The sequence below is a fragment of the Mya arenaria genome, chromosome 8, assembly GCF_026914265.1.
Source record: "Mya arenaria isolate MELC-2E11 chromosome 8, ASM2691426v1".
Lineage (NCBI taxonomy): Eukaryota > Metazoa > Mollusca > Bivalvia > Myida > Myidae > Mya > Mya arenaria.
The window spans coordinates 9,539,768-9,661,880 of record NC_069129.1 but is presented as its reverse complement, the minus strand read 5'-3'; the positions used below and the strand labels follow the sequence as shown (position 1 = coordinate 9,661,880).

Sequence of the window (122,113 nt, the reverse complement as noted above, 5' to 3'; positions counted from 1 at the left end):
GCGCGTAAAGATGCGCACAGTAAGATCGTATTTAGAACATGTGAGACGCAGTAAATGCCTGGCAGGGACGCAGTAAGGACGTAGTATGAACTTAAGTAAAGCATATTTTAAGAATTTGACCGCGTCCTCGTTGCGTTCGTCGAATTTGCCAGGACGTAGTGCGGTCTTCATGGTCTTCGTCTAGTATCATTGGGGTAAAAGAGAACTTTTACAAATTAAAACGAAGAAAACACCAGCATTCTCGATCTTAATTGTGGCAATATGTATATCGATCCAATGCCAAATTCACAACGAGGTTCTACACAACCCATCGCATGCCCTACACCCAACGGTGAGGATCTTAACAACCCATCCAAAGCCCTACTTCCAACGGTGAGGTTCTACACAACCCATCCAAAGCCCTACTCCCAACGGTGAGGTCCTACACAACCCATCCAAAGCCCTACTCCCAACGGTGAGGTTCTACACAACCCATCCAAATCCCTACTCCCAACGGTGAGGTTCTACACAACCCATCCAACGCCCTACTCCCAGCGTTGAGGTTCAACACAACCCATCCAAAGCCCTACTCACCAACGGTGAGGTTCTACACAACCCATCCAAAGCCCTACTCCCAACGGTGAGGTTCTACACAACCCATCCAAAGCCTTACTCCCAACGGTGAGGTCCTACACAACCCATCCAAATCCCTACTCCCAACGGTGAGGTTCTACACAACCCATCCAAAGCCCTACTCCCAACGGTGAGGTTCTACACAACCCATCCAAAGCCTTACTCCCAACGGTGAGGTTCTACACAACCCATCCAAAGCCCTACTCACCAACGGTGATGTTCTACACAACCCATCCAAACCCTAATCCCAACGGTGAGGTTCTACACAACCCATCCAAAGCCTTACTCTCAATGGTGAGGTCCTACACAACCCATCCAAATCCCTACTCCCAACGGTGAGGTTCTACACAACCCATCCAAATCCTTACTCCCAACGGTGAGGTCCTACACAACCCATCCAAATCCCTACTCCCAACGGTGGGGTTCTTAACAACTCATCCAAAGCCCTACTCCCAACGGTGAGGTTCTACACAACCCATCCAAAGCCTTACTCCCAACGGTGAGGTCCTACACAACCCATCCAAAGCCCTACTCCCAACGGTGGGGTTCTTAGCAACTCATCCAAAGCCCTACTCCCAACGGTGAGGTTCTACACAATCCATCCAATGCCCTGCTCCCAACGGTGGGGTTCTTAACAACCCATCCAAAGCCCTACTCCCAACGGTGAGTTTCTACACAACCCATCCAAAGCCCTACTCCCAACGGTGAGGTTCTACACAACCTATCCAAAGCCTTTCTCCCAACGGTGAGATCCTACACAACCCATCCAAAGCCCTACTCTCAACGGTGAGATTCTACACAACCCATCCAAAGCTTTACTCCCAATGGTGAGGTTCTACACAACCAATCCAAAGCCTTACCCCAACGGTGAGGTCCTACACAACCTATCCAAAGCCAAACTTCCAACGGTGAGGTTCTGAACAACCCATCAAAAGCCTTACTCCTAAAGGTGGGGTTCTTAACAACCCATCCAAATCCCTACTCCATGCGGTGGGGTTCTTAACAACCCATCCAAAGCCCTACTCCCAACTGTGGGGTTCTTAACAACCCATTCAATGCCCTACTCCCAAAGGTGAGGTTCTACACAACCTATCCAAAGCCTTTCTCCCAACGGTGAGGTTCTACACAACCCATCCAAAGCCAAACTCCCAACGGTGAGGTTCTACACAACCCATTCAATGCCCTACTCCCAACGGTGAGGTTCTACACAACCTATCCAAAGCCTTACTCCCAACAGTGAGATCCTACACTACCCATCCAAAGCCCTACTCTCAACGGTGAGATTCTACACAATCCATCCAAAGCTTTACTCCCAACGGTGAAGTTCTACACAACCCATCCAAAGTCCTACTCCCAACGGTGAGGTTCTACACAACCTATCCAAAGCCAAACTCCCAACGGTGAGGTTCTGAACAACCCATCCAAAGCCTTACTCCAAACGGTGGGGTTCTTAACAACCCATCCAAATCCCTACTCTCAACGGTGGGGTTCTTAACAACCCATCCAATGCCCTACTCCCAACGGTGGGGTTCTTAACAACCATTCAATGCCCTACTCCCAAAGGTGAGGTTCTACACAATTCAAAGCCTTTCTCCCAACGGTGAGGTTCTACACAACCCATTCAATGCCCTACTCCCAACGGTGAGGTTCTACACAACCTATCCAAAGCTTTAATCACAACGGTGAGGTTCTACACAATCCATCCAATGCCCTACTCCCAACAGTGAGGTCCTACACAACCCATCCAAAGCCAAACTTCCAACGGTGAGGTTCTACACAACCCATCCAAAGCCAAACTCCCAACGGTGAGGTTCTACACAACCCATTCAAATCCCTACTCACCAACGGTGGGGTTCTAAACAATTAGTAAAATGCTTAATTCACTACGATGAGGTTCTAAACAACACATCCAATGCCAAACTGCTCTCCATGGTGAGTTTCTACACAACCCATTCAATGCCAAACTCACCACGGTGAAGTTCTACACAACCGATTGCCATGCCCAACTTTGCACGGGGAGGTTCTACACAACCGATTGCCATGCCCAACTTCCCACGGGGAGGTTCTTCACAACCGATTGCCATGCCCAACTTCCCACGGGGAGGTTCTACACAATCGATTGCCGTGCCCAACTTCCCACGGGGAGGTTCTTCACAACCGATTGCCATGCCCACCTTCCCATGGGGATGTTCTACGCAACCGATTGCCATGCCCAACTTCCCACGAGGAAGTTCTACACAACCAATTGTCATGCCCAACCCTGGCCCAACGTTGAGATTCTACACAACCGATTGCCATGCCCAACTCCCCACGGTAATTTTCTACACAACCGATTGCAATTCGCAACGCTGGACTAACGGCGAGAATCTACACAACCGATTGCCATGCTCAACTCCCCACGGTTATTTTCTACACAACCGATTGTCATGTCCAACCCTGGTTCAACGGTGAGATTCTACACAAGCGATTGCCATGCCCAATTTCCGACGGTGATTTTTCTAAACTACCCATGAATGTTTGTGCACGACACAACACATTATGTGCCAATGAGTCACTATCGTGATTCCTCCCAAGATCATAAAAATTATATGAGAATATTGGTGTTCACTGACCTACATTGCAGAAACAACAACATGCAAACTCAAACATAGTCTGGAGTTCCTTCCCATAACACTATCGTTATCGGGACGTACTCTGTGAAATATCAGTAAGCAGGGAACCAGACTAACTCAAACAAAACTTAGAACGGCTATTCATAGACAATTACAGTAGTGCCCACCCTGACAGTATCGTAAATATTAAAAAGCAACACTTTTACAGGCGTGATTTTTACCAAAACTTATTTCCGCAAAAAAAACTTTATTTTATCCAAATACTAACTACATTTTTGTCAAAAATGTTATTTTCGCCAAAATGTAGCAGATTTTTATCAAATTCTTATTTTCTCAAAAATAACTTTATTTTAGCTCAAACTAAGTACATAATTGTCAAAAAGTGTTATTTTCGCGCAAACTCACCTTATTTTCAGATTTTTATCAAAATCTTACTTTCGCGAAAATAACTTTATTTCCATCAAAACAAACTTATTTTCGTATTTTAGTCAAAAAAGCTATTTTCTTGTATTCCTCTAGTTATTTCTCCGGTTAAAACCTCAAAAAGAGTCCAGCTCAGGTATTGTTTGCAAAGCGATGTTTTGCTCACTTATCTATGTACTGAGTCAGTGGTCGAGTCAAGGATTCTTGATATTTCATTTCCATTTCTTCTTAATAAAGCATCGAGTGAACATTGGGGAGATCATTGCTGATGAAATATGCGTAGAAACGAGTACTTCCACTGGTACTTAACTTACCGTTTTCTTCGCCGTTTCTTACTTGCCGTCATGACTCAATGCACATGCGAAGTTCTACGATTTTAGTGAAATAAATTCAATTTTAATGAAATACTCAAGAATTTGGCGACAATATTTACTCTGAGAGTACCTAATATTTTGACATTGTCATACTAAATCATCGAAACGATATAATTACCTATTGATTAATAGTTTTCAATTGTTTTGGATAGTATTTGATTTCGGATAAGGATTCTTTCGGACATCATTGAATCAAGTAAGTTTGGATGCTTGCTTCACGTTGAAAGCGGACGTAAAAGGTTTGAAGTAATAATTATTTAAGTGATTTTGGAGAAATAATTAAATGTGTTGTATTATTAAGTCATAGATGTTAGACTTTTGGAACAGCAAGCTTGAATTTTTACACTAGAATTGCTAGTGGATTTGTAGTCTAAAATAATAGACGTGTTATACGGGATTCTTCCAATCCCTAACGTCTAAACGGGAATGTGCAAAAAACGGGGGTGTTTTAAAAATATTGAAATGTTCCGAGCGATTTAAAACTGTGCCCTAAAGCCTTGCAGGTGCCCTTCTTGTATATATCGTTATGTTTTGACAGAATGAAATGAAAAAAAGCCGTCAAACTCATAATTATAAGTTGGATATTTATTTTTTTTTGTACGGAACTAATATAAAATAACATTATCTGGTAATATTTCTTGTTTTTATGATATTTTATAGACGCTATATGCTTTAACCCGGAATCCTGATCGGAACAACACCCGTGCCAAAAAAAAGCTCAGCTTTCTAAAAAGCGCAGCTTTAGCTTAGCTAAAGCTATGCTTTTCAAAAAGTTGCGTTTTTTTAGCTAAGCTATTTTGAAAAAGCTTAGCAAAAGCTGTGTTTTTTATAGGAAGGTTAGCAAAAGCTGTGCTTTTTAATAATAGCTTAGCTAAAGCTATGTTTTTTTCTCTAAAAAGCTGCGCTTTTACTTCAAAGCTGCGCTTTTTAAAAAAGAGCTGCACAAAAGCTATGTTCTTTTCTCTAAAAGCTGAGTTTTTTCTTCTAAGCTGCACTTTTTGTTTATGAAGATGCGTTTTTTAAATCAAAGCTTAGCTAAAGCTGCGTCTTTTGACTAGGTAAAAGATTGCCTCTTAGAAAAGCTGCGTCTTTTTCATATTAGCTGCGTCTTTTCCAAAATTAAAATTGGGTTAGTATTTCTTTAAAAGACTAAGCTTTTCAAACAAAAGACTAAGCTTCTGGAGAAAAAACAAAGGTTTATATAGTGAAATTCATTTTTTTATTATTTATTTATAACACATTATTCTGTAGTTTTGGGCATAAATATTTTGGCAGGAACAGAAGATACATCTTTTTTTTATTGGCATCCCTTTTTAAAGTATCTTTAGTTTTATTGATAATCTACTGTCATTAAAGAGTGCATTTTAAGTGTATCTTTTTACTAAGAAGTGCATCTTTTAGTTTAGGTAAAAAAAGTAGTATCTTTGTGTAATAAAGTAAACATTTATGAAATATACACATAAATACAAGAATATGAATGAATGAATGAATGAATCAATCAATCAATCAATCAATCAATCAATCAATCAATCAATCAATCAATCAATCAATCAATCAGTAAATAAGCATTTTATTATTGATCAATATACCTTCAAACTAAAATAAAATAAAATAATGAAATAAAAAGAAAGATTATTTTTCAAAAATATATTATATTTTTTTATTTAAATCAAAAGAACACATTTTACTTATAGGCAATAATCAATTGCATGTAATAACAACATTTATAGAATTATTATTCCTTAAATTTCTTGTAATGCCACTACCAAATTCTTTGTCATTTCCTTTCCAATTTTACAACATGCATGATAAGCCTGATCTTATCTGATTGTACCAAGGACCAATTAAATCTCAGCATTCAGGGAGCCAATTTCAAATCAAAGCTACTGGTAGCCATTTTGTTGGGATTTCATTAAAAGAATTTTGATGATGTTTTAATTAATAAATGAATTCACACCAATTAAAACAAATTAATAGTAAAGGGATTAGTGAAGTAAAATAATGATCATTAGATCAGATAAATATGAACTATGATTAGAAACATGACATACCACTGTTGGATGATTTGTGATAAACTGACATGTGAAAGCACTCAGGTCATGGTATGTATTCTTTATTTCAGTTGTTAATTTCACTGTTATGACACTTGACTACATGTGGGACTTTTATTTGTCAACTTTCAATCTAGTGCACATGTTTTAATAAATAACAATGCTGTTGTAGATAGTAGCTGGATGTAGGATTATTGGTCCCAGATAGTAGATTTACGTAGTTTTAAAACTCTATGAAGATGCACTTGTTTTCATCCTTACATAATATGTTAATATCATATTAACATATTAAGCTGAAATTGCCATGTTTCCATACATATGCACACTAGCACCTTTAATGCTATACAAATGATTACAGTGTTGGTTTTTGGAGGGGTCATAAAACTGCCATCTGCCACATGGCTTACCAGTTATTGGAAACTGGCCAAATTGGATCAATCAATTTAAGTTAAGTACTAATAAAGTCATTACTTATTTAAAATATGATACCCTGTTTTATTCCAGAGCTGTCAGGAATCTCTAGATTTGACAAAAATATAACAAAAGATCCTTGAGACTGTCCTTTTCCAATTTGTAGCTTTAACAGTTTCATGATTTTCTATCAATTATTTTTGCCACTGAGTAAAAGGTTATTTTATTATTGGTAAATTTGACAAATATGTACTTGTTTGTCTGTCTGTAAATACATTATGTCCAGTTACAAGGTGTCATGTAAAATTAAATATGAAATAATAACAATATATGTAACACAAACTCATGTTTAGGAATTTAAATAAAGCAAAATGTCTATGTATTTATTCAAATGTGTTCTATTTTTGATGGTTCAATATATATATATAACGCGGTTTAAACACACTAATGGTGCATTTTTTTTTGTTTAATTTCGTTTAAAGCGTATATTTTTGTTAAAAAATGCACTTTAGATACACTCAAGTGTGTTTTTGTGCGTTTTTTTGTAAAATCTTTTCTTTACCTGTGGTATTTTTTATGAAAATAGGAGCTACGTTTTTTTTTTTTAAAAGCTGCGCTAAATTAGCTAAGCTATTTGAAAAGCTTCATCATAAAGCTAAGCTTTTGGGCCAACACCGCCATAAAGCTGCGCTTTTCATAATTAGCTAAGCTATTTTGAAGAAAAAACACAGTCCCATCCAAAAGCTAAGCTTTTGGGCCAATTCTGCCATAAAGCTGCGCTTTTCATAATTAGCTAAGCTATTTTAGAAAAAGCTAAGCTTTTGGGCCAATACCGCCATAAAGCTGCGCTTTTCATAATTAGCTAAGCTATTTTAGAAAAAGCTAAGCTTTTGGGCCAATACCGCAATAAAGCTGCGCTTTTCATAATTAGCTAAGCTATTTTAGAAAAAGCTAAGCTTTTGGGCCAATACCGCCATAAAGCTGCGCTTTTCATAATTAGCTAAGCTATTTTAGAAAAAGCTAAGCTTTTGGGCCAATACCGCCAAAAAGCTGCGCTTTTCATAATTAGCTAAGCTATTTTAAAAGCTAAGCTTTTGAGCCAATACCGCCATAAAGCTGCGCTTTTCATAATTAGCTAATCTATTTTAGAAAAAGCTAAGCTTTTGGGCCAATACCGCCATAAAGCTGCGCTTTTCATAATTAGCTAAGCTATTTTAGAAAAAGCTAAGCTTTTGGGCCAGTACCGCCAAAAAGCTGAGCTATTTAAGAAAAAGCGCAGCTCCATCAAAAAGCTTAGCTTTTGGTCCAATACCGCCATAAAGTTGCGTTTTTCATAATTAGCTAAGCTATTTTTAGAAAAAGCTAAGCTTTTGGGCCAATACCGCCATAAAGCTGCGCTTTTCATAATTAGCTTAGCTATTTAAGAAAAAGCGCAGCTCCATCAAAAAGCTTAGCTTTTGGGCCAATACCGCCATAAAGCTGCGCTTTTCATAAAAATAGCTTAGCTATTTAGCCCAATATCACCAAGAGCTGAGCTTTTTTAAGAAATTAGCTAAGCTATTTTGACAAAAAAGCATAGCTTTAGCGCAGCAGCTGTGTTGTTTTTTTTCCCAAAAAGCTGCGTTTTTTATAAAAAAAAGCTGCGCTTTTTCGAGCCAATACCGCTAAGCTTTTAGCTATGCTTTTAGCTATGCTTTTAGCTGTGCTTTTAGCTGTGCTTTTTGCTCAGCTTTTAGCTTAGCTTTAGCGAACCTTTTTTGGCACGGACTACCCACTTTTGATACTAAACAATTTGTACGTGAAGGATTTGCCATATCAAAAATCTAAAAAAAATCCGTCAACGTACAATTATTTGGACTAGTGGATTTGCAAATTTCACGGTTGTCTGATTGTCTATCGCAAGTCAATGTTGGGACAATCTTGTACTTAGTCAAGTTGTTGAAAATGATCAGTAATGAATATAAGGAATTTTATAGGTTTTCAACAAAATATTTAAACAAATGTAGTTGATTGAACTGTTTTGAATCTACACTATAAAGTAAACCTGGGAGGAAAAGTGTGCCCGTTATGGGGCTAGAACCCACAACCGCCGGCACTAGCACGGCGCTCTAACCAACTGATCTAACCGGGCGGCTGGTTCTAACCCACACACACTACACTCCTCCCCCCATAAATCTTTAAGGCCAACGGAGGCACTCCTGCCGTTTACTGCTGCCACCAGTAAAGTAAACCTTGGAAAAGTGTGCCTAGTGTGGGGCTCCAACCCACGACCGTCAAAACACTAGCACGGAGCTCTAACCAACTGAGCTAACTGGGCGGCTGGTTCTAGCCCACACACACTACAACTAAACACTTGTTTATGTTTGTGATAAATTTAAAATAAATCAACTTGTTGCCATTTATGAAATTTATACAGATTAAAGACTATTAAGGTTGCAACTAAGATCCTTAAAAGAAACGGGCCCACAGGTTTTAAATGTACTTATGTTGAACACTCTACATGATTATGATATAGCATAAGCAGTTGCATATTTTATTATACTTAATTATAAAAAGTGTAGCAGATTTATGATGATTGTATATTTCATGCAAACAGTAGATAACGATGTCAGTCATCAGCCCTGATGATGATCCAGCGCTACATCGCCTTGAAGGCTTGACAGGAAACCAGTCAGGTGGGCTTATTATAATGAAGAAAGGTCCGGCGACAGATGTGGACAAGTTTTCCTTCAAGAAGCCCTCTCTACTTGGCCTCGACAAACTTGCAGCGGCCAAGAGACCTGCCGAGAATGACAGCATAAATTCAAAAAAGAAATCAAAAGTGTCTTCATATAAAGACGAAGATGATTTCAGCAGTAGTAGCAGCGAGTCCAGTGATTCAGATGAAGATGAAAGGAAAAGAGATCGGTCAAACAAGAAAACAAGGTACTCTTTAACCCTTCTGGTTTCCTCTAAGTAAGAGTTTGAGTTTTAGCACTTATTTTATATATAGCCCATTGAATTGCTATGTAAAAGAGCATAACATTTGTGTCAAGAAGGCAACTGTATTCCTATAAGTATTTATAATGATCAAATTTAAATGGTAATACTGGTATAATTTCTGTAGCAATTACTTTACCTTATCACTTAAATAATCAGTATTAAGGTTAAATACCAATGTTATATTGTTATTTTTTCTTTTCTTTTTATTAGATATTTTAAATATTTACCATTGTAAACAAAATTAATTATGTTGCATTAGGAAATATCGGGGGAGCAGAGTAGACACGCCATCCCACCCTGGTGGCGTAAGCTCAGAGGCACGTGACCGACAGCATCGTCGACAGGAAAGGGGACGGGAGAAGGGTGTGTATGCCGCAACTAAACATCAAGAGGGCAAACGGGACAGACGAGATAGGGACAGAGAAAGAGACAGACATCGCGACAGTAGAAGCAGAAGTAGGTTAACTCTGCAACACAGCTAGGTTACTCAGGTGTTTTTTATGTTTTATTGGCGTGGTTCCAATTGCAAAAACATATATTGTTTTCCTAATTTGAGTGACTTATTCCAAATGAAACTTTGAAAAAAAATGTTTGTTTGGTAAAGTTATTGACAAAATAAAATACTTATTGCGATATTTCTTTGTTGTATTGATGCAGTCCTAGAAGAATATGGGGGAAAATATAATTCCATGTACTTACCAGTCATTCTGTGTTCCATTTATAAATATGTTGTATAATGTGTACTTTATTTGTAAAAAATAAAACTGTTTATATGGGCTGAAAATCTTTGTACACACAGATGGAGATCGGGGTCGGGACCGAGGGTCAGAGAGAAGATCAGAACAGAGAGATCGGCACTCAGAGCGAAGCAGTCGAAGCTCACGTGACTGGAGTGAAACACCGGGAAGGAGGAGCTCACGTGACTGGAGTGAAACACCAGGAAGGAGAGATGAGCCTGGCACACCACATTACAAAGTGAAAGGTTAGAGGCAGTTTAGTGACAGACTGTAACTGATCTTTGAATAGGGTTAATTGATTTGTTTGTACATTGCTTGAAAAATCTATTCATAGAGATTTTAATGATTATACACTGGGCATATTTGGCATGTTTTGGAGCCACGCTAAGGCCCCATTGCCCCTCTCAAAAGCATTTAATGTCATGAAAAAATGGATTTAAAGGTATCTTTTTTGGTTCATTTTATAATATATCAATGCTTCAATCACAGTTGGTTTTTGATAAATAAGAGAATAAATATGAGGTATACGTATTCAATAGTTCCCTTAACATGGAAAGCAAGATGAACATTTCTCTTCTAAAGAGCGTAGACACCTGTCGCAAAAGACTGGAAAAAGGCTCTGATAAATCATGAGAGTATACTGTACATATATTGTACTTTGTCATTTACTTGTTTTTCCTATGATTGCCAGTGAATTGATTGGAATTCTGTATTCCATTATTTTTTGTTATTACTGGTAATGAAAATGTAGTATTGAAAGCTGCACTCTCACAGATTGAACGTTTTGACAACTTTTTTTATTTTTTGTATGGAATGAGCCAATTTTTGCGAAAGTCCATGGAAACCAGTTATATAAGACTGCTGACAAAAAATTAGATCGCAGATTTTTATATTCAACTTCAAAAATTGATTATTTATGCATTTTTCTTAAACCGTTAGTAACGGTTTAAGCCATAAAATATTAATTTTCGAACGGAAATATGAAAATCAACGATCTGAATTTTTGTTAGCAATCTTATATCATTGGTTTGCAGATATTTACGCAAAAATTTGCTCTTTCCAAGACAAAAAATAAAAAAATTGTCAAAATGGTATATCTGTGAGAGTGCAGCTTTAATACCACTATGATATGCAGTTAACTTTTGTAAACTGACCTCATTCAGACACACCATCACGGTCAGCTTGGGATGATGACGATGATGGTACTCCAGCGAAACATACAAGCTGGGACCTGCTGACTCCAAGTGACCGAGCTGACAGGGGAGGTGACTCTGTGTTCCGATCAGAATCCGGAAGGTCCAGTAAAAGGTGATATATTTGTAGAATATAAAGGTGATGTTAATAAACATGTACATTTGCAAATTATTGTGAGCTTTGAAATAATGAATTTTCGAAAGGTTGTAAGAAATTTGTTGCTTTATAAGATGCCTTTATCTGTTGATCGCTAAAATTTCTGCCTATTACATAACATACTGTGAAATCATTAATGTTCGTGGGGCATTAATGTTCGTGGTTTTCGTGGGTTGGGTGATCCACGAATTCAAGATCCCACGAAATATAAACCCTTTATTCACTTTTTCAATTGCCTTGTTACGTACATACTCTAGTATATTATTTACAGAGGTCGCAGTATACAGTGTTAAAACCTGTCTCTTTGTATAACTTACGATCATTATTCTGTTAATATATTATAACTGCCTTTAACAAATAATGAACCAAATCAATTAAATGTGTTTTATGCAGCAAATGACAGTTATAAGCACGTGTTTAAACGTGTGCTGTTAATGAAAATCTCCAAGTTTACAAGATGTGCGTGATGAGTGTCTGTACTCGATTTTTTTATTTAATGAAATAATTAATCGATTACTAGTACATTGAAGGTTACTAAGCACCGAACGTGACAATATACGCACCTTTTCGGTGTTTTCACAGTTTGCAAAATTTTGAATTGGCATTCAATGGCTTCCCCTATCTGTATTTATGATCAGGGTACATCTTCTTTTATTACCTTTATTCCCAATTAAATCGATAAGTGACATGGGTATATGCACTAATTGGCATGTCGTACCACATTAGCGAGTGTCATAAACCGAGTGACGTAGAAGACGGAAATCACGGGCCAGCGCGTGGATATTATGCAGACGATCTAGGACGATCGCATCTTCGATTTTTTTTTCAAAAATGAAAATCCACGAATTCAAGTACCCACGAAATTGTTTTTTTTCGGCAAACCACGAAATTTCATGCCCACGAACATTAATGATTTCACAGTAGTTTATTGTAATACAAGGCCTCTGACTCAAAATACAATTATCAGATACTCAAACTATAATGGTGACAAAAGACAAAAGTTATAAGATTAATATAAATACATACACATGAATCTTTCCCGGCATTTTTTTCAATTTGAAATTTACTGAGTTTTTCTACCTCATAAATGACAGTAAATTTAAAAATAGCGTGGGTATATGTATCTGTACTAATCATGTGAATTTCACAAGCTAAATGTACACACTATTAAGTGGGAAACTAATATATACGCTATTTATGTCTCCCCCATTCATGGGGAGACATATTGTTTTTGTCCTGTCTGTCAGTCCGTCCGTCTGTCCATACGTCACACTTTGTTTCTGCTCAATAACTATAGAACGCTTAGACCCAGGAACTTCATACTTGGTATGCTAGTTGGTCATGACTAGTAGATGAACCCGGATAAACGGTGTTCGAAACAGCGGTGTTCAACTGTATCTGTAAATCATGCTGAGAACAAAATCTCATACAGTGGGGTGAAAGCATCTCTAAATTAATGATCAATCAGAAATGATTTGCAGTAGGCCCCAAAACTAGAACAACAATTTTCTCTACAATTTTGCAGGTCAAAGAGGTCAGACGAGACACCACTGCCAACCCCTACCCACAAGTATAACGAGTGGGCAGATGATAGACGGAGAATGAGGAACACACCACGGGTGGCCGGTACAGATGGTGAGTTATACTCAATTAACAATGTATATATATATGTGACTCTTGCACAATAGGGTAGTGCTTTTAGAGAAGTATGAATGGATAAGGGATAAGTTTATGTTGGAAACAGACATGGAAAATGTATTTTTATAAATATTACCTTTCATGGCTATCAAAATAAAATAAATTAGTGTAAATAAAACATAAATCCGAGTAATTATTATATTGATTTGAATCTCCCATCTAGACGGTGATGATGAGGAGGTCAGAGATGAGGAGCAGCAGGCTATCTGGGAGGCTGAGCAGAAGAGACTGGATCGTGAGTGGTACGGGCTAGATGAGGGCTACGACGACCAAAACAACCCCTTTGCTGGCATGTCCACTGCCTACACGAAACGTAAGGAGGAAGAGGTTGAGAAGAAGAAAAAGAATCGCATGTCGGCGCGGCAACGCCAGATAAATAAGGTAAATGTGATTTGTGTGAAATGACAAATTACTTGTATTGTCATGGTTTTACATTGATGGAAGGTTGACATTGTATAAGAGTTCTTTCCTCTTTAGTCTTTAAATCTGTTTTAGAAGCTTAATATTAAAAAAAGAAAAAAAAAGTGTAAGAACTTGAATAGAGGATGATAACAATACTATCAGTATTACTATAAACTGTTCAACAGATTCGTACATCTCTTGCAGGACATAGAACTCTGGGAGACCAACAGGATGTTGCGTAGTGGTGTTGTCGAGAAGCTCAATTATGACGAAGATTTTGAGGATGAAAGTGAGGCTCGCGTTCACTTGCTCGTACACAACATTGTTCCTCCGTTCCTCGATGGCAGGATCGTTTTCACCAAGCAGCCAGAACCAGTTGTTCCTGTCAAGGTACCTAATAATCCTGTTTAAAACTTCAGACTCATTTATGTGAAGAGTAAACGCTGTCTCTGTATTTGCTTTATTTTAGATTGTTCATGTATTGTACAAAAAATGAACTACTTCCAACATGGCAGTGGTGTTGCATTTTTATCTCATCATCATTTTTAAAATTTTAATAGCAGTTAGGGTCTATTAGAGTCTTGGTGACAGCCTAGTGGGAAACATGACCTAACCTTGGGTATGACAGTTGTATCCTAGAAGGGGTTTGGGGTATGGGCGCTCACATCTGGAAATGTAGTGTGTGACAATGGTGAAGGGGCATTTAAATCTGAAGTAATAAATCCTTTCTTTTAAATAGTTTCTGAATGTATGTACATACTGTAGGACCCAACATCTGACATGGCTGTGGTATCACGGAAGGGATGTGCAGTGGTGCGCACACATCGGGAACAGAAGGAGCGTCGTAAGGCTCAGAAGAAGGAATGGGAGCTTGCGGGGACGAGGATTGGGGATGTCATGGGTGTTAAGAAGAAGGAAGAGGAGGTAATGACATGTGACCAATTACTGTCAACTGTTTTTTTTGTTTTTTGTTAAACTTTCATTTTTATATGCCCATTTGATAGTTTTTTACCTGCAGTGTAAGAGCGGGCAGCATCCATTATGTTGTCCACTAAATAACTTAAGAAGCCTTTGTCAAATCATTACCAAATTTGGTCAGAGTGTGTATTGGCATAATATCTTGGACAAATTTGATAAAAATAATCAAAAATTGGTCATTTTAGCTATATTACTTTAAAATCCTTCGTCCAATTATCACCAAATTTGGTCACAATGTGTATGGGCATAATATCTCAGAAAAGATCCATAAATAGCCATATCCCTCAAGTCATTCCAGGGTTCTGTCCCATTGATTATACCGTAAATGACTGGGTATAAGACGATAGGGGGTATTAGACGGAGGGAAAAAAATCTGTGAAAAATCCGAGAAAAAAACTTTTAATCTATGTTTTTGGTTAAAAGACGCATAGAAAAAATGTCAAAATCGTCCGGCATTTTCAGCCACCCTGTTTGTTGACAGTGACAAAAAAATTTTTTTCGTGAAAATGGCGATGGTTATCTTTAAAACCATACAACCATACTGTCGAGAATGAAAAGTTATGTTATGCAAAAAATATTTTGACAGTGCCCAACTTTGCTTTTTTATATGTAAGTTTGATTATTGGTTAATTCAATTTATTTTTCAAAATAATATTGAATACCGTAATTCACAAGAGTTCGGACACTATAAATTAATTATTTTTTTCGCTCTCCGAATACATAGAAAATTATCATTTTTACATTTTATTTACATGTTTGTTTAACCTGCCTTTTTTCTTCATGTTTGCTTTTTACCACTTATTAATTTATCCGTAGTAATCAATGGTCATAAACTTATTTATTACGCCTATAAGTGTAAATCCTTCTTGAAGTTAATTAAAACACCATTTTATACATGTACTGAACTGAATAAACACATTCTATCGGCTTCAGATCAAAGAGTCACACTGTGTGACGTCACATAACTTACAGGTATACCCACGAGGATCTCGTGGAGAGCATGGACATTGCTATGCAGGATTAATGTATAACTGTACGATTATTGCTTCATATAGTCTATAAGTGTGGTACAAGTTTGAAAGCTTATTGGCAGATCGTTTTACAAACATGCCATGTCGATGTTTTCTTAATCCCTTGATTGCCCTTGTTTGTTTAATCCTCAAATAAATATATCACACTTCCTTTTCAACAGGCAATAAATCGTTTAGGATGGGTAGTAACTAATTAAATTGTCACAGTGGTGTATACGGTTAGGTAATCTAGCCAGGCATTGTAAAGATAAAAATCAATAATCTTCGTCTGTGAAACTTGGTAACTATGAAAGTTATGATTGATGTCCTTTGGGTGTCCGAAAATTAGGTACGCAAAATAAATTATTAATTAAATTAGGTGAATTACGGTAACTTTAATTGAAAAATATTTTTGTTGAAATTATAAACGACTTACGATATACCGTATCCCGATCTTCAACTGCCGTTTTAACCCGTATATACTCGATCAATATGACTCGAGTAACATCCCTTTCTACATAAATCTAAACAAACTCTCGGCTTGAAATTGACCTCAGAAAAAAAGTTCAAAAAATTGTTACTGGGTATTATACGCAGGCATTTTTTTGCATCAAAATCTGAGGGAAAAAAGTGCGTCTAATACCCAGTCATTTACGGTAGTAATTTCCTAAAATCTTTAATGTCTGATCAATAATTTTACCACCCAGCCATATTGTTATTCGATAGTTATCCCCCTTTAATTATAGGAATTCCCTTAAATTTTGCCTTATCAAAACGATAACTTTGTCCAATCATCACTAAATTATGTCAGAATGTGTATTGGCAGAATATCTGAACTAATTTGATAACCAGTTATATCGCTTGAGTAATTTGAGAGTTATTGCCCTTTAATTAAAAAATTGATCTAAAATTTATATTTTTCAATCAATTACTTTCAAAGCCTTTGTCCAATCATCACCAAAGTAGATTGAAATGTGTATAGGACATGTTTGATAACCAGCCATATTGCTTAGGATATTTGTCGTACTTTAATGCAATAGGTGATCCTCAATAGTAGAGACTTTTTTCCTGAAAGTACGAAATTAGTGATATTACATTAGTGATATTTGTAATAAAATGTCGATAAAATTTGAAAAAAAAAGCTAGAACATTAGATTTGGAATCTTAATGATAAGACTATTATAAGATTTTCAGTATTCAGTGTTAAATATGGTGACTTAACAGTGACTCTTTCTGCAAATGGACTATTGCTGTGTATTGGCATCCCTCTGTTCTAACTGAAAAAGTTATATGCCATTAGCTCTCTGCAATGCATATGAGCTTTAACCAACAGTGTTCTTCCTTTATTCACCTCATTTATTACCTTGTATTTTATAACGATTAGGATGAGAGGGAGGAGCGAGATTACAAGGCAGACCACAAGTTCGCCGACCTGCTCAACGATAAGACCGAAGCTGTCAGTGAGTTCGCAAAGAAACGCACCCTTCAGTCACAACGACAGTACCTCCCAATATTTGCTGTCAGAAATGAGGTTAGTAATAAAAGCTGGTAGCAGCTGTTTCTAAATTGTAGTAAAGCGAAATTCCCCCACCATACCTTTAAACCATGTTTTATTAAGATTATATGAGTAGAAAAGTTGTAAAAGAGTAATGTATAGGGAACATATGATGGTTGATCTGTGGCGTTATATCACTTTGAGTTGCTTGCATAAAGTCCATATCACACGAGACCGCGCGACCTTTGGTCTCGTGCGATGTAAATTTACCCATGGAAAGAGAAATGATACAATCCCAAAGTTTGAGCAACTAACATAGTATTTCTTTATTTTAAACCTTTAATAGTATTTTTGATCTAATGAAAACAAATGTCTTAACAAGGGCATTTAAATTCGACGACAAGTGTCCTATTTCTTTCATGTTATTCTGTGAAAGTAGGTTTATGATGTGCTCTAGGCTACTGTATGCTACAGTCAGAAAATGAAGTTTGTAATACAGATTTTCTTCCTGTTTCCATATTTTATGTTTAAATCATTCAGTTGATTATCATATGGTTGGCATTGTGTCCATGCATTCCATCTGCAAAAGTTTGAGGGGTTTTCATGGAGCGTGGGGAAGGGATATTTTGTCTCCTTCTTTTAGAGCAATGTTTATAATGCACAATAATCTATTTTAAAAACCAAATTTGATTTATTTATTTCACTGTGAGTACTAAACACAGATAAATAGTGTTTAATGTTCTGAAAACAATGGTCGGAATGTGAACAAAATTAAATCAATATTTGTTGTGGAAAGATTTTGGACATTTCATATAGTGCTTAACAAGTACTTTATGCCTGCTCTTTAATGGAACTTGTAATAAGGATAGGTATGAGGCCAAACCACCCTGATATTAACATTCTGAACTGTTCAACCAATGGGGATATTTACTAGTCAGATGAGAACCGGTAATAAACAAATGCATGTGGACTTCGATTCAATATACTGTTTTTTTAAAGAAGATTCTTATTGAGGTCGGTCCTAATCTGATTTATTTGAGGATTATATCAGTACTACCTTCATGATAGTTTCTTAATGTGATACGTGTGTTTATGTATTCAGCTGCTGAACATTATCAGGGATAACAGCGTGATTATTATTGTGGGAGAGACAGGCTCAGGCAAGACCACACAGCTAACACAGGTACCCATAAGTATATAGATTAGTTTACCACTCTTGAAATTCATATAAGATCTGATATCAGTCATCGAAATAGATCTTTATGATGAAGCCCAAATTCTTAAATTTGTGCTTGACATCAAAATCATAAACAAGTCATCCTAGATAAAATTAAGCAAGTGGTGGTTTGTTAGCAAAAGTTTGTTGAGCGAACTTCTCCCAAAGTTTAAGACGTATCACTCTGGTACTTGATACACATTCCCACCATGATTGGTGTTTTTTGTATTAAAGTTATGCCATACATGCCATATCCCCCGGCAGGGGAAAAAATCAACCGGAATTTCAACCAATTCCCCCCCCCCCCCCCCCCCCCCCCCCCCCCCCCCCCCCCCCCCCCCCCCCCCCCCCCCCCATTATTAAGAGTGTGAAATTCCATGAAGGATCATGATGACTAAGTCCAAAAATTATTCTAATTTGAGTGTATTTCTGTATTTATTCTTATATTATGAATGCAGATATTGCCCAAATTTTTGTCGCGTAAACATCCCCTGGTGTAATACAAAATCCCCTGGAATTCAGACCAAAATTCCCTGGGAAGCCTCTCAGAAATATGGCATGTATGTTATACAGCGTTCAACACTAGCAGGAGGTAAGTAGTCAGAGACTCCATAAATAATTCTCGGATTCCCTGATTTTACCGCTGGACTTCTTGATTTTGAAAATAATTGTATGCTTGTTGATTATTTGGCCCAATGCTTCATGTTGTTTTTATTCACTCTTCAGTACCTGCATGAGGACGGGTACACAAAGTATGGCATGGTTGGTTGCACACAGCCGCGTCGTGTGGCAGCCATGTCTGTTGCCAAGCGTGTCTCTGAGGAGATGGGTGTGAAACTCGGGGACGAGGTCGGATATGCCATCAGATTTGAGGACTGTACTAACGAGGTAAGGCAGATTGTGTTCCATAATCTTGTTTTTTTTTATTAAATTCAGATGATAGTTGCATGTTCAGCTTCTGCTGTGGTAAGAAGAAAAAGGCAAATTAGTAAATATTTTGTATATCTGTATTGGTATATGTAGTTCACTTTTCATAATTTCATAAAGTATTCTAAATATATGTAAGTCAATCTCTGATATCATTCTATAATGGGATTATATTTTGGAAAAGTATTTTAAGTCCTATTTTCTATGTTATCTTATCTTAATACTTGCAGAAAACGATCATCAAGTACATGACAGACGGTATATTGTTGCGTGAATCACTGCGGGAGTCCGACCTGGACCACTACAGCGCCATTGTGATGGACGAGGCTCACGAGCGCTCTCTCAGTACAGACGTACTCTTCGGCCTACTCAGAGATGTAAGAATGAGTAGAAAATGGAATTGATTTACCAGTCACCAATCTGTTATATATTCATGTTAAGTTTAGAATGGTATTGAGGCTATTTCTGCTATTAAAAATATTTCCATTTACCCCATAAATCGCCCAAATGAATCAAGTTATGCCCTGCAATCTGTTAGCAGCACCACACCTTGTGGGTCCCTCATTGATATTCAATGTTATCATTATTAACAGTTTGTTTTTCTAGTTTATATTAGAATTGAATCCATTCTCAAACATTTTTCAGGTGGTTAAATGAATAGTTTGTTATTTTCCAGGTTGTAGCCCGTAGACAAGATCTGAAGCTGATTGTAACGTCTGCCACCATGAATGCCGACAAGTTTGCTGAATTTTTTGGCAACGTGCCAACGTACACAATTCCAGGTCGAACATTTCCTGTTGATGTACTGTACGCCAAAAACTCAGTGGAAGATTATGTAGATGCAGCTGTTAAACAGTCGTTACAAATACATCTAATGGGCAATGAAGGTAAATGCGTTTGTTAAGATTTGGAAGAGTTGTGTTAAAAGTAACTACATATGGTCTTACATGTGGTAGAATCATTTAGAAAACAAGCTATTAAGTATAATCACTTGCATGGGTAAAAGTTTTCAGTATTGATACTGAATTCAGTATTTTGGAAAATATTTATCCTATATAATGTATTGTAAAAATGGCATTTCCCTATGTAAACACCCTATTTTCAGTATTTTGAAAAATTCAAACTTTCACGCGGTGATTTGGGTGATTTTCAGATATTGTGCCTTTTTGAAAGATAGAACATTTGGAAATAGCAATTTTGATAGTAAAGTATGAGCTATGTACAATAAGTTTGTGAACACCTTGCAGGAGATTAATAGTATGCAGCTATTGTAATTTAAAATGCATCATTATGCATGTGTTTATATTTCTATGAAGCTTTTTTTCACAATCAATCAATAATAAGATTATGAGGTTTCATGAAATAACAGTTATATGATGCAATATAGAATATAAGCACTGTATGAAACATTGCACAACATTAATTTGACGTGAAAAAAACTTGTAAAATTATTATTGCAGTTTCGGAATGGCAATTTTGGTATAAATCAAGTGCAGATTTTAATTATACGAATTGCTTTTCATTACATGTGTACATTTTCAAGACTGAGCTTAAAAAACTTTCTAATTTTATTCACATTGACAAAACAATCGGCCTTCTCTATTTCCTACAAGCATGCACGACATTCAGATTGATTATCATTAGCCATTGTGACCTTATATCATCTGAAGTATGTGCCGCAAATACAGCAAATGGTTATTTAAGCTAATATCAGACAAAATTATCAAAATATATATATTTATAACATAACTTACGGCGCAGTAGTTATGTAACCCCATGCAATATTTTTCATATATAACTAGTGTAATAACTATGCTTAGGTAACCGCATCACAGGAAAAATGTATTCATATGCACTGTCAAAAAACGTAAACAAACATCAGAAACGATGTTTCAAAACAAATCCTGTCGATGTCAACAAACTCAGCTCCACGATGAAACAAATGGTAAAGAAGGCTGGGTTTAATCCAAACAAATGACCCCCTGATCACACCGCCAGATAATACCTCGTCCAGGAATTGAATCATGAATGACAACAATGTACCTGCGAATCAGATTATGTCAATATTTGGACACAAGAACATCGCATCTTTAAACAACCATAGCCACATAAATCCAAATCAACACAAGGAAATATCCAACATTCTGTACTCCAGTGAAAATACCTGTACAGTTCGCCAGCAATACTCAAGTTCACAGTTACTGATTCCACATGAAATCTCCAATTAACGGATGTTAAACTCATTGTGCATATTCATCAAAATGACAAAATTCCATGATATATAATCCAACAGCTACAAAGCAAATTCACACAAAGCGACTGTGACGCTGACTAACGGTCTTTTCAAACTTCAACCGCCAAATGACATGTACACACTCCTGTGATTACTAATGATGTCACGCAGTTATGATACGTTCTAATTATTGATTTGCTAGATTGAAATATGTTGTTTTTTTAAGTGAAACCTTTGAAAATCGGTTGCTAATTGAAGCATGAATTATGTTGTTTATTGTACATAAAATGTCTTTATGTTGTACTATTTTCTTTCCTGCTGATGAGTCATCCTAATAACACTCAATGTAAATTCTTCACTCTAGGACACAAGAATGTGTATTGAAGAAACTTTGACCTAGATTTCAACCGTAATTTAGTTATGTTATAAATAGAATCTCAAATATGTAATTATTTTGTATCAAATTTATTAAACTCGTCATTTAAAGCCTCGTTTTTATTGTTTTAAAATGAACTTGTTTAATAAATTTGATACAAAATAAACACTCACTTGAGATCCTCTATATATATATATCACTGATGCACATATTTAACATTGCTACACTTAATTTGATCAACGTTTGCTGATTTTCAACATCAAGCGATGCCTTTTACCATAGACACAAACACAGGTGTTCTTTCAAATCCATTATTCTTATGATGCCCTTTAATAGGATGTCTTTCAAATGTTTATGATGTGATGCTGTCATAACACATTGAAGGCAAATGCTGAAGTATAAACAATTATTTTGATGTTATTAAAATACAATAAGCTATGCAACATTGAGAATAATATTTGCTCTTACATTTCAATTTAGCCGCAAACTCTCACATAAAGTTACAAAATCTTGCACTATTAATTTATTTTTCTAGATATTGTATTCAAGTATCACCAAAGCATGTGCCGTCAATAGATAAAGATGTACAAAACAATACTATGGCAACATTACAATTTTAAAAATACAAATGTCCACTAACTCTTTAACATACATTGTATGCGAACGTGCTAGCGACAAGGACAACTTAAGCAGATATAAAAATATATGTACTTTATAGTTGATCATTTTGTTCTAAAGTTAACATAAAAGTAAAGTTTTATTTGTCTGTTGCTTCAGGAGACATACTTGTGTTTATGCCAGGTCAGGAAGATATCGAGGTCACCTGCAATCTACTCCAAGGTAGGCTGTACATATCAGCTGTGTTATAATGGTCACATGTTTATGCCTGGTCAGGAAGATATTGAGGTCACCTGCAATCTACTCCAAGGTAGGCTGTACATATCAGCTGTGTTATAATGGTCACATGTTTATGCCTGGTCAGGAAGATATTGAGGTCACCTGCAATCTACTCCAAGGTAGGCTGTACATATCAGCTGTGTTATAATGGTCACATGTTTATGCCTGGTCAGGGAGATATCGAGGTCACCTGCAATCAACTCTGAGGTAGGCTGTACATATCAGCTGTGTTATAATGGTCACATGGTTATGCCTGGTCAGGGAGATATCGAGGTCACCTGCAATCAACTCTGAGGTAGGCTGTACATATCAGCTGTGTTATAATGGTCACATGTTTATGCCTGGTCAGGGAGATATCGAGGTCACCTGCAATCAACTCTGAGGTAGGCTGTACATATCAGCTGTGTTATAATGGTCACATGTTTATGCCTGGTCAGGGAGATATCGAGGTCACCTGCAATCAACTCTGAGGTAGGCTGTACATATCAGCTGTGTTATAATGGTCACGTGTTTATGCCTGGTCAGGGAGATATTGAGGTCACCTGCAATCAACTCTGAGGTAGGCTGTACATATCAGCTGTGTTATAATGGTCACATGTTTATGCCTGGTCAGGGAGATATCGAGGTCACCTGCAATCAACTCTGAGGTAGGCTGTACATATCAACAGTGTTATAATGATGTCAAGATGATGAGTGCTTCTGACAGGTGTCACATCCAATTCACAAAAGTGAACTTAGTCTAAGCAAAATTAGTGTACTTCTTTCGAACTTGGTAGCGTTATATATATAATTTGTACTTTTGAATGTAATTTGTCTAATAAGATAAAGTTTTTGTAATTTTTAAATCAGTTAAAAGAAATTGAGGGGAGCTCTTTAGGTTATGTGTAAATGATGATAAGTATGTCGCTGTTGGTGTTTACTGATGGTTTTGGATCTTGAGATTATAATGGTACTTACAGAGCGTCTTGATGAGTTAGACGAAGCCCCGCCTATTGCCATTCTCCCGATCTACTCCCAGTTGCCTAGTGACCTGCAGGCCAAAATCTTCCAGAAGGCTCAAGACGGCATCAGGAAATGTATCGTCGCTACAAACATTGCCGAGACATCACTTACAGGTACGACTTGCAGCGATTTCATTTTGTCAGGACCTGCATGTCTGGGGTTTTGAAATGACAAGGATGTTTTACTTATTTTTGAATTGGCTGTATCAGTTATGTTTATTTGTTATTTCTTCATTAAAGCATTTATAATGATTATGCTAATTTTAAATTTAAAAGAAGTATTAGTATCTTTGTTAAATTTGCCGTCAAATGAATACCAAGAATTTGACAGATATGAAAGAAAACATAATTATTTCACGCCACATATTTAGTTTACTCTTTTGTTGAGTTTACATTATGCAGTATGGATTCATAGATTTAATTAAGGATTCAGTGATGTCCCATGTTAAGTTTGTGAAACATGTGAAGAAATCAATACCCTATGCTATATTTCAGTGGATGGTATCATGTTCGTGGTCGACTCAGGTTACTGTAAACTGAAGGTCTTCAACCCGAAGGTCGGAATGGACTCTCTCCAGATATTCCCCATCAGTCAGGTTAGCTGAATATTAAACTTAATATGCTGATCTGAATGCTGGATTGATGAATGTAAATGTCACTGGGCTGTCCTGGTGCCCCTTATGTGGGTTGGTAGAGCTGGCGGGCAGGTTGCATTAACAACATGATAACGTGGATTCCAACCAAACAGTATATAAATGACATATGTCGGTCACAATATTAAACATTTTAGATACATTGATCACAATTTTATCAGTTGATATGTATAAACTTATTTAGTTTACATATTGTGAAACAAGTTATTACAACATTACGTTAATCACTGGTTTTCACGATGTTATGCAATCATGGTAAATACAGAAAACATAAGGATGTTTTGAAGTCTTTACAATAGGCATGTGAATGGGAAAAGGGAATATATTTTCAACACATCTCATATACTTGTAAATGCATAAGAATTTAATTGAGGATTTACCGGAAGATGTAACTATGAAAATGGCATATTTAATATATGGGAAATGGTGGATTAAATTGATATTACAAAATCAGCAAAGATTCAGGTTAGACAGATGATGATAAATGATATAAATAAATATTTGAATGTATGAATTGATTAACATGTTTTTATGTGTTTTCCAGGCTAATGCGAACCAGCGTTCAGGTCGTGCAGGGAGAACAGGGCCAGGGTAAGGATATTAACTTAAAACATGTGGAGTATGTAGATTGCTTTAAATTTGGGAAAAATCATTTTTGGGGTTATTTGATTTTTATTTATTTTCGCTGGTTATACTGTTTATGACACTATAAAAACACGAAGGGACCTGGGAAGAATAGACTTAAACCACGACTGTTATTCATCTCTCATTCATCTGATTATTCTAACAATAATTACAGAATTAAAATTATTTAAACCCCAAATTGTGTGAGCCTGCAGAATATATGTGTGCATGTAACAGGCAGGCATATCAACCATAGGGTACTACCTTTTGTGTTTACAGGCAGGCATACAGACTATACACCGCCCGACAGTACAAGGATGAACTGTTGACTACCTCCGTCCCAGAGATACAGCGTACCAATCTAGCCAATGTCGTTCTGCTCCTGAAGTCCCTTGGTGTTCAAGACCTGCTACAGTTCCACTTCATGGATCCACCACCGCAGGTATTAAGGGCACTAACACCTTATCACCAATTCCAGGCCTCGGGAAATTTGTTTTTTAATCACCAAGCCGGACAAGCATGTTTCCTCTGGTACCCTGGTTTTACCCACTACACAGGACTACACTTAGGCATAACATCATGTCAGCAAGAGATATTCATATTATGTTCTTATATAGTTCATCACCATCATAGATAAAATAAGTTTGAACTAAATTTCATTAAATATTTAAGGTCTTGTTGGACGTTTAAAACATTTGGTAGATTTGTTTTTATGCCCCAAAGGTGGGCATATTAAAATCGCATCGTCCGTCCATCCTTCTGTCGGTGTGTCCGGCTAAATAACTTGTGTCCAGGCTGTAACTTTCCCTTGTATGGACAGATTTTAAAATAACTTGCCACATGTGTTCCACATACCAAGACGATGTGTCGCGTGCAAGACCCGTGTCCCTACTTCTAACATCAAGGTCACACTTAGGTGTTTATTCACAATGGAATGCTGCATATAAGGACATAGAGTATAGGTTGTCATATCCGGGCTGTAACTTTTTCTTGTATGGACAGATTTTTAAATAACTTGCCACATGTGTTCGACATACCAAGACGACGTGTCACGTGCAAGACCCATGTCCCAACCTGTAAGGTGAAAGAAACACTTAGTGTTTATTAGGTAATTAGTATTTTTATAATTATTCCACTTGTTCATTATTATTTATGTAATGCTGCATATATGCACATAGATGTCATAACCGGGCTGTAATTTTGTCATGTATATGACAGATTTACAACAAAAACATGGCACATGTGTTTGGCATATAAAAATTGCGTGTCTTATGCAAGATCCACATGCATACATCAAAGGTCAGTGTTTGATCTTTATCTTTTCATGTACTGACCTTGTTCATAGGTCAATGTCACATTCGGGGGCATTCGTCACATACTGTGACACCTCTTGTTCATGATAACTAATGAGACATTTTAAAGGTGTGGTTTGCTGAAATTGCAATCATTTGAAAAATATAAAACTCTAGTGAAATTAAAGCAATGTATCATTTCCATTCCTACAGGACAACATCCTGAACTCTATGTACCAGTTATGGATACTGGGTGCTTTGGACAATACAGGCTCCCTGACGCCACTTGGGCGTGCCATGGTGGAGTTTCCATTAGACCCCGCCCTCTCCAAGATGCTCATCAAGTCCCTGGAGATGGAGTGCAGTGCAGAAATACTTGTACGTACCCACTTTTTAAGACATTTGATTTTTGCAGATTTAAAAGGAAATATTGGAATACAAGAATCATTTTTAGCTCGACTATTCGAAGAATAGGTGGGCTATACTACTCGCACCGGCTTCGGCGTCCGGTTAAAGTTTTAGGGCAAGTTGGGATTTTCACTTATAAGTCCAATACTCTACATTCAATTGACTTAATACTTCACACAGTTGTTCAGGGCCATCACATGATGAGGTTAGATAACTCCATATTATTCTTTACACAGATTATGGCCCCTGATTGACTATGGAACTTGGGTTAAAGTTTTAGGGCAAGTTGGAATATTTATTGATAACTTCTATATCCTTTGTTCAATTGACTTAATACTTCACACAGTTGTTCAGGACCATCCCACAATGAGGTTACATAACTCCATATTATCCTAAATACAAGTTATGGCCCCTGATTGACTTAGGTTAAAGTTTAAGGGCAGGTTAAAGTTTTAGGGCAAGTGGGGATTTTCACTTAAAACTCCAATACCATTCATTCAATTGACTCAATACTTCACACAGATGTTCAGAGCCATCACATAATGAGGTTAGATAACTCCATATTATCTGTTATACAAATTATGGCCGCTGATTGACTATGGAACTTCGGTTAAAGTTTTAGGGCAGGTTGGGCTATTGTTTAATAACTTCTATACCCTTCATTCAATTGACTTAATACTTCACACAATTGTTCAGGACCATCACCCAATGAACTTACATAACTCCATATCCTTAATACAAGTTATGGCCCCTGATTGACTTGGGTTAAAGTTTAAGGCAAGTAAAAGTTAAGGGCAAGTTGGGATTTTAATAAAAAAAAAATTCTATAGCGGTCATTAAATGCACTTAATAAAATTCAAAATTATTTACGACCATCTTACAACAAGAAACATAACTCCGTTTTAAGCCTAAATACAAATTATGGCCCTTGATTTTTTTTTTTATTTCCTTTGAAAGGCATATTAGTATATTCTTAACCACATTTTCATAATGGGAAATCAAGTTATTTGAATGACATGCGTCATTGTTTGGGCGAGCTGGTGGGAGGGCAGCATCAAAGTCACCTTATGTATCAAATAATTTTAGTTAGGTTTGACATAGAGACCAAACGTGGTATTATTACATCGTTATTGTATTCTAAGTCAAAGCGGCGTGGTCGAGCGCGCTGTCTTACGACAGCTCTTGTTATTTGAATTAGTAGGCATCACATAGTAATTATTATGAGTATTTGTTGATGGCTGCTGTTATATAAATGCCATTAGTGCTTTGTTGAAAAAACATAATTATTTTAGCGAGTGTGTGTGTTTAAGGAAAGAGCGTATTTTCCGACCTCTTAAGTATAATTATACAATGGGATGTTATTGGTTGGTACAATAATGTACAAACGCAAACATGATTATTGCCAATATTTTCACAAAATGATTCATTCAAGTTTTTGATTTTGCAAAGTAAGTTAATAAATGATAAAACCAATTGAAAGTCTTTCTTGCCAACAATCGTATCACAAAGTAGTTGAAATTTACTGAACAAAAAAAGCAGATGTGAAACAATACTTTTTTACATGTTAAAATTTTATCACCTCATAAAATCAGCATATGAGCAGCACTCAATGATAAAAAAAAAACTGAACACAAAACAGAATTACAATGGCCGAAACTCAAAAGCATATATTAAACATAATCGACAAAGTATAAAATACATGTATGCAAATAATAGAAAAAAGGACATACCAATTTTTTGAAAGGATTGGTAGTCAAGCTGCACTCTCACCATTTGAATGTTTTGAAATTTTTATTTTTTTGCCTTGGAACGAGCTAATTTTGTGAAAATGCATGGAAACCAATAACAAGAATGCTGACAAAAAATTAGAACGCGGTTTATTAAATTTAAGTTCAGAAATTGATGTTTAATGCCTCTTTTTACACTGTAATGGTTTGGAAATATAAAAATCTGCAATCTGATCTTTTGTCAGCAATTTTTAATCGGTGGATGGCAGATAGTTACGTAAAAATTTGCTCTTTCCAAGACAAAAATAAAATAGTTGTCAAAAAATTTGATCTGTGAGAGTGCAGCTTTAAAATTCACATCGGATAATTCTTTGTTACCATTGAGCATGTTCCTAATTTACACATCAACGTGAATAATTTGGTGAAATCTTTGCAAAATTGGTAACAATAGAATTGTGTAGAACATGTACTGCTGTCTCATTGTCATCAGTGCCAACTGGGGCCCATAGTTGACAGTTTGTATGATCTTTTATGATGAACTGTCATTAAATTTGATAGGGTCAATTGTAACTAGTAGGGGTTAGAGGGAATGTACCAGTACATTGTGTCTTGTTAGCAACATGCCAGTACTGTTACATCAATTGTCAGAATATTTTGCATTAACTGAAATTCAAAACACATTTTTTGTTTGATTAATGAGTACTTGAGTAGCGAATTAATATATTCAAGTACTCAGATGATTCAGCGAATACTCCTTGCAATCCGTAATAGATACAAAAGTATTATATCAATTTTTATTTTTTTATTTTCTTCAGGATGTATTTAAAAGGGATTGAAATGTTTGAATACCATGTTTATGTCGGATTAAAAAGAAATTGTTTACAAAATTTGGCTAATTCATCATACCGGTCATAATGGAGTGCTAAATTGTCAAAATGCATTTAAACTTAAAGCTTGCAAACTCAAATTATTTTTTTTAAGATTTACATCAATATTAAACATAATATAATAACATGATCACGTACAGTTTTCTGTTTACTGACATTTATATCCCATATGTTTTTAGGTAATTATTTGTCCCTGGGTGTGGTCTTGGATGTCAGTGCTTTGTCAGTTCTAAAGAACAAACATTAATTAAATTGATTTAAATTTGTCAATGTTTGTCTGATTCAAATACCTTCAAAACAGTTTGTTTGTAGTGGAAGATTTCTGTTTAGTATTCAAAGATTTTGAAATCTTTCAAAAACCTACATCAGATATTTTTTTATGCACAAGTTTTTTAACCAGAGGCATTCTTCTGCTGGGGTTGACTTAAAAGATACATAACATTATAAAATATGTAGATACACATAGAATTTTTGTGGTAAATTATTCCATACACAAGAAAAATTAAATGGTAAGGTAATTTGACCATGAATATCTCCTTGTATTTTTAAAGTAAAAGGTAGGTGCGTGATGCGTGCGTGTGTGTTTGTGGTGCGTGTGTGTGGTGCGTGCGTGTGTGGGGGGAACATGCGTGTGTGTGTGTGTGGTGCGTGCGCGTGTGTGTGGTACATGCATGTGGATGTGGAGAGTGCATGTGTATGTGGTGCGTGCGTGTGTGTTGTGCATGCGTGTATGTGTTGTGTGTGAGTGTGGAGAGTGCATGTGTGGAAAGTGCATGTGTGTGTGGTGCATGTGTTTGTGTGTGGAGAGTGTGTGTGTGTGTGTGGTGCGTGTGTGTATGTTGTGCATGTGTGTGTGTGTTGTGTGTGCATGTGGATGAGGAGAGTGCGTTTGTGTGTGTGTGGTGCATGTGTGTTGTGCGTGCGTGTGTGTGTGTGTGGTGCGTGCGTGCGTGTGGGTGTGTCCAGGCAGTCTTGTCCTGAGCATAACTTGAAAAATCTTTGAGGTATTGACTTCAAACTTTGTATGGAGATGGATGACATTAAGGAGAAGTAATGTGCTGAAGGACCATTATACTATGGGTGCAGTACTGTTTTAATAGTTGCCTTTTGTTAATTTTCATACATATTCATTGTCATGAGCATAACTAGAAAAGTCTTTAAGGTATTGACATCAAACTTCAAATACAGATAGATCCCATTTGGGAGAAAAGCAGTGCACAGGAGCCATTACTCTGGCTGCAGTACTTGTTGTGTTATTGCGCTTTGTTAATGTTTGTTGGTATCCTTTGTCAAAAGGCAAAGTTGATACTTTAATTCAGTGGGGGGGATAATGTGACTGCTCTTTTACAATTTACGGTAGCTGTGTTCTACAATGACAACTAGTGTTTGAAAATCGGACTACATTTGCTATCAATCAAATCGAAAAGGACCAAGCACTTCGATTTACTAACAGACAATAATCGAAAGTTCATATTATCAGTAAGAAATACATTCTTTATACATAGTGTCATCATGATCATTTAAATGGTTGAGCCTGGAATCAGTATGTGTGATGCTATAGTCATGCTTTTTGCAACAGTAAGTAAATGTCCATAACATTTTTCTGTCTTTAACTTAACGAAAAAATATAAAAACACAACACATACTTAATAATTGCACATCAATTGCAAAATTATGCACACCGCATCAAGTAAGTTATCTTAGCATTTTATTCATGTAAAAGCATATTATTAAATATCTGTGAACCAGCTTACCATTCATAACCCGTTATATTGAACATTTTATTAGAATATCTTAATTTTATGAAACTTTCACAAAGAAAGTAAATTAGCTTATTACAAACGATACCAAAAAAGGTTTCAAAAACAGAATGCATCGAGCCGGGATCCCCGGTATTTGCATGTAAGACCGGACCCATTGTTAATTTACGGGTATGCCCGCTTTTTATTCTGTAGGCTGCCAAAAATTTAACTATTTGATACATATGTTAAGTGTTTACGCTTATGTCTCCATCAATAGGATCACAAAAGAAAGATTCTGATTAAATCAATTACCGGTAAAAGCCGCTAAAAAAAGTTCCATTTAGTCATTAATTGGTTTTAGTAAGTTGGCCATGCACCAGTTAATGCGTAATTAATGCTTTACTGTAGATAACTTTAAATGTTGAGAAGAAAAACAATTAATCATTTATGCATGGATAAGATCAGAAATACGGACAAGCCTTGTTACTGCCACATGTCCTCAAGTACTTAGGTTACCGTACTCAGATCTTTATTTTACTCTGTATAGTAAGTAGTAGGCGGGTAGTTTTAGATGATGTAGATTATTTGATATCATTGGTTTAAATGTTTTCTCTCTTAGTTTTTAAAAGACAACTTATAAATGTATCATACCATTTATTTTTTTAAACTTATGGGCTGCATCAATCAACTATGTCTCATAAACAGTAGTTCAACAGAAAAGGTAACTGCATGTTTATCAAATTTGCAAGCTAAAATTTTGATTTGATTTCTGGCACACCCAAACTTGAACCAAATTGCTCTATCTGACAATATTTTGTTTTAACGCTCATTTGATACGATGAACCTCATGACTTTACTATGAGAAATAATCTGCTGCTCATTCTTATTAACCAATTTATAATCAAGCTATTACAAAAACATGATAGATTTAATGTTAACATTATCACAAAACTTTTAGAATTATACATTGAAACAGTTGTTGAAACTTGTGACTTTCTCCCAGTAATTCACATTTGTTTTTGTTTATTTGAGTTTATCAAGGCCTGCTCGCGCCCATTGGCTACATTATGGTTTGACCCCGCCATGACGTCATCACAACCTGATCACAAGTTGTGTTCAAATGTCATAAGTGATATGAGATAGAATTGACAGTAATCCGCAGTCAAATTCAGACACTGGATGACTTTAAGAAACAGAGTGTGATAGGAGAGATTCAGGTGCGATACCCTTGCTCTTTGGGAAGAGAACAAATGGTTCCTTTACCTAGAATACAACTTTCCTGGGTTAAACCAGTACCAAGTACACCAATTTTCCAGTACTACACTTTAAATGCAGAGCTTCTGGTACCATATTGTAACGTCTTTCAGTGTGATGAGGTGGGTCATCTCATATTTGTAGGAGTGCCCCTTACTGAATTCCTGATCATTATAAACATATCATGCCTGTGGTGCTTTGGCTTATTGGCAGGCATAGGGAGCCGGGGTGGGGGGGGTGGGCATAAAGATATAACCTTTCAGAGAAATCAAAGGATGTTTTTCTTCTGTTAAGCAAAAAAAAAATCCCATTCACGATACCATGTATAATTATGGGTTCTTAAACTATGTTGACACATTGTTGTTTATCCTTTATTTCAACAGATCTCCTGATACAGCATTCCAATATTTGGACTTTCATAAGTATTTATGCATGTAATTATTACAAGATTAACATTTACTCAACTTTACGGCAGCAGTTTAATGACTTGTAACAAATATGTAAAGAGTGCAGCTACATTCTGATGACATATATTTGTCCCTTGTCTTCCTGTGAATGCTCTCCTTGTGTGATCTGTTGGTGGCTTGACACATCATTGCTGGTTTCACTGTCTGTGTTTTCTGAAGGCTTGTTCAAGTGAGAACCATCAGCTATCTTGGTTGCTGAGTCCCTGTTGGTTTCCCGCAAAGAAGCGGCAACTATGGTAGATTTGGATACAGATTCTGCAGTAAAACCAGGATTGATCTTACCTTTGGCTGGTTTAATACCAGTTTCACTGATTGTGTCAACTGTGCTGTCTATAGCCTTAGCAGTGTGTTTGATGACAGGCTTTTCTTCTACACTTTCATATTCCAGCTTGGAGTATTCCTCACCTTTATGGATCTTTCGGTCCTTGAGGACAATGTATGTCAAGGCAATAGTGCAGGGAAAGAGAAAAATTGTCCCTGCAAGAATGCCTATAACCATCTTCAGATCATTAATTTTCACCTCCTCACACTTCTCAAGCAATGATGTTGTAGCATTTGCAAGAACTTTTAGACATACTGAATTTTTTCCATCAAGTTCTAATGTTAAGACCATATTGGTTTCGGAGTTCAGAAGAACCGGAGACTCAAAGATTAATTTTTCATCATTGTTATAAATCTGAGCGCGGAAGCCATAAACTTGACTTCCTGTTGCATTAAATGACCATTTAATGTTTATTTCGTCTCCTGAGACGTCTACTTCAATCAGAAGTGGGTTGTTGGTTTCGCAATTTCCGCTCCCGGAGCAGCTACCCTGGGCGGTAGGTGCAAATGTTGCAGACAGAGACAGAGCCAGGAGGATAGTCTTGGGAAGCGCCATTCCAGGATGCCTGTGGAATATACACTGCAGTGTTACTGGGTGTCAGCATTATGACTGAACACTATGTGAGGTATTGCAATAGCATTATTATAGAAGAGTCATGGGACTTATATAATGCTAACGGTCAATCAACTATTGTTGATGTTGGTTGAATGTACAAATTAGAGAATTTATATGCTTTACATATGCAATTTTTGGGAATAAGAATAACAAAGGATCATGTGATGATTTTAAACGTCATGATTAGTCAATAATGGCAGAAAAGGAATATAATGTTTATATCTGGCAGTCATAAAAATCATAAATTTGTAAATAATACCGGTATATCTGCCTTGAAAGGAAGCATTTTGAAGATGACACATCATATTAAACCTATTTAAATGCTGTCAAAAGTTTTAAAAGTAATTATTTATTAAGCCCGAAGAGAAACAATTAATTGATCATTAATGGAATGTCGTTTAAAGCTCTAAAAAAACAATTCTTTTATCCTTAAAAGTAACGATTCATTTAGCCCAAAAAGAAACCATTCATTAATCCTAAAATAAAATGATTCGTTAAGCTCGAAAATTAACAATTCATTAATCCTTAAAAATAATGATTCATTTGGCCCGAAAAGAAACAATTCATTAATCCTTAAAAATAACGATTCATTCAGCCTGAAAAGAAACAATTAATTTATCCTTAATGGAATTATTTATTTAGCCTGAAAAGAAACAATTCAGTAATCCTTAAAAGTAATGATTCATTTAGCCCAAAAAGAAACAATTCATTGATCCTAATAAAAGTAACAATTCATAAATCCTTAAAAGTAACGATTCATTAAGCCCAAAAAATAACAACTCATTAATCCTTAAAAGTACCAATTCATTAATCCTTAAAAAATAATGATTCATAAAGCCGGAAAATAATTCACTAATCCATTGATTCATTAATTCTAAAAAATTTATGAATGATTTATAAATCCCTTAAAGTAATGATTCATTAAGCTGTTAATAAAAGTAATGATTTAAAATTATGCCATAAAAAGAACGCTTTGTATATCCCTAAAAGAAATTATTAATTAAGCTCTTTAGAAAATTAATAATAGTAAACTTAAAATGTTTGAGCCATAGATAAGAAATAAGAATATAGAAATATATATAAAAAAATTATATGAAATTATTTTCATATATTTTTATAGTTTTTTTAATGAAAGAGGAAATATGTTTCACTTACTTTAATGTCATGGTAATCCACACCTATTTTCCTTAATGTTCAAATCGTCCAGCGATTTGGTGGTCCAGTTGTGATACTTATGTGTATAAAATTATTTACTCTGTCAATAGAATTACATTGAATTGTTTTTCAATAAACAAAGACTTGTTTACTTTAAATCAAATGCTTTGGTGAGTGGAAAGTAAAGTAAAATATTTATCATCACATTCAAGATCTAGAATTTGTTTACTATCACAACCGATCAGTCCTAAGGCATCGTGGGTGTGAGATTGTAGTTATATACTAGCATGACTAAAAATTGGTGTTGGGTGAACAAAATTTGGGTGGAGTGAAAAATGTTAGTGCTGGGTGCAGAAGAGAGATTTGGTAGTGTTAAAGGATGTATGTCTACCCATCAGCTTGATACCCTGATCAGGTGTTTGATTACAGTAGATGATAAATACTCTACTGTACTATCAAACATTGAGAGTTAATCATTCATAGAGGAGATCTAATGGCTCACTGCTTATCTGGTGAATTTATAGAATTATTTTAATAGGGTCTCAGCAGGACAGGGTGCTGCAGAAAAGGGACAATGTGCTAAGGGAGAAAAGGACACATTTTTATTAAGAACTTGAAGATACACAAAATTGACAGAAGACATTTCGGGTGTGTTTAATTGAAGTAATATTAAATGCCAAATATCATAAATAAAAATTATGTAAATTTGTTTGTATTTATAATCATAGCATAAGTTTTAATCAAAACAAGAGAAGGATTTGACAGCCTTTAGCATTTAATTCTTTGACGACAGAAGAATGCCCAATTAAGCTGCTCCCATGATGATGAGGAATCAAGGGTGCCCAATTAAACTGCTCACATGAGGAACCAAGGGTGCCCAATTAAGCTGCTCCCATGAGGACAGAAAGGTTCCCAATAAAGCTGCTCCCATGAAGACATTAGAGTGCCCAATAAAGCTGCTCCCATGAGGACACAAGGGTGCCCAATTAAGCTGCTCCCATGAGGACAGAAGAGTGCCCAATTAAGCTGCTCCCATGAGGACAGAAAGGTGCCCAATAAAGCTGCTCCCATGAGGACACAAGGGTGCCCAATTAAGCTGCTCCCATGAGGACAGAAGAGTGCCCAATTAAGCTGCTCCCATGAGGACAGAAAAGTGCCCAATAAAGCTGCTCCCATGAGGACAGAAGAGTGCCCAATTAAGCTGCTCCCATGAGGACACAAGGGTGCCCAATTAAGCTGCTCCCATGAGGACAGAAGAGTGCCCAATTAAGCTGCTCCCATGAGGACACAAGGGTGCCCAATTAAGCTGCTCCCATGAGGACAGAAAGTTGCTATTAAATACAACACAGGTTAAAACACCCTTTCATAACTGTTTAGCTTAAACCTTTATATTAATATGTGTTGTCATGCTTGTATATATTTGAATCTTTGAACTGAAAACTAAATTTGTATAATGCTATTTCCAAGTCTACAAAACGCCAACCTAAAACTATTTTTTGAAGTACGTATTTGCTTCTGCCTATAGAAAAACTGTAAAATAATTTGGGGCCCATTTAGTGCCATAGTAAGAAATAAGTCACAGATAAAAAGTATTCCTTCATGCAGATTGATCTGTTGTTGTAACATGCCCATCCTTGATATTGCAGTAAGAATGTACATCATCATCACACAATTAACAAGGGTCATATATAGTTTATCAGAAGACATTGGGTGTAATCTAGTTACCATTTCATTGAATGTGTGACTGTCAATAAATTATGTAGAACACTTTTGCTCAGCATGTTTTCAAAGATGCCTGCATTTCAGAAAAGAGGCTTAGAAAATAGTGCTGTAGGTAAAATTTGTAAATGAAAAGATGTAGTTTTATTACTGTTGTATTGTGTAACAATAACCATTTCAGACCCAGGCTTGTCCTCTCTGACAACCCTAATGAGTCCATAAACCTATATATCTGCATGTTATTAGATCACAAAAACTTATCATTTTATATACTGTATATATTTTATTTGGAATAAAATGTGCAATGAATTTATTATGGCTACACTTTTATTGTACCCAGGGCCAGTATTGATAATACTAAAACTTTATTAGCTTTTCATTATAACAGTATGCTATTCATAGTACTTTTTATTCCCTTGTTTACCTTCCTTATTAAGCTTGAAAAATAAGTAAAACATGTCACAGTGGTTCTTACCAGGCTCACAAAACCATTTTCTTCTCGAGATCCATGTCCTTGATCAGAAACAGTATGTAGTTTCCATTACCTGTCTTGTAATCATGTGCAATTATTTTATTATGCCCCCCTTCGAAGAAGAGGGGTATATTGCTTTGCACATGTCGGTCGGTCGGTAGTTGGTCGGTAGGTCGGTCGGTTTGTTGGTAGACCAAAGCTTGTCCGAGTGATGACTCAACAATACCTTGATCTATTTTCAGCAAACTTGACTAGTAGATGACCCCTATTAATTCAAAGGCATCCAATGTCAATGACAAATCAGCTGTCATTTCAGTCCATGCATATTTCATTCAATTGTCCAAATATTCTTGACAACATGGCGCTCATGGGGGGCATAATGTTTGACAAACAATTTTTGTTTAATTTCATAAGTCATATGAAGGGGCATTAAAATTTTACTATTGTGAATGGGTCTGTCCACCATGCCTGCGTAAAAATATGTATCATTATTTTCTTTTTCTTGCGATGCCCGACAGGGTGTTCTGTGTTCTGGAGTTCCTCATTGTTCATAAAATCAGTAGAACTTTGAATTGTCACCTTTTTACTAACTTACAATGCATCACATGACCTATTGATTTTCTCATTGTTTACGATAGGGTATGACTTTATCATATATGCATGACAGATTCGTGAGTAGGAACTCTATAATTGTGCTGACTTCATCAGAACAATTTGCACTTTTTGGCCTTTAGAGTCAATGTAAGCCTTGTTCATGTTGCACAATCGGAAAATAGACCCACAATAAGACCCACAGGCATGTCTGTCAGGGCAAGCACGTTTAATAGGACATGTACTGTAATGTATTGCATCAAAGCCATCTGAAATTTTTTCATGTAATATTTCATACCCTGAATTGATTTATCTCAATTTACTATATAAGCTGTACAAGTGCATGACAGTTCGAAATGGGAATTTATAGCACATGCGCATTATTCCCCAGTAATAGTCAGATGACATGAATTGAAATCTTAATGATTACGGTAAGAGTTTAATTCAGGTCATCTTACTGACTTAAAATACAATCTCATTGGCTGATACATTGTCAATGCAAAATCTGATGCTGAGATTGTGTATGTGCATGTGAGATGTTGATGTATAGAAGGAAACCCAACCTTGCAGCCATTTCCCTTTCAAATATAAATTTGGTCATTAGTGATTTCATTCTCGATAAAATGTATATACCAGTATGTGTTCCATTTTCGTGCCAGTGTATTTCTTCACTGTATTTAAATTGCATGACCATGCTTCAATGATTCTATTTTTTTCACTGGTACAATTATTTTTTATAAAACAGCGCATTATCAAATGACTCTTTATGTTCTTTTGGTCCCATAAATTAACTTTGGAAGTGGGAAATAAATTCATTTTAGCAGTAACTGTTAATGCCCTACCAGAGAAAGAGTAAACATTGACCTAAGAATAGAATCTCATCTTTACTATTTTAATATTGTGGTGATCAGTTTTGTCGAGCAAGTGTTTACTTCAAGTTCAAAAGTTTTTTCTTCTTTTAATTTATGAATGGCATTCGTGAAAGTTGCACTCTTCATATCTGTGCTGTGTGAAAAGAATATTTTAGTTTCGTGTGGCAATCACATGCGTCTTCAAGTGCATATGCTGAAGTATATTTCTACTAAACATGGTTTTTAATGATGTCTGTTCAAATATAGTTTGAGGCTATAAAATAAGACGGTTATTATTGTCAACTGCAAACAAGAACTTCAGCTCAAGTTTCTTTTCTTGAGATTTCAAAAATACACAAATCACTATTTGTATGAAATTTGAATACAAGTGTGTGCAAATGTGTAATCACTAAAAAATAAATCACTGTTCATGATATATTGAAGACTTACACTCAAATATATGCAACGGTTAAAGACTATTAGTATGTGGTTTAGCATAATTATTTACTTTTAAAAACATACCTTAAATAACCTTAACCTGTTTGAGTGTTCCAATTATATTTTTGAATCCATTTCTACACCCTACCCCCTTCCAACCAGGGCTTCCAAAATTTTGAAATCTCAGTTGGTCCAGGCCTGTCAGTCGGGCATGGTCAAAATCAATCCAGCCCTGTTACCAACTTTCAGTGATGTTAAGTTGACAAATCCAAGTGTTAGCTTCACCAACATCAAGATGCAGTACACCGGTATCTCATTCAGTGACCCATACATAAATAGGTACTTTAAGCAACCTAAATGTGTTATGTGATAATCCACAAGCCACGCCTCCCAGCGCATTTGCAAAAGTGTCATATAATGATACTGTTTCAAACAATTGACCTACCAGGTTAATGTCATTAACAAAGAGTTAAGCTGATTTACTTAAATAAATGTACGAAAAAAAGAAATAAAAAACAAATTGCCACCCTATTGGACAAGATATAATGTTGAACACTAAGTGAGTCTGAAGCTTTGTTATAAAAATGGAGTTTGTATTTGATATCATAGTTTGTATTTGATATCATAGTTTGTATTTGATATCATAGTTTGTATTTGATATCATAGTTTGTATTTGATATTCAGGTATGCTTTAATATTTATACCTTGTTTTCAATTCACTTTTCATAACCAGGTCAATATCATAATATAAAAAAAGGTGGGCTTTCACTATTCAGTAAATGGTTTCGAAATTTGCATATAAATAAGGTACAAGTAGGTTATAAAGAAATAAACCTAAAATGACATCATTCAAGATAATGAAATACAGTGAAATGAAAGAGGAGATATTTAATTTTGACATTACCTGCAGCAGTGGATATAAGGATATTTGAATCATATTAAAAGATGATATACACCCTGGTGCATACCGTAAAATGAAGATGTTCCTACACATTTGCATTTTCAAGTTACCTTGAAGTCATTTGGTGTCTGGTCTCTCAATGGACCTATTTTGTGGGCCTATGCATATTTGTAATTGCTTATGGTTGTTTTACATACCATTAAGTCAGCATTAACTGGGCTTTAAGCGTTTATATGACATGAAATACATGTACAATCATGTAAAATTAACTCAAGGGGCAAATACTTCCTACTATAAATGCAAATACCAATGGGCTTAAATTTGCCTCAGTTGGTATCTTATGTCATATATAGTTGACAAATAAAAACAAAATAAAAGGAAGTTTTTTCTAAAAGGAAGTTTTTTCTATTTTTAAAACACGCTAGTTTCTTAATTTGTTTTTAAAATGAAACAAACATGTAAATGTTTTCTGACAGCATGACATATTTATGCAAGATTCGGGAATGGCTTGATCAGATTTCCTTAAAATTTTCCTGAATTACATAATCTTGCTAGGTAAATATGAGTGATATTTGATACAGATATTGTTATCATATGTTATATTAGCTTTATCACTATGCCTTATACACTTTTCCACACAAACTATTGGTGTTTTTTTTAATTATTCTTTTTCTAGAATGTCATAAAAACATGTCCAAAAAAAATATCTGGGGGCATATAAACGCAACAAACACTGTTTAGTAAAGCAAAAATAAAAATGATAACTTTTTAAGTGTCTTGTGAATGTCTCTTTACTGGCAGGTGCTCAGTGCTAACATACAAATAACACATTTAATCAAACAAATTCATCATTTATTTAGTATTCTTCGTCACATGCTTTCTAAATGGTTAAATCAGATTCCATCAGTCGATTTCATTGGTGGAGACATGAGCATTAATACTAAATAGATAGCCTAGTTGTTGCTAATTTTGTGGGCCAAATCCCAGTCCTGTAATAGAGAGGTTATTTCAATGTAAGTTTCCATGTGGATAGAAATGTTCAAGGTATAAATATATAACTGTTGAAGTCTGGCCAAATAAATATCCACTGGACAGTCAAAATCCTGTCTGTTGAGAATATGCCCTCCATTTCACTACGTTAGTGCTGCTTGGGAATGATATTGTAACGTACAATAGCTCTATAGAAAAGGGTTTTACTTGTTAGGTAACATTAACTACCAACTATATAACATGTTTTAACTTTCAGATCATAGTGTCAATGTTGTCAGTGCCAGCAATATTCTACCGGCCGAAGGGTCGAGAAGACGAGTCAGATGGTGCACGGGAAAAGTTTGCCGTTCCAGAGAGCGATCATCTAACATACCTAAATGTGTACCTTCAGTGGAAACGCAATGGGTAACTCCATGATTATTGTACATGAATAGTCTAGCTTGGTATTTAGCTGGTTTGATTTTTGTCAAGACCACTTGTGGTGTACATTTATTCAGCTTTATTCGATTAAAATTATAAATGTTCACCACTTAAATTTTTTAAGGCAAAGCGTTCCACAAACTTGATGCTATTGATTATTGTTTATTAAGAAAACATAAAAATGTATTGAAGGCAGACAATATGTTAGACGAGAAGAAGCTGATCTGCCTTTTGAAGAAAACAATTTATTGTGATTGGCTAGCCATGGTGTGGTTGTTGGGATAAGCTAACCTTGGCTATAACTAAAAAAACGTTCCAGATATTAAAACGAAACATGGTATACACAAATACAGCGAGGCTAATTGTTCAGTTATGCCTTTTATTGGACTAAAAAACAACTTATGAGTATAGACGTTCGATCTGCGGTGCTCATGTTTCCTATGAGATGCAGGATTAAATGTTATCAAACGTAACATTAAATAATTTGTGATAATGATAAAAAATAGCTTTATTGAATTTATTATTCTTTCATTATAATAGGACATTCTAGGTAGATTTTTATCATCAGTAATATATTATGATAAATTCTTGTTTTCTTTAGAGCAAATAGAGTTACAATGACTAAATGCAATTGTTTTCAGAAGAATTGTGGATGTCTCAATCTGATTGACGTTCATTTGAATAATTACCATCTAAGTAAATGGCTCGTTTAATGTCATTTTAATACCATGTGAATTTAAGAAGCTTTATTATAGTGCATTTATATGCAATTCTTGGCAGTTTAGTGCTGATTAACTTGAGATTTAGTTTATTAAATGTTACTTTAGGAACATTTTAGCTACAAAAATATGTACAGGTTTTTGTCGTTCTTGAAGAAAAAGGGCACATTGTTTTTAACTTGCCGATGTTTGGTTTTTGGGTTGAATGACAAAAATTGACAGTGCTCGACCAATACTTATAGTTCATTGCATTAAACAAGCCAATCACAGTAAATATTTTTTGCACTTTTCTTTGTTTATAAGTCTTTGTGACTTAGTTGATTTATTATAAAGCTGAGACATCACGCTTAATGATCTACTAATTTGAATTTAAGTTCCAAGCCGGTTATAGTCTACTATGAGAAATTAAACAAACTGATTCCAGCAGTTGCTCCCCTTGGAGTAAATTCATTTAATTTGTTATGCATGAACAGTAAACCATTACTTAGAAAATGAAGTCATAGGATCATTAGATGCATGTTGGTAGACCAAGGGTTACACAATGGCCTATAATCTTTTTTGTCAGCAGGGCAAAATCAGTTTCACAGTAGCTGAAACTATTACTCAGATGAAATTTGAACACATGTATAGAGAAATATTAGAATTTAGGAACATCTTTTCGTTTATCATTCCAAACCCTGATTGTTTTTTGTTTCAGGTATTCCAGTTCCTGGGCAAATAACCACTTTATACATATCAAGGCCATGAGAAAGGTAAGGGATGTGACCATTAAATTGGTTGAAGTCCTGTCTTAGGTGATGGTGATTGTATTAAACTGTTAAGTGCCAAGAAACTAGGATCTGGGACCTACTACATCAACAATCAAATGCTCTTTAGAACATTTATGTTAAATGCTTTTTTTTTATCAATTTACTACCTTATTGATTAAAAATATTGATTTACTAATAATTGTTTTCCCATGGTCATTCTGTGTATAAAGATGGGAATTGTTCATGGGGTTGCCAAGTTCTCCAAATGCTACCTGTATCCTTCCTTTAAAGCAGGTATCTCAATGTAGATAGTGGAGCGACTCTACAGCCATGTGTGCAATATATGAAATATATTCCATCTGCTGAAGTAAACTTTTGTTCTTTTTATTCTATGCTTAAAAATTAAATTAAATGACGTCAAATTATTTTTTTTATCTGAAAAAATCAAATTGAATAATATTTTAATGTTATTAACATTTTTGTGTCATGTAATTTAGTGGTAAATCACTGAATAGCATAAAATTATTATGTATGCCTACATTACTAGGTGCGGGAGGTAAGACAGCAGCTGAAGGAGATAATGGATCAACAGAAGATGGAGCTGATCTCTTGCGGGAACGAGTGGGACATTGTACGCAAGTGTATCTGCTCTGCATACTTCCAACAGGCCGCGAGAATCAAGGTACGGTCATCATAATGATAATAAAATTTGCAATGATTGTAAAACAAAATATGACAACATTTACCTAGCGTGATTGTTGGCAACATTTACAACATAAGCCTATCCTGCCTGTTGGGAACATTTACAACATAGGCCAATCCTGCCTGTTGGGAACATTTACAACATAGGCCTATCCTGCCTGTTGGGAACATTTACAACATAAGCCAATCTTGCCTGTTGGGAAATTTACAACATAGGCAAATCTTGCCTGTTGGGAACATTTACAACATAAGCCTATCATGCCTGTTGGGAACATTTACAACATAGGCAAATCTTGCCTGTTGGGAACATTTACAACATAGGCAAATCTTGCCTGTTGGGAACATTTACAACATAGGCCTATCCTGCCTGTTGGCAACATTTACAACATAGGCCTATCCTGCCTGATGGGAAAATGTACAACATAAGCCTATCATGCCTGTTGGAAACATTTACAACATAAGCCTATCCTGCATGTTGGGAACATTTACAACATAAGCATATCCTGCCTGTTGGGTACATTTACAACATAAGCCAATCATGCCTGTTGGGAAATTTACAACATAAGCCAATCATGCCTGTTGGGAACATTTACAACATAAGCCTATCATGCCTGTTGGGAACATTTACAACATAAGCCTATCCTGCATGTTGGGAACATTTACAACATAAGCAGTTCCTGCCTGTTGGGAACATTTACAACATAAGCCAATCATGCCTGTTGGGAAATTTACAACATAAGCCAATCATGCCTGTTGGGAACATTTACAACATAAGCCTATCATGCCTGTTGGGAACATTTACAACATAATCCAATCATGCCTGTTGGGAACATTTACAACATAAGCCTATCCTGCCTGTTGGGAACATTTACAACATAAGCCTATCATGCCTGTTGTCAACATTTACAACATAGGCCTATCCTGCCTGTTGGCAACATTTACAACATAAGCCAATCTTGCCTGTTGGGAAATTTACAACATAAGCCAATCTTGCCTGTTGGGAACATTTACAACATAAGCCTATCATGCCTGTTGGGAACATTTACAACATAAGCCAATCATGCCTGTTGGGAACATTTACAACATAAGCCTATCCTGCCTGTTGGGAACATTTACAACATAGGCCTATCCTGCCTGTTGGGAACATTTACAACATAAGCCTATCATGCCTGTTGTCAACATTTACAACATAGGCCTATCCTGCCTGTTGGGAACATTTACAACATAAGCCTATCATGCCTGTTGGGAAAATTTACAACATAAGCCAATCATGCCTGTTGGGAACATTTACAACATAGGCCTATCCTGCCTGTTGGGAACATTTACAACATAAGCCAATCATGCCTGTTGGGAACATTTACAACATAAGCCAATCATGCCTGTTGGGAACATTTACAACATAGGCCTATCATGCCTGTTGTCAACATTTACAACATAGGCCTATCCTGCCTGTTGGGAACATTTACAACATAAGCCAATCATGCCTGTTGGGAACATTTACAACATAAGCCAATCTTGCCTGTTGGAAACATTTACAACATAAGCCAATCCTGCCTGTTGGGAACATTTACAACATAGGCCTATCATGCCTGTTATCAACATTTACAACATAGGCTTATCCTGCCTGTTGGGAACATTTACAACATAAGCCTATCATGCCTGTTGGGAAAATTTACAACATAAGCCAATCATGCCTGTTGGGAACATTTACAACATAAGCCTATCATGCCTGTTGGGAACATTTACAACATAGGCCTATCATGCCTGTTGGGAACATTTACAACATAAGCCAATCATGCCTGTTGGAAACATTTACAACATAAGCCAATCATGCCTGTTGGGAACATTTACAACATAAGCCAATCATGCCTGTTGGGAACATTTACAACATAAGCCTATCCTGCCTGTTGGGAACATTTACAACATAGGCCTATCCTGCCTGTTGGCAACATTTACAACATAGGCCTATCCTGCCTGTTGGCAACATTTACAACATAAGCCTATCCTGCCTGTTTGGAACATTTACAACATAAGCCTATCCTGCCTGTTGGCAACATTTACAACATAAGCCTATCCTGCCTGTTGGCAACATTTACAACATAGGCCAATCCTGCCTGTTGGGAACATTTACAACATAAGCCTATCATGCCTGTTGTCAACATTTACAACATAGGCCTATCCTGCCTGTTGGGAACATTTACAACATAAGCCTATCCTGCCTATTTGGAACATTGACAGTATTACTCTATCATGCTTGTTGGCAACATATTATGCAAGATTACGGAATGGCTACTCAATTGTTTAATCTGTTGCAGGGTCTGGGCGAGTATGTAAACACACGTACAGGAATGCCGTGTCATCTTCACCCCACAAGTGCGCTGTTTGGCATGGGCTACACGCCAGACTACATTGTATATCACGAGTTGGTCATGACATCGAAGGAGTACATGCAGTGTGTAACATCAGTCGATGGCCACTGGCTGGCAGACCTTGGCCCCATGTTCTACAGTGTGAAGGATGCATCAAAGACAAGACAGGTTTATGGAGCTTTGATATGTTTTCCGTTTAAGGTCTTGGATTAACTGGTTTTCAATGAAAATAAACGCTAAGTGGGAAAAAGAGCCAGAATTGTTCACTGAATATTTTCATATACTCATTTAATCTGTTTGTAAATATTTCCTATATATTTGCGTTGTTCATTGCTTTTTGCATGAACTTGAGAATAAAGAATGGGCTTTGATCATACTTTAACCAGCTTGCCATTGTCTGTATCATATAAACATTCTGTCTGTATATATGTTCATTCCATATTGATTATCTGGGGTCTTGTTCATGCCTTTGTTAACTATAAAATGCTTATTCAGACTCAAAACTTCAAGCACTTCTCTGTAAATGTCATCTCTGTTGCCTGTTTTATTTTTAACTATCCAATACTAACTGATTAAAGTGATGGTACTTAGCATATCTTATCTAGATTAGGGGGCATTTGACTGTTTTTTTCTAGCAAAGAGATTTGTCAAGGCCTTTCCAGTCCCCATGGACAAGTTACCTGTACCTTTCTTATGTGATTTCCACAGGAGCGTCGACAGCAGACAGAGGAGGAGATGGGAGTCATGGAGGACGAGATGAGGAAGGCTCAGGATCTGATAAAGCTACGTAAGGAGCAGGCAGACAGTCAAGTCACTGCCTCCAAGAGGTAAGGCTTCAACAAGAGGGCTGCAGAACAAACACAAACACTCATCTGTTGACGTTGGTTTTTAAAATTAGGTTGACAACAATGCAGAAAGGTTCACAACAATGCAGATCAGGTTCACAACAATGCAGATCAGGTTTAGCAACAACACAGATTGGATTAGCAACAACGCACATAAGGTTAACAACACCACATATTAAGTTAAAAACAACACATATTAAATTCAAAATAGCATATATTTTGTTGACAACAACTCATATAAGGTTGACAACAACTCATATAAGGTTCACAACAATACATATAAGGTTGACAACAACTCATATAAGGTTCACAACAATACATATAAGGTTGACAACAACTCATATAAGGTTCACAACAATACATATAAGGTTGACATCAACACATATTAGGTTTACAACAACACATATTAGGTTGGCAACAACACATATTAGGTTTACATCAACACATATTAGGTTTACAACAACACATATAAAGTTGACAACAACACATATTAGGTTGACAACAACGCATATTAGGTTCACAACAACACATATAAGGCAGACAATGCGAATGTCCGTCTGACAGTCAGACATGTCCGGTATATTTCTATTTTGACCGACGAAACTTTTGTTTTGGTCGGTCAGAATGTCCGGTGAAAAATTACAGTCAGCACCGTTTAATTTTTGGAAAATTTACTTTCAGTTTCTAAATAAATGTTCAGAGTTATTTTTAACTATTATATCATGATTATTCAGAGTATTGTTCGGAAATAACAAAATTCTGATGTATATTTTTTGGCCAAGTAGCACCCGGCAATCGTGTTATATTAAATATGATGATGAATATACTGAGCTGACACTCTTTCCGCTCTGTTTAACATTGCGAATGACAACAACTCTACTTTCGTTTTTGCATAAATGTTGTGCCTGAGTTTGACTTGTAGTACAATTCGTTATATTTTATAACCGTACTGTATCTTTAATTTAAAGATGAATTAAAAGAGTATGATCTAGCTGCTCCATAGGAAGACAAAACGGATATGAGTTTTTAAGGGGGCAAGGGAGGAAAAAAATATTACTTAAGATCCGAAATATTGATTTTTTGACCTGATGTTTAGCTCCTTTTTTGTTATTCACAAAACTTAATACATTTTGTAGTCAGGACACATCTAACCAAGAAAATCTAAAGCTGTAATAATGGGGAGTTACAAAACTTATTTAAATAAGAGGTTAAAAACAATGTTTAGGCTGATGTAACTGAATATTGTTTGTAACATTGTGACAGGTAAATATTTGGTGCGACAAGTAAACTTTCAGTGTTTGCCTGTCACAATGTCCTGTGAAGGAAAAAATGTTTTCGCTTTGTCTGATAAGGTTAACAACAACACATAGTAGGTTTACAACAACACATATAAGGTTGACAACAATGCATATTAGGTTGACAGCAACACATATAAGGTTCACAACAACACATATTAGGTTGACAACAACACATAAAAGGTTGACAACAACCCATATTAAATTCACATAAAAACATATTTGGTTCACAACAACACATATTAGGTTCACAACAACACATTCGGTTCACAACAACGCATATTTAATTCACATCAACACATATAAGGTTGACAACAAACTATATTAGGTTTACAACAACACATATAAGGTTGACAACAACACATAAAAGGTTGACAACAACATATATAAGGTTGACAACAACACATAAAAGGTTGACAACAACCCATATTTAATTCACATAAACACATATTTGGTTCACAACAACACATATTAGGTTTACATCAACACATATTAGGTTGACAACAACACATATTAGGTTTACATCAACACATATTAGGTTTACAACAACACATATTAGGTTTACAACAACACATATTAGGTTGACATCAACACATATTAGGTTTACATCAACACATATTAGGTTGGCAACAACACATATTAGGTTTACAACAACACATATTAGGTTAACAAGGCTTACAACAACACATATTAGGTTTACAACAACACATAAAAGGTTGACAACAACACATATAAGGTTGACAACAACACATAAAAGGTTGACAACAACCCATATTTAATTCACATAAACACATATTTGGTTCACAACAACACATATTAGGTTTACAACAACACATATAAGGTTGACAACAACACATATTAGGTTGACAACAACACATATTAGGTTTACATCAACACATATTAGGTTTACATCAACACATATTAGGTTTACAACAACACATATTAGGTTGACAACAACACATATTAGGTTTACAACAACACATATTAGGTTTACAACAACACATATTAGGTTAACAAGGCTTACAATAACACATATAAGGTTTACAACAACACATAAAAGGTTGACAACAACACATATAAGGTTGACAACAACACATAACAGGTTGACAACAACCCATATTTAATTCACATAAACACATATTTGGTTCACAACAACACATATTAGGTTTGCAACAACACATATTAGGTTTACAACAACACATATTAGGTTGACAACAACACATATTTGGTTCACAACAACACATATTAGGTTGACAACAACACATATAAGGTTGACAACAACACATAAAAGGTTGACAACAACCCATATTTAATTCACATAAACACATATTTGGTTCACAACAACACATATTAGGTTTACAACAACACATATAAGGTTGACAACAACACATATTAGGTTGACAACAACACATATTAGGTTGACATCAACACATATTAGGTTTACAACAACACATATTAGGTTGACAACAACACATATTAGGTTGACAACAACACATATAAGGTTGACAACAACACATATTAGGTTTACAACAACACATATTAGGTTTACAACAACACATATTAGGTTTACAACAACACATATAAGGTTGACAACAACCTATATAAGGTTTACAACAACACATATAAGGTTGATAACAACCTATACAATGTTTACAACAACACATATAAGGTTTACAACAATACATATTAGGTTTACAACAACACATATTAGGTTTACAACAACACATATAAGGTTGACAACAACACATATAAGGTTGACAACAACACATATTAGGTTTACAACAACACATATTAGGTTTACAACAACACATATTAGGTTTACAACAACACATATTAGGTTTACAACAACACATATTAGGTTAACAAGGCTTACAACAACACATATTAGGTTTACAACAACACATATTAGGCTTACAACAACACATATTAGGCTTACAACAACACATATTAGGTTCACAACAACACATATTAGGTTAACAACAACACATATTAGGTTCATAACAAGCAAATTTGGTTCACAACAATGCAGATTATGTATGCCCAGATTAGGTTCACAACAATGCAGATTATGTATGCCCAGATTAGGTTCACAACAATGCAGATTATGTATGGGCAGATTAGGTTCACAACAATGCAGATTATGTATGCCCAGATTAGGTTCACAACAATGCAGATTATGTATGGGCTGATTAGGTTCACAACAATGCAGATTATGTATGCCCAGATTAGGTTCACAACAATGCAGATTATGTATGCCCAGATTAGGTTCACAACAATGCAGATTATGTATGGGCTGATTATGTTCACAACAATGCAGATTATGTATGGGCTGATTAGGTTCACAACAATGCAGATTATGAATGGGCTGATTAGGTTCACAACAATGCAGATTATGTATGGGCTGATCAGATCCATTACAATGCAGATTATGTATGGGCAGATTTGGTTCACAACAATGCAGATTATGTATGGGCCGATCAGGTTCACAACAATGCAGATTATGTATGGGCCGATTAGGTTCACAACAATGCAGATTATGTATGGGCAGATTTGGTTTACAACAATGCAGATTATGTATGGGCAGATTAGGTTCACAACAATGCAGATTATGTATAGGCAGATTAGGTTCACAACAATGCAGATTATGTATGGGCTGATTAGGTTCACAACAATGCAGATTATGTATGCCCAGATTAGGTTCACAACAATGCAGATTATGTATGGGCCGATTAGGTTCACAACAATGCAGATTATGTATGGGCAGATTAGGTTCACAACAATGCAGATTATGTATGCCCAGATTAGGTTCACAACAATGCAGATTATGTATGGGCCGATTAGGTTTACAGCAATGCAGATTATGTATGGGCCGATTAGATTCACAACAAGGCTACCACATTTACTATAAAATCATTCTTGTTTGAAATGCATTTCTGACCTAGCTGACAGTGTCTTAGAGTGTATTTAACATGTCATCTCTTGTTGGTAACATTGCTGCATAGAAATAAAACCTTATTCTTGATTGAGCCTTGTGCAAGGTACATTAATAAAAATCTGAACTTGTATTCAGTATTTAGAAAAAAAAATCTGACATTGCTAGGTAAAAAGTTCACACATTCTGTAAATAAATTTTTGTTTCATCTAGTGAGCATATTGTTTTTTACAACAGCTTATTGAATGATCAACAAATTGTGTATTTTCAGGTCACATATCATCACTCCTGGACGAAGGGAGCCTGGCACCCCAGCGATGACCCCCCGACGGACACCGAAATTTGGAATCTGAATGGCAATAGCTGTCATTTGTTGGGCATGGTTATAAGAAAATGGAGGGCAGTTGTATATCCCTACAGGAGATGAATTAATCACCAAGGCAGGTCCTCGATCTGAGGCTCGTCCATTCTGGCCTTGGTCATTACTGAAAGGGACAACTACCTTTATATACAGGGTTGATTACTTCTCCAATGTGCAGATTTTATTTTTGGACTCTGAAATTGGAATCTTCGGGACCATGCTCGTTATTGGTTGAAATTGTGGACAGAACTGCCATTCACCGATGTGCCCTCAATGTACGAAGGAAATGACTGGTCATGTAGCCAAAAGTGGACCGTCGTTATGGACAATCAGCAGAACAGTTCAACACAAATGACATAACAACCTGCCACCCTGATTTTAATGTTCCAAACTGTGTAAGCAATAAAACTCTTGGTCAAACTATATGTATGTTGAATAGCAAGAATGAAGGTATCTGATTAAGCATCATGTCCATCAAGTCATTAACAAGATTAGTTTATGTCAGCTTAACATGGTACATAATCTCTCAACTTCAAGATTCCATTAGAATGTTGATTTGTCTGAGACAGATGCTAATAATGCCTTTGTTATGTCGCTGTTAGAGACATTATGGGATGTCGCAACTAATCACCGCTTATTTCTATAAAATTATGTTTTCCGTTTAAAATTGATGGCTCCAACTTAATATATTAAAAGCTGTTAAATGACTAAATTTGTAGCAAACCGTTAGATATTCACAGCGGTGATAATGAGGTTTCTTCATTGAACTTCAATATATACAATGTATATTCTGGCTTTCTGGAAATGATTCAGAAGTCTATAGATCATTAATTGTATACATGATTGAATGAGTTATCAAAATTACTTTGAGTGTTTGTAAAATTAATACAAGGACACACTATGTTTATGTCTCATGGATTCTATCTGTGATCAATAAAAAGATCACAATTTTATTGTTGTATATGTTTATTGTCATCTGGGTCAGTACCTAGGGCTGACCACACTTCTGGGTAAAGCTATACAGTCGAGATTGAGGAAGTAGTTGAATTAGAATGTCATGGGGGGTAACTCTGATGATGTCATAATTATGACCCAAGAACTTGGAACACTATTACAACCCAACCACCAAGCAGGTTTAATGAATTTTCTATTGTGCTGGTACCAAGGGGACCCTATTCCTCAACAATGTCAGGAGCTGTTTCTAGGTAGTACTGCACTATTGAAAATCTCCCCTGGCCGAGGATTGATTATGAAACAGCCCTATGTTTCTAGATCAGCATAGTATATGTAAGAGTGGTGCATATTGGTATCAACTCAAACTACCTGACAATGTTTTATATGGAGGGTGAGTAAGTACAGACTTACAAGATAGCCATTCAAACATTTTGGAGAAACTTAAAGACTGGCCCGTACTGAGTTTTCAGAGTTATGGCCCTTGATTAAAAAAAAATTACCATTTTAAACCAGTAGGTTTGTGGCACAAACATCTATGAAGGTATCTACAGGAATATCTAGCATTGAACTTGTAGAAGGATGATTCACATTGTATTTAGCATGATGTTATGGCCCTTAAATAAGTGAAAATATATAGTACCTACCAGTTTGTGACTTAACATAGTCTCATGAAACCTACACAGAGTACTGTTTAGCATCTTCCTATGATAGGCTTTACATTAGAGTGTATGTAGTTAGACCAGAGTTATTGACATTTATTTACTACAGCATTTATTCATCCACATACCTTACTGCATGTGCTGCTCCTATGTGATTTGACCTAGATTTGTAATGTAATTTATTCCTCGACTTGGATAAAAATGAGCATGAGGACCAACATATTTTGACACACATTTAGTCATGTCTGAAAATATTTCAGCTACTCATTAAGTTGTGCTTAATTTACATTTAGCTACTGCGAAAATTGTGCTTAGACCAGAGTTACTGCCCTTGTTGTTACTACAAGTTTTAACTTACTCAGGTGGGATCATCCCTGGTGTTACGGACATAGTCTAGCTTGAGTTATTAAACGGAACCTTTCAAACGTCCCCTTGCTGTGTTCTATGCTTAATCAAAGTAAATCTACAGCTTTTGACAAACTGCAATAAGTTAATTTATTTTGCTTAAAAATAAATTTTATTATTTTCGCGAGATTGAATTTAAGGGTTGTCGTTCCGTTGCTAAGCAATCGGACCACTCGGTAATTTAATAATTTAAACTCGCGGTTTAATACGCCTGCTACAACAATGCTGGGTAGAGGACGCCCTAAAGGGAGGAAAAGGAAGGTTGGCGGAAGCAGTAGATGTGAGGGAAGATGCACAGACACTTGCACAGCGGCAAAGGCAACCGAAATCAAAAGCCCGCCCAGCCCACCCAGTCTTAGATTGTTTTTTTCCTTTCACCTTTTGTTTAGAATTTACCTGTTATATAAGTAATTAAGTTTAAACTTTGCTGATCAGAAATTTACTTTCATGTGTTGCTGCTTTCAAATTTTATATGTAACAGTATGTATCGCAGCGGTGGTTCAAGTCTGGTCCAAATGCACGCTATGGCAAATTGATGTCTCTCCAGGGGGCGTTCTCTTTGACAGAGAATACCCTATAACAGTCTGGGAGCAACGGATCACAAATTGCCATCTGAATCTATCTGGGGTGCCATCTTAAAGAGTGCCAGGTTTATATAGTGTCTTCTTAATGTGCAACCGCTATATGGGACATTACTCATGACAATGTTGTTTCATATCATCAGACTAAATTCCCATCTTGTAGTCATGGTGATTTATCATAACTGGATACTCGTGCGGATGGGAGTTCAGTATGGAACACTTGACTGTTGCCATAGAGAGGCCACAACAGAGTATTTTTTGTTTGTGATTTAAGAATGTCTAAATATGGAACCATGGACATTGGAAACTGATTTCTGTTTGCAAAAATAGCTGCATTTTTGCTTAAATGGTTAACCAGCGTAATTTGGTTACTGGTAGATTGCATTTGAGGTAGTATTTAATGAAAGTTTGAGGTAAATGAGTGCCGCTTGCTATGGTTCCACATGTTTTGTTTTTTACTATACTTAGTCAGTCGTGAAGACGGGAAAAGACTTCGTTTATACCGGAAGCGGCCATTTTGATTGAATTTATTGAAACCCATGCTAAACCGATCGAGTAACAAGTATAAAAACACTACCCATCGGTAACTTCCCTGTACAAAAACACGAAAACTAGCGTAGAAAATTATACCTGATTATTTTTAGCCTTTTAATAAATTATTACCTGAAAAAATCTGCTTGGCGATCAAAATGGGGTGCGGGCGCACAAAATTAATAAAAAAAAATTTTTTTACATTTTCAAAAAAACAGGAGCGGTAAATCCGCGGAACGAAATATCAATTTGGTGTAGCCTTATGCAGAAGTAAAATTCAGGAACTGTCAATGTTGTTTAATGGTTTCTATTCAACGAAATAGTAAAATTATAGACAAAACTATTTCCATTACATTTCTTCTGAGAATATTAATAGAAATTTGCTCCACATATCAAAGGTTTTGCATAAGGAGACAAAGATGAAAATAATATTGTTTCTACCGGTATGTAATAGTTTTACTTATTACCAAATTCCCATCATATTGAATTGTATAATTTTCGAAATATAAATCTTCAACTGATTTATTGTTAAGAATATAATGGTAATTTCGCTCTTAGAAATGGTAATAAACCTTCCCTTGATTTTCTCAATAATTGCAATCGAAAAAAATATATAAGAAATTAAATTAAAATGGGCTATCAGGATTTCACCAGGAAAGGTCTTAATGCGTAGTCTAGACTTCTATTTTAGAGCTGTGTAATTTAGAGAAATAATTACACTCTTTATTTTGCATTACTCAATTTCTTTTTCAAATTTGATACATTTATAATATTGTTGCAACTATATGCTATCATCTGGTGGAGCATTAACTGAGAATTAATCACAATTTCCACTTTAGATGTGAGAATAAATCCATACTTATGACCGAGGTTTTTAATTAAAAGGCAAAATAGAAATTAATAATTATTCCTATGTAATGATATAACTTGATAAGTATTTATTAAATTGAATTACTGCAAATCCAAAACATAAATAGTACACTGAAATTGTTAACCATACATGACTCAATTTATAAACTTTGTTCTCAGAAGTGGTAATGATTCTGGTAGCATAAAAATAGGCTAAAACTTGGTTTCCGTAACGTTTGTTCTTGGAATATTAATACAATAAATCTGCGGTAAAAAGCTTCTTAATGGAAAGGAATTAATTTCATATTGTAATGATTATGAATTAATTCAAATCTTTCTTTTCTATTTTAGTACAAATTGAAATAATAGAAGGTTATAGGAGAGTACTAGACTAAGTATTAAACAAATCCTAACAAGAACATTTGTAACTGACAACTATATTGTTGGATTCATTTTTCCAAACATTCTACCTACCTGTTATTTTAGGCTACATTTTGTCTGCTACATTTTATCTGTTACTCTGCTACATTTTGTCTGCTGTAATTTGTTTGCTACTCTGCTACATTTTGTCTGCTACATTATATCTGCTACTCTGTTACATTTGTCTGCTACTCTGCTACTTTTTATCTGCTACATTTTGTCAACTATAATTTGTTTGCTACTCTGCTACACTTTGTCTGCTACATTATATCTGCTACATTTTTTTCTGACACTGCTGCTTTTCATCTGCTACTATACTACATTGTGTGTGCTACTCTGCTACAGTATATCTGCTACTCTGCTACATTTTATCTGCTACTCTGCTACATTATCTCTGCTACATTTTGTCTGCTACAGTATATCTGCTACTCTGCAACATTTTGTCTGCTACATTATATCTGCTACTCTGCTACATTTTGTCTGCTACATTATATCTAATACTCTGCTACATTTTGTCTGCTACATCATATCTGCTACTCTGCTACTTTTTATCTGCTACATTTTGTCAGCTATAATTTGTTTGCTACTCTGCAACATTTTGTCTGCTACATTATATCTGCTACATTTTGTCTGACACTCTGCTACTTTTCATCTGCTACTATACTACATTTTATCTGCTACTCTGCTACAGTTTATCTGCTACTCTGCTACATTTTATCTGCTACTCTGCAACATTTTATCTGCTACTATGCTACATTGTCTGCTACATTTTCTCTAAGCAGAAACTGTTGTATGTAAATTTGCAGCACAGTAATAATATAATCAATTATATACTGCTACAATAACAATACTTTTTGAGGCTTTATTGATCAATAAAACACTGAACATTCAATTTTAATTAAACATAATAGTTCAAGTAAATTTCAATAAATATACATGTATAAATGGACGGTATTCACATTTGTCATCACAGTTAAAATATGTATCACCTATGGTTATATTTGAACTAAATTACAGGTTTTTAGAACAAAGCAAAGGGTCAAACACATTGCATATTCTCAACTCAACTTAATGTTAAAACTATTTGTAAATAACAAGTTAAACAATATCAAACAAAGTCAACCATCAAAAACATAGGGTTGACTTTATTCATGTTATCATGTATACTGGCTAGGATACAAAACTGCTGCAAAGCTTAGACCGATGCCCATCCAATTGTTTTTGTTAAGTCACACTGGATATTTATTCAAGACAGATTTATGAGCTTTGCTATATATGTTGTATATTGTTCGAGTTATGAATATATTTTCAATTGAGAACAAGGTTGAAATTCCAATAAGATCCTCTGACAGCGAAACCAAAGATTGCAATACATGTTGGAATGTCAATCCAAAATATATTTAAGCAGAATAGCACAACAATATTTCTTCCTGTTTAGAACCTGACACATGTTCATTCAATTAGTTGAGTCTAGCTGAGCTTAGCCTAGCTTAGCCCAGAATGAATTGATGTGCTTTGATAAGTCATTCACCCCATGAATGTATCAATCCATTAAATGACCACGAACAAATCATTAACTTATTATAAGTGATGACTGATGTACATATTTCAAACCATGGATTAACAAGGTTCATTAGGGTTCAACACAGAACATCCATGGAAAACAAGTTTGCATAAATAGAATTTCACACAAGATAAAATAACAGATGACAAAAGAGAGATTACATCAAAGAAAAATACATCTCACAGATTAGATTAAGTCGACTTGCAATGTTTAATATAAATAACTTAGCTAGTTAATTTGTGTTAAAACATGTTTGTTCACATTAGTCAGTATGAATAATGTTCTTCATTAGATGTTAAAGTTTGTTTTACTAATGAAAAGAATCCTGTAGAATTACAGCGACTGCATGAATATGTTACATGAACTATAACTCGTAGATTCAAATCCACTAAGTCTTGTAGGCTAATAAACAAAATAACAGGACATGAACTTCTGAGCACTGATTGGATGCACTGCAAGTGTTAAACTTATGATAAGATTTAATCAAAAGTCAAAAATGTTTTTATGCCCCTATTATTTTGGCATCATCTAAAACTCAGCATTTAAAACTGAAACACCAGACAGAAACCTCTCTAAGGATGTTTGCACTGTTATGGGGTTGTTTTACAAAAGCATCCTAAGAATGTTTTAAGTTATTGTAACATAAATGTGAAATTTTGAACTGTTATATTTTTGGAGTGATATTTTCTTCTCCTTTAAAATTAACTTTCAATATTGTTGATGGATTGTTTACATTAAGCATAACACATTCTACTTTTGGAATAAAACAGTTAAGGAGATTGATGAAGTGAAGAATCTTCCGTGTGTCAAATGCAGTAGACCTTGGTGACACTGTAGTTCACACGTTCTGTACATCCTGGATAGTGAGGTAGATGTGCCGATCAGGAAGGGGTGGACTTTTTGAGAGCTTGGGCGGCTGTGTAGATCTCACGCAGGTGCTTCTTCCGGTCACAGTGACACCCTGCAATCATCACCTCAAAATTTATTCAAGAAATAAACTGGTATTTATTTAAAATCTCACTACAAGCTAGCTGGAGCAATGCAATCAAATGCTAATGCTCATCTGTTTCTGCATGAGTGTGATTCAGCAAATAAATTTTATGTGGATTTTTTATGTGGATTTTAAATACAGTCAAAACTTGCTATGTCAAAGTCGTTAGGACCTTGGGATTTATTTCAAGCATTCGATACAACCAAAATACTAGAAATGTGTAACTAGCCTAACAACATTCGTAAAATAGTTTGACATATAAACAAAAACATCGAGATAAAGGAGTTTGACATATAAACAAAAACATCGAGATAAAGGAGTTTGACATATAAACAAAAACATCGAGATAAAGGAGTTTGACATATAAACAAAAACATCGAGATAAAGGAGTTTGACATATAAACAAAAACATCGAGATAAAGGAGTTTGACATAAAAACAAAAACATCGAGATTGGAGTTTGACATATAAACAAAAACATCGAGATAAAGGAGTTTGACATATTAACAAAAACATCGAGATAGAGGAGTTTGACATATAAACAAAAACATCGAAAAAGAGGAGTTTGACATATAAACAAAAACATCGAGATAAAGGAGTTTGACATATAAACAAAAACATCGAGATAGAGGAGTTTGACATATAAACAAAAACATCGAGATAGAGGAGTTTGACATATAAACAAAAACATCGAGATAGAGGAGTTTGACATATAAACAAAAACATCGAGATAGAGGAGTTTGACATATAAACAAAAACATCGAGATAGAGGAGTTTGACATATAAACAAAAACATCGAGATAGAGGAGTTTGACATCGCGAGTTTTGTTATGTGTAGTTATCAAGATATGGCTAGTGTTGAAGTTTTTGTAAAATGGCACCAATAACAACTATGCAGGATTATGAAGGTTTGGAGATGTTGAAGACACCTGGCTCCATGTTTATGATAATAGGTCTCAAACCAGATTTCAGTCTCAAGAAACATAACTGAATATTTTATTATCATTGTAAATTTTCTTTTCTTCATAAAATTGATGATGGAAATTGCTGTATATCATATATTATACCAATGTAAAGCTTCAACATCATTTACATCTAGTTTGTAAATTGAATGCAATGTAAGTGAAAAATGGGGCTGACTCAGACTTGAGACTTGCATAAGAATGGTATTATGCTTTGACAATACTTGAACTTTTCACAACACACTGAGCTCCTTGACTTGACATCCTTTTAAGTGCAAAACTCAGTACCAGGCACCTCAAATATGTCAAAGTTTACAGGTAGTCACTTCCGGTAGTAATCAATATTGTATCAATTCTGATTGGTTGTTTTATTTTGCGATAGTTTTGTTGCAAATTTTTCCGCGCTAAAAATCTTCATTCAATCTTGGTTTGTTGTGCCTGACAGTTGTCTTTCGAAATAAGTTGTAAAATATAAAAAAGTGAGCAATACATATTGACTATCATTTGGTGTTGTTTATTCTTTTCCCTTTATCAAATGTTAAGAGAGTTAGCGCACTCGTGTTACATAGAAAAGTCGAGAATAATTTTTTAAAGAATTTTTGGACTTTAAGAGAAAATCATTTTATTATAAAAATATTTATAATCTGTACAATTAACTAATATTTAGCAAAATCAAAATTGGGGAAGTAAGAAATTTGGCTAAATGATATAAGCATGCTTGTTAAACTTAAGGACTTCTGAGAAATTAGGACCAGGTATTTTGCACAATCACAATATGTCATAGCCCATGCACTTGGTTGGAATCTATGTTTAGCTTAACAGATTTAGAAGGTGACAGCAGGATCTTAAAGTCACAATTCGTAACCATGAATCAATTTAAAAAACGCTAAATATGAAAGGAACCTCAGGTAAATAGATAATTTATGATAGGTTTGGGGACTAATAAACAATTTTACTTAGACCTATAAAATAGCAATACAAAGGCTGACAATGACAATGTGTGGGGTAAATGCCAGCTGCGCCAAGTGCAATTACAATATAGAGGCCTTTGGTACTTTCTAGAGTTTACCCCACAAATAATAGACTGACTATATTCTGTCATAACAGTGTTATTACCCAGGAAAGAGTTGGATGTTGTAGAGACGCTGTTTACAGAACATTCCATGGCACCGTCGTCAGTGGTAACAGCCCCATCATCCCAGATTAGGTCAAACCCACCAACACGCTTTTCCTTACCAGTCAACCTAGAAAACATACATTATATAGTTCAACAATATTGATTGTGTATCTCATGTACTTTTTACCTAGCGGAACCTCAGTAAACAAAAAAGTTTGTCAAACAAAAGACCTCCCTGAGCGCCATGTTGTCAAGAATATTTTGACAATGTAATGAAATAATCATATGCATGGACCGAAATGACAGCTGATTTGTCATTGACATATTGGATGCCTTTTAGATAGATTTAAGATTATGACCATTCAAAGTGAAAGGATAGTAGATGCAGTTTTTAATCATGTTCAGATGATGACTGATGGTTGCAGATAAACATGTATCCTCTTAGTAGCAGGGATTAAAAAATTATGATGTAAATTTTAATGACCAGTATGAGTTGTGACCTTGACCTTTGACTATGACCTCAAAATTAAAAGGGGTCAACTACTGGTCACCTCCAACCTAAATGTCAAGTTTGAGGGCCATGGATGCAGGCATAGTCAAGTTATCATACGGAAAAGCTTTTTGCGTTTAAGGTCACTTTGACCTGATGACCCCTAAAATTTGTAAGTCTCCAAATCAAGTTTAAGGGCCATGGGTTCAGGCATTGTTGAGTTATCAATCAGACTTTTTCATATTCAAGGTCACTGTGACCTTGAGCTATGACCTGATGACCCCTAAATTCCATGGGGTTAACTATTGGTCAGGCCCAGCCTCCATGTCAAGCTTGATGACCATAGGTCCAGGCATTGTTGAGTTATCAATCAGACAACCTTTGACAACCTTTTCACGTTAAAGGTTACCTAGACCTTGATCTTTCACCCAATGACCCCTACTGGTCAGACCCAACATTCATGTCAAGTTTGATGACCATAGATCTAGGAATTGTAGAGTTATCACTCTGACAAGCTATGGTTACCGATGGATGGACGTACCGACCGACGGAACATGTGCAAAGCAATATACCGCCTCTTCTTCTAAGGGGGGCATAACTTCAACCGGTGATGAGGATTTATATTTGTGTTGATAATTGGTGATTGTATGCGATTTAGAATATACCTTATATTGCCAGTTGATGAACTCACGGCCCACATATAAGAAATACCAAACCTAATTGATCCTCCTCGAAATCTCCTTGAACTAATGACAAGTAACATAAGTAACATTCTATTCTGTTAAAGACTGGAATAACCCAAGGTCAATCCTTATTACTGAAAAAGGCTAGCTCACTACAATACGTAGTCATCCTCAACAATGGCAATTTATATACACATAAGTCTAATTGAAACAATCTGAAGTGTTGTGATAATGGTTAGAAATATGGTCAAAACACTGGAGATTCACAACCTGCTATACATTTAATTACAAGATTTGCATTTATTTAATATCAGCAGCAATTTATTGAGCACTCAAACTAAATGGAAAGCCTGTCATCATGTGGGGCAAACATACATAAAACAGCGATAGTCACCTTTCATGCACTCACTATTTCCATCACCATACATGACATAAACATCCTTTTTGAAAATTGTAATTCATTAAAAGATGCATTCAAACTTTAAATCTTGTTGCAATTCGTTAAATGATGCCTTCAAACGTTTAGATCTAGTTGCAATTCATTTAATGATGCATTCAAATGTTTAAATATCTCCATGTTTGAGGTCACAATCATCTTTCCTGCTGGCAGTCAGTGATGGTGACGCATTGACCTCAATCTTTCTGATTTAAAGATGAACTCTTTCTCCTAAATAAGCAGTACCGGTATGACAATTAATACAAGGAAACAATTTACTGAAAAGGATAACTAAATATTGAAAACAATGGTTGATATGAAGGATGTAACCGTGTTTAGTTTGAAGGAAAGGTGCAGAAAACACAGTAATTCTACTATATGAGTTGATTGTTGATCACTGTAAATCTTTTACGAATATAATCGCAAAATACCGTAGTCCCTATTCCACTCCAGTGCAATATGGCCGTATTCCACTCTTGTGAGGTCATCTCATAACAAGAATCTTTGTGCAGTGTTAAAATGACGTCATAAAACAAAATAGTGTTACGTCAAAATGACATTTATTATGAAAACATGTGGCCTTTAAGTGATCTAACCAGTAAAGTATATAATAAAAGGGTTATAAGTACTGCATTTTGATCCGGAATGTCATATTCGACTCTCGTGGATTTTGCAGATTCTGCAAAATCCACTCGAATCGAATACAACCTCCTGGATCAAAACGCAGTACTAATAACCCTATTGTATCAGAGATGAATGGATTTTTTAGATAATTTATAAAAAAAATATCTTGTAGTCATGGAAAATGTTCATATGATGTACTAAATGATCAGTTATTGTCCATACATGTTTATTCAAACGATGAAAGGAAAAAAGTTAATATTATAGGATGCCTGACAGCCTAGAAAATGTATTCATAAAATCTGGTGACAAAATTTTAAAACTCTGGATTCTAATTGGCCGCTGAGTTTTGAAGAACTTTGGCAATTTTTTACACACAGTGTTTTCTCTTTTGTCAAAAATGAATTTTGATGATGTTTTACTTCACAGATATACGATATTGATATAAACTAGTTTCAGAACTAAAATACAATTCCCTGTTTGATGTTCTAAATCTTCATACATAATCAGTTAGTATGATTTTAGAAATGTAGCAATTTGAATGTTAATTAATCACTTAATTTCTATTTCTAACATTAAGCAAATTACAGTAAACTAACTTTACCTTATTTAAATCTTTCATTAAATGTTGCTTCAATGTTTTATTATATACACCAAGTTATTCTAATCTTCACAATTACTTTATATCTTTCAAATCAATCCCCAATGATTAAAAAACATTATCAATTGAGGAATTAATTAAGCAGAGTCTGATATATGGTTTGGTATTCAGATCAAGTAAGCTAGGACGCCCAAAGAAAAGTTTATGTACATTCATTTATACACAATTATAAGTTGTAAAGTCAGACAGCTTGCTGCGGGTGAAAGTGTTACCTATTTTCCAGGTCAAGTACATTGAGGACGTCGTTGAGCACGCCATGTTTAAGGTCATAATCATCTTTCCCGCTGGCAGTCAGTGATGGTGACGCATTGATCTCAATTAACCATCTGAAACATGCATAAGGTAATGAGGAATTTCATCAGGAACATTTGAATACCCTGGTTGAGTAGTTTATTTTCAACAAATATTTTCCACCATTTAGATCATTCAAACTTTCCTGTAGATAGTTGTTAGGATAGAAAATAAGCAGGGGGGGAAATGGTCAGAAAAAGAAACAAGTGAAAACTCCTAAAACTAGTATGTTTACTATGCAGAAAAAAATTGAAATGTAGGAGCTCTTCTTTACAGGGACAATCGAAATTTTATTATCTGTGAAAATTGCAAAAGGCTATTCTTATTAATGGCTACAGTGTTTCACACAGAGCAACCTAATGAATATGGGCATTGGAAAGGCAAAGTAAGAGATGTCTTTTTCAAAGGCAATAGCTTTTATGTAAGAACAAAACATTGAACAATACATGTGTTTGATACACAATATAAGAATGTTTCATAAAGTTCCAGCTGTCAGTTACCAAATCAGGGCTATGGACAGATAACAAGTAGGAAAATGCCGAACTATATTCTTAATTCAGGCTTTGTTTGCAGGAAAATGCATCCAATGAATGCTATCTACAGTGTGTACTCACGGTTTAAGCTTGTCATCCAGCAGGACGTCATATCCGTACATCTCGAAGCAGTGTTTATCGTTGATGATGATCTTCTGTACACTCTGCAAGCTCTTGATAATGATGTTATCTATGCCTTGAAACACTCGCCTTGCCTGAAACAATTTTACAGTTTGCACAACATTTAAACTTCTTTGTGAATTCAAGCAGAGGCATATAATAACATACTGTTAAAATGGGATGAAAATTGATAATAATGTATAGGCTTTAACAAGCTTCTCTCTCTTACAGGCATATTGATTTTAAAAAAATGGAAGTCCTAACCAAGGCACACAGAAACATCCAATCTGATAGTTGGGAATCAAGGACAAACAAACTACTCACAGCATCTGATCCATGTTTTGCTGTCAGATATGATCGCAACTGTTGTGTTGCCCACTTGCATCCCTTATCAGGGTCATAGTCTGGGGCTGTCTTTTGTACAGCGACATTCGTCAGGTGTACATCTAGGGTCATAGGTCAAGGACAAAACTCTTTAGCTAGCATACAAATTTGGTGCATTATATATAGCAAGTCTGTAAGATTGCAAAGTGTTTAAAATTATATTGAACAAAAGCTTTCAAGCAGATGCCAATGTTTGTCTTCCTTGCTCCATTCATAGAGGGACAACTCAACAAATATTTAAGCCAGAGTTAATGAACCTGATAAACATGGCTTTTTTCATGTCATCGTGTACACGTGCATCCTAGTTTTATGTGATAATATCTTGCAAGTTTACAAGTCATACCCAACAGAAAAGATTTGCAAGCAACTGTTGACAAAAATACCAAGTTTATAACAATGCCTGAACTTGTTCCTCTAAAAACCCTATAAATAAGCTTAAAATGAATTCTACCAGCACACTTAAGTGCTACATTTCTTTGTTTGAAAAATATATAAGATAAGCGAACACTAATTTTGTCCTGGTTTGCTGACTGACAAACTGACTTACGATTACCATTATGAAAATAACGTCCAAGAAAAATAAAAAATAAAACCGAATTACTGAGCTTCATTAATCTGAGTAAGTTAACAAAAGCATATTAACAGTGCTTTTATGAAGATGTGGCCTACTTTTACATCTGGAGTCATACACAATGCTTAAATAATTGCAGACATAACCAACACTTAAAAAATCAATTATATGTATAAACTGAGAATAAATGAGGAAATTCACTTTGAATTAATGTTGGACTTACTATAGTGGAATAATTTTCACACTAATTATTACATTATTTTTCAAAACAAGTTTGATAATTTCACCTTTCGAATGGTGACTGGATTGTACCAAGGTGGCAACCAATCTGACACAATAAACCATTATATGTCATGGAAATAAAAAGACAATTGATGATAGGCAAAGGCAGACTTTTGAGAATGAGAGTGGTCCAGTGGTTATGGTTCGCTCCTCTCATACAAGCATAACAATATGAATATTTGTTAGAGTTTATCAAAGTCTGCACGCACCCATTAGCTGCATTAAGGCTTTTTAATCTGCCGTGACATCATCACAACTTAAATTGTGCTTAAATGTTGTTTCAGTGACATGAGATTAAAGTGACTACAACATGGATGCTGAGCGCCAGGCAAGGGGGCAACTAGTACCATATTTTAACATCTTGGGTGCGGCAATAACTTGAACCCGCGACTTTTCTCACCCACAGCAAATACTCAACCATCTGGGCAGTATTCTACCCTGGAAACAAACAAAACTAAATGCAGACCAAAGAACCTGACTACCAAATCCTTTACCGCAAGCATACAACTAAAAGGATACATGCATCTTCTATTGAGTCAAGAGAAAATCTTGAATTGGAGAATCGTGCAAACCCTGATCTGTATAGCCACACTTTCAAAGGGTTATACTGAAATGTACAAATAAATTATGTTTAAAAGCAGTTATGATTCAAGGTAAGCCATCCATCAATAGGATGGAAAGATGTGTTAGTGCACCTCAGATATTATCATCAAGATTACTTCTATGTTTAATTGATATCTATTAACAAAACTACTATTTTGGCATGGTTTACATGTTTAACAACACCATAGTTGCACTACTGTTATGTTATGATATATTGGGAGGAAAGAGAGGGAGGGAAAAAAATCTATGATTATATGAGTACTTTGCAATTTTATTTCTTTGTTTCAAAAATATTACAATGCCTATTGCCAGAAGGCTCCTAGAGAAAACCTTAAAAACATTCAATTTTTTGTAACTTTAGAATATGAATTAACCAGTAGCAATGATTTGTACTTATGATGGATGGCTTACCTTAAAAACATTTTCTTTCATCTTAAAATAGTGAAAAATGATTTTGTAACACTTCCATAATTCTAAGACTAATAAGTTTATGAAATGATGTTTAATACAAGTAAAATAATTGCCATCATAAATAAAATTGTGGTATTTGTCCGTCTTAGATATTTTCACTCAGGTGGTGGGTAGGTATTGTTTTTATGACTGAGTGATGACTGACTTAATTAAAAAAAACAAACAGAGTGCTTCAACTGGAATTATGGAAATGTGATGTGTCAGGTGTCAGGAACACACATAATTTGTCTAATAAAGGTCACCATGACCTATTTATCCCAGAAGTAACAGTGACCACCTACTGACCATGACCAATGACCATACTAAGAAAACTGTACACCAAACAATTCAAGTTTTTGATCGGAAACAAAAGTGTGATGCCGACACCGTCTGATTAAGCAATCTCCATGTATCTTCCATGCTTCGCAGGTGACACAAAAACAGTTTTGCCTACTCAAGGAATCAAAAAAAGGTCTGTGTCGGGCACTTGTGGTGGGGAAGTTGGACGGCAAAAAAACACAATTGTTTTAAGCATGGCCACAGTTTGGGGAAAAAAATTCAAGATATACCGGTTAGTATATTTTACAGAACTTACAGAGACTACAAGAACGTAGACTCGGATGTCGAACTTGCGACCACCAATCAGGTAGGGGTCTTCTATGTAGCGCTGGACCACATAGGTCTCCGGGACCTCACGATTTGGGTCAGTCAATGGCTGGTACTCTCCCTGATAAACAAGGTATTATTACACAAGTGTTAATAAAATACAAAACTTTTACCAACAATACTAGCACAATGATAAAACCTCTATATACTTGAATATTTTAAATTGAATTAATTTCATACTGCATGACCCCTGTATGACAGAATACACGACCGTACGGACTAACACAGTATAACGATCACTGACCTTCTTCCAGTCTGTAATGTCCTTGAGTTTGCGAAAGAGAAATATTCCACGACCCTGGGACTTGGCGGCGGGTTTCATAATCCAGATAATTCCCTGGTTCTTCTTGAATTCTTCCACAAATATGTGGTACTCACTCTGTAATACAGAAACAATTTACACAGAATATTAATTATGGTCTGTTTTTTTTGGTACATCACACGTTATTAGTTGAAAAAAGAGGAATCACTGAACGAAACTGGATATAAGCCAGAGTTATAGGCCTTGATGTACATGAGCTTATTGTCTCTAGCAACATGTATGAACAAAGATTCCTTCAAATAATCTTTAATGATTTTAGAGTTGGCCAGATTAAAGTTATTGAACAAAACCGCCACTGCTGATGGCCTCCATAACGACACAAATTTTATCACAATACAAAAGTAACTTCCAAAAATGGATAAGATAAAGCCCTCAATAGAGTTACATTGTATCAACATTTTTGGTAATATGTCATTCATTTCTTTCATCCTTTCCTTTCTTTATTTCAATCATTTCTACTTATGAGTAAGGTACATGTAGCTCAAGCTTGTAAGACCAGGGCCCTTCCCTTATGCACTTCTAGAAGTTTTGCCCAACTGTTTTGGCCATTATTGTGCTCTCATTATAGAAACATGCTAAAAGGCAATTTATGTGCATAGTTCCAATGGCTCAGCCCAAGACATTTCCAGTAGGTTGGGAATTATATTATTAAGTCTAATCATGTGATGACTTGACACGAAACAAGAAAATACAATAGAACAACTAATAATAAATTGTGTCTAGGATTTTTCAGTGAAGCAACAGCAAAAAAACAATATTTTAAAGATTGCCCAACATGAAAGTCACAAGTTAGCCATGTGTGTACTCACTGGTAGTTCGTAAGTGGTCGGGTAGAAGTCGAAGCTCTCAGCCTCTTTTTTACCCATTTCACGCTCTGTCTGCTTCCGTAATCTCTTTAGGTTCTTCACCATCAGGTTTTTACGTGTTAGCTGAAAGTATTACAGTATTGACATTCATTTGTACATGAGCATAGCAAATGAATGTCAAATTCTCAATTTAAGTTATATTCATTGTTCAAATTTTTTTCACCACAACAAATGACAATGACGCTTGTATAAACCACCTATTTTTTTTGTTTCAAAGACAGACAAGTTAAAAATATACATTTTCAATTTCGTGTCCATTCTCCAGGAAAATAATAAGGAACAGAAAAAAATATCCTCATATCTAATCTTCATATTAGTTTTGCACACTGATTATTATAATGACAATAATTCAACACTTGATCAGCAGTGAATAAAACTGACTAATGAAACCTTCTATTCATCTTGAAATTTTTGCTAAACATAATCAACTTCATTAGATATTGAAACATATTTGGAGCATGATTTAGGTCAACCTTCAAAGACTTTTATGGTGGCCTGATCTTCATTAGATCCAGCTCTGTCAGAGTGCATTCGCATAGGAATTAAATCACTGGTCTATTTACCTCTCTGGGGTACAGAAATGTAGTATTTTAATGTGTTCTATGTTAGATTTATCTCCTAATAAATAATTTTCTTAAGCTCTATGTTTATTAACCTTGTACTGATTACTAAAGAAATGTAGGAATTTCTTACACTTCATGTGTTGGATCTAACACATACCGTATTGGTTTTCTAATGAAATGTACAATTTCCTGGTGCTCAGTGTTTCATTTACCTCTTAACATTACAGAAATGTAGAATTTTCTTGTGATTCATGTTTTATTTACCTCATGATGGTTACGGGAAAGGTAAAATTTTCTTGTGACTGATGTTTTATTTACCTCGTAATGGTAACGGGAATGTAGGATTTTCTTGTGACTCATGTTTCATTTACCTCATAATGGTTACGGAAATGTAGGATTTTCTGGTGCTCCTGTAAAAACATGGTGTCGTAGTTTGCATGGAGCCATTCTCTGTCACACCAGTGGAAATCCCAGTCTCCTTCACTGGAAATAAACGTACACACATGCTAGAATTGAATCACTATCACACTAGTCATATATACCTGAAAATGCATGTAGACTCGAAGCATAATGACAACATTTACAAGAGCTATTTCAGTACTGGGTACTACAACAACTTCTGTCCCTGCTTTTTAGCAAAAAAATATATCCATTGACATCTCTCTTCTGCAAGTGACTAGACACCAGTTGTCAATCAAACAATTAGTGACCAATAAAGAATTACTAATTCAGACATCATAGGACAAACATTATTAGCTCTAAACATTGACAACTGGATAATTTTAACAAATATTTATCTGCAATTAAAACTCAGATGCAACTGTAAAATTGTAGTCATTGGTTCAGCATTATATCATGTTAAGTGTTTACTCAAAGAAATACATTTGAATTTTTTTAAATGTAAATGGCAATCTAGCAATATGATGCAATTTACACAGCAATCAGACTCAAGGTTTTGATATGGGAAGGACAAAACTAGCCCCAAACAAGTGAGTAAATTAAATTTACAAACATTTCATGCACAGAACAATGGGTACATCTGAAAGCCGCTCTTTTGACTTTAGTCAGGGATAATATTTGTTTATATTTATGTTTAAATGTTTAAATAAAAACAAATTACTCATTGCATTGCAATTGGGCCCCTTACCCTTACCCTTACCTTCATTAAATGCTACTTATTAAACTTCAGCCTGACTTATTTTACCAGAAAATAAAAATTTGCAGTTTTAAATCTGTTTAAAATGCTTTTCCCTTCACAGTATTTTGTTAACATTAACAACTATGCCACAGCATTAGCTGCACGCTGTAGAGCTTTGTAGCTGTTTGAAGCAGGATTTTAGCTGCCTTACAGGGCTCTATCTAAAACATGCAGCAGAATTGCATATAAAAATTGTGTACAGAAATATCGATCAACCAACATGGATGTTCTGGAGGCATGCTTAAACCTCAAGCTCTTTATGATATGTTTCATATTCAAAATATATCATAAACACTAATTTGGATTCATGTAGTTTTTAAAACACAATTGTAAAAAGAGTGCAACAAGCCGGCACCATCACTAAGTTTTGTCTGTTGTTGTTTATCAGTCAATAAAGTGACATTACTCTACCCCTTTTTAAGCCAGAGTCATGGTTCTTAATATACATGTGGGTATTGTCACTGGTAACATACCTGCAAAGTTTCATGTGAATACTTTGAACAGATTTTGAGTTATGGCCAAGGCTGAGGTTTTTGCACAAAGCCTACAGCAACACTGACAAAACCAAGGCTAACACAATACCAAGACCTTTTTCATATTTGAAAAACTCATATGCTAAAAATCAACAGAAAAACATAATTAGTGAACAAAATATTTGAAATACTTTTTTCCTTCCATATTATCAGTGGTCTACATTAGGCTATAATGTACATGCAGGGGCAGAAAATACATGTAATAATATTTCGTAATAATAGTTGTCTATATCTACATTTTATTAACTATTCAGACAACAAATTTTTAGAACAAATAATAAGGTTAATTCTTCTACTCTAAAAGAGAGTCAAATAAAACAATGAATCAAAAATAGTCAAGGGAAGAAATGCTCCACCTCAGTGTGTTATTAAAAGCTTGTACAGATCTTAAATCATCATGAATTCATTGCCATAACTACCATTTTTGGCGAAATTATCAAAATCTTATTTTAATAAAATGTATTCATAATTGAAAAAGACATTCTGAATTAATGAAATAAAATTTTCTTTGCTGGTAAAATTTCAATGTTAATTCTTGCAAAAGTTTGAGAAATCATATAAAGACAGATGGAGGAGTGATGTAACAATTCATATGGTAATCGCCAACCAGTTATAGATTGGTGAATGAAATCAAACCTCTGACCAATGATATACTGGTTGGCTACTTTGCATATGAATACATGTAAACAAAAAACATTCAATGTGTCTATAAGAGAATATCAGCTGTTGTACGAATGTTATAAAATCTCTCCTACAGAATTACTCCATGACGAAACAGACCCCTATTAGTGACATATAAGAAATATTAAACAGTTTCGAACAAACTTTATTTTTACTTATTTTCAGACTTGAATTAGTTGGCGTTATTAGAGAAAATACAGCCAGTCATTCAGGGAAATATAAGGAGAGGTTGTAGATAGTCCGGAGTATACAGGGGGGTCAAAGTGACTCACACATTTCTTGTCGGGGGAAGGAATGGGGGCATTAAGCCGCCAGTTTTCCCGACGCTGCTGAAAGAGAAATCTACCATCACTTTCTGGTGCACACTGAAGTGTAGTTGACACTAAAACCATCCTCCAACAATTGTTTGCTAGTGGTAGGTGCCTGACAAACTTACCAAAATCACTCAAACTTATATTTCTAATACCTGGTCTTATGTAGGATTAAGTATTTTTTAATTATTATATTCTGTTCTCATGTTCAGTATTAACTATTCATCACACATGTTTTCACAATGTTCAAATATAATGAAAACACTTGACTGCCTTTTTCCTTTGAAAATCAGACAAGCTAAAAATAGTTCCCCACCTACTCACAGCATTAAATCTGGGTTTCACCAAGGCAAACATATCGTTTTTGAAGCAGACCTTATAAACTGTCAAAGCATTTTTTGAAGGCGTGAAATTTCACAAAAGGAACTTAATCATAAAAATATGTCTTTACACTATATTGAATCTAAAATAGGCCTAAAAACCTGAAATAAACCCTCCATATAAACTATAACTAAGATATGGCATAAAAATAAAATAAAACAATAAAAAAAACTTTCCAATAAAAGGTTTTCAATAGATGAACTATTGACTAAGAATACATGTAAAATCAAACTTTCTGGCCAACAAGAAACACACACCAAACTTGTGCTCATGACATACCTTGACCTTGAGCTTGTTGTTGTTGGCAACTGGTTGCTAGGGGCTGAGTTCTGAGAGCTACAATAACAACAACAACACACAAACAAGGGTGGGGCAACACAAGCATACGTGTTAGAAAACAAATAACACATAACATCAATCACAAACTAATGTTTAAAAAAGGTAAGATTATTGACAAATGCATCTGAAAAACCTTTTCATTATAAGACATGTAATTACAAAACAAATAAAGCATAACATAAAAAGCATTAAAGCATTTAAAATTCCAGCAACTATATTTTCAAAAATAAAGGAAGTGACTAAATGAGTCTAGTCTGTATCTGAAAACATCCCCTAATTCCTCCATAACCAAGTGCATAATGTGTGACCCTGACCTAGATTTGCCTGTTGCAACAGACCCCGATCCTGTGCCAGCAGCATTACCCACACTGTAATATTTAAAGCATAACTATTAATATCCTTCCTTCCTTTCTGACTGACTTCCTTCCTGACTTCCCTGACTTCCTTTCTTCCTGACTTTCTTCCTTCCTGACTTCCTTCCTGGCTTCCCCGACTTCCTTCCTTCCCTGACTTTATTACTTCCTGACTTTATTACTTCCTGACTTCCTTCCTGACTTCCTTCTTTCCCCTGACTTTCTTCCTTCCTGACTTCCTTCCTGGCTTCCCTGACTTCCTTCCTTCCTGACTTCCCTGACTTCATTACTTCCAGACTTACTTTCTGACTTCCTTCCTGACTTCCTTCTTTCCCCTGACTTTCTTCCTTCCCCTGACTTACTTCCTTCCTTTTCCCCCCTAACTTACTTACTTTCTAACCCTAACTAACTTCCTTACTTTTTAAACTTTCTTCCTAAACAACTTTCAACAAAGTGAGAAACTATGTTGTATAACAATTTACCCGCTTTTATCCTTGTTTTGTGTGGCTGATTTTTCCCCAGACCTGAAGTATTTTATACTCATACATGTATATAAAATGGTTATAAAAAAGTACCAATGCTTCTCTGTTATTTGTTATCTCAATTTAAAAAGGGGCATAACTCCAAGAATGTGTTTACAATACTAAAGCACTCGTTAAAAGAAATTTTCATTGTTAAAATGTGTACCAAGTTTTATGTAAATGTCTTGTACTGTTTGGAATTATAACATACATTTTAACTTTTGTATGCCAGTGACAACGATTACAAAAGCAATTACAACACCGCTGCTATGATATACCTCAACAAAACAAACAATTTAAATATAGAAATGTTAACACTACACATATATATACCGTATTATATCATGTATAGGACGCTAGCATAGATAGGACGCAGGCAATAAAATAGTTGAGAAAACGGGTAAAACCCCTTAATATATAAGATAGGACGCAGCGGAAAAATGTTAAAATCGGAGCCGAAAAATTGAGGTTGGTAAAGTATTTATAACATATATTGAAGTAAAAAACAAACAAAAAATTGTATATTAGGCATATTTCGATAACTGTCTTGTGTATTTCGATAATTATCGTCGTATTTTGGTAATTTAGCGTACATAACAAAGATATATGTCTTGACATTTTGAGAACATTCACGCATATTATAAGACTTATACAAATGCCGTAATAGTCCCGACTGAGAGTCAACCGTTGCAACCGTTGCAATAGTCCCGACATGCCTTCTGAATGACAGTCAACCGTTGCAACCGTTGCAATCGCAACAAAACTGTATTGTCAAAACTGAGGATTGTTTTGATAAGGCTTGTCGCTGCGCGGATTAAAGCATGTAGGCATAATTAATGCGTGTCGGTAATTAGTCTTGCCAGCGGAAGGCACGTCAGGTAAAGTGCGAACAAACAACCATTTTTCTAATGACAGACAGCGGGTGTTTTTCACACCTTCGCACATTTGAAATTGACAATAATGCTACTTTGCGTTATGCACATTCCTTTATTATTTTTTTAAAACAGTAGCATGCAACAAAATGTTTTGTAAAATATCGAAACATTAAAATCATGAACAACGATTAATTGATATTTACCTCCTTTCCCGATTTTCCGTTGCCGTTATAACTCAATCCAGTTAAAATGCTGACTCACATCGAGTTTTTGTGAGTAGCGTCCCTTTTATAAAAAAGTAAACACTCGTATTTTTTTTTCAATTTATTTCTCAATAAATCATTTTAAAGTAAACATTCAATATATTTCTACGTGTGTTAACTTGCGTGATTTTACCTATGTCAGTTGTTCTCTTCGGTGACGCAGTACAGATACTTACTATTACCGCGTTCTTCCCCGGTCCAATATTTTCGACCCAATATTTTCGACCCGAAATGGACTTGGAAAAAACAGATGCAATTCTAATAGCATAGAAAGGACGCAGGCACTTTTTAAGACGAGAATTGGGGGTAAAAAAGTGCGTCTTATGCATGATATAATACGGTAATATATATCAAGACATTGATACAATTGTAAAATCAGGTAAAAGCAACATAAGCGCTGTTTGCAACATTTGCTCGCCCTTACCCCTTCTTTTCCTGCTGTTGTTGTTGCTGCAGCTGCTGCTGCTGTGGTGGGTTGGGGCTGGGGTAGGCAACAAAAAACACACACATGTTACAAACAAACACATGCACACACATGGACAGAAACATTGGCATGCATGGTCTATATGTCACAAAAGATACTAGATATATATAGGAGCATTGCTGAGATATATCAACTTGATATAAAACATGAAAGACTATTCCAATTTGTAATATAAAAGTGGACTTTTATCTTATTAACATTTTATTTATTCTGACACACATATACTTCCTAACATCATGAAAAGATTTAACAATGTTTAGACAACTTTTTATAATTAGAGGTGGCAACGAGTAGTAAATAATGTACTCCAGCACTCAGATTATCTTTCTATTGGGTACCAAGTACTCGGAAAAACATGTCCATGTACCCTGTATGTGGGTCATCATAATATTTGCTATTTCCATCTATTATTTTCTCCACAGAAAGGTTAATAAAAAGAAATTTGTTATTTTATTCTTTAAATTAGTGGTTTGTCCTTTTTATTTTATTTTATATATAAATAAAACACTACAAATATAGCATATGCGAAAAAATTAATAATATTCATGTCAAATAATAACCATGTCATGAAATCAGCATATGAGCAACACACAAAGATAATAAACACAACCAAAATCATGCTAGATGGAAGTTTCTGACTGAAAAAAATAGGTCATCTTTTAATGCTTCTTTGGAGATTTTCCAACCGCAGATTGTGAAGTGAATACATTTACTTGTTGTGCTGTGTTGGCTGCCCATTTTAAGAAAAATATTAACTTGACTCTATGAAACAATATATAAGAATGAAATTTCTTCATACTGTAATATTTATTTATTTATACTGTTTTTATAATATATATAGTTTTTTATAATACTTTTGTTTACCTCATTAATATGGATAAATTCTCAATTAATGACATCCACCAATCAGTATTGATGATCACTGCTAAAGCAATTAGGGATCAACTTTTTTCAGAGGCTCATTTGGGGAAAATCTGCCATTAAAATGCCCCAGCTATTACTTTAACAAACAATAATAACAAACAATAATAATAGTTCACTACAACTTATAAAAGATGTATTTTGATAAACCAATGTTAAAATATTCCATTGAAAGAATTACCGAATAATAAAAAATCAATTTTGCCATTCATTTGCATCCCTACAATTAACCAATCAATGTTCATAATTTGCCCTTCAACGTGTAGTATTTGGTGAAAAGTCTCTAATTAGTAAACAATTGAATGCGCCAGCGCAGGTAAAACTGGGCACTTTTTACCACTGTGAAGTTATAAAGGTCACTTATGCCAGAATTGAAAAAAAAAGGATATTTTTTGCTCATTAATGACACTTATTTGTACAAAAAAGGATCTTTTCATCCAAGAAGTGTTTCTTTTACAGCTTACTAACAACTTGTGTTATTCTTCAAAGACAATTCAAATCAAAACAAATAACACTTTTTATAGAACAACACCCTTTATAAGAACATGTATCAATGCTCTGCTTTCATGATTAAAAAATACTTGTAAACATCTTCTTGCAAAGCCCCTCTAAAAAAAGCTTATAAATTATAGTAAATGATTATAATTACTTATAACATAAAACATAATGTGTTACATTTTCCAACCCATACCATAAATATTCAAATAAACATATTAATCAAGTTATTTTAACACTGCAAACAATACAAAAATATTAGAAGTAATCTTTTTAATGTATAAAGTTCAGTGGGGATAGGGGGAGTAAAACATTAGAAAACATCAGTAGGATTAAACATCCTAGCAGGTTCTTACCCTGACACCTCTTGCCAACCAGGTCGTGCACGTAACACATCGAGGATTGTGTTCTGCATAGAACATTTGTATCTGATCTCCCTGTCACTGCAATGAAAAAGCATAACCAATGAGTATCAGTCATTTGTACCAGGTCTCACTGTCACTGCAATGGAATAGCATAACCAATGAGTATCAGTCATTTGTACCAGGTCTCACTGTCACTGCAATGAAATAGCATAACCAATGAGTGTCATTCATTTGTACCAGGTCTCACTGTCACTGCAATGAAATAGCATAACCAATGAGTCTCATTCATTTGTACCAGGTCTCACTGTCACTGCAATGAAATAGCATAACCAACGAGTCTCATTCATTTGTACCAGGTCTCACTGTCACTGCAATGAAATAGCATAACCAACGAGTCTCATTCATTTGTACCAGGTCTCACTGTCACTGCAATGAAATAGCATAACCAATGAGTGTCATTCATTTGTACCAGGTCTCACTGTCACTGCAATGGAATAGCATAACCAATGAGTGTCATTCATTTGTACCAGGTCTCACTGTCACTGCAATGGAATAGCATAACCAATGAGTGTCATTCATTTGTACCAGGTCTCACTGTCACTGCAATGAAATAGCATAACCAATGAGTCTCATTCATTTGTACAGGATCTTCCTGTCACTGCAATGAAATAGCATAACCAATGAGTCTCATTCATTTGTACCAGGTCTCACTGTCACTGCAATGGAATAGCATAACCAATGAGTGTCATTCATTTGTACCAGGTCTCACTGTCACTGCAATGGAATAGCATAACCAATGAGTCTCATTCATTTGTACCAGGTCTCACTGTCACTGCAATGAAATAGCATAACCAACGAGTCTCATTCATTTGTACCAGGTCTCACTGTCACTGCAATGAAATAGCATAACCAACGAGTCTCATTCATTTGTACCAGGTCTCACTGTCACTGCAATGAAATAGCATAACCAATGAGTCTCATTCATTTGTACCAGGTCTCACTGTCACTGCAATGAAATAGCATAACCAACGAGTCTCATTCATTTGTACCAGGTCTCACTGTCACTGCAATGAAATAGCATAACCAATGAGTCTCATTCATTTGTACCAGGTCTCACTGTCACTGCAATGGAATAGCATAACCAATGAGTGTCATTCATTTGTACCAGGTCTCACTGTCACTGCAATGAAATAGCATAACCAATGAGTGTCATTCATTTGTACCAGGTCTCACTGTCACTGCAATGAAATAGCATAACCAACGAGTCTCATTCATTTGTACCAGGTCTCACTGTCACTGCAATGGAATAGCATAACCAATGAGTCTCATTCATTTGTACCAGGTCTCACTGTCACTGCAATGAAATAGCATAACCAATGAGTGTCATTCATTTGTACAGGATCTCCCTGTCACTGCAATGAAATAGCATAACCAATGAGTGTCATTCATTTGTACCAGGTCTCACTGTCACTGCAATGGAATAGCATAACCAATGAGTGTCATTCATTTGTACCAGGTCTCACTGTCACTGCAATGGAATAGCATAACCAATGAGTCTCATTCATTTGTACCAGGTCTCACTGTCACTGCAATGAAATAGCATAACCAATGAGTCTCATTCATTTGTACCAGGGCTCACTGTCACTGCAATGAAATAGCATAACCAATGAGTCTCATTCATTTGTACCAGGTCTCACTGTCACTGCAATGAAATAGCATAACCAATGAGTGTCATTCATTGGTACAGGATCTCCCTGTCACTGCAATGAAATAGCATAACCAACGAGTCTCATTCATTTGTACCAGGTCTCACTGTCACTGCAATGAAATAGCATAACCAATGAGTGTCATTCATTTGTACAGGATCTCCCTGTCACTGCAATGGAATAGCATAACCAATGAGTGTCATTCATTTGTACCAGGTCTCACTGTCACTGCAATGAAATAGCATAACCAATGAGTGTCATTCATTTGTACAGGATCTTCCTGTCACTGCAATGAAATACAATAACCAATGAGTGTCATTCATTTGTACCAGGTCTCACTGTCACTGCAATGAAATAGCATAACCAATGAGTGTCATTCATTTGTACAGGATCTTCCTGTCACTGCAATGAAATAGCATAACCAATGAGTGTCATTCATTTGTACAGGATCTCCCTGTCACTGCAATGGAATAGCATAACCAATGAGTGTCATTCATTTGTACCAGGATCTCCCTGTCACTGCAATGAAATAGCATAACCAATGAGTGTCATTCATTTGTACAGGATCTCCCTGTCACTGCAATGAAATACCATAACCAATGAGGATCAATCTAAACAAGACAATGCTCATTATTACTGGTAATCCCTTCAATGAATATTGCACAACTTATTTCCATAGTTTAAATATGTGAAAAGAAATTTACCTAAGAAAGTGATAAGACATACCATTTTTGGCATGTATTCATTATGAAAAAACATTTTTAAAAAATGCACACAATATTACCCAGATATTGCAATATGTTAGAATAAAATCCCCCAACACTCACCAAATACCATCACTTGTTATGAGAGAATCCCTTAATATTTCACCTACCCCATTTACCACTAAAATAACAAAAGCTGTCGTAAGACAGCGCTTGACTACGCCGCTTTGACTTAGAAGTGAATACAATTACGATGTATTATGTGCCGGTCAAAAGCAATAAAACAATCAAATTAAAAAGTGAACAAGAATCGCGATGTGACAAAACCAGGTTTTTAATGATTGGCAGAAAAGATTCAGTTTCAACTGCTTTCTTCTATTTTTTGTAACAGTGACCTTGATTCTAAGGGCTCCAAACACAATCCCATGGAAGTCATCCATAAAATCTTCCTACATATCAAGTTTAGTCACAGTATGTCAACCATAACTGAAACAGTAATCTATTCTTAGAAACAGTGACCTTGACCCTAGGCAATCCATGAAAGCTTTGCATAAACTTTACCTATATACCGAGTTTGGTCACACTATGTCAACCCTTACTTGAGTTATTCAGTTCTAACCATATTTCTATTTTTAGCTCTCAGGGCCCAAAACACAATCTCAGGAAAGGTCTCTATAAACTCTTCCTATATACCAAGTTTGGTCACAATATGTAGACCCTTACTTAAGTTATTCAATAGCAACCCTTTATCTTTAAACAGTAACCTTGACCTTGATCCTAGGGGCCTCAAACGCATTCGTATATAAGGTCTCCATAAAGTCTTCGTATTTACCAAGTTTGGTCTCTTTATGTCAAACCTAGCTAAAAAGCTAAATTTATTCGATACATAAGGTGCATTTGACGCTGCCCTCCCACCAGCCTGCCTAAACAATGACACAAGTCATTCAATATGAAAATGCGCTTAAGAATATAAAAATGTGCCTTTCAAAAGAAATTAAAAGAAAAATTAAAAAAAAAAAATCGTTCAAGGGCCATAATTTGTATGTAGGGTTTAAATGGAGTTATGTTCCTTGTTGTAAGTGCATTGAATGAAGGGTACCGGTATATAAGTTTTTTTATTAAAATCCCAACTTGCCCTTAAACTTTAACCTGCCCTTAAACTTTAACCTAAGTCAATCAGAGGCCATAACTTGTATTAAGGATAATATGGACTTATGTAACGTCATTGTGTGATGGTCCTGTACAATTGTGTGAAGTATTAAGTCAATTGAATGAAGGGTATAGAAGTTATTAATAAATATCCCAACCTGCCCTAAAACTTAAACCTAAATTCAATAGTCAATAAGGGGCCATAATTTGTATAAAGGATAATATGGAGTTATCTAACATCATTATGTGATGGCCCTGAACAACTGTGTGAAGTATTAAGTCATTTTAAGGAAATATTTCACCTACCCCAAATACCACTTAAATAAAAAGTCTTGTTAGGAGAGAACACCCCAATATTTCACATACCCCAAATACCACTTAAATAAGAAGTCTTGTTAGGAGAGAACCCCCCAATATTTCACCTACCCCAATTACCACTTAAATAAAAAGTCTTGTTAGGAGAGAACCCCCAAAATTTCACCTACCCAAAATACCACTTAAATAAAAAGTCTTGTTAGGAGAGAACCCCCTAATATTTCACCTACCCCAAATACCACTTAAATAAAAAGTCTTGTTAGGAGAGAACCCCCTAATATTTCACCTACCCCAAATACCACTAAAATAAAACGTCTTGTTAGGAGAGAACCCCCCAATATTTCCCCTACCCCAAATAACACTTAAATAAAAAGTCTTGTTAGGAGAGAACCCCCCAATATTTCACCTACCCCAAATACCACTAAAATAAAACGTCTTAATAGGACAGAACCCCCAAACTTTTCACTTACCCTAGTGGTCCTCTGTTCCGGGCCCCCTTAGACTGCATGTACCCTGGAACCTAAAACAAAACATGCATATAGATGTTCATGTATTAAATTGTCTTTTAAACATTTATCTTTTATTTATTTAAACAATTAAATATAAAGTCAACAAGAGCGCTAACTGTCACAAATAATAGTATTATTCCAAATCATGAAGCAACTGCAGCATTTATTTTCCAAACAATGTTAATCATGTTACACCTAAAATAACAGTGAAAATAAAATAAAGCGCAACTATCATTTCAGGACATAAAAACATGTTCACCCTGGAGGATTTGGACAAACTTACAGCGGGTGTTCACAATCTCAATTACTGCTTACCCTGGTGGATTTGGACATTGTTGTGGCTTGTTCATAATCTGAAATGCTTACCCTGGTGGATTAGGACTTGGCTGTGGCGTGTTCATAATCTGAAATGCTTACCCTGGTGGATTAGGACTTGGCTGTGGCGTGTTCATAATCTGCAATGCTTACCCTGGTGGATTTGGACATTGTTGTGGCTTGTTCATAATCTGAAATGCTTACCCTGGTGGATTAGGACTTGGCTGTGGCGTGTTCATAATCTGAAATGCTTACCCTGGTGGATTTGGACTTGGCTGTGGCGTGTTCATAATCTGAAATGCTTACCCTGGTGGATTAGGACTTGGCTGTGGCGTGTTCATAATCTGAAATGCTTACCCTGGTGGATTTGGACATTGTTGTGGCTTGTTCATAATCTGAAATGCTTACCCTGGTGGATTTGGACTTGGCTGTGGCGTGTTCATAATCTGAAATGCTTACCCTGGTGGATTTGGACATTGTTGTGGCGTGTTCATAATCTGAAATGCTTACCCTGGTGGATTAGGACTTGGCTGTGGCGTGTTCATAATCTGAAATGCTTACCCTGGTGGATTTGGACATTGTTGTGGCTTGTTCATAATCTGAAATGCTTACCCTGGTGGATTAGGACTTGGCTGTGGCGTGTTCATAATCTGAAATGCTTACCCTGGTGGATTAGAACTTGGCTGTGGCGTGTTCATAATCTGAAATGCTTACCCTGGTGGATTAGGACTTGGCTGTGGCATGTTCATAATCTGAAATGCTTACCCTGGTGGATTTGGACATTGTTGTGGCTTGTTCATAATCTGAAATGCTTACCCTGGTGGATTTGGATATTGTTGTAGCGTGTTCATAATCTGAAATGCTTACCCTGGTGGATTTGGACATTGTTGTGGCTTGTTCATAATCTGAAATGCTTACCCTGGTGGATTTGGACATTGTTGTGGCGTGTTCATAATCTGAAATGCTTACCCTGATGGATTTGGACTTGGCTGTGGCGTGTTCATAATCTGAAATGCTTACCCTGGTGGATTTGGACATTGTTGTGGCTTGTTCATAATCTGAAATGCTTACCCTGATGGATTTGGACTTGGCTGTGGCGTGTTCATAATCTGAAATGCTTACCCTGGTGGATTAGGACTTGGCTGTGGCGTGTTCATAATCTGAAATGCTTACCCTGGTGGATTAGGACATTGTTGTGGCGTGTTCATAATCTGAAATGCTTACCCTGGTGGATTAGGACTTGGCTGTGGCATGTTCATAATCTGAAATGCTTACCCTGGTGGATTTGGACATTGTTGTGGCTTGTTCATAATCTGAAATGCTTACCCTGGTGGATTTGGACTTGGCTGTGGCGTGTTCATAATCTGAAATGCTTACCCTGGTGGATTTGGACATTGTTGTGGCTTGTTCATAATCTGAAATGCTTACCCTGGTGGATTTGGACTTGGCTGTGGCGTGTTCATAATCTGAAATGCTTACCCTGGTGGATTAGGACTTGGCTGTGGCGTGTTCATAATCTGAAATGCTTACCCTGGTGGATTAGGACATTGTTGTGGCGTGTTCATAACCGAAATGCTTACCCTGGTGGATTAGGACTTGGCTGTGGCGTGTTCATAATCTGAAATGCTTACCCTGGTGGATTAGGACATTGTTGTGGCGTGTTCATAATCTGAAATGCTTACCCTGGTGGATTAGGACTTGGCTGTGGCATGTTCATAATCTGAAATGCTTACCCTGGTGGATTTGGACATTGTTGTGGCTTGTTCATAATCTGAAATGCTTACCCTGGTGGATTTGGACTTGGCTGCGGCGTGTTCATAATCTGAAATGCTTACCCTGGTGGATTTGGACATTGAAGTGTGTGTACACTATCTAGAATGCTTACCCTGGTGGATTTGGACATTGAAGTGTGTGTACACTATCTAGAATGCTTACCCTGGTGGATTTGGACATTGAAGTGTGTGTACACTATCTAGTGTGCTTACCCTGGTGGATTTGGACATTGAAGTGTGTGTACACTATCTAGAATGCTTACCCTGGTGGATTTGGACATGGTTGCAGTGTGTATTCACAGACTTGTATGCTTAAACTTCTCTCTCCATTCAGAAGGTTTGATCTGAAATAATAAAGATTATATTGGCAAGGCCATTTTTTGAGAATTTTGGGTTTTGACAACTTCTATCCTTTTGACCAACACGCATTAATCACACCGACATTCCTTAATTCCCGCAGCAACAATCCTTATCAAAACAGAAATCAATATTGAAAAAACACAGCTTATGTTTTCGTAATAGTTGATCAATAGCAAGAAGGCGTAGCGGCTGTATGATATAGTGACCTGATCTGCTATCGGTATGGTAGGCTGATCGCCAGAAGGAAATCGGGAATATATCGCTTGACACATCATCCAATTGCGTTAGTGGCTCTCCCTTACTTCTCCCATAATGAATTGGTGTTAGGTGTGAAATACAATGGACCTTCATTTTTCCTATAATATTATTGGCCTTCGATTTTATATAAGACAATGATGTGTTAATTGATGGGTATACTCAATTTTTATTTTGATGTGAAAATTTCAGGCCACACACAGCTTTGCATCGGTCTACAAAATTGTTTTTTGTTGTGAATTGTTTTCATATCTGTTCAGAGCAATTAACGTCAGTTTCTTGCTTGTTCACATCAGTTTTGATCCATGGTGACCCACGAGAGAACCCTGTTTAAGTTACGTGATTGCTCACCCTGAAATTGTAATTGACTACCGTATTTCCCCAACTATAAGACGATCCGCTTATAAGATGACCCCCTAACTTTGACCATGAAATCTAGTGTTTTTGTCTGGACTCGTTTCTAAGACGGGGTCGTTTTTAAAGCAAATCCAGCACTTAAAATTCTCCAAGTCTGTGATAATGTTCAAGCTAAACAGTCAATTATCGACTAAATTTGTTCATTTGCTCAGGATTATTGATTTTTATTTTCCGATCGTATGGTATGTTTTAACCAGCCTAGACGCATTCTTAGGAGTTAGATGGGTTCATACGGTATTTGATTGACCTATTTAAATACAAACCATTGCAGTACACCTTTGATCTTTACACAGCTTGTGCTGTGACGTCACAAATTGTACTGTTTGATCTGCAGCCGACAAACACAACACATATCATTACATGTGTTAATAAGTTAAATTTTCGCAGGTGTTTGTTTGGATTGCAGTTGATGGGACATAAATTTTGAGAAATAAATAACCATTGATGATTGCGGATAAATCAATGTAACGATTAATAAAATGTGTATTGAAATCTGACAGTTACATGTAATTATGCCCTCGATATACGCAAAGCCAAATAGTAAGGAAAAAGTTTTATTTACGACATAGAAAAAAAAAACAATTAAATTTTTTTTTAAATATTTTTTGTTCAAAATATTTTAATTTTAAAGGTAGCAAAATATGTCTCCAGTGATAAACTACGTGTTTGGACCGATAACAAGCGTTATATCGAGTGTTCATCGTAGCAAAACAAAGCAGATGGTCGTCTTAATCTGATGGGTGTGATCATGTCACTTTTATTGGGGTGTCATCAACAGACAATAAATCAATCAGTCGAATACCTATGTTGAATATTCCTGATTCTGACTCTATTCTTTCTGAATTTTTTATAGCCTTGCTTATAAGACGGGCCCCTTCTTAAGGTTAAAAATCGGGACCAAATTCCCCGTCTTATAATCGAGGAAATAGGGTATCAGAAATCAAGAACACCAATTTAAGTTGAAGTTTCAATGGAAGTTGTATACATGAAAAACAAATCATTCCGTCAAAGAATTTAAACATGTCTATATGCAAAGTCCTCATGCCTCATATGAGTCCAGCGATCTCATCGTCCTTAAAGCAAATACATTTTTTCATACTTGAGCCACGATAGCTAAAGCTAAATTTACGGCCTGAAGATTACAGGTATTACAGGTATTACAGGTATAGTCTCCTATCCGAATGACTGAGTGTTCGATGTATTACTTGATAGCATTTAATTATTGTTATTTGTGTATGATAGCATGATTCATGTGATCTTCTTATGTACAAGGTCAGCAGAGTCCAGGGGCTGAGTTTTACACATTTCACTGGGTACGTCAACACTACAGTATTATTGGGAAAGGTACATGTATACTGATTTGAACGTTAATTTAAGTCAAGATGTGGCATTCATAATTTTGCACATTCTGGTTTGACTTGCTATCGAATCTATCAAAACTGATTTCATCCTAAAACATGGGGACACAAGTTACAGGTGAACATAACTAATGTTTTGTGATTTTAAGGTGTTCGCGAAAATGTATGACGATTGAAGAAAAGTTTGAAATCTTCCACATACCAGGTCATGTAAGACAGTAAGCATTAAAAGTTAAGCTTTTTTAGTTAAGGCTTTAAGTTTCAATGTGGCATACCCTCTGTATTGTTTAAATACGCAATATTTTTCTCTACGTTCAATAATTTCTGGTTTTTGTTCTGATTGTTTGTTTACACCGTCAAGCGTTCTATGGAATGAAGTTGCTACCGGCCGTACAACAACACTTCAAAGGACCTACACTGACTTTATGAATATAAATATGCAGTTTATAACTGCTAATAACGATTGAGTTTATAACACTAAGGTCAGGAGGAATAAATTTCTTTCGGGGCCGTTCAATACAGTACAAAACTTAAGACTTGATTGATGTCGTAAAATGTTGACAAGCTGTACTGACAAGAGCTTCTTCCGTTTATATCATGTGAATTGAACAGATCCTACATGTGTGTTATTTTACTTCACAATTACATGTATTTCCCAGTTTTAAAAGGTACAGAAGCAACTGACCAGTGAATGACAGCGTATCATTCATATTCTAAAAATGACCATCAAAAATGATTTTCAAGGGGTGAATTAAATGGTTAATTGGGCAAGGGATGAAAAGAGATCAGGTTTATTGGGCAAGGGGTGAAAAGAGTTATGGTTATTTGGGCAAGGGGTGAAAAGAGTTATGGTTAATTGGGCAAGGGATGAAAAGATTCAGGTTAATTGGGCAAGGGGTGAAGATAGTTCATGTTAATTGGGCAGGGGGTGAATATATTTCATGTTTGTTGAGCAAGGGATGAAGGGAGTTCAGTTTTATTTGTCAGGGAATGAGACAGTTTAGGTTTATTGATCAAGGATTGAATCATAGTTCAGGTTTATTGGTCAAGGATTGAAACATAGTTCTGGTTTATTGGCAAGGGTTGAATCATAGTTCAGGTTTATTGGTCAAGGGTTGAATCATAGTTCAGGTTTATTGGTCAAGGGTTGAATCATAGCTCAGGTTTATTGGTCAAGAGGTGAAGAGAGTTCAAGTATATAAGGTAAAGGGTGGAGAAAGTTCAGGTTTAGTAGGCAAGGGATGAAGAGAGTTTAGGTTTATTTGTCAAGGGTTGAAGAATTTACTTGAATGTAGAGTCTAAAATGTTGGAAACATGGATACTTAAAGTCAAGGTCCAGGTCACAATACTATGCCACGAGGTTTGCATTTTTTTTGCTCCATAACTCCTGTACCACTGGAAGTTTTTTTTATTAAACTTTGTAGACATATTCTATCTATAAAGGCAACTCATAAAATAATCATGTTGAAACTAAATGGGCATGCCAAGGTTACAATATTAGGTCAATGATAAAGGTGTAAGCCTTGCTTTTTATATCCATCTACTCTATATCTTCTTCAGTATATGGAATGATTTAAATGAAACTTTGGTCAGATTTTCTTTTCATCATGTTAATGTGTAGAACACATTTTTGAATCATATTACTGGCTCATGGTCAAGGTCACTACTAGATCAAGTGGTTGACCCTTGCACTCATCGTTGCCTTCCAATCACCTACAAGTGTAAATAATGAAACTTTGGATACTGTTAATTAATGACTGTGTGCATTATTCAACTATTACTCTTTATACTATGTGAATGGATAGTTATATAAATCAATGTTTTTCAGATTGACATCACCCTTCGTGAACATCATGTCAGAGGATAAACTCGACACAGTGATCACGCCTGTGTTCATCAGTCCTGTTCTTCAGTTTTTGTTCAGTCTGACCTGGTATGTACTTCTACCATTCCGCATTTGTCTGAACGAGGCTGCAGGACCGTTTCTTCCTGTGACCCCAGAAAGATCAAGACCAGTTTTGCTATGGATACGCAGACTTGTGTTTATGCCGGTTTTAGTTTCCTTTTTAGGATTGTACAGCATACCGGCTATTTTTGCTTTTATTGTAAGGAATATTCTTCATCAGTTTAGGAGGCCATTTTGTGAAATCAAGACAGTTAATTGTAATGTTCAGGCAGAAGTGCCGAAACAGTCATTTTCTGTGGTTACTTCTAACTTATGTTTGATGCCTGAAATACTTTCAAAATTTAATAATCTAAACAAAACAGCTTGGCGTGCGAAAACAATTGGGGAAAGAGTTTACACCGATCAAGTACACTATAAAGATATGATGGAAAAGTGTTTGAAAAATTGTAATTGTGTCAACACATATGACTGTACCAATAAAGGTACAGCAGTTAAACAACTCGATGAAACACATTTAAAAGTAGATATTATTACACATTTTCCTGAGACAGATTTCCTCTGCTTACAAGAAGTTTTCGATCGCGACTATATGAACATTCTTATAAAGGAGCTACGGAAGGTGTATCCATATATAGTGTACGATGTCGGGTATTCTTGTCCAAAGAGAAATTACTGTGGACTGAACAGCGGGCTTACTGTTGCAAGTAAATATGAAATAGAGGCTGTAAGCTTTAAGCCGTATACAACAAAATGTGGATTCTGTGCCATTGTCGGAAAAGGTCTGCTTATGCTGAAGGTTAGTTCACAGATTTGATTTTTTAACCACATTTTTTTCATTCAGTTTCATCGGTAAGTTTGACACAGCCAACCCAACGCACGGCCAGTTTGGTGGCATCAAACTTACCTATGAAACTGAATAACCTTTGTTAGGGTTGACATATCTTGACCAAACCTTTAATATATGAATAGTTTATGGAAACCTTTCACAGGATTGTGTTTGGGGCCCAGAGGGTCGATAACGAATAACTTTAGTTAGGGTTGACATATCCTGACTGAACTTGGTATTTAGGAAGAGACTATGGAGACCTTTCATGGGATTGCATTTGCCCCCCCCCCCACAGGTCAACAAGTTAAAGGTCACTGTTACTAAAAATAGAAAAACGGTTGATAATGAACAACTTTAGTTAGGTTTGACATATCATGACTGAACTTGGTATTTAGGAAGAGATTATGGAGACCTTTAATGGATTGCATTTGGCGCCCCCTGGGGTCAATTTCAGGGTCACTTTTTACTAAATATAGAAAAATCATTGAAACTGAATAACTTTAGTTAGGGTTGACATATCTTGAATAAACTTGGTATTAAGGAAGAGTTTATGGAGACCTTTCTTGGGATCGCATATGGGGCCTCTTGGGTCAAGGTCGTTGACACTAAAAATAGAAAAACAGTTGAAACTGAATAATCTTAGTTAGGGAGGACATATCTTGTCTAAGCTTGGTATTTTGGAAGAGTTTTTGGAGACCTTTCATGGGATTGAATTTGGGGTCCCTGGGATGAAGGTCAATGCCACTGTTACTAAAAACTTTTGAAACTGAATAACTTAAGTAAGGGTAGACAAATCTTGACCAAACTAAAAATATAGGAAGAGATTTTTGGATATATTTCATGTGATTGCGTTGGAGATCCCTAGGGTCAAGGTCAAGGACACTGTTACTAAAAGTAGAAAAATGGTTAGTACTGAACAATTTTAGTTAGGGTTGACATATTTTGACTAAATTTGGTATGTATCAAGAGTTTATGGAGACCTTTCATATGGTTGCATTAGGGGTCAAGGTCAAGGCCACTGTAACAAAAAATGATTGAAACTGAATGACTTTAGTTAGGGTGGACATTTCTTGCCCAAACTATATGGGAAGGTTTTTTTTAGATATCTTTCATGTGATTGTGTTGGGGACCCTTAGGGTCAAGGTCAGTTTCTAGAAATAGAAAAGTGGTAAGTACTGAATAACTTTAGTTAGACTTGACATATCTTGACTAAACTTGGTATTTAGAAAGAGTGTATAAAGACATTTCATGGGGTTGCATTTGGGGCCCCTGTTATCAAGGTCATGGTCACTGTGACTTAAAACAGAAAAACAGTTGAACCCAAATAGCTTTTATTGGGGCTGACATATCTTTACTTAATTTGTTTTTTAGGAAGAGTTTATGAAGTAGAAAAATGGTTGAAACTGAATCTCTAACTGGAAGCTTCTTCTGTCAATCATTGAAACCTGGTTTCGTTGCATAGTTAATAGGCCTTTATTATTCGACTTGGAAATTCTGGTTTTGCGTGCAAGCTCACATAGGTTAATATCTCAGCAACTACTGGAGGTATTGCATTGAGACTTAATACAATGGTACTCAACCATCCAACCTACTTAATTAACCAAGTTAGATAACTCTAGTTTGCATTTAATGCAAATAATAGGCCTTTATTATTCGACTTAGAGATTCTGGTTAAGGTTTTGCGTGCAAGTACACATAGGTTAATATCTCAGCAACTACTTGAGGTATTGCATTGAGGCTTTATACAATGGTATTCAACCACCCAACCTAATTGAATAACCAAGTTAGATAACTGTATTTTCCATATAATGGCCCTTTATTATTAGACTTAGAAATTCTGGTCAAAATTTTCCATGTAACCACATTTATGTTAATATCTCGGCACACCATGTATTGCATTGAAATCTAATCTAACAGTAATCCATGCATGTTTGACCAAATCCTTTCAATTTTTACACTGAAAAGCGGCGGAATAGTGGAGCGCGCTGTCTCTGTGACAGCTCTTATCAATAAGTTTATCTATGGTAGTGGATGGGTATGTTATAGGACATAGCATTAGTAACAGAAAATTGTTATGGTCTTTAAAATTGTACTTAATCATATGTTTTATTGAATGTATAAAAATTAATATGTGGATATTTGTTGATTCATTTATATGGATTAACAAAAGCTCCCTCGCCATGATAAATATATAAAAAAAAATCATTTTTATGCTAAAATTATCTTGCAGGTAATTTTGGAGAAAGGCAAGCACAAGAAGGTTGGGTTTATCTTTAACACCCATCTGCAAGCATTCCAAGGTAGAGCATATAACAATGATCCAGCAAATTTCATTTTAAGCCTGTCAAAGGCAATTGTTTGAATCTGTCTTTCCACACAATCAAACATTACCCTAAATTTTTGCACCTTACCGTATTTCCCCGACTAAAAGGCGATCCGCTTATAAGACGACCCCCTAACTTTGCCCATGAAATCTGGTGTTTTTGTCTCGACTGGTTTATAAGACGGTGTCGATTTATAAAGCAAATCCGGCAATTGAAATTCTGTGATAATGTTCAAGCTAAACAGTCAATTATCAACTAAATTTGTTCATTTGCTTAGGATTATTGATTTTTATTTACCGATCCTATGCTATGTTTGAACCAGCCCACACGCAATTTTGGGAGTTAAGTTGGTTCATACGGTATTTGATTGACCAATATAAATACAAACCATTGCAGTGCATCTTTGATCTTTACACAGCTCGTGCTGGGACGTCACAAATTGTACTGTTTGTTTGTCTTATAGTCGAGGAAATACGGTACACTAAAAAAAAATTCTAGCAAACTGGAAGACGTCTTTTGTCGTCTATTATTTATTATCCTTTTCGGTGTGTTTGGTCTGCAGTTTCTGTTGTCGAAGAAGGGTGAATCTACAGTTTTTAAGAGCATCTCCTTAATATTGACCCAGGCGATGGGCGATTGTTCCTAGTAGTCTAAAAGTGGCAGTCAGACACTACCTAACCTAAGTAAAAAAGATGTCTGACATAGTATTTTTATCAGTAAAATAGGAGATTACATGATTATCATGAACTACTTGATGCTGTTTGTTATCAGGTGACAAGCCAGTAGTGCAGAGTCAGCTGTCAGAGATTCTAGCCTGCACTCGAGAGTTTCGTGCTGACAATGCCGGGCCTGATGAGCATGTGATGTTTGATATCCTGTGTGGGGACTTCAACATTGACAACATGTCTCCATGTAAGTTTGGTTTGTGTATTTTACTCTGATTTACTTGAACATTCATATAAAATGTGCCAAAATATTGCATTTCTATAGAAAACACCTTTTTAGAAAATCATTATCATGGGTTAAAACAGTGAGAGAAGAGAAATGTATATGAATCGCCACTTTCAATTTAACACTGACAATCATTTACTTATTAGCCTTCAGCAAACTTATATGTTGTTATTCATATATGATATGATAAATTGATTGCTAGTGAAGTGATGATTGCATAAATAATTAAGATTCCCAAGAGTAATGTTATGAAGTTTAACTTCTAAATTCAAATTACTATGCAATTGACTTCCACCGTAGTTAAATGTAAAGATTTCTAACATTGATAACTATCCATATACATTTGAGGTTGTTTTCGATGGAAAATGACCGAGGTTAGATCATGTAAAGAAAATATTACTTAGCTTAGGGTAACATTATAACTTAATTATTTTGTTTGTCCATATTAAATCATGCTTTTAGTGTATTTTTTACTCGTTTATTGGTATCAGAGCCCCACATTCTTCCATTTATAACTCAGTCATGAATGAAAGAATCCTTAATTTTTGTATGATATTGTTTTGTTCAGTTCCAAATAAAAATAAAATAAATGACCAGATGACTCTTACTTAAATATTATATAGGTTCTTACATGAGTTGCCATATTTGATGAGTTACTGAAAAGTTATGAAGTGAGTTCTTGGTGAAATTATATTTAGAATACAACTTACATTTTCAGCCAATAAAATTGTAGATAGACGATCATTAAGTACTTTTTTAGATCATCAGGAATTTCAACTTTCGCGGTTTTTTAAAGGTCCAACCACTGCCACTTATCCAATACACACTCTCTATGTCAGATTTTGTGTTGGAAATGTGTCAGCAAATAAGGTTGTATTCTAAGACAGTTTGTTGACATGAAGTAATATTTGAATGATTAAGGTCTCGGTCGCTCTCTCAATCCACCCATTCTTAATCATTAAAATTTTACTTTATGTTATCTAACTATCTATTACTTGCTTTGACGCTAAATAAACAGGGCGAAAGGATCTTTATGTCAAGCTATTAAACACTAGAGTGATATAAGAAAATTTGAAATGGTTGTGTTACACTCAAATACACCAATTATATACATTATGGTCACATTTGCTGTGGTTTCATTGAAAGCATGCTGATGGATCTGTTAAGACCTGGGAATTGCTTCTGACAGAAATGTAATTATAAGTAATATTAGATAGAAGTCCTTTGGGATCCAACCATAAGTAGTGTTAAAAAAGCCATGTTGTGTCAGCCAAGTTTTGTAAATACGGTTGCTTTGGGAATTTCTTTCTGTAAAAATGAGGTCTGGCACTGATTTCCTTTCAAATGTTATCAGAAAAAATAGGCCCAATAGCATAATAGATTTTAATAATTCTGCTGAAACTGGAACAAATTTTGGTCTTAGTCATGAAAATGAAAGACAACATCTAAGATTATTGTGATACACAATGTATATTCCATGCAGTGCTAAAAAACATATACCCTGGTATGTTATATTTCATTGATTTTTTTCAATATTTTACTGAAAATATTTCTGTTTATTTCTGCAGGTGAGCAGGAAATATCGAAACATGAGCTGTTCACTATCTATGTAGACGTGTGTCGACAGCGGCCAGGCAAAGACCATGACTGGACAGTGGGTACGCTAGTCTTCCTGACAACACTCACCTAAAAGCCTTTCTGATAATAGTTACACAAAGCTTTTCTAATAACTTGTACATGCAAGTATTTCTGATAATATCTTATGAAACTTTTCTGATGGCATTTATATTTGAGCCATGAAAACATTAACATTGGCTCATTTCTGACAATATTTAGACATTTACATAGAGCCTTTCTGATATCATTTCCACTAGAGCCTTTCTGATAACATTTAGATAGGAGCCTTTCTGATAACATTTACATCTGAGGCTTTCTGATAACAATTACATATGCACCTTTCTGATAACATTAACAAAGGAGACTTTCTGATAACTATTTAGTATAACATATGCACCTTTCTGATAACATTTACATAGGAGTCTTTCTGATAACATTTACATAGGAGCCTTTCTGATAACATTTAGATAGGAGCCTTTCTGATAACATTTAGATAGGAGGCTTTCTTTACATATGCACCTTTTTGATAACATTTACATAGGAAACTTTCTGATAACAATTACATAGGAGACTTTCTGATAACATTTACATAGGAGTCTTTCTGATATCATTTACATATGCGCCTTTCTGATAACATTTACATAGGAGCCTTTCTGATAACATTTACATAGGAGCCTTTCTGATAACATTTACATATGCACCTTTCTGTTAACATTTAGATAGGAGTCTTTCTGATAACATTTAGATAGGAGTCTTTCTGATAACATTTAGATAGGAGCCTTTCTTATAACATTTAGACAGGAGCCTTTCTGATAGCATTTAGATACAAGTCTTTCTGATAACAATTACATATGCACTTTTCTGATAACATTTACATAGGAGCCTTTCTGATAACATTTAGATAGGAGCCTTTCTGAAAACATTTAGATAGGAGTCTTTCTGATATCATTTACATAGGAGTCTTTCTGATAGCATTTACATAGGAGTCTTTCTGATATCATTTACATAGGAGCCTTTCTGATATCATTTACATAGGAGCCTTTCTGATAGCATTAACACAGGAGCCTTTCTGATAGCATTTACACAGGAGCCTTTCTGATAGCATTTACATAGGAGTCTTTCTGATAACATTTACATAGGAGCCTTTCTGATAGCATTTACATAGGAGTCTTTCTGATAACATTTACATAGGAGTCTTTCTGATATCATTTACATAGGAGTCTTTCTGATAGCATTTACATAGGAGCCTTTCTGATAACATTTACATAGGAGCCTTTCTGATAACATTTACATAGGAGCCTGTCTGATAACATTTACATAGGAGTCTTTCTGATAACATTTACACAGGAGCCTTTCTGATAGCATTTACATAGGAGCCTTTCTGATAGCATTTTACATAGGAGCCTTTCTGATAGCATTTACATAGGAGCCTTTCTGATAGCATTTTACATAGGAGCCTTTCTGATAGCATTTACATAGGAGTCTTTCTGATAACATTTACATAGGAGCCTGTCTGATAACATTTACATAGGAGTCTTTCTGATAACATTTACATAGGAGTCTTTCTGATAACATTTACATAGGAGCCTGTCTGATAACATTTACATAGGAGTCTTTCTGATAACATTTACATAGGAGCCTTTCTGATAGCATTTACATAGGAGTCTTTCTGATAGCATTTACATAGGAGTCTTTCTGATATCATTTACATAGGAGTCTTTCTGATAGCATTTACATAGGAGTCTTTCTGATAACATTTACATAGGAGCCTTTCTGATAACATTTACATAGGAGCCTGTCTGATAACATTTACATAGGAGTCTTTCTGATAGCATTTACATAGGAGCCTTTCTGATAGCATTTACATAGGAGTCTTTCTGATATCATTTACATAGGAGCCTTTCTGATAGCATTTAAATAGGAGCCTTTCTGATAGCATTTACATAATATTAGGAGCCTTTCTAATAACACTGTCAAAGGAGCCTTTCTCATAACATTTACCTTGCAGCTTTTCTGATACTAATTAAATTGGAGCCTTTCTGATGACATTGACATAGGAGCCTTTCAGTAATCATTTACATTGAAGCTCTTCTGATAACAATTAAAATGAATTCATTCTGACATTATTTACCCAATTCTGATTAGATTTACATAGGAGCAAAATGGGGCCTTTCTGATTGCATTCACATAGGAGTGTTTCTGATAAAATTTAAATAGGAGCCTCTCTGATAACGTCAGCATTGGAGCCTTTCTGATAACGTCAGCATAGGAGCCTTTCTGATAATAATTAAAATGAAGCCTTATTTAGAACTTTTACATCGAAGTCTTTTTGGTAACATTCAAATAAGCTCCTTTCTAATGCTATTTTTCATCTGAGCCTTTCATATAACATTTGCATCTGAACCTCTCTGATGAAATTTACAAATCAGCCTTTCTGACAACATTTATGTCATAATTATCTTTTATTAAATTCACATTATAACCTGCGTTAGCATAAAATACTTTTTGATATCATTTACATTGGAGAATTTCTGGTAATATATAAGTAGGAACCTTTCAGATATCATGGACACCTTTCTGATAACATGTACATGAAAGCAATTCTGAGAGCTTTACATTTTATCCTTTTTAATAACATTTATATAGAGGCCTCTCTAATCAGAATTACAGGACTTTACCTGCTATCCTACATAGTCCTTGCATGACTTTATGATACAACTGTCTGATAACATTATATGAGAGACATTCTGATAACCTTATATTAGCATCCTCGGCACCCCAGCAGATCATAACCTATATGATACCCTGGGCAAATCAGCTGTACAAATCTCGTACTCATGATTAATTAATAAGGTGAAATCCAGCCGCTTGATTGGTCATATAAGACGCACCTCATGCGGTGCAGGAATGGCCGAGAAGTTAAGGATGTAATCTCGGTTCAAAATAATCCAATGAGATCACGGCTTACAAAACATTTTAGGCAGAATATTGTTGAATATATTGATAGCTCTTCACAAAGGAGATTCTTTCCTTATTGTTATCGGCTATTTCATTGGTTGGAAAATGCTTATGAATATTCAAGATTTACGAAGTTTCCCTAGCCAATTTGCCCAGGGTATCATATAGATATTGATACGCTGGGGTGCCGAGGATGTCTTTTAGAGACATTCTGATAACCTTCATATAGGAGCCTTGCAGCTGGTATTTTAAACTTAAGTTTTGTGATCATGTCTACATATTCGCCGTCTGATAACAGGTTCTCAAGACACTATATTGTGCCTGTCTGATAACATGTACATAATAAAAGTGTAATCAGCATTTTTAAAGTCCATGTCTTTTGATGGCAACACTTTTTTATTTTCAAATATTGTTTCTATATGGATGAAAAGACAATGTGATAAAATATGCTTGTTTAATGGATTGAATTGCCTTATGCCATGCATGTGGTACTATTCATTCTAAAGCAAGTAAAAATCATGTAATGATTATTATTTATTCAACATATAGCAGGTCTGTATTTTAGGAAAATATGAAATGGTATTTTATTTCCCATTAATATCATATGTAGCATATTTGATAACAATTATCAAAATGATTTGTCGTTGCTGCTGGCTATATGTAATATCATCTAGCTGATAATGAACAGCTAATGGATGTTAATGAACCGTCAAAGTGAAGTCCCTACACTGACGCCATCATTTGCAAGATTTTCTAATATCAGGATTGTGCAAATATCACAACAGCCGTATACTGTATGTAATTGAGTGTATCACAACAGCCGTATACTGTATGTAATTGAGTGTATCACAACAGCTGTATACTGTATGTAATTAAGTGTATCACAACAGCCGTATACTGTATGTAATTGAGTGTATCACAACAGCCGTATACTGTATGTAATTGAGTGTATCACAACAGTCGTATACAGTATGTAATTGAGTGTATCACAACAGTCGTATATTGTATGTAATTGAGTGTATCACAACAGCCGTATACGGTATGTAATTGAGTGTATCACAACAGCCGTATACTGTATGTAATTGAGTGTATCACAACAGCCGTATACTGTGTGTAATTGAGTGTATCACAACAGCCATATACTGTGTGTAATTGAGTGTATCACAACAGCCGTATACTGTATGTAATTGAGTGTATCACAACAGCCGTATACTGTATGTAATTGAGTATATCTTTGTTATCAATGTGAAATCCTTCCTTGAACGGTACTATCATATCATTGTCAGAGATAGCACTGTCAATCAAAGAATCATGTATCATATAATTATTTGTTCATTTAAAGGGCCATTTCAATCATGAATTTTAAACGCAACTTCAATTATCTTAAATCGGTTTAGTCTTCACAGACAGCAATACATTGATTTTTTTTAGTTCCTCAACTTTGATTTCATTTAAAATACTGGATAATAGTTCAATTCATTCAAAATAGCAGCAAGATAATGAAACTATGACACTTAAGGTGTTTAAAAATAACAAAAACATTTTCTTTAAAAACAAATGACATTAAAACTAAAAAGTGTAATGTGTTTGAAAACAATGAAAATAATTCTTCATGCTATTAGTTGAAATATGGAGTTTCATCCGGGAAATAACACTAGAAAATAATATACTATAAAAAAATCCCTTTGAGAACTATTTCTCTGTGGGCAGGAAATAGAATTGACAGCTACTTCATTAGCTGGCAAAACATTGAGTGAGGGGCGTCCCACAGGTAGCGGCATTGAAATTGCTCTTTTCTGAAAAGGGGAGTATTTTGAAAAATGAATAAAAATACTAATAAAACTCCAAAAAATAGCATAAAAGGAAAAAGAAAAGCTGTTTATTTCTGAGTGTTAGGTCATATTTAATTTCACTCATGATCGTAGAAAACACTTGTGAAAATATGAAGATAATTGTTTTTTTATGACACTCAAGAAATAAAATATATATTTATACTGATATCAATTAACATCATCTATACTTTGATGTCTATATAAAATGCATCTATAGTATTAAGATTTTACAAATAATTCAACATTTTGTTAATAATGTGACTTGTGGGTAATTTTGACATATATTTTCCTTGCAGGTACAGAAATGCGCAACCCAAAGCTACATGATGAAGCTGTAAGTACGCCAGAACAACTCAAAGCAGTACTAGAGGACCCGTATCTACGGCAACACTACATAATTGATGCTGATCTTAAGGTGTGAAAGAAAAATATCAGTAAAATTTTCATTCAACTATGGCATTTATGAACATTTCATTTGATGATTTATACTCTTGCTTAATTGAAAAGTAGACACATGTTATTCTTATTCAAGTTTTAATTCTGTATTGTTATGAATCAAGGAGGCCACAATGGATTCCATCTACAATGCTGAAATAAAAGTTGACAAGGCAGGAAATATTGTGCTGTCTCCTGTTGGAGGACGTCGGAGGATTGATGTCATCCTGTACAAACGTGACTGCCCCGTGGTGGGTAGCTTTGATCAGATTTAATTTGATCAGTTTTTAGCTTAGCTATAGCATAAGCTATTGTGATATGGTAATTGTCCTCCATCAGTTTGTCCATCGTAAACATTTTCCTTCAAACAACTTCTCCTCTTAAACCACTGGGACAATTTTAATTAAACTTTACTGTAATGTTTCTTTGATGGTTTTCTTCCAGAATCCTTCAATACAAGTGGTTCCTTACAAAACTCTGGTTGCCATTGCAACCAAAAGGAAATACTTTGAAAATCCCCTTTTTTCCTAGGTGACCTTATGTCAATATTCCTTCACCCCATGTTGATTCTGAATAAATCTGGCCGCCAAGGGGTTGGGGCTATTTTTCACTATATTTTTACCACGATACCTCTCACAATTTGTTAGTTAGCCGAATCGCTGTAGTCACCCAAGTTTTATTGCCGTTAATTATAGACATGGGAGTTTTACTCAGGTGGGGGGCGATAAAGGGCCATCTTGGCCCTCTCGTTATTTATTCTCTTTATTTCAAGTTTTGTCTTTGAATTTAACTGATGGAAAGTAATGAATGCTTGTATTGTTTTTCACTTCTTTATGTAAATTTCGCTTATGTTTCAGGCTGTGGACAACTACAACTTTGTTACCAGGCTCGCAACCCTAACAGATCACATTCCAGTGTCTATGACCTTCACATGTTCTTGACATGCTTTCACAGTTGGTCATCACATTGGTCTTCTCATTGACCTCCACAATTTGATGTTCAAATTGATCTTCATCTGTCCTTGACATACTACAGATGACATCCGGGACCATAACAATCCTACTCCCAAATGACATTCACATTTTACATTCTCATTTAGTATTCACATTCTATGGCTGGTGACAAAATATGTAATACCGGTATATATATATATCTATTTTAAATTCATATTGTTTTGATACAGAATTACTTAACTCATGCTGTTTGACCTTTTATTGTTTTGAAACACAAATATTCAACTGATGAATGCTGTTTGACCTTTTATTGTTTTGAAACACAAATATTCAACTGATGAATGCTGTTTGACCTTTTATTGTTTTGAAACACAAATATTCAACTGATGAATGCTGTTTGACCTTTTATTGTTTGGAAACACAAATATTCAACTGATGAATGTTGTTTGGCCTTTTAATGTTATGAACCACAAATATTCAACTAATAAATGTTGTTTGGCCTTTGATTGTTTTGATACAGTAAGATTATTGTCACCAAAATTTTATTGGTGCGCTTTTGATATATATTTTTCTTGCACCATTTTTAGCTCGAATATTCGAAGAATAAGGAGAGCTATACTACGGTACTCGCCCTGGCGTCACACCTTGGTTAAGGTTTTGCATGTAAGCACCTTCAAGTCATTATCTTAGCAAATACATCATTTATTACATTGAAACTTTGGGTATGTATTCCCAACTATCTTAGCTACTAAATTAATGAAGTAAGATAACACTTATTTGGATATAATGAAAATAATAGGCCTTTATTATTTGACTTAAAAATTCTGGTTAAGGTTTTGCATGTAAGCACACAAAGGTAAATATCTCAGTAACTTCTTGATGTATTGCATTGAGACTCCATACAATGGTACTCAACCATCCAACCTACTTAATTAACCAAGTTAGATAACTCTAGTTTGCATTCAATGCAAATAATTGCCCTTTATTATTTCCACTTAGAAATTCTGGTTAAGGTTTTGCATGTAAGCACACATAGGTTAATATCTCAGCAACTGCTTGAGGTATTGCATTGAGTCTTAATACAATGGTACTCAACCATCCAACCTACTTAATTAACCAAGTAAGATAACTCTAGTTTGCATTTAATGCAAATAATTGCCCTTTTTTATTTGACTTAGAAAATCTGGTTAAGGTTTTGCATGTAACCATTTTTAAGTCAATAAGTCAGCGAATACATTATGTATTGCATTGAAACCTTACACACAGGCCCATAACCATTTAACCTTCTTAATTTATCAAGTAAGATAACTCTAATTTGCATTTTATGCAAATAATTGCCCTTTATTATTCAACTTAGAAATTCTGGTTAAGGTTTTGCATGTAACCACATTTAAGTTAATATCACAGCAACTACTGGATGTATTGCATTGAGACTATACAATGGTACTCAACCATCCAATCTACTTAAATAACCAAGTAAGATAACTCTAGTTTGCATTAAATTCAAATAATGGCCCCTTCTTTATTTGACATAGAAATTCTTGTTAAGGTTTTGCATGTTACCATTTTTAAGTCAATACCTCAGCAAATACATCATGTATTGCATTGAAACTTTACACACAGGCTCCCAACCATTTAACCTTCTTATTTAATCAAGTAGGATTACTCTATCTTTCATATTATATAATTTTTGCCCCTTTATTATGCGACTTAGAAATTCTGGTTAAGGTATTGCATGTTATTACACATAGGATAATATCTCAGCAATTACTTGATGTATTGCATTGAGACTTTATACAATGGTATATAACCACCCAACCTAATTGAATAACCAAGTTAGATAACTGTATTTTGCAAATAATGGGCCTTTATTATTACACTTAAAAATTCTGGTTAAAATTTTGCATGTAACCACATTTATGTTAAGATCTCAGCAGATCATGTATTGCATTGGAATCTAATCTAACAGTGATCCATGCATGTTTCGCCAAAACTTTTTAATCCTTACACTTAAAAGCGGCGGAATAGTCGAGTGCGCTGTCTCTGTGACAGATCTTGTTCTATCCGTACCGGAATCACATGATAGATACTTATAATCTTGCATATTATATAATTTTTGCCCCTTTATTATGCGACTTAAAAATTCTGGTTAAGGTCTTGCATGTTATTACACATAGGATAATATCTCAGCAACTACTTGATGTATTGCATTGAGACATTATACAATGGTACTCAACCACCCAATCTACTTGAATAACCAAGTTAGATAACTGTATTTTGCAAATAATGGCCCTTTATCATTAGACTTAGAAATTCTGGTTAAAATTTTGCATGTAACCACATTTATATTAATATCTCAGCAAATACATCATGTATTGCATTGAAATCTAATCTAACAGTGATCCATGTATGATTCAATCCTTACACTGAAAAGCGGCGGAATAGTCGATCGCGCTGTCTCTGTGTCAGCTCTTGTTGTAAGATAATTTGAGCCAATAGCAGAAACAGATTTTAATTTGTTTGGAAGACTAAAAACATGACACACCTTGCCTACGGACTTCCTTTTTTGGTCAGAGGAAATTTGAGCTTTATAATTATTGCTCGAGATATTTACTGCCTGCCACAGTTTATTTTCTCTAAAGCTCATTATTCACAGCCCATCCTATAGTATTACAGGGAGTATTTTGCTCATTATATTCTTTAATTTAGACAATCTTGTTTTACTGAAACATATTTTTGTTGCTTTAATTTGATGCAAAGAATACATATTTGTATGAATTAGAGCGACTCACTAACATTAATGTTAGCATAAAAAAGTTTAAAGATTGTTAAAACTGAGTTATTATCAGGGGGATAAAAAATATTCTTCTTGCTTTGTCGTTCCATCCGCCACATTTTTTGCAAGGAACCATAAAAAAAATATAATTATATTAGTAGGGATTTGTCAGATAGTGTTCAAACTTGACCAGAATACTCTCCTTGGTGCAATCCTGACGTCTTGTATCCATATATGCCATATTTTCTGGAGACCATTCAGAGGGATTTGTTTAGAAAGGCTGAAAATTCAGGGGGATTTTGGTAGTATTCAGGAGACAGTATCACATCGAGTAATAAACTAGGTCACCAGGTCAAATCTTTGGAACACCTTTGATACATTATATCAAATCCAATATTCATGAAACCTTATCAGAATGATTTTACTGGTTAACTCTTGGTGATTAATTTAAAACCAGCTCATGTGGTGTCAAAAACAAGGTCACTAGGTCCTATCTTAGATTGATTTTGATTGGAACTATATCATCAGAACTATATCGTGGTAGAGATTGGATTCAAAGTTAGAATGTTTTCCTTGATGAAATTTCACCACATTTTTCAAGTGGGTCTTATGGGGCCACAACTAGGTCAAATTAAAGAAAGAAAAGGCAATATTCTTGGTCCAATATTTATTAACCCTAATCAGAATTTGTTCTTGATGAACTTAATGACTAGTTTTAAAAGTGGGTCGCTTGAGGTCAGAAGCTAGGTCAAATATTTTTAAAAATCATTTCTTGTAACAAATATTTGTATTAATTGATCAATCTTTGTTCAAACTTTGATCAGAATGTTTCCCTTGATGTGCTCTTGGTAGACATTAGAGTCATTAGATCAATTCTTAAGAGAACAACCGGAGGCAATATATCCACTCCAATCCTTACAAAAATTAATCAAAATATATCCCTTGCTGAAATCTAGGCTTAGTTTGAAATTATGTCACATAGGGCCAAAAACTAGGTCACTAGGTCAAATCTTGGAAAAACCTTGGAAACAAAGAGGCTATATTTATTGCAATATTTCTGGTCCAATCTTCCTTCATGAAACTTTGTCAAAATGTTTCCCTTGATAAAGTATTTTATTACAGTGAACCCCGTTGGCTCGAAAACGCTCGGCTCGAATTCCTTGACTGAAGCTGGGCTTCGTGTAGTTTGAAACAGAGTAACGTTGGGACAAAAACTAGGTCACTAGGTCAAAGTGCTTTTAACCAATCATCACTAAACTTGGACAATAACTGTACGGACAGACTTTACGGATTTTGAAAACCTTGATTGGCAATCAAATATAACAGTGTCTACTCTCTAGTATGGACATGTGAACACTATTTATCAACAAACTTGGTTTGCACTGTTGGTCATTAATGATAAATACTAGAGTTCTAAGTTGATCTAAAAATAATGCTCAGTTTATTCACATTCCACAGGAAATAAAATATATGTCTGTAAAAAGTGAATGATTCCCTTTAAACGTCGCTTATAACAGACTGGTTTATGATGAGTGATACCTAATCAGACTGATTCTTGGTTTTCACTTAAACCAGGCAGTATCAGGAAGAAATGAATGAAAATTATAGAACAGAATATGGAAAAGTATATCTGAGTTTCTAATTTGCATCATTTAAGTGATATGACCGTGTAATTTTAGTAGACCTAAAACATGGTGATGATGCAAAGCGGATTATTTCCGTCCACATTCTTCATTTGCACGTGCTCGTCTTGTACGGGCAATGAAGCCATAATCGCCCTGAGTGCCGCGATAACCTCACGGATGGAAACAATTGTCATTGCGGGAACGAATTTCTATAGTTAACTTCAACTATATATAGTAAAATGTATATTATTTGCATAGTCAATTTAAAGTGAACTTTAATAACTAAATGATCGTGATCTTTGCTGTTGCCTGCCACGACTATTATCATTTCCTAAACAAATGAATATTTATTGTTTGGTTTCGATAGGCGATTGCAGCAACAAGGGCGTGATTTTTGAAGCACAGATGCTAAATAACTTAAGTCCTGAAAAAAAACTGTTGATTAGTATTGATTACAATTCGTTAAGTCATAAATTGGTTTAATTACGTGAACTATTTAAAAGCTCGCGCATGCGCATGTTCACTGGCAAATGTAAAGTCATTCACGAGGCATGGACAATCTTTAGCTCTACTGGCCAAAGGCCAGAAGAGCTTGTGCGATGGTAATGTGAACGTAGTATGTGCGTCCGTGTGTCTGATTCTTTGTTAACACGATACAGCCTTCAGTTTTGATTGTATCTCGATGAAACTTGTACAGTATCTGCATATCCATTAGAGCCTTGTTCCTTTCGAAAACCAGCCAAATCCACCCATGCATGCCTAGATTATGGGCCTTGATAGTATAAATAATAAGTGCGTCTGTAGACAATTCCTTGTTAACACGATATAGCCTTCAGTTTGGATTGTATCTTGATGGAACTTGTACAGTATCTACATACAGTAAAACTGCGATCGCTCGAGGATCCCGGGAACCGAGACAAATCCTCGAGGGAACCAATGTTTCGAACGACCCGAGCTTCAATTTTCCAGTCTGTTATGAAATATCTTGTATCAGTGTATTTTAAGTTTGAAGTCGTCAAACCGACTGTGTACTAAGACACCGATTATGTGTTGTGTTGTGGAAATCGCTCATATGTTCAAAGGCTGCCGTATACTAAATGTAAAAGAAATAACAATAAATTAATAAATAGAAATGTTTATTTTTACAAAAAAACTTCATTAACTAATCTCATAATTAATTTCTTAAATGCCCTTATCAACTATATCAGTCATGCGTAAACAGTGATAAACGGTTTTTCACACCTTACCTTTCAACTGTCATTGCAATTTTTACAACTCGCGAAAACTTTTACACCTAGTAATTGTTTGTTAATTTTGGAACACGCGTTTGGAAAAATGTGTGAAATTATTACCTCGAGGGAGCCATAAGGTTTTGTGCATGATTAATGTATTGTGACCGACTATTGTGCTCGACTCATCGACTTATTAAGGTTTCGATGCAGCGTAGGTATTTTTATATGAAAATAGAAGGAAAAACGTTCGGGACCAAGCTCTGACCTCGAGGGACCGCCATTAGAGCTTGCCTAGATTGTGGGCCTTGATAGTATAAAAAATGCTATCGTGTAAACAATTGCTTGCGAACATGATACAGTCTTCAGTTTTGATTGTATCTCGATGAAACTTGTACAGTATTCAGATATCCGTAAGAGATTGGTTCTTTTTGAAAACAGTGAAGTTGACCACACAAACCCAGCCAGTAGAGCATAGACCCTTTTGGGCCACTTGTTTATATTGCAATACTCCCTGGGCCGTAATCTGCAAAAACTCTTCCCTTTTTATGACTGTTCCCTATATCAGGAAAAGGCAGATTATATAGTTACAGTTGCCATGCATATGAATATACAACTCATACTATATTTGAGACAAAATGTGCAATGAATCTTATAAACCCTTCTTAGAAACAGATAGACCAAATAATTGTTTCTGTGTTTAACCTGATATACCGAGCATCCCAACTCCCAAACAAGAAGTGTCTTTAGCATATGATAGATAAATGTTCTGCAAACCTTATGTTTTTAGAGAAATTGTGTGCAAAAAAAATCAATACAAACTTTGTCACGATCCTTCTGTTAGTTTTGAGACCGTTACCATAAACGCAGATTTTTCTTTTTGGTCTACTTTTTTTAGTCGAGCATACCAGAGTATACCCTTATTAGATGCACTTAAACTCCTCTAGCATTTACCAGCTATAGACTCTAAAACAATAGCATGTTAAGTGTCAATACCAGTAGAATCCAGTGAGCACAATGGTTAGATTCCGTTGCCGTGTTAAAACGAAAGTTAGTCCTTAAAACACGATTAAACAATGAATTTTGATCAACTTGAAGCATGATTCTTAAGATAAAACTGCGATGCGTTTATATAATATGTTAAAATAAGTGATATTTCAAAAATAGAAATATGAATCACCGTTTCTGCTGGTCGATTACGATTTTCATGTGAAATTTATTCATTTTTTTATTAATTGACACGATCGGAAAACGACATCCCTTTAACACCATTAAATTTACAGTCACTAATAATATGGACATTCTTTAAAATAAAGATATTTTTATATACCCCAAAAGATAAAAGTAATCATGCGAAAAATTGCTGAGATGTACTCAACTTTTTGCGATTTGTACGGATAGAATCCGCATCGGTGCCGGATAGAACCGGTATACTGTATGAAAAATGTGGACGGAAAGAATCCGCTATGCATCATCAATGTGTAAAACCTTTTCGTTGATGCAGGTTACGATCATGTCCTGCAATGTATTAGTCGACAACTGCAGGGTGGATGGCAAACATGATTTGTATATTACGTACCTTCACACTGGGCCCAGTTCATTCTTCCTCTTATATCGAAAGTTCTTCAGTCTGAAAAGCTTGGGGAAGAATTTCGGCATTAGCAGGCACGCAAAGTTACGCCTCTGCATGCAGTCTTAATAACGTTCTCCGGCACATTGCCGTATTTTACAACTTAATCCTCCAAGCTGCTAGCAGGTACTGTCGAAGGATTTGATAGTGCGGTCGGTTGGTAACACTAACCACTTGAATCATTTTAGGGTTGGGAGCGCTAACCACTTGAATCATTTTAGGGTTGGGAGCGCTAACCACTTGAATCATTTTAGGGTTGGGTGCGCTAACCACTTGAATCATTTTAGGGTTGGATCTTACTAAATAATGTACAAATGAGTTTCTGGCACTTGTTGTTTGAGATAATTTAAGCATGTAAAATAGCTCTTCAAAAATTTAAAAAATACAACACCATTACACCTCTCGATTGCCTTTAGTAATAGTAAAGAGGCAGCTGTTCATTTTTTGTCCATGAATTATTTTCCCTTTCATTTCGTATATTAAAACAGGTACGACAGACTTTGCACTGATAGTAAAAAAGAAAAGTAAACAATTAACAGGCATATATAATTAATCCATAGATGAATATGTTATATATTGCATCCAACCAGCTAAATAATGCGTGAATTAATGAAATATATTTGAAGGAGAAATGGGAAAAAAAAATTGATCTCGCAGGATCTATTAAGCATCAAAAGTTCATGCTTGCTCATAGACTCCATTACAATATAGTACGTATACATCTCAAGGGAAAGGAACAACACAAGGTTGATAACACTGGAAACTCACGTTATTTCTAAAATATATTTGAAGGAGACGTAAAATAATAGTTTGATCTTGTAGAATCTTGTTAACGTCAAAAGTTCACCACCAGTTAAAGACTACATAAAATCACGATTCTATACCATATAAAGCTCCTTCATAGAAACCAAAAATATACAACATAGTTGTAGGAAGAGAATCTCACAATTTAGTATTTTGTTATAATTAGTTTATTTATTTATGTTAGACTTCATTTGATACTGCACAGATGGTGTGATAGGTAATGAGGCTGATTGTACTTTCAGGGTCATTTGTGTGAACCTTAAGTGACGGTCATTTGAGATGTTGCCAAGTCATGTCTCACCATTTTATACAATTAAATATATATTTCTGCTCTGAAAGCGCTGATATGCATTCAGTGGAACATGAACTCCTACATAAATACTGAAAGATGGTTATTCTCAGCATACTGGTTTTAAAAAATATAAAATTATGCACCAGTCAATTGTAACCACGACCCCCCCCCCCCCCCCCCCCAGGTCCGGGGGTATAGCCGGGGAAATGGGCCGTGTTTTTACTTTCCAGGTGGCCCGGTAGTGCCGGGTGACTGCGGTGGTTTTGTCTTCACGCCAAATTTAGCGGGAAATTGGCCTTATCTAGGGTCCCTTGGGTGCGGGGGCATTTGGCGGGGGTTTTACCAGCAGATTGTCTGCACCGAAAGTCAAAGTCCCTGCTATTCCCCGGACCTGGGGGGCCGTGGTTACAAATGACTGGTGCATTATATTCCACATATAATCACACGAATATATGTTTAATCACTAAAACATTATAACATACAGCCTCGTGTGCTCCGTCCTAGCCATTTATTTTAAAACCAATCATCAAAATACTAGTACCCTATGTCAATTAAATTTGTATATTGTTCTGGTGGTATCTTAAAAAGAATGCATTCATTTATAGAATCACCCAATGAAGAAAGCTGATATATTGTTTAAATGTCCCGCATATTTACCTGTGGTGTGCATCTATATGGTAATACAACACTTAACAAATTTGCTATTTATTCTTTAGTGAATCGACGAATTAACATGCAAGATTACACTGATTTTTAGTGCTTCGGGACCCCCAACAACCTATATGTTACTTGTCTTAAAATGAAACATCTATCACATGAGTAAAAAAATCATCAAACACACTATTTTATATTAAATCATGCAGAAAATACTTTGCACGATGACCCCCTTGCCCTTTGATATTTTTTTTATTGAAGAATTCCCATTTTTCCATGTTCAAACGCTGCGAACAGTTTTAATTGTTTTAATTTCAGTGTTCATATTTTTCTTAATTTTTATTTACCCCAGGTTGACCCGATACCCCTGTATTTTTCGTTTTCTTAAGATTTAATTATTTACATGTGAAAATTATTTCCAAGAAAAGCAAAGTTTGAAGATCTATTGCAAAAAACTGAATATTTTAGAGTTCTTTGACTACATTCGCCCCACCGTCAAAACCGTATATGTGAGAAAAAAGTCAATTTGATGTGATAGGTCTTTGTCCGTCGTCTGTCCGTCCATCCGTCCGTCCGTCCGTCCGTCAACAATTGCTTAAAAAAACATCTCCTCTGAAACCACGATTGATTAACAACAAAACAAAATGGACGACTTCCTGTTTTGCTCTCCTCTATAACTACCAGTCCAAATTCAATGAAACTTCCTTGGGTGACCCTCTTCGGGATCACGATTGATCAACAACAACAACAACAACAACAACAAAATGGCTGACTTCATGTTTTGCTTTAAAAACATCTCCTCTAAAACTACCAGTCCAAATTCAATGAAACTTTAAAGGAAGCTTCCCTGGGTAACCTTCTACAAAATACAACAAGGGGTCGCGATTGATCAACATCAACAACAGTCTGGCCAACTTCCTATTTTGCTTTAAAAAACATCTCCTCTGAAACTACCAGGCCAAATTCACTGAACCTTTACAGGAAGCTTCATTGCATGACCCTCTACAAAAATGCAACAAGGCATTGAGATTGATCAACAACATCAACAACAAAATGGCCGACTTGCAGTTTTGTTTTAAAAAAATCTCTGAAACTACCAGGCCAAATTCAATGAAACTTTACAAGTAGCTTCATTACATGACCCTTTACACATATAAAACAAGGCATCGTCATCAGTAAAGATATGTTTAAATTGCAACATTTTTATTAATGCGTTATCACAGAGTTGTGACCCTCTGCTTAGGTGAGCGTTTAAGGGACATCATGGCCCTCTTGTTTAATATATCAGCACCCCAAACCACTTATACTTGTCTGTCTTAATAGAAATTAGCTAAATTATGATTGAACTTGTGTCATCAAAACATATTAGTTTACATTAAATCATGCTGAAAGCTCTTTGGTTTTGTCCACGAAGACCCCCATGCCCTTCATACTCTTCTTATCAAAAATGAAAATCGACCTGTCTACAAGCAAAACAGACTGGTCGCTGACAGTAAGATCCATGTATCATGAAACACACTCTAAAACTAAGAAAAATGTTATATATCAAATGATAATTCGCGATTGTTTTGCCAACACTTTCGACCTTTCAAATTTTCATTCAATTCATGGCGGCGTAGTAATTTGGTTATGTATTCATGCCCCGCTTAAAATGAAAGTGTATTCGTTATTTTTTTGGAGCATAGATGCACTTATTAAACTTTATTGATTTCTGCTCATAAAATCTTTGCACTACAAAACGAGCGAATAATTAACTTTAAAAACAGAATATCAGAGAACTTTTTCTCAACAAACCGGAAATAGAAAATTGACAACTACGTCCTCTGATATTATATACATATAGAATTGGCGTGAGGGGCGTCCCACAGGTTACGGCGTAAAAAAACACCCCTTTCAAAAGGGGGAAATTAAGAAAATAAATTAAAATACTAATACAACTCCGAAAAAAAGAATGAAAGAAACAGAACGTTTGTTTATTTCGGTGTTATATCGTATTTTATTTCACGAGTGTCATAGAAAAACTATATAACATCCTTTATATCTCTCTCTGAATGTATATTAATAAATTTTATATCAAATCACATGTGTAATTATAAGACGCGGCCTGGCCGCGTATATAGGAATACATGTTTGCCATTGTCAATGGGGAAGTGTAAACGGATAAATTATAGTTATGAAAAATAAGAAGATTTGTTAATGATATCAACTCTTATTCAACTTTACTTAAAATTTGTCGTCAATAACCGTGTTGATGCGTGTAAAACTTCTAAAACGTCATATAAAACGAATAAGCCTAATGCTTAAAACAGGAAATTAAAAAAAAAAGTTATTCCCTGTGTTTTTGTATTGACTGGTCGCCGGTCATACGAGTTCTTTATTTTAGAAATTTGCTTTCTGTGAAAACGATTTATTTACACGCGGTGGTAGTAAATAAGCATGTGAGAATTTACGGGCCTATTGTAAATAATTGTTTAAATTATGCATTTGATAACAAATATAAGTGCCTTAACAAGACATTAATTGACTATTTTAAATTTAAGTGGTATAAAATGGAAGTACAAAGCTTAATTCACAAGATTTTACTAACAAATATAAGTCGCAATAACGTAATTAACACAATTTAAATTTAACTTGTATAAAATGAAAGTTCAAAGCGTAATTCACACGATTTAAAACAAACATTAATGAATAAAAGTAGGCCGAAAAGGATCAGGCCGAAATGATATCTCGGCCGAATCGACCCGACACCAATAATTTTATCGGTGATAATGCATGGTACCAGTCTAAATAATTTTCGCATGCCGGAGACGACCGAGTAACTATGATCTCGAAAGTTGATTAAACCGTCATAGTTCGGCTATGTCCGTGTTTATTCGGAATGTTAACAATCGTATATATTGTCACATGACTTTATTGAGCCAATTGGGTATCGATATTTTTCACGTGACACAACGATTCAGCATCCTCCTCCATCTTTTTGCGGGGAAAGAAAACGCGAAAACTCACTATGGTAAGAGGTGTTTTAGGACATTTTCACCAAGGGCAAACTTTATTTTCTCCATACAATGGCATGCAATGTACCGCTATGGCTCTGGTTGCATTATTGGCTTTTTTTAGTTACGAACACAACCACATGTCCTCATTTACGGCTGTCGATGTAGACTGTATACTGAATGAGGGAAATGCTTTGTATTCTACCATAGTCGAAAGTATAAACGAGGCTCCATATTTATCGCATAATGATTTGCGAACATCAGTTAGGTTTAGAAATGATTTATTTTGTCCGCAATATATGCTTGATGTTTACTATGGTAACGTAAACGGTGATAATGACGTCCATTTGGGTCAATCCAGAATGTTTCATGAACATCAATAGATATATATATATATTAATATTCAATAAAACCCATTCAGCCGCGTCTTTGATGCCTAACATCAACATTCGTCTTGTCAATGTATTGGTGTAACATTAGACTGCTTGTCCTGATGTTGTTGTTGTTGTTTTTATTAAAACATGACAACATTATTATTTATAGAGGCCAGATTATACAGATTCAGAAGTGCCAACTCATTGTTACATGCTACATTCATTTTACTTCACACATGACTGTGGATAACATGGTTTAACCATCTCAGTCCATTGACTACCTACCATATTTTAGGTTTTGAAGATGAATGGTTTATGATTTCAACAACAGGCTGAACATGCGAGACCTTCTTTGTCCCCTTACACCGGATATTGTCATTTCATCGAATACACAGTGATTACGTTCAAGCAATTTTATTATTCTTAGGGGAAACGTTGAAAAGCTTACGTTGTTTAATGTTAAGTATACCAGTCGAACTTTCTCCCCATATAGATTATTGTGTTGGGGGTCGTGAAGCACTAGAAATAAGTGTTATCTTGCATGCAAATTGGTCAATTGACTTTAGACTATACAAGCAATTCATTGAGTGGTGTCTGACCTTTTAGGGTCAACCCCAGTTAACCCAAAAATTCTAAAGTATATGTTTTTTAACAATATTCGCACACAACAGTAGAATTATGATATTTAACACCGTTTCCAGGGTTTAAATATGACAAGTTGGGATTTTGAAATGTTCGATAAACCTTTTTGAAAGGGCATGGGTGTCATCGTGGACTTTCTGCATGCTTTAATGTAAAAGCGTGTGTTTTGATGACATTTTGTTCAAGTTCAATAATAAAATAAGATTATTTCTGTTAAGATGGACACGTAAAGGTGGTTTCGAGTGCAAATATGTAAAACATAACATTTTTATAAGAATCGCAAAAACATGCTTTTGATTGTTGGGATGGCGATTTTCAAAGAGAGGTAAAATCTTCTCTTTATGCAATAGAACTTCAAATCAAACCTTGCTTTCCTTGGAACTATTTTCACAAGTAAATTAAAAAATCATAAAGGGTTATCTTAAAGGGCAAATTACAACAATTCGGAAGTGCCTATTCATTGTTAAATGTCTTATTTCTTTTAATTAACACATGACCGTTAATCAAGGAATGACCATTAGGTATCTTCCATATTAATAGGGTTTGAAGCTAAATGGTTTGTAATTTAAAGAAAGGCTGAACATTCTGGATCTATTTGATCTACTTTTTGATTGTTTAAATGTTAACTGCATTGTTTGTCCTCATACACCAGATATTGACATTGAACCGTATACACAGAATTTACGTTCAACCAATTTTATTTTTCTTCGGAGGAAAGTGACCTCTTTCCAACTTTGTTTAGTGTTTAGTAAACACGTCGATATTTTTTTCTCCATATAGTATGTTGGGGTCGTGAAGCACTAGAAATCAGTGTTATCTTGCATGCAAATTAGTCAATTGACTATAGAATATATACGGTATATCATTTAAGACCGGACCCACTACACCATAGAGATAGGTAGTGTTTGAAAATCGGACTCCATTTGCAATCGATAATCGAATCGAATCGTACCAAGCATTTCGATTTACTATCGGACAATAATCGAAAGTTCATAATATCAGTAAGCAATTAATTCTTTATACATAGTATCATCATGATCTTTTAAATGGTTAAACCTGGAATCAGTAAGTGTGATTTGCAACAGTAAGTAAATTTCCTTAACCTTTTCTGTCTTTAATAACTTAACGAAAAAACATAACAACACAACACATGCTTAATAATATCACATTTATTGCAAAATGATACACACCGCATCAAGTAAGTTATCTTAGCATGCAATCCATGTAAAACATATTAAATTTTGTGAACCAGCTTAACATTCAATAAACTGTTATATTGAACCTTTCGTTACAAAATCTTAATTTCATAAAACTTTCACAAAAAAGTATATTAGTTAATTACAAACGATACCAAAAAAGGTTTTAAAAACAGAATGCATCATGCCAGGATCACCGGTATTAGCAGGTAAGACCGGACCCACTACACCATAGAAACAGGTTATTGAAGAAGGTTTTATGAAATATATAAACAAATAAAAACGATTTGTAATTTTGGGAGAGTTTGTAAGTTTTTAAGCAAAAGTGTTTACATTCACCGCATTTGTGTAAGAGAGTGACCTCCCATGTTAAAATGACTTCATCGAGAATTTACCGGAAACAAAAATTGACATTTACTCGACTTTTACCACAACAAAAAATACGTAGTTTTCGGAAGTAACATTAGCGACATCGATTTTGGACAACCACTATCGATTGTCGCCGACAAAGCATTGTCAGCGACGATTTATCGATTGTACTCGATTATCGTTTCATCACTAGAGATAAGTTATTGAAGAAGGTTTTATGAAATATATAAACAATTAAAAACAATTTGTAATCTTTGGAGAGTTTGTAAGTTTTTAAGAATAAGTGTTTACATTCACCGCATTTGTGTAAGAGAGTGACCTCCCTTGTTAAAATGAAATCAACGCAAATTTACCGTAGAGAAAAATTGACATTTACTCGACTTTTACCACAAAACAAAAAACGTAGTTACAGGGAGTTACATTAGCGACATCGATTTTAGACAACCGCTATCGATTGTCGCCGACATAGCATTGTCAGCGACGATTTATCGATTGTACACGATACTCGTTTCATCACTATAACATATCATTATTGTTTGAACTAAAATCCGAAAATATAAATAATATTGGTACAGACGTAGATTGCCAAATAAAATACCAAAAGCAGAGCAAATCACATGGTATTGAAGACATATTTCAGGTAATTATGACAAATGAAAAGAAAAGTATACTTTTAGAAAAAAAAAAAATTAGGATAATTATAGGATTGAGCATGCCAAAAACAATATCAATGGAGATTAGGGCAAAGGGTTTATTAACTTCTTAGCATTATTCCTTAGCTAAGACATTTTCACATATACAAAACTGCTAAAGCAAAACAACAACAAAATTTTAGCAATATATATGCAGTCTAAAAACCAAGTTAAAACTACCTGGGAATGAAGATACAAATAGCTAGAAATGTTAATTCTACAAGTGATACAACTGTAATGTAATTGTAACAGGTTACACAAAAGTGATAAGGATTAGCAGCAATGTAAAGCACTAGAAGCTTATAAAACTATGTAGTTTATTTAAATGGCGATGACAGACATAATGCAAATAAAATCTATAAACAGTTAAAGCCAAGACTTGATTTTGTCATAAACAGATGTTAAGTGCATCATTCATCCTATTTTACTATAGAAAGTTGTAACACGAATCTAATCTATTTAATCAGTTATTATGTTACAAGTACTTCGCAAACCTGTACGTGAAAAGGTAACAGCTATCTGGCAGATCTGCGCACTTTAAGCCTTTTTTTTAGTCTTATGTTATTTATATCTTAGTCTTGCGAATATTAAATAGTTAGTTAGATAATTATCATGGTTAACTCGAAACAATTCGCGAATATTATCAGGTTATATTACAGCAGTAATATGCCACCATACATTACAGAATAGCGACTCATTATTGATGCGGACAATGTTTTTCCAACTTTCTCAAGCGTTGTAACTCGGCCATCTCCGGCATGCGTTTTCAGGGAAATGACTATCTAGATTCACTTAATATTTTTTAAGTAAATGCTATAGTTAAATGGCTTAATCATGTTTACCGTGTTGACATCCTGGTACCCGTTATTAAGTGGGGTCATCCACTGGTAGTATTTAACCGGCTTACTAAGTATTCGGTGCTAGGGTTAGGTTTTCATCAGTTATTGACATTTGACCCACTGACCTGAAATCAATTGGGGTTATGTGCTATTGAACAACCTGCCTCCCAACTTTGAGGTCCATTGACCCCAACGTTATTCAGTTATTTATCAGAATTATTTTTTCATCTCAAGGTTACCACGATCGTGACCTTTAACCTACTGACCTCAAAATCGATAGGGTTCATCTGCCGGTCATGACCAACTTGCCTACCGAATTTCAAGTCCATCGGTACTTCAGTTATGGCGGGAAACCGATTTTCGCTCAAGCTCACCTCGACCTTGACCTTTGACCAACTTACCTCAAATTAGATAGGGTTCATCTGCTGGTCATGAATAACCCACCTACAAAGTCTGAAGTCCCTGGGCCTCGGTGTTCTTCAGTTCTTGATCAGAAACGTTTTTTCAGCTGAAGGTCACCACGACCATGATCATTGACCAGCTGACCTCAAAAGTAATACGGTTCAACTACTGGTCAAGACCAACCGGTCTAAATAATTTGAGTAATCTTGACCCAGCGGTATTCAGTTATTGATCGAGAACGACTTTTTAAAAGGTCGTCACGACCTCTAGCTTTGTCCTACTGGCCTCAGAATGAATAGGGTTATTCAGCTGTTCATGACCAATTTGAGATCCCAAGTTATGAATCGGCAAGCGTGTAGTTGGACAGATGGACTGACGGACAGAATGACAGACTGTCCAAAAACTTTATGTCGTCTGTCTGGAGCATACAAACAATACTGCGTTTTCAAAAGATCTATACCATAACTGCTTGAACAATCAATTATTCTAGTCAGGTAGTTTTTTTGTTGTTTTTTTAAACTACAATTCTTAATGGTAAAGTGTGGTACTTATTGGATGCCGATAGCTGGTTTCATTGTGATGAAATGTGCGTTATAATATAAGTTAATTCTGAATCCATTCGATGTCATCGGTGAGCAGATTTTCCCGAGAATGACCGATGGATTGCAGCGGTATTGGATATTACCAGATATATCATACAGTTACTCGCGAATTGGTTAGAGACTTACAAGACTTCGAGCGGGTATACTGGTAGTTGGAAAAATACCTGTCTGTATTAAATGTGAGTACACGTGATTTTATTTGAGAAAATATTGAAATCTAAACTCAACATTTGTCGCGATAATTACAAAGTTGATAACATTTTGTTTTACAAGATACATTTATTAAAGTTCCTATTTGTGTTTCTTCAAATGTGAGCATATTTACTTTTTTTAAATAAATTATTCATGATTATTAAAGCACGCATTCACAGCTATCACACCCACATTTGCACTATGACAATTTTACTTTTATTCCTAGTGTTGAAATTGAAGAGTTCGCAATTTTAAGTGAAAAAAATCTGACTGGTCATGTTATTTTTCTTTTTCAAATTTACCAGGGGCCGTATTTAATGGCCAATTAAGATTTAGCTTCAATTTTAGGGAAGAAAGGAAGTGTTTTTGAACCATAAATTTTATTTCCCATTCGACTGAATAGAATCATGTCATCGAGGCGTGTCTAACGATAAGAATAATGCATGTATCAAAACTAGCCCTGAACAAGGTTTGAATAACTTGGATTTTATTTAAACCGTGGATATAAAGGCAATACTTTAAAGAGTCTTTACCTTCTAGTTTTTCAAGATGAATTCCTGACACAAAATATAGTGTTGAATATAGCATCCTTACATAACTAAGCTTTTAGTCCTTTGATTTTATGAAAATTTTGCAAATTCATGTTATCTTTAAAATCGTCTTTGGCTGACTCTTCTAAGCTTTCAGTCCTTTGATTTTATAAAATTTTTGCAGATTCATGTTATATTTAAACCGACTTTGGCTGGCTAGGAATGTTTTGGCATGTGACGTCATTTTTACATATGTAATCATTTGGAAGAAAAGATTAGCTAACATATATCACTTTTATTTGTAATAATGTTTTCTTTATTTGTTCCCAGTTTTAATACAATGATGCTTTTTATTATGAAACTCTATGATCACACAGTTTTAAACCTTTTATTTTAAAAGGCAGACTGTGCGTGATGCTCATAGTTTCAAACAATGACTGCATCGTATTTTTGAAAAGTATTTGCATTAGGTTCTCTGAATTGTTTCCCTCCGTCTGCAGATAGAGTTGGGATCTCTAATCATTGAAGTACTTGGGGTTTACCTTTTCGTTTATTATTATTATTTGTTTTATTGATAAGTTTCCTCAAGTTAATGCATACTTTGATAAGATTTATCTTTTGCGTTTTATCTTTATTAAAACTTGTTGGGATAAGAGTGCATGAGGTTTGTGCACATAAACCGGTTTAAACCCCCGGTAAATTTACATTTTACTGACCGTTCCAAGGCGGTACCTAACAATTCTTGATAAACATACCAATTATATATATATATATATTTACATAGTATTTATGCACTGTGCTGTTTGTAGAGTTTTGTGCTGTTCTATGTTACTTGTTTGTGAATTTGTGTTCTATGTCTTTGGCGTTGCCCATTGCGACTAAACCAGGTTTATGTTTAAACTTTTTGCTACTGAGCATGTTTCTGTAGCTTTTTGCATATATATTTATGTTTGGCTACTGAGCTTGTTTCTGTAGTGTTTATCATAAGTATTGGTTTATGTGAAGCCAGTCTTAAAATCACATAACCTGGAAACGGGGGTTTTTTTTCTCTAAAAAACACACGAAAAAAACACGCTGAAATCCCAAAAGCTCTTGAGATGATGGATACATTTGGAACTTGTCCTGTCTTTAAGCTCAATGGACTAAAACCACAAGGCCACAATGTTACAAAAATCTTAGAACTTATCTCAACTGGTAACAATATTAAATCTTGTATATAATGTTACTGGAAAAATAAATCTGGTTGTTGAAATTCTTATTTATATTTGTATCGAACAATATTGTAATGCAAATATTAGTGTAGGGCTTAATTATAGCAAAATCAAATTGAGTGCAATCTGTTTTTTGGGGTAATTCTCAAATTCCATTTTTTACGTTATGATGATTTTCTTCTGAATATTAAGGCATGATGTTGGTCAATATAAAACAAAGGGAAATGCGCTTTTAAACAGAGTAAAATATTCATCATGTATAATAATACATATAATATAAATATATATATTTACAAGCGTACAGCTATGTTCGAAAATACACTTTCTTAGTCCACCGTCAGTTGTTTAAAGAATTATCGTTCCTGTCTTCAAATGCGGAACCGTGAAGACCCCAAAATTAATAGAAGAATTATACTTATTAACATCCTTTCAGAGATATACTCACAAATCAGGAGTGGATCTAAGATTCGAAGTTAGAGGGGGCGTAGCTTATGGCTGTGCCCTTTTGACTTGCGCCCCTCCCTCACTAACGAAAATTAGTTGGTTTAAAGTGTTGGCAGGGGGGTTTGAGGGTCCTCCCTCAACAAAATGCTAACAATTTCTATTTCGAAATGGCACCTATTCACATATTTTATTACTTTTCTTTTCCTTATAAATAAAAAATAGACTTGGACGATTTTAGAAGGGGCGCGCGCCGGGTGCGCCCCCCCCCCCCCCCGAATCCGCTTGTGCAAATATTATTTAATAGACTTACAAACTGTGGCAGTGGTAATGAAAAACTCATTTTGCTTTCAGAAAGGAAAGTCGACGATCGATCGTATATATATTCTCCATTCAATTATCGTTAAAACCCTTCTTTCGAAAATAAGCAAAATTAAAATTTAACTGGTGTTGATCGATTATAAAAAATGTTTTGATAAAATCACTAGATCACAACTATTCTACAAACTATAAAAACTAAAAATATAAGCACGCGGTTTGTAAAAGCCATACAAACAATGTATAGTTCTGTCAAAGTGTGTACGATATAAAATAAACCTGTCTCCGTTCTTTACGTCACATACCGGTGTAAAACATGGGGACAACTGCTCCAGCCTTACGTTTTTATTTTTCATGAATTATATATTATAAAATATTAATCATACTATAGACGGTATAAATTTGCAGGATTAATGATGCAAAAATAAACTTACTTTTATTTGCATTTTTACCCAGACACCCAAAGCCTTTCAAACGATGCTTAATAATAAGTGTAGTGTTGCCTTTGGGATTTAAAGGTAAAAACAGCAATAACTGAAGTACTGAGATGTAGTTAGACTCATTATGACGATACCTTGAACAATACAAATTTAAAAATGCTTAAACTATAAATATTTAGTTAAAGCTGTATTAATCATAATATAGACGGTATTTGCAATAGTTATGTTAAAATATACGTACACTGATTTGCTGACGATTTTTGCCTAGACACCCATAGCCTAACAAACAATGCTTAACGATATACAAGTATACTGTGGCCTTTGGTATTTCAAAGTCACAGGAAAAAACTAACAGTGTTATTTGAGAGATAGTTAAACTAATTACAAGACTAATTTTGATGCAAAGACGTCGCGAATGTTTTTAAAATATGACTTAAAGGAAGCAAATGCATTAAGTCAGCATATTAAGTTTAAGGTACGTGGAAATAATCATTCTTCAGTACGAAATCAGATTTTCAGCTTAAGGTACTACGACCTTGACATTTGACCAAATGACATAACAATAGTTAGGGTACTGGTCATGTTTGAGGGATATATACCAAGTTTGAGGTCTCTATGTCTAAGCGTATTGTATTGATCGCAAACCGATTTTCAGCTGAAAGTGATTTTAAGGTTACCACGTCATTGACCCTGAATATGACCACCATATCTCATTATCCGGGAGTTGTCCCAGACCATATCGATATGAACAGTTCTCTTCGACAATTTAAGGGGGGAGGATGTAGCGACCCGCCACTCGATCGTCTTGTCTATTTATAATAAAAGGTTAGACTATATGTGTTACATTGATGTGTAGTTGTTAAACATGTTAAACTTAATTTAGCTTTATAGGAAAAATCTTTGGAAGGCGTTACTAAGAGAAGGTATTGTATTTATCTTGTATTGTAAATACTACTAGATTTTGATGATATTATCAGAAACAGTAGCGTACAAAAGCATGGTTTCTTCCATGATAAGGTCAATCCCTAGCCACAGGTTACCCGAAACCTCTGCCTGGCGACTGTTACCTACCTCCGTGTAAGATGTTAATATGTTGGTATATGTTATACACCCCTCCAACATAATATAGCATGAACCCCAGCCGCACCAACCCCTTTCACATACTGTATTGTATATACTTATAAACACTAAAGAGGGTTCCGGTTATTCTTTTTTCCTGTAATTCCACCGACCCCTTTCACCACCAGTGTTTTTTGTGGGTAAACTCAAACCGAAAGTATCTTAACTGAATTTCCTGCGATTTGATTGGCTGACGGGTTATCGTGTGAGCCTATGTAATTTTGGGGTTACGTACAGTTCCTACATCATATTATTGATAGTGTTATATGTAATGAATTGTCATTGACTTTTCTGGTTTATCCATTTATCAAAAATCAGCTTATTTTAAATAAGAAAAGCATCATTAGAAACGTTTTTCCTGAGCTTTGATGAATCAGCTCCTAAGGTTCGTAAACCAAGGTGTAAAAACCCCGTTGCCTACGAGTTTAAGGACGAGTTATTAAATACCCATTAGCTGTGCCCAAAGGTGTGTTATAACGGTACAAGATAAACGTGTTTTTTTTGGTATCTTGAAGTTTCCTTTTTCTTTTATCAGTTTATACGATTTTTTTTGTTTATAAAGGTTGTTTTTTTATTAAACATATTTTATAGTTTTATTTTACAATACTAATGTTGGCTGGTCCATTTTGATCACGTGACCCTCCATGGTACAACTTTGAGACCTACCTTAAACTGACTGTTTCCACGCGACGTCAATAAATTTACCATTATTAATGCAAATTTAGAAATGATTAAAACCTTCAAATATCTAGTTATAACTATCTTTAAAAATGGTAACTGGAATTGAACACATAAACACGTAGCACTTCACTCCATCTATACCGTACGCAATTTCTTAATTGTTTTTAATTAATTAAACCTTAACATAAAATATTAATGTAAACGCTTTGCCATCTTATTGGCGTAATTTTAAAATATGGTGCAGAAATTTTCAGATGACTCCAGCAAAAGACATTGTAAATAAATAAAAGTATGTTATATGGTATGCTGAAGATATACAATTAATCCCCATCCAATTAATAAGGCAAAGACTTATTGATACATTTAAATTATCGTGGAATACATATATTAACGAATCAAACAGATGAGAAACATATTGCTGGTATCCAAACGAACTTAAGTAAGAAAATTACTCAGAGGCAATATAAACAAATACATTTAAGATAGCACTAACACAAGTTCGGGTTTCCTCTCACGGTTTATTGATTGAAACGGGATATACATCATAATATACCCAGAACAGAAATAATTTGTACTTATTGCAACATGATTGTCATTGAAAATGAATATCATTGTCCTCTAGTTTGTCCCTATTTTAATAATTTAAGGAAATATTACTTTACACTTTTTTTTGCCATTGGCCTACAAAACAAAAAAATATAACTTTGATGTCACCAGATTCTAGAAAAACTCTACGAAATATTAGTTAATTTTAATACTATTCTTCTATATTACGATCACGAACTTAATAACTTTAATAAGATAGTGATAACTAATACCAT

At 35.2% G+C, this 122,113-nt stretch overlaps 4 protein-coding genes across 21 annotated transcripts; 2 read left to right on the top strand and 2 right to left on the bottom strand.

The window, feature by feature from the left end:
• The first annotated feature begins 4,000 nt into the window (after positions 1-4,000).
• Positions 4,001-52,238, top strand: LOC128243327 (pre-mRNA-splicing factor ATP-dependent RNA helicase PRP16-like). The gene is made up of 26 exons (XM_052961031.1): positions 4,001-4,217; positions 9,080-9,408; positions 9,725-9,921; positions 10,265-10,447; positions 11,366-11,510; positions 13,078-13,187; positions 13,414-13,631; positions 13,857-14,042; positions 14,418-14,576; positions 17,025-17,171; positions 18,238-18,318; positions 19,078-19,239; positions 19,509-19,655; positions 19,955-20,165; positions 22,665-22,727; positions 23,744-23,899; positions 24,281-24,381; positions 24,983-25,029; positions 25,342-25,504; positions 26,568-26,732; positions 41,150-41,298; positions 42,730-42,784; positions 43,329-43,463; positions 45,799-46,020; positions 46,561-46,679; positions 51,196-52,238. The coding sequence occupies exons 2-26, from the start codon at positions 9,089-9,091 to the stop codon at positions 51,275-51,277; spliced, it is 3,723 nt and encodes a 1,240-aa protein (XP_052816991.1). The 5' UTR covers positions 4,001-4,217; positions 9,080-9,088; the 3' UTR covers positions 51,278-52,238.
• Positions 32,730-35,259, bottom strand: LOC128243328 (uncharacterized). Its single transcript, XM_052961032.1, has 2 exons — positions 34,932-35,259; positions 32,730-33,726 (listed from the first exon to the last, which is right to left on the bottom strand). Exons 1-2 carry the CDS (start codon positions 34,940-34,942, stop codon positions 32,886-32,888), a joined length of 852 nt encoding a protein of 283 aa, XP_052816992.1. The 5' UTR covers positions 34,943-35,259; the 3' UTR covers positions 32,730-32,885.
• A 4,294-nt stretch (positions 52,239-56,532) lies between the features above and the next one.
• On the bottom strand, positions 56,533-85,793 carry LOC128243039 (probable tubulin polyglutamylase TTLL9). 10 transcript variants are annotated; one of them, XM_052960507.1, is made up of 19 exons: positions 85,715-85,793; positions 83,313-83,393; positions 80,924-80,973; positions 76,571-76,657; positions 74,739-74,795; positions 73,138-73,179; positions 72,617-72,670; positions 72,243-72,299; positions 71,544-71,600; positions 69,231-69,342; positions 68,240-68,359; positions 67,353-67,487; positions 67,038-67,169; positions 65,909-65,996; positions 64,477-64,598; positions 64,114-64,247; positions 63,421-63,534; positions 60,317-60,444; positions 56,533-58,209 (listed from the first exon to the last, which is right to left on the bottom strand). In XM_052960507.1, exons 2-19 carry the CDS (start codon positions 83,328-83,330, stop codon positions 58,130-58,132), a joined length of 1,587 nt encoding a protein of 528 aa, XP_052816467.1. In that variant the 5' UTR covers positions 83,331-83,393; positions 85,715-85,793; the 3' UTR covers positions 56,533-58,129. The 10 variants fall into 10 exon arrangements, with proteins under 10 accessions (XP_052816467.1, XP_052816469.1, XP_052816468.1 ...); XM_052960509.1 differs by having other exon boundaries at positions 71,544-71,597; XM_052960508.1 differs by having other exon boundaries at positions 85,642-85,780.
• On the top strand, positions 73,566-99,741 carry LOC128243040 (sphingomyelin phosphodiesterase 5-like). Of its 9 annotated transcripts, none has more exons than XM_052960518.1 (10): positions 73,566-74,628; positions 85,354-85,425; positions 85,589-85,657; positions 87,268-88,141; positions 90,402-90,471; positions 91,267-91,407; positions 93,015-93,104; positions 98,150-98,268; positions 98,414-98,539; positions 99,146-99,741. In XM_052960518.1, the coding sequence occupies exons 3-10, from the start codon at positions 85,605-85,607 to the stop codon at positions 99,227-99,229; spliced, it is 1,557 nt and encodes a 518-aa protein (XP_052816478.1). In that variant the 5' UTR covers positions 73,566-74,628; positions 85,354-85,425; positions 85,589-85,604; the 3' UTR covers positions 99,230-99,741. The 9 variants fall into 9 exon arrangements, with proteins under 9 accessions (XP_052816478.1, XP_052816482.1, XP_052816477.1 ...); XM_052960522.1 differs by having other exon boundaries at positions 73,566-74,654; positions 85,589-85,649; XM_052960517.1 differs by having other exon boundaries at positions 73,566-74,654.
• Positions 99,742-122,113: the final 22,372 nt, after the last annotated feature.

What these genes read in the sequence shown, in the direction of transcription:
- LOC128243040 (XM_052960518.1), top strand. Translation starts at nt 85,605, where the DNA reads ATGACGATTGAAGAAAAGTTTGAAATCTTCCACATACCAGGTCATGTA. An exon ending in ATACCAGGTCATGTAAGACA is followed by an intron (nt 85,658 to 87,267) that starts GTAAGCATTAAA and finishes AATGTTTTTCAG; the next exon opens with ATTGACATCACCCTTCGTGA. An exon ending in ACAAACGTGACTGCCCCGTG is followed by an intron (nt 98,540 to 99,145) that starts GTGGGTAGCTTT and finishes CTTATGTTTCAG; the next exon opens with GCTGTGGACAACTACAACTT.
- LOC128243327 (XM_052961031.1), top strand. Translation starts at nt 9,089, where the DNA reads ATGTCAGTCATCAGCCCTGATGATGATCCAGCGCTACATCGCCTTGAA. An exon ending in AGACCACACAGCTAACACAG is followed by an intron (nt 18,319 to 19,077) that starts GTACCCATAAGT and finishes TTCACTCTTCAG; the next exon opens with TACCTGCATGAGGACGGGTA. An exon ending in ATGCATCAAAGACAAGACAG is followed by an intron (nt 46,021 to 46,560) that starts GTTTATGGAGCT and finishes TGATTTCCACAG; the next exon opens with GAGCGTCGACAGCAGACAGA.
- LOC128243039 (XM_052960507.1), bottom strand. An exon ending in ACATTACAGACTGGAAGAAG is followed by an intron (nt 67,170 to 67,352) that starts GTCAGTGATCGT and finishes CTTGTTTATCAG; the next exon opens with GGAGAGTACCAGCCATTGAC. An exon ending in CAAAACATGGATCAGATGCT is followed by an intron (nt 64,248 to 64,476) that starts GTGAGTAGTTTG and finishes AAATTGTTTCAG; the next exon opens with GCAAGGCGAGTGTTTCAAGG.